The 144,179-nt window shown below is 36.6% G+C and overlaps 1 protein-coding gene and 1 non-coding gene across 4 annotated transcripts; both read left to right on the top strand.

Moving 5' to 3' along the window:
• The first annotated feature begins 47,166 nt into the window (after positions 1-47,166).
• On the top strand, positions 47,167-134,714 carry STK33 (serine/threonine kinase 33). 3 transcript variants are annotated; one of them, XM_063094048.1, is made up of 12 exons: positions 47,167-47,481; positions 48,602-48,715; positions 52,016-52,129; positions 59,840-59,944; positions 64,477-64,615; positions 74,946-75,034; positions 76,870-76,954; positions 82,924-82,999; positions 87,215-87,327; positions 87,772-87,857; positions 118,718-118,915; positions 133,885-134,714. In XM_063094048.1, the coding sequence occupies exons 1-12, from the start codon at positions 47,254-47,256 to the stop codon at positions 134,095-134,097; spliced, it is 1,560 nt and encodes a 519-aa protein (XP_062950118.1). In that variant the 5' UTR covers positions 47,167-47,253; the 3' UTR covers positions 134,098-134,714. The 3 variants fall into 3 exon arrangements, with proteins under 3 accessions (XP_062950118.1, XP_062950120.1, XP_062950119.1); XM_063094050.1 differs by lacking the exon at positions 118,718-118,915; XM_063094049.1 differs by lacking the exons at positions 64,477-64,615; positions 74,946-75,034.
• LOC134377414 (U6 spliceosomal RNA) lies at positions 112,981-113,087 on the top strand. The gene has a single exon (XR_010023462.1). It is a non-coding gene; the product is annotated as a U6 spliceosomal RNA (small nuclear RNA).
• Positions 134,715-144,179: the final 9,465 nt, after the last annotated feature.

Below are 144,179 nucleotides of genomic sequence, written 5' to 3'. Positions count from 1 at the left end.
GTTATCATAAAAATGGCTGCTGAAGGTGTTGGGAATATGTGAGAAGGTGTGTTGATAATGCTGGTGATGACAGGAAAATAAGATCTGGTATTCCTGAGCAAAAGCTAGATTTGAACAAATGCTATATTTACCAGTGATATTTAGATCTTATGTCATTAAATACATATTGCTGTAAAGGCAGTGGTTTTATGAAGATTGTACATTCATGGAGCTAAGCAGATCCCAGCATTTTCTAGAGTTCGGCCATATGATTTACACAATTTATTTAGAAATTGTGACTTTTTTCTATGAGAGAGTCTGTGATTCTTCAGAATCTTGTGATTCCGTAGAGCTCAAGAAATATGAGCAATGAGAAGTGGCTGCAATATCAAGTTGGCATTTGCTGTTTGAATCTGAATACCCACACAGTTCTGTTATTAACGCTTGTTTTGAAAATGTGAATTTACTGCTGTGCCATTCATATATTAGGAAATAGTTTGGGCATAAATGAATTTCATTTTGCTTATGCATGATTTTGTCAGCGATAAACACCAGGTGAGCACAGGATACTGTGTCCAGTTGAACTGAGCCATGTAGGAACACACAAAATGGACACATAACCCAGATATACCTACCAAGTGCCTCAATTCACATGTGTTATGAACCACACGTACCCACTGCCAGTGTTACACCTTTCCCTCGGATTTCAGCGAACCTTCCTTCCACCACTTCACAATTAAATCACAAGCTGTAACCTTTCAAACACCCCCATCCACAAGCAAACTTCAGATGTTTTTCAAGGTAAGGTGCTGTATTTATGTTTCTTAACCATTTAACATGTGTAAAACTGTGCTACAGTTTTTATCAGGTTCCCATGTTTATGTGTATGTGTGTGTGATAAAGAGAGAGAGAGAGACCAACAAAGATTTGGAGTGTTGTGCTCCTAACTGCATTTCCCCCATGTGTCTTATGTTTTTTATTGTGTGATTTTGCGTAGTGCAGTGATTTTTAGGAATGCAGGTATCTCCTTATAGCAAAACCGACTGTACCTTCTTGAACAAATCTATGCTGGTCTTTTTTCCTTTTCATTTTAAGTTTATGTAGTGCATTTGATTTGCAATATCCAGTTGCACAAACACCCCTGAATGAATGATGGAAATCATATTTTTCCTTTTGTTGCTGGTGTTTCATTGTACTAAGTTAGCTCAGCATTTCCAATTTAAAATCAACTTCTCAGGTTTCTTACTGGCAGTTGATTAGGCCTTCCTAGTTCATGTGACTAATTAATTGGGTGATTTTTCTAAATTAAAATTTTGTAAAGGGCTGCATCTTGGGAGAAGGTTGCAAGTGCATACTCATGTTGAACTCCGTTGAGCTTCTCTAGACTTCTGTGACTTAAGGTTCATTATATTGCTAATCTTCTATATGTTTATGATATAAAGAAAACCTTGCACCAAGTTTGTGGAATGAAGTACATAGGAACAAGTAGAATGTGATTGAAAACCAAGTATTTGTTATTTGGAAATGAATTATTTGTGAACAAGCTTAATTATCTTTCTTTGAGGATTTTTTTCTACTCCAATGATGATTTAGGTTAAAGTAAAATCTGTCATGTTGAATGTTGAAGTTCTTTTTGAGGTTCTAACATGATATACATGGATCAAGGAGTTACAAGTCTGTAATTGCCTTCTTCACATTTAACTTATAATGCTTACCTTGTACTCAGATTCTGTTCCTTATTCTAGTTCACTTAGTAGTTGCACTATGAGTTATCTCTGTAAAAAATATGAGAGATAGGAATGTATATTTTAACTTGAATATTTGCTTTAAGTTTTTCTTTGAAGTACAGACTTTTATCCTGATTTTAGCACATAGGAATTTGGATTCAAGTTGAAATTTAAGATTTCTTTTAGCATTCTCTTTGAAAGAAAGTGTCTTAGCCAATAGTACATTTATTAAAGAGGGGCATTGCAGTGATGACCTTAAAAATCTGTTCTTCTATTCTTCATTTAGTCATTTTCTTAGAACAAGTATTTAAGTGCCTACTATGTGTTATACTGTTTTAGGCTCTGTAGAATATAATGATGGGCAAAAATACAGTTCTTCCCCTCACAATCTAGTGGGGAAGATAGACTTTAATTAATTAGAGTCCAAAATATATAATTATAAATTATGAGATAAGTGCTATGAGGAAAAAAGTAGAAGTTTCTTTGAAAGAGAAAAACAGGGGGACCAAATTTGGATAAATGGTTAAAAAAAGGCCTTTCTGAGGAAGTGACATTTAAACTGAGACCTATAGGATAAGTAGTTTACCAGAAAGGAAAGGGGGTGGAAAGATTTCCAGGCAGAGGCAAGAGGTTTTGTGATATCATTTTATAGTACTTATGACCTTTTTAAATGCTTATATAATAAGGTACTAGTCTATGAGCAAGACAGTTTATAGAGCTGTGTTACTGAAAAGATGCATATAAATTATACTTTTATAAATGAATTCCTGAATTCCTGCAGGCTCACATTATACTCACTGTGTTATATCATCTGCATTTGATTGATGTTCAGTTACTTCAATTACTGCTAGGTTGATCTTTCTAAGGCACAACTTTGATGATGATTTTTTCTGCTCAGAAATCTTTACCAGCTCCCCCATTACCCAACAAAGCCTCAACTTCTAAGCCTCGTGGTCAAGCCCTCCCAAATTAACCCTAGTCTCAATATTCTACTTCACCTGAAATTCTCTTTCTGCAGTGCTCTGTGTTAGCCAGCAGAACTTCTGGATGAGCATGGATACTTTCTTAGATGCCCACCTTTGCTTGCATTTTTTCTCTTCCCTTGCAATATGTTTACCTCCTTCTGAGAATGTCCCAGACCCATGTGTATATCCAGGCCCATCTCAAATGTTACCATCCAATCTCAATGTCTTCTCTGATCACCGCAGCTGGAAGTCAGTTCTTTTTCTTTGGACTTCCTATGGCATTTTGTTTTTATTGTTTTTTAGGCACTTCTCCCCATTTAAAAAAAATTAACATTATTTTTAATTGATAAATCATAATTGTGTACATTTATGGGCTACAATGTGATATTTTGGTATATGGGATGATTAAATCAAGCTAATTAGCATATCCATCTCCTCACATCATTTTTTGTGGTGACACTTTGAAATTCACTCTTTTTGTTATTTTAAAATGTACAGTACATTATTATTGACTATAATCACCCTGCTGTGCAATAGATGTCAAAACTGATTCCTCTTGCGTAACTGAAACTTTGTACTCTGATCAATAACTCCCCGTTCCCACCTTCCCATCCCTCTACTCCCCATGGTCTCTGGTAGCTATCATTCTACTCTCTACTTCTACGAGTTAGGCTTGTTTAGATTTCACATATAAATGAGATCATGTGGTACAGTAGTCTCCCCTTATCTATGGGGAATATGTTCCAAGACCTTCAGTAGATGCCTGAAACCACAGATGGTACCATGCACTATACTATGTTTTTTCCTATACATACATATGACAAAGTTTAATTTATAAATTAGGCACAGTAAAAGATTATCAATAATAGCTAATAATAAAATAGAACAACTCAAACAGTATGCCAGCATTACTACTCTTGTGCTTTGTGGCTGTTGTTAAATAAAATAAAGGTTACTCAAACACAAGCACTGCAAGGCCAGCAATTGATCTGATAACCCAGATGGCTTCTAAGGACTAATGTGTGGATAGCATATATAGTGTGGATAGCTGCACAAAGGGTTGATTCACGTCCTGGGCCAGATGGGGCGTGTGAGGAAAATAGAATAGTTTGGTCAGGCTCCCCCACCTCAGGTCCGGTTGGGTGTGGTGTAGCACATTTCTTGCAAACAAGTTGTGTGTGGGTGGAGTTAGTGTGCATGTGCACCCATGTATCTTTTTAGTTTATTGCTATTGTGTGTTCTTCAGTTTGTGAAGCAGTGCTGGTGGGCAGAGCTCACATCTAAAAATAAAGCATGTTTACTTTGCTGGCAGCTGCTCAGTTTTCAAGTGGACTTTGCATGGGAGTTTCTGAGTTTCTCCTGTGTACTGCCTAGCTCTTAGACGTGTGTGTGCTGAATAAAGACTATTCCTACTTCAACCAAGGCTCCAAAGACCGGTTATCTAGCTCATAGACCTGTGTGTAAAGAGTTTGTGACCCAGTGTGGACAACGGGCTTGAGGTGTCTGTGAGCTTCAGACCCAGCCCTAGCTCTACAGGACAGGACACAGGGTGGAAGATTTCATTAAGCTACTTAGAATGGTGAGCAATTTAAAGCTTATGAATAGTTTATATCTGGAATTTTCCATTAATATTTTTGGACCATGGTTGACCTTGAGTAACTGAAACCATGGAAAGCAAAACCATGGATAAGGGTGGGCTACTATATTTGTCTTTCTGAACTTGGCTTATTTCACTTAGCATAATGTCCTTCATGTTCATCCATGTTGTCACAAATGATGGGATTTCCTTCTTTATTCAGGCTGAATAGTGTTCCATCTGTATATATGCCATATTTTTAATCCATTCTTCTGCTGATGGGCATTTAGGTTGCTTCTGTATCTTGACTATTGTGGAATAATGCTGCAATGAACATGGGAGTGCATATGTCTCTTTGACGTATTGATTTCAGTTCTTTTGGATATATACCCAGGAGTGGGATTGCTGGATCATAAGGGAGTTCTATTTTTAGTTTTTTGAGGAACCTCTGTACTATTTTCCAAAGTGGCTCTACTAATTTACACTCCAACCAGCAATATACCAGAGTTCCCTTTTCTCCACATCCTCACCAACACTTCTCTTTGGTCTTTTTGATAATAGCTGTTTTAATAGGTGTGAGGTGATATCTCATTGTAATTTTAATTTGCATTTGCTTGATAATTAGTGATGTTGAATTTCATGAATGTGGTGGCCATTTATATGTCTTTTTTAGAGAAATGTCTGGTCCTTTGCTCATTTTCAAATTGGGTTATTTTCTTGATATTGCAGAGTTTGAGTTCCTTAAATATTCTGGATATTAACCACTTATCAGATGTGTGGTTTGTACATATTTTCTCCCACTCTGTGGGTTGTGTCTTCACTTTGTTAATTGTTTCCTTTGCTGTGTAGAAGCTTTTTAGTTTGATGTAATCCCAGTTGACTGTTTTTGCTTTTGTTGCCTGTGCTGTCAGGGTCATATCTGAAAAATCATTGCCTGGACTAGTATTGTGGAGCTTTTTCCCATATGTTTTCTTCTAGTAGTTTCTCAGTTTCAGGTTTTGTATTTAAGTCTTTAATCCATTTTCTAAAAATAAATAAATAAATACACAAATGGGGGAGGGGCAGGAAAGAAGACACAACAATCACAATTCCTTGAACTCGTTAAGACAAGTGAACAGATATGATGTTGATGGGCAGGAGGTGGGGGACGGAGTGGGGAGGACAGGAAAATCAACTACATTGTATACTGATAAAATAAAATTTAAAAAAATAAATAAAAGAAAATATATAAATAAAAAAAAGAAATTTATTTGGTATTCTATTATAGTAGCAGAAAACAGACTAAGACAGTTTTTCAACCTTGGCACTATTGACATTTTGGACTGGATAATTCTTTGTTATGGGGCTGTCCTATGCATTGTAGATGTTTAGAAGCATCCTTTGTCTTTTACCCTCTAGATGTCAATAGTGCTCTCCCAGTTGTGACAACTAAAGATGTCCCCAGCCATTGCAAAATGTCCCGTGGGAGGCAAAATCACCTCTGAGAACCACTGTTTTAGATGACAAACATTTAATTAATTAATTAATTAATTAATTAATTATTTAAAAATTTTATTTTGTCGATATACAATGTGGTTGATTATTGTGGCCCATTACCGAAACCTCCCTCCCTCCTCCCTCTCCTCCCTCCCACCTCCCTCTTCTCCCTCCCACCCAACAATGTCCTTTCTGTTTGCTTGTCGTATCAACTTCAAGGAATTGTAGTTGTTATGTCTTCTCCGCCCCTTTTTGTGTGTGTGTGTGTGTGTGTGTGAATTTATTTATTTATTTTTAGCTCCCACCAAAAAATGAGAACATGTGGTATTTCTCTTTCTGTGTCTGACTTGTTTCGCTTAATATAATTCTCTCAAGGTCCATCCATGTTGTTGCAAATGGCAGTATTTCATTCATTTTTATAGCTGAGTAGTATTCCATTGTGTAGATGTACCACATTTTCCGTATCCACTCATCTGATGATGGGCATTTGGGCTGGTTCCAACTCTTGGCTATTGTAAAGAGTGCTGCGATGAACATTGGGGAACAGGTATACCTTTGACTTGATGATTTCCATTCCTCTGGGTATATTCCCAACAGTGGGATAGCTGGGTCATATGGCAGATCTATCTGCAATTGTTTGAGGAACCTCCATACCATTTTCCATAGAGGCTGCACCATTTTGCAGTCCCACCAACAATGTATGAGAGTTCCTTTTTCTCCTCAATCTCGCCAGCATTTATCGTTCAGAGTCTTTTTGACAAACATTTTAAAAGCAAAATCTTTTTGAAATGTATTTTGTATTGTTTCCCTATTCAAATTTGTACATGTCAATATTTCCCAGGTAGTGCCCTATCTGAAAAGTGCTTTAGGTTTTATAATGGCATATGGAACTACCTGTATTTACTATAGAAATCTAAATTAAAAACCTTACATTTAAAAATTAATAGTTGATTTAATCATGATTCTATAACATTTATGACATCTTGAATCAAAGAACCTATTATTTCTTGATCTTTTGGAAAGTACTTTCTACCTAAGAACAAATTCTTACAAAGAAACTTTCTAATGCTTGTTATTTTTCCTCCCTTAAGAATGATCCTATTCCTTTTTTATTTTAAAGGCTCTGTAACTTATTGGTACTGCCTAAAAACTCCATTACTATAGAGACTGTTCTCTTTGCTTCTCTGTTGCATCCTTTTCTGAAGTTATTAGAGATGTGAAACATATTCTGAAAATTCATTCAAAGCTTTAAGACCTCTTGTATCCAGGAGAGACAGATTTAAGATTGCTGAGGTTTCTCGTTGAAGTACGTCGAGCAGAAATCCATACTCCATTAGACTCCCTAACATTGTGACCTTAATTTTCCAGATATTTCACTCTTTAAATTGTATGTAGTATTTTAATACTATTTAAGTCTTTTGAAAGGGCCTGTAATATTACAGACTTAAGTTGTGAAACATTTGAAACAAATGAAAAGTAAAATAGCAACTGACTTAGGACTGTATAGTTTTATACATTTTTTAATTTAAAAATATACAGTGACATAAAGATATGCATGGAACATACTTAATGCACTGGAGTTGGTGAAAAAAGCTATTTTGTTAGGAGTTGTTCATACTGTACTTGAACAGAATTTCTTTCATTTGTTTTTCTTGGCTTTGCGTAAAGAGTTTCTGATTAGCAGTAGTTTTTAAGTTCTCTGAAGTTAGGAAATTTACTTTGTATAAAACTACGATCTGAGTAGAATGAAAATCTACCTGGACAATAGCTACTGAGTTATCTTGCTTCAGCCGATAAAGCAGGAAATGTAAAACTATATTGTAGTACTGAGTCAAGAAACCAAGAACTAGTTTTGAAAAACCCTCTATGGAAAAGGAGAGATGAAAAGCCTGCTGTTCTTTCATTAGTAAATTAGGTCAGTTTTTAAATAATATGCTCATTGAAAATGTACGCATTTCTCGAGTAATTGATATAATTTAATCCAGTTCACATATTAAAGGTATAATAACTGAATTCTTTAGGAGTCCTTAATTACTTCATCTATATTCCATTGTAAAGTGTTGTTCTGAACCAAAATTTTTTTAAATTTTTTTTTTAATTTTTAATTTTTAATTTTTAAATTTTTTTATTTTTAAATTTTATTTTGTCGATATACATTGTGGCTGATTATTGCTCCCCATCACCAAAACCTCCCTCCCTTCTCCCTCCTCCCCTCCCCCCCAATAATGTCCTTTCTGTTTGCTTGTCGTATCAACTTCAAATAATTGTGGTTGTTATATCTTCTTCCCCCCCCCCCCCGGTTTGTGTGTGTGTGTGTGTGTGAATTTATATATTAAAAATAAATTTTATTGTATATATTTGAGGTTTATAACATGATGTTATGGGATACATATAGGTAGTAAAATGGTTACTATAGTGATGCAGATTAATATATCTATCATTTCGTATAGTTACTTTTTTTCTGTGACAAGAGCAGCTGAAATCTACTTATTTAACAAAAATCCTTAGTACAATACAATTTTATTAACTTTAGTCCTAATGTCATTAGATCTCTAAATTTGTTCACTCTGCATATCTGCTGTTTTGAATCCTCTGACCTACATCTCCCCATTTCCAACCGCCCCCCCCATGGTAACCACTGTTTTGTTCTCTATCTTTTTGTATTTAAGCTCCCTTTTTCCCTGCATTCCACATATAAGTGAGATCATGCAATATTTTTTTTTCTGTATGTATCTGACTTATTTCACTTAGCATAATGTCCTCCAGGTCCATCCATGTTGTGGAAAATGGCAGTGTCTCTTCCTTTTAGATGAAACACACACACACATGCACACACCCCCCCCACATCCCCACCCATACCACATTTTCTTTATCCATTTGTCTGTTGATGAACATTTAGGTTGTTTCCATATTTTGGCTATTGTGAATAATGCTGCAAATAACAAGGGAGTACATATATCTTTACGAGGCGGTAATTTCATCTCCTTTGGGTATATACACAGAAGATGGATTGCTGGGTCAATGATAGTTCTATTTTTAATTTCTTTAGGAATCTCCATACTGTTTTCCATAATGGCTATACCACTCTACATTCCCACAAAGAGTGTATGAGGGATTTCAAAACTAAATTGATCATATAATCTTTTCTTCAGTTTGTGGCTCATTGAAGTATGATACATCAAATATTATTGTTTTTTAATTAATTTTTATTATTTAGTTTAAAATTTATATTAGCCTCTGTTTGTACATTACTTTAGTTATGAGTTACCTATTAAGGGCATACTGTAACCTCACTGATTTCCTTAACATATATTCATGTTAGTTAAATGCTAAATAAATCACATGACTATTTTAATGCCAAGTAATTATTGCATGAGTTGCTAAGGGGCATTCTTTAACATAAAGAGGCAATTACAGGTAAATTCTCTAAGTCTTTTGCTGCCCTGTTGCTGTCCAAAACTATTGGGTAGCTTACTCTCATTGATAATTGATATTTTAGGATGATTCATTGCTTCAGGTTAAAGGTGAAAATAGTTTTACCTGTTGGCAGAATGTAACCTGTTTTTGCTGAGAGTTGGTTGTGGTGAGTCTCCAGGTCAGTTTTTAATCTTGATGTCGACCAGCGGGTGTACTCCCTTATTGTATTCACTGATACACTGTGTCCCAAATGATCTCTTATGGCCTCATCAGACCAGAGCAAGAGAGAGCCATCACCTCCGCTGAGAAAATAACTTTTGAGATGCAGCACAGTGTCCAGAGATTGCCATCAAGCCACTGGAGGACTGGGCTTGATAGCAATGTAAGTCTCTGTGCTAGTGGAGTAGGTGAGAATCTTGATTTTTACCTGGATTTCAGTTTTGTTTTTTTTAACAAAACTGTCTAGTCTTTTATTTGTTCAGGAAGTCATTATTGATTTTTTTTCCCAGAATACCTTTTCTGTAAACTTTTCAAGTCATACAATAGTAAAATCCTTCTGGCTAGATCTGATGTTTCTTGGATATTTGCACATCAAGGGAAGAGGAGATTCTGGACAACTCTTATACAACCCAGTTTATATCATCAGTATATTCAGGAACATTCCTCTTAGTTTTTAAGATACACTCCTGTCGTCAGAATGGTTAGTTGGCCAGACAGCAGTGGTTCATTAGCCTATAATGATCATCCCAAACAGCAAGTTTCTGGCCCCTGACTTTTAGGGACTCTTCCTGTTCAGAGATCATAGCACCATATTCTTTCCCTTTTTGGCATCTTTTAGAAGGAGTAGACATCCTGCTTCCCTTCCAAAGTCTGTAGAGACATGAGTACATGTGTGCATTCATTCATTTACTCATTCAACAAGCATTTGTTGAGCACCAGCCTTTAGTGTAGGAGAGAACACGTTCTTGTCAGGGAGGGTCACTGCAAAATTCATGGGAAGTTGCCTATCTTCCTAAGTCCTTCATTTTTTCTAGAAAAATTCCTGCTGTTGGCTTTTTTCTTTAGTCAGTGACAACAAAGTAATCTATGAAAATAATACTTGTGACTATTAAAATGACAAGATTCAGCACCACGCTCAGCCAGTGAGCTAACCGGCCATCCCTATATAGGATCCGAACCCGTGGCCTTGGTGGGGAAGAAGATATAACAACCACAATTACTTGAAGTTGATACGACAAGCAAACAGAAAGGACATTGTTGGGGGGGAGGGGGGGAGGGAGAAGGGAGGGAGGTTTTGGTGATGGGGAGCAATAATCAGCCACAATGTATATCGACAAAATAAAATTAAAAAAAAAAAATGACAAGATTCACCCTTAATAGTTATCATCTCTGTGTATGGAGAAATAATGATGTATTTACACAAATAAAAATACAGAAATAAATTACTAGGGGCATTATTGCATTGTGATTTCAAGAGTATGGAGTTTGGAGGCAGATTATTTGGATTCATATTGTACCTTTGTGATTTGCTAGTTGTGTGATTGTAGGCAAGTTAATTAACCTCAGTTAACTTGTTTGTAAACTACAGATAATTATTATAGTGCCTACTTCATAGGGTTGTTGTTAGTATTAAATGAATTAATATGTATAAAATACTAAGTATAATGCCTGGCCCATAGTAAGTGCTATTTAAGTTATTAGCTTTTTTTATTGTTACCCTAACAATTTTTTTTACTCAGTTCCATGTTCATTTTTTCCCTCATGTTAGTCTAAACATTAATGTCCAGTATATAACAGAAAATTACTCCTCATACCAAGAACCAGGAAAATTTCGACTTGAATGAGAAAAGACACCAGACACCAACACTGAGATGCTACAAATGTTGGAATTATCTGACAAGAAATTTAAAGCAGCCATGATAAAAGTGTTTCAGTGAGCAATTATGAAAACACTTGAAAAAAAAAGAAAAAACCAGAACATATCAGAAAATAAATAGAAAATATAAAGAAGAACTGAATGAAATTTTAGTTGAAAAATAGAACAATCAGAATAAAAAACATTAGTATTTAGATTTAGGCTTCATTAAATTATTATAGTACAGTTGTTAAACAATACTTTGTGGATGGTACTGTGTATTTCCTATTGTGTCACATCATGAGCCACATAGTGGTGTCTGGTTGTCAGGTGGTATCGACCTGATCCTTCCTTGTGAAGTTCCTCTACCAATCTTTCTCCTCTTTATTCTTGGTATTCTAAAAATTTACAATGATTATTGATGTGGATATCTTTTCATTAATTTTACTGTAAAATCTGTTAGTTTTTTCAATTTAGAAATTTATGTTCTTTACTCCTAGAAGGTTTATTTGTATTATGTCATTAATAATTTCTTCCCTTTCATTTTCTCCGTTCTTTTTTTCCTTTTCTTTTCTCTCTCTTTTCATTTTTTTTTGCCTGAACTCCTGTTATACCAGTGTTGGACCTTCTGGAATGATTCTTAAATTTTCTCATCTATTCACTTCCATTTTTCATCTTTTTGCCATTTTGGCCTGTTTCCCAAGATATTTTCCAACTTTATCTTCTTAACTTTTTATTTTTAAATTTTAAAGTTTTTTTTCTAGTTCCTGAATGTTCTTTTGTGTAGCTTCTTATTTCATGGATATATTTTTTCACTCTTGGAAGATATTTTATATATATGTATAATTCTGCTCCTGGCCTTCTCTTTGTGTTCTTTGAGTTCTCTTTCTCCGATTTGTTTTATTCTCTTTCACTTTTGAGTGTTCCCTAAAATGTCTAGCTATCCTTGCCTATCTTTTCCTATTTAAGAATGAGGTTTTAAAATTTTTTCAGAAGCTCTGTGTCAAATAGTGAAGGTGACCTGGTGAGGATCTAAGCTCTTTTCTTGGGGACTGTGTGGAAGGGATCCCTGTATGTCTATGAATCTTTTTTCTGGTATCAGGAAGTTTCTCCAGACTTGAACCCCTATCTGAGAGGAAAACTTCTAATCTTTATTGTACATTGGGGAGGAGTAGTTGTCTGGCTTTGTAGGAACTAGTAAAACTTTTGAAATTTTTGCATTTGAGTGGGATAACTCAAACCTGTAAAGTGCTTTAATAATATTTTAGACAATAATCCCAATAACCCAGTACTTGGACTATTGATGTTTCTTGTACCAAGGCTTAGAAAAGAATAAAGGGCAGTACCAGTCATTGCGGTAACTATGACTAGAGTGACAGTACCACACCCGAGCAGTCATGGCAAAATTTCCATGCTCTTCTGTCTCTTTTGTGTAAAGGAAACAATTTTTCTAAAACTCATGGCTGTGCCAGGTTTAGGTATGAGTGTCCATATTCTCCCCTTCCCTGATATCTTTCTAGGGTGCTTAGAGGACTCCATTATCCCAGGGAAATATTTCATCTTTCTCATTCCTAAACATTTTCCTCAGTATTTAACATTTTTCCAGAGATACCCAGTGTGCAGAGTCCTTTCAATGGCAACCTTTTCATAGTTCCTGGTCTCTTTAAGATCAATAGGACCTTATAGAGATAAACCATCACTTCCAAGTGTTGTAGATTGTAGTTCTCTAATAGTAGCAATTTTATTTTGGTGGATCGTGTGCCATTCAAAGCAATATCATGCCCACTGGTACCACAGATCACCTAATTGTTTCCAATGGATAATTACTTAATATGTTATAAAGTTGAGTTCTTGGCAACTAACTGAATATAGCCATTTTTCATGCCTTAGAGAAGTGACTTTCAAATTTTCTGAGCCAGACCTCAGTATGAAAAAAACTTACCTTGGTGCGCACACACACACACACACACACACACACACACACAGACACAACTGAAGCAAGTTTGAAGAAATAATACTCTTATGACCGGTGTTACTTTTTTTTTTTACTTTCTATTCAATTTTAAAACGTGTGCTCCACAAATGGTCTATAATTTATAAAACATTGCAGTGTGGTTCTTAATATTTTGGGGGGATAAGGTGAGTTTTGGACCTTTTTGAGACTCTGATGAAAATACTGGAATCTTTTCTCAGAAAAATGCACATATATACATTTTTGTATACATTTTTCAGGGAATTCAAAGTTTTTAGGCATAAACATGGACTCTTGAGTTCTGAAAGCTTCTGCGTTAGATAGAATTTAGAATTATCTTGATTTGTTGATGCATTTCACCCAGCATGCCTGGAAAAACATCATCAACTGCACAGCAAATATTGTGTCTTTCTTCCCTTCCTCTTGCTAAGTATTATTAATACAGGGTAACCAGAGAATTCATGTAATAAATAAAATCATAATAAATAAATAAAACCATGTAATAAATAAAACTTCATCTTGCATATCAATGTTAAAAGTCTCAGAGGATCTTTATTCTTCCTGAGTGTATAGTTGTCTTTATAGTATTTAGAGTCAGTACACATGGAACTGGGAGAGACAAACACTTGCTTTTGATGTGTCAGGAGCCATTGTGTCCTTTGCAGAGCTGTTCCAATCCTTAGCAAGTCAGTCCCATAGCAACTGCAGGCTGATTCCCCAAATGTCTACATTTCTGATGGAAAAGCTTATTTACTACCAGTCTCCTTCCCCAACTGTTCTGTACAATCACCATATGGTAATTAAAATGGAGCCACAGCTTTATTTGAATGGTTTAGAAAACTCTGGCTTTTTGGTGTGAACTCCTGCCTTCCCTCCCTTCATGCTTTCTGTCCTTCCTTCCATAAATATTAATTGAGTTCTTTCTATGTGCTAGGCTTTGTTCATGTGGGGGATATAATGGTGAGAAAAACTCCACGTCTGGGTACGCCTGGCTGACCCTTGCCTCATTCTTCTAGGATCTTTCTCTGTGGTTAGTTCTCCTGTGGCATCATCAGTGCTCTGTGGCAGTCCTGTTGCTTACTTCTTGCTTTACTGGCATTTGGATTTAACTGTTTCTTACCCACACTGGAAATTTTCATCTGAAATTTCCCTTCTGCTTATGGTAACAGACATATACATTTTTTTTTGTATAATTTTTCTTTTGCCTGTAACAACAAATAGTTTTTCCTTTAAATAATAATGTAAATGTGCAAATCTTAAAATATAATTTCTGTTGTTGATATGTTTTAGGCCACTGTTTTGGAACTATCATGGGAATGTCATGGGAAAATGGTTTAACATGCAAAAATCACCCTCAGAATTTAGAGTTAGTATATTTGAAAGATGTTTTAATAATGAGGACATTTCCAACTGATAAAGTATAGGCTCATGGCATTTGAAACATTATTAGTATTCTTTCAAGAGCAGACATCAATCTCAAAAATCTTGTATACAAACATGACAAAATTGGTCTGTATTATACTCTGATAAAATCACAAAATGGTTTTATTTTCTCTACTTTTTTATGAATGTGGAACATTTACATATTATTACAATAACTTCCACAGCCTTTGGAGCAAAATCTGATAGATTGTTAATGGTACAGATAAAAATGTGTGCATTACATCCATATTTTGTTGAAGTTAAACAATGTTTTTGATGAGTCTTAAACCTTGTATACTTTACAATAAGGTTCAACACATACACAGCATGCATACTGCAAGTTCCCCGTTTCATTGCTCGTGGTAGACATCTCTAATTGATTGCAATGTTTTTTCTCACTGTGCTTGGGCAGTCTCACATCCTCTTCAACACTGTGATGCAGGTCGTTGCTAACTGAGTGCACTTATCATATGAGATGAAAGCTATTTGCCATATTAATTTTGTGCCTTAGCTATTGGAATGAGTCTATCAACAGATCAAAAAAATCTGAAGTTTAGAAAAGGGAAACTATAATAAGGTAGAATAAGGTAGTGTTATAGGCAAGGAATGGCAAAATTTTGGTAAAGGGCCAGATGGTAAGTATTTTAGGCTTTGTTGGCCATATATCCTTTGTTGCACCTACTTAACTCTGCCATTATAGTGCAGAGCAGATGTAGACAAATGTTTCGTAGTCTATTTTGTGTTGCTATAACAGAATACCACAGACTGGGTAACTTATAAAGAGAAGAAATTTATTTCTTACAGTTCTGGTGGCTGAGAAGTCCAAGGTTGAGGGAACTGCATCTGGTGGGAGCCTTCTTACTACATCATCCCATGGCAGAAGGCATAAGGGCAAGAGAATGCAAGAGAGCAAGAGTGCAAGGGGGAGCTGAGCTTGATTGTTTTAAGAAGCACACTTTCAAGATAACTAGTCCAATCTTGAGATAACTAACCCACTCACTCAAAAACAATATTAATCCATTCGTGAGGGCAGAGCTCTTATGACTTAATCACCTCTGATTTGGCCCCAGCTCCCAACATTGTTGCATTGGGGATTAAGTTTCTAACACATAAACTTTGAGGGACACATTCAAACCATAGCAATATGTAAACGAATGAGCATGGCTGTATTCCAATAAAACTGTTTTTATAAAAACAGGTGCTAGGCCAGATTTTGCCACTGGGCCATAGTTTGCTAGCCCCTGGTTTAAATCATTGCTGCTCAAAGTGTAGTCTGTGAACAAGTGGTATCAGCATTACCAGTATACTTGCTAGAAATGGAAGATCCTCGTTTCACACTGTAAACTTACTGAATCAGAATGTGGAGGTGGACCCAGGAATCTGCATGTTTACTAGCTGGAGAGGTGATTTTGATGCTTAATAAAATTCAAGAACCCCTGGTTTAAATAACATTACACTTCTCTTCTTTAAAAGCTACACAAAACTCAGCTGTGAAACTACCCAATGCATTTGTTTAATGGCTGATCTTTTCATCACTTGTTCTATCTTTTCTATGGCATTTGATCTATTCAAATTTTATACTTCTTCATAGGTCACATTTGGAATTTATGTTTTGCTAGAAAGTTAACTATTTCATCTAGGCTTCAAATTTGTTGCTGTGGTGGTTTTAAAACATTTTTGCAATGTTTTTGACACTCATATCAAGATGTGAGTTTACATCTAGTCTCCTTGGATCTAGGCAGGCTTATGACTGCTTCAACCAATAGAATATGGCAGAAGTGATGCTACATAACTTCCAAGGCTAGTTGAGAAAAGACCATGCAGCTTTCACCTAGTTCTCAGGGATGCTCACTCTGGGGAAGTCTGCTGCCATGTACAAAGTCTCATTACTCTGGGTCCACCATGCTGGAGAGGCCGTGTGTAAGCATCCCCTTGATAGCCCAAGCTGAGCTCCCTGCCAGCCTCTCAGCCTTAGCCAGCATCTGTTGCCAGCCAGTTGAGTGAGCCATCTTGGACAAACAGTCTAATTTGAACTTTCAGATAGCTTCAAGCCAGCTGTCATCTCAATGCAATCACATGAAAGACCCTAACCTAGCTGAGCCCTTCCTGAATTCCTGCTTTGGGGTAGTTTTTTATGCAGTGGTTGTAAATAAGGCCCAAAATTTCAAGTACTCTTGTTTTACAGTTGTCTTAATGTCTTTCTTATCTGTGCTTATAATTTTTTCATACTACTAATCTTTTATATATTTTGCTCTCAGTTTTCTTTAATCAGAGTTGAGGGGAGTTTATTTTAATGATTTCAAAGAATCAGTTTTTAGATTTGTTCATTTTACTATCTGAGATATTTCAGTTTTGTTAATTGAAGCTTTACCTTTATTCAGTTTTTTCTTTGTACTTTCTGTGTCTTTAATTGTTCTTTTCCTAGTTGCTAAAGGTGATCACTAGGTTAATTTCCTTTTTCATCTTTCTTCCTTAATAAGAAATGCTTTTGAAGCTATAAGATTTCCTCTGAGTATAGCTTTCATTGTGTCCCATAAGTTTGCTGTGTAACATTTTCCTGTCATTGTTTTCTGTAGTGTGTAATTTCAGTTTTAATATTCTTTTAATAAAGCATTTTTGAAAGTGTTTTTTAAATTTCCAAATAGTTAAATTTTCTTTTTTTCTTGTTATTGGTGGGGCTCTTCCATTTTTCTAACATGTATAATAAATACGCATTTCTCTACTACAAGAGAATAAAATTCCAATTATATTCCCCCTCTTCTTCCCTTACCAGTAAATTTTTTTGTTCTTTCTTTTTTATTTTTATATTTATTTATTCATTATAGAAACATAGTTACTATACATATCTGTGTTGTGCAGCATTGAATATCAATACCTTTGTGCAATATGTGATGTTCAAATCAGGATAAATAAACAAAAAAAAGAATAAAAAGAAAGATAACAACAATCACATTGATACATTGAACTTTCAAAGGAAAGAACAAAACTGAGGTTACCAGAGGTGGGAAAGGGGTTGGGGGGGAAGGGGCGGAGTTGGTAAGGAGCAATGAAATTGATTACATTGTAGAGTGTTGAATATAAATCATCCTTACCAGTAAATTTGCTTTTACTTTAGAGAGCTTTTACTTCCTAATTTTCCACCATGAGACCTTTAAATGCTTTTGCTTCTGCTGTCTCCCCATGCCTGACCCTGATACTTGGTACTCCCTTCCCTAATACCTAAATTTGAAAAAAAAAGTTTAGTAGTTTCTGTTTCAGACTCTTATTAGTTTCTTTTACTCTTTGCTTTGCACTGATATTGCACATTCTTGTTCCATTTCAAGGCACTGTGCGGTGCTCCCTGCATTCTCACCTTCCATCCTAAGGAGGAGGCAGACTTTGTATACTTTTTCAGCCCCACTCGCACCAGCTCATCAGGGGCCAGGGAGATCAGCATGTCCATCCAGAAACATCCAGCTCTGCCTATTTTCTTGGTGAATGTACTAGTTTTCTATTGCTGCCGTAACAAATTACCCCAAGTTTAATGGCTTAAAAACAGCATGAATGTATTATTTTATAGTGTTGGAAGTCAGAAGTATGAGATCAGTTTCTCTGGGCTAAGATGAAGGTGTCAGAAGACTTGTGTTCCTTCTTGAGACTCTAGGGGATACCCCCAAATCCTTTTTGCCATGTAAGGTAACGTATTCCCAGGTTCTGATGATTAGGTTGTGGATATCTTTGGGGCAGGGCACATAATTCTGTCTACCACAGGGTCCCGTAGATCTTTCAGGACCGAGCTTTTCCTAGAAACCTTGAGTACTGATTCTTGTCCCATGGCTCTTTGCCACAGGTCCTCAATATATCCTTTGGCTTTGCAGAGAAAAAGTTTTGTGCTAGCTTTTTCTGTTTGGGATCCTCTAAGAGCAGAGGTTCTACTCATATTCTCCAGACCCTACCTACCTACTGGCCCCAGCAACTGAGAGAGAGAATTAGTTCAAATAGAGTTAGGAGAAGAGGCAGCAATTATGTTTTCAGGCTGCCATCAACCTAGAATCTTTCTTCCTACACCTTAAATAAATATTGAATAAATGGATTTTTATAATAAGTAGTTTCGGACTGTAGCAAGAAAACAATTAAGTGGTTAAGAACAAGACCTCTGGAATCAGATAGTTGGGGTTCATATCCTAATTTCCTTGCTTACTACCTGTGTGACCTTGGGCAAGTCACATAGCCACACTGTGACTTAGTTTCCTCACCAAAAAATGGGGATGATGATAATAAAGATAATAATACACAAATAATGATGTCATAAAGATTAAATTAGATAACATAATTTATACCAATTGCTCAGAGAGCACTGCCTGGCACATGTTATTTCCATAGGTAACTAAAATGGGCTTGTATACAAACGTTTCAGTTTGTCTTCCATGTGTCTTTTTGGACTCGCCTACTGGCACCATATACTCCAGCCTTTTATTTATGTATTTATTTTCTTGCCTAATTGCTCAGGCTAGGACTTCCAGTACTGTGATAAATAGAAGTGGTGAGAGTGGGCATTCTTGCCTTGTCACAGTTCTTAGAGGAAAAGCTTTCAGTTTTTCACTGTTGAATATGAGGCTAACTCGGGGTTTTTCATAAGTAACCTTTATTATGTTGAGATAATTTCCTTCTATTTTTAGTTTTTGGAGAGTTTTTATTATGAAAGGATGTTGGATTTTGTCAAATGCTTTTTATGCATCTATCGAGATAGTCGTGTGATTTTTATTCTTAATTCTGTTAATGTGGTATATCACATTAATTGATTTTCATATTTTGAACCATCCTCGCCTCCAGATATAAATCCCTCTTGGTCATAGTTTGTGATCCTACTGGATCATGGTTTGTGATCCTTTTAATGTGCTGTTGAATGTGGTTTGGTGGTATTTTGTTGAGGATTTTTGCATCTATATTCATCAGGGATATTGGCCTGTGGTTGTCTTTTCTTGTGGTGTCCTTGTCTGGCTTTGGTATCAGAATAATGCTGACCTCATATAATTAGTTTGGAAATCTTCCCTCCTCTTCAGTTTTTCGGAAGAGTTTGAAAGGGATTGGCATTAATTCTTTAAATGTTTGGTAGAAGCCTCTGGTCCTGGGCTTTTCTTTGTTGGAAGGTTTTTGATTGCTGATTCAATTTTGATACTAGTTATAGATCTTTTTAGACTTTCTATTTCTTCATGATTTAGTCTTGGTAGGTTATATGTTTCTAGGAATTTTTCTGTTTTTTCTAGGTTATCCAATTTGTTGGCATATAATTGTTCATACTAGTCTCTTATGATTCTTTTTATTTCTGTAGCATCAGGTGTAACACTTTTTTTTTCATTTCTGATTTTGAGTGTTCTCTCTTCTTTTTAGCTAGTCTAGCTACGAGATTGTCAATTTTGTTTATTCTATATATCGCTTATATTCTTTTCAGTATCTTTTGTTATCTCCTTTATTCAGTTATATTTGCAGAATTGTTTGTAGAAATAATCTGAGATTCAGGATTATGTCATTTACCTCCAGAGAAAGATTATGTTTTCTTCTGCTAGCACCTGGGGCACAACCAGTCCAGAATCATGTCAGATCAGTTACAGAGGCTATGAGAAGATTTGATGTTTACTGCTGCAGATTGTAAGTCCTTCAGAGTGCTACACCAGTGTAATTGGGGCTTTCTGAGGTACTCAACCTTGGTGGGTTTTGGACTCTAAATCTTACCCTCATAACTCCAGGGTGCTATCAGAACATCCCTCTCAGTCTATCAGTTGTTTCCCGGAGAATTGGCAAGCACTCTTCTCTCTAGATTGCTGTTCTTTTCCCTACTGGCCCAGTAATTCTGTCCTCTTATGTTAGTTCTTTGATGCCTTCAAACAGATCTTTTTTTTTTTTTTTGGTCTAGGCTTTTTAGTTTTTCTCAGCAGACTGGTTGGTCTGAATTGCTTAGTAGTGCATCATCCAAATGTCACTTTCTTTGTGGAGTGTTCTAATACCCTATAGGCTGAATTAATTGCTCTCACCATGGTCGTTTTTACATTTTATAGTGTTTCTCACAATGTGATGTGCACTTTAGTTATATTTCCTCTCTATTCTCTCACACCACAAAACAACCTTCATGTTTGTAAACTTCTTAATTGAATTTGGTATTTTATTTTATTTTATTTTATTTTTTAATTTTATTATGTCGATATACATTGTGGCTGATTGTTGTTGCCCATCACCAAAACCTCCCTCCCTCCTCCCTCCCCTCCTCCCCCTCAACAATGTCCTTTCTCTTTGCTTGTCGTATCAACTTCAAGTAATTGTGGTTGTTATATCTTCTTACCACCCCCGGTTTTTTTTTTTTGGTGTGTGTGTGTGTGTGTGTGAATTATATATTAATTTTTAGCTCCCACCAATAGGTGAGAACATGTGGTATTTCTCTTTCTGTGCCTGACTTTTTTCACTTAATATAATTCTCTCAAGGTCCATCCATGTTGTTGCAAATGGCAGTATTTCATTTGTTTTTATAGCTGAGTAGTATTCCATTGTGTAGATGTACCACATTTTCCGTATCCACTCATCTGATGATGGACATTTGGGCTGGTTCCAACTCTTGGCTATTGTAAAGAGTGCTGCGATGAACATTGGGGAACAGGTATACCTTCGACTTGATGATTTCCATTCCTCTGGGTATATTCCCAACAGTGGGATAGCTGGGTCGTATGGTAGATCTATCTGCAATTGTTTGAGGAACCTCCATACCATTTTCCATAGAGGCTGCACCATTTTGCAGTCCCACCAACAATGTATGAGAGTTCCTTTTTCTCCGCAACCTCGCCAGCATTTATCGTTCAGAGTCTTTTGGATTTTAGCCATCCTAACTGGGGTTAGATGGTATCTCAGTGTGGTTTTGATTTGCATTTCCCGGATGCTGAGTGATGTTGAGCATTTTTTCATATGTCTGTTGGCCATTTGTATATCTTCCTTAGAGAAATGCCTACTTAGCTCTTTTGCCCATTTTTTAAATTGGGTTGCTTGTTTTCTTCTTGTAAAGTTGTTTGAGTTCCTTATATATTCTGGATATTAATCCTTTGTCAGATATATATTTTGCAAATATTTTCTCCCACTCTGTTGGTTGTCTTTTAACTCTGTTAATTGTTTCTTTTGCTGTGCAGAAGCTTTTTAGTTTGATATAATCCCATTGGTTTATTTTTCCTTTGGTTGCCCGTGCTTTTGGGGTCGTATTCATGAAGTCTGTGCCCAGTCCTATTTCCTGAACTGTTTCTCCTATATTTTCTTTAAGAAGTTTTATTGTTTCAGGGTGTATATTTAAATCCTTAATCCATTTTGAGTTGATTTTATTAGTATATGGTGAGAGGTATGGATCTAGTTTCATTCTCCTGCATATGGATATCCAGTTATCCCAGTACCATTTGCTGAAGAGGCAGTCCCTTCCCCAGTGAATAGGCTTTGTGCGTTTGTCAAAGATCAGATGGCAGTAAGCGTGTGGGTTGATTTCTGGATTCTCTATTCTATTCCATTGGTCAGTGTGTCTGTTTTTATGCCAGTACCATACTGTTTTGGTTATTATAGCTTTGTAGTATAGCTTAAAGTCAGGTAGTGTTATGCCTCCAGCTTTATTTTTTTTGCTCAGCATTGCTTTGGCTATGCGTGGTCTTTTATTATTCCATGTAAATGTCTGGATAGTTCTTTCCATTTCTGAGAAAAATGTCTTTGGAATTTTGATGGGGATTGCATTGAATTTGTATATCACTTTGGGTAGTATGGACATTTTCACTATGTTGATTCTTCCAATCCAAGAGCATGGAATATCTTTCCATCTTCTTGTATCCTCTCTAATTTCTCTCAGCAGTGGTTTGTAGTTCTCATTATAGAGATTTTTCACCTCCTTGGTTAACTCAATTCCCAAGTATTTTATTTTTTTGGTGGCTATTGTAAATGGGCAGGCTTTCTTGATTTCTCGTTCTGCATGTTAACTATTGGAGAATAGAAATGCTACTGATTTTTGTGTGTTGATTTTGTATCCTGCTACTGTGCTGAAGTCATTTATCACTTCCAAGAGTTTTTTTGTAGAGGCTTTAGGCTGTTCGATATATAGGATCATGTCATCTGCAAACAAGGACAGTTTGACTACATCTTTTCCAATCTGGATGCCCTTTATTTCCTTCTCTTCTCTGATTGCTCTGGCTAGTACTTCCAACACTATGTTGAATAGGAGTGGTGAGAGTGGGCATCCTTGTCTAGTTCCTGTTCTTAAAGGAAAAGCTTTCAGCTTTTCCCCATTCAGGATGATATTGGTGGTGGGTTTACCATATATGGCTTTAATTATGTTGAGATACTTTCCCTCTATACCTAACTTATAGAGGGTCTTTGTCATGAATGAGTGTTGAATTTTATCAAATGCTTTTTCAGCATCTATAGAGATGATCATATGGTCCTTGTTTTTGATTTTATTAATATGGTGTATCACATTTATTGATTTGCATATGTTGAACCAACCTTGTATCCCTGGGATGAATCCCACTTGATCGTGGTGAATAATTTTACGTATGTGTTGCTGTGTTCTGTTTGCTAGTATTTTAGTGAGGATTTTTGCATCAATATTCATCAAGGATATCGGCCTGTAGTTTTCTTTTTTTGGTTATATCTTTACCTGGTTTTGGTATCAGGATGATGTTTGCTTCATAGAATGAGTTTGGGAGACTTGCGTCTGTTTCAGTCTTTTGGAATAGTTTGTAAAGAATCGGTGTCAATTCCTCTTTGAATGTTTGGTAAAATTCTGCTGTGAATCCATCTGGTCCTGGGCTTTTCTTTGTTGGGAGCTTTCTGATAACAGCTTCAATCTCCTTTATTGTTATTGGTCTGTTCAGATTTTCTACATCTTCATGGCTCAGTTTTGGGAGCTTGTGTGTGTCCAGAAATCTATCCATTTCCTCCAGATTTTCAAACTTGTTGGTGTATAGTTGTTTATAATAGTCTCGAATGATTCCTTGTATTTCAGATGAATCAGTTGTAATATTACCTTTTTCATTTCTAATTTTTGTTATTTGAGTCTTCTCTCTTCTTTTTTTTGTTAGCCATGCTAATGGTTTGTCAATTTTATTTATCTTTTCAAAAAACCAACTTTTTGATTCATTGATCTTTTGTATTGTTTTTTGGGTTTCAATTTCATTAAGTTCTGCTCTGATCTTAATGATTTCTTTCCATCTGCTAACTTTAGGTTTGGATTGTTCTTGTTTTTCTAGAACTTTAAGGTGAAGTGTTAGGTTGTTCACTTGCCATCTTTCCATTCTTCTGAGGTGAGCATTTAATGCAATAAATTTCCCCCTTAATACGGCTTTTGCAGTATCCCACAGGTTTTGGTATGATGTATCATTATTTTCATTAGTTTCAATAAATTTTTTGATTTCCTGCTTGATTTTTTCTTGGACCCATATGTCATTAAGTAGAAAGCTGTTTAATTCCCATGTGTTTGTATGGTTTCCAGAATTTCGTTTGTTATTGATTTCTAGTTTTAATCCATTGTGGTCTGAGAAAATACATGGGATAATTCCAATTTTTTTGAATTTGTTGAGACTTGATTTATGACCTAATATGTGATCTATCCTGGAGAATGATCCATATGCTGATGAGAAGAATGAATACTCTGAGGTTGTTGGGTGGAATGTTCTGTAGATATCTGCCAATTCCAATTGGTCTAGAGTATTGTTTAGATCTTGTGTTTCTCTGCTGATTCTTTGCCGAGATGATCTGTCTAATATTGACAGTGGGGTGTTCAGGTCCCCTGCTATTATGGTATTAGTGTCTATTTCCTTCTTTAGGTCTAATAGAGTTTGTTTTATAAATCTGGCTGCTCCAACATTGGGTGCGTACATATTTATGATTGTTATGTCTTCTTGATGGATCAGTCCTTTTTTCATTATATAGTGTCTCTCATTGTCTCTTTTTATGGTTTTTAGTTTAAATTCTACTTTGTCAGATATAAGAATAGTTACTCCAGCTCTTTTTTCTTTTCTGTTTGCATGGTAAATCTTTTTCCATCCTTTCACTCTTAGTCTATGTGAGTCTTTATGGGTGAGGTGGGTCTCTTGAAGGCAGCATATAGTTGGGTCCTCCTTTTTAATCCAGTCAGCCAGTCTGTGTCTTTTGATTGGGGAATTTAAGCCTTTTACCTTAGGAGTTGTTATTGATAAGTGTTGATTTATTCCTAGCATTTTGTTGATTGTTGTTTGGTTGTCTTAGGTGTCTTTTGTTCCTTGCTTTCTGATTTACTGTTTGTTTTCTGTGTTTGTTGGTTCCTTAGGTTGTAGATAGCCTTTTTGTTTGTTTGTTTTCTCTTCATGAATGCCATTTTTATTATACTAATGGGTTTAGATTTTTCTTGGGTTTTTATGGCAGTGGTAGTTATTTTTCAGGAACCAAACCCAGTACTCCCTTGAGAATTTCTTGTAAGGGTGGTCATGTGGTGGTGAGCTCCCGCAGTTTTTGTTTGTCTGAGAAATATACTATTTGCCCTTCATTTTGGAAGGATAGCCTTGCAGGGTAGAGTATTCTTGGCTGACAATCCCTGTCTTTTAGTATTTTGAATATATCATCCCATTCCTTTCTGGCTTTTAAGGTTTGTGATGAAAAGTCTGATGTTAGCCTGATTGGGGCTCCCTTATAGGTGATTTGACGCTTCTCTCTTGCAGCTTTTAAGATTCTCTCTTTGTCTTTGAGTTTTGCCAAGTTGACTATAATATGTCTTGGAGAAGATCTTTTTGGGTTGAATACGTTTGGAGATTGTTGAGCTTCCTGGATCTGAAGATCTGTGATTTTTCCTATACCTGGGAAGTTTTCTGCCACTATTTTGTTGAATATGTTTTCAATGCAATCTCCTTTTTCATCCCCTTCTGGAATACCCATGACTCGGATATTGGAGCGCTTAAGGTTGTCTGATATCTCTCTCAGATTTTCTTCAATGCCTTTGATTCTTTTTTCTTTTTTTTGTCTGCTTGTGTTATTTTAATCAGCCCATCTTCAAGTTCAGAGGTTCTCTCTTCAACTTCCACAAGCCTGTTGGTTAAGCTCTCCATTGTGTTTTTTATTTCGCTGAATAATTTCTTCAGTTCGGCAAGTTCTGCTACATTTTTTTTCAGGGCAGTGATTTCCTTGTACATTTCCTCTTTCAGGTCCTGTATACTTTTCCTCATTTTATCATGATGTCTATCTGAGTTTTCTTATATCTCATTCAGATTCCTTAGAATTATCACTCGAAATTCCTTGTCAGTCATTTCAAGGGCTTCTTGTTCTACAGGATCTAGAGCTTGAGATTTATTATCTTTTGGTGGTGTACTTTCTTGATTTTTCATATTTCTGGTATCTTTTCTTTGATGTTTATTCATTGTGGCAGGGGGTTTCACAGTCCACAGGTTTGACACTATTGACTGACTAAGATGTTGCTGTTGTTGCCAATTTGGTATGGCTACCTCAGTGACTCCCTGTTCCTTGCGCTCTGGTCCAGGCTGCTGGTATGCGCCGAGGCACCGCAGAGCATGTGGTCTCTGCAGAGCTTCCCCTTCCCCTGCAGGATGTCTCCCTGCTCTGTGCGCGCTAGGCCGGGCTTGGGATGGAGCCGGGTGGTGGTGGTGAAGCCTACCTGCTGCTGGATTGCGCCGCAGCAGCGTGGACCCTGTGGAGTTCCCGCCTCCCCTGCCAGACGTCTCCCCGTTCTGTGTGCACTGGGCTGGGCTGGGAATGAAGCCGGGTGGCGGCAGTGAAGCCTACCTGTTGGATCACGCAGTGGTGGCCCTTAGGGCGTGTGGTCTCCATGGAGCTTCTGCCTCTCCCGCTGGACGTCTCCCTGTCTCGGCGGTGAGTTGATTCACTTCCAGCTCCAGGGACGGGCTGTTGGGGGTGGGGGGTCAGAAGCCATGGTCACCCCTGCAGCCCGGGGTGACACACGCCGGCTCAGGCCTCCATGTTTCCACGTCTGCAGCTGCGGCGCACCAGCGGGTCGCGTGCGCGGGTTGGGGGAAGATTCCCGGTTCTCGGCAGGGTAAAGACACCCTTTCGAAGCCATTCCTTTGCGCCGATACTGCTACAGCTGCATCTGGCGCGGGCCTCAGGCTGCTTCTACTCATGGCGGAAAAGTGGCAGGCAGCTCTCCTCTTCGCCATCTTGACCTTACTAGTCATTTATAATTAACAATAATTGATTATATGTTCTCAGATGGCTAGAAGAGAGCTCAAATGTTCTCATCATAAAGAAATGATAAAGTTTTGTGATGATGAATGTGCTAATTACCCCAACTTGATCATCACAAATTGTATACATGTACTGAAATATCTGTACTCCATAAAAAGATTTCAAAATTAAAAATATTAAGTGGAAAATTTCAGAAATAAAAAAATAAAATACTGTCATATGGAAAAAAATTAGATTATTATGTTGAGTTGGAAGAATTTAGGTCAGTAGTTGAAGTTATGGAGAGTGTGACAATTATAGCTGTCAAAATCAGACTGAATGGCGTTGCAAAATATGAGCTCCCTTTCTGTGGAGTTGCCCAGAAATATCAGTACATGGCATTGACAGTGAAGGGCCCATAGGAGCAGAGTTGGGAGTTGAGCTTTGTTTTAGGGGTTGGAGGCCAATGCTTTTTCTACCACCTCATTCATTTATTCCTTCATTTATTTGTTCACATTTATAGAATGCTTCCTATGACAGGCACCTAGATAGGGGAATAGGAGTAGTCAACAAGATAAATGTGTTCCCTGTCTTCAGAACTTACAGTCTATTGAGGAAAGAGAAGCTGGCAATTCCATATAGTGTTATTAAAACTGTGTGGGAGGAAGTAGAATGTGCTATCAGAACACACAGGAGGGTTAACAGGCCAGCCTTAGAGACTGGGGAAGGCTTCTTGGAAGAGATGATGTCTGAGAATGAGGAAGCGTGATCAGAAAAAAGATGAACCTGGGGAAGAGCAGAATGATATGGAAGAACATTCCAAGCAAAGTGAATGGCACATGTGGAAGCACAGAGAGAAGAGAAATTAAATTACCATCTGTCCACGGATGTTGTAGGGGAGAGTCTTGGCATTAATTAAGAGATTGGGTAGATGCCGTCTAAGGCTCCTTCCTAACAACTTTAAGAATAGATCTATGAAAAAATATAATTTTTAAAATAGGCAACAGACTGTATTACTTCATTTGGTGAATTTCTATCATTAGCCTATATTATGTATCAGGCATGTATAGGAGCAAGTCAGGATGCCAAGCACTAAACAAAAGAATTTTGGGATAGAGCCAAAAAAATATGCCAGGGAAAAAACAGACTACAGCTTACTGCTATCCAGTGGTATATTGGTAAGTGTAAAAGCAACTAGCTTCCCAGAAAAATAAACTCTGGTTTGTAGCATTTGCTGATTCTATGGCATAAATATTCCCACCATGGCTAATTTTAAGCTGCCATGTGGAGTTGGGAAGAGATGTGCATAAACACAATATATAGTATTTTCACCATACAAGTATATTAGACAAAAATAACTTCAAGAGCATAACATAAAATATAAAATAACTAGGAAATGATGAGTTTTGAGTATATATCACTTTTGTTTATAATATAATTTATTTAATTATAAATTTATATAATTTAATATTTAATAATGGTTGTGTTTAACATCTAGATCTCAAAATTCCTGCAAACTTGGCGACTGGCTCCTGCAAGTTGGTACAGGCCAGCTTCAGCATACCACTACGGCTACCTCTGGAAATGCTGCTTAGAGCCTTGGCAGTGTAAGGATTGACTGGGTTGTCAGAGCTCTACGTGCTTCTTACAAAGCTTACATGTTCTAAGAACCAGCGTGAGTAATGCTGTGTGGGTTCACAAGAACAGTAGCGGTCAGCTTCATGGGAGTGGAGTAGGAAGGCTCCTGTCTACCCCTTCTTCCGAACTCTGTTTTCCAGATCTTCCAGGCTCATGTCTGGCTAAAATAGTCTGTTGCTTGTTTTGTTGTTGTGTAGAGGAGGCAAAACATGGAATGGAGAAAATTTTTCTATTTTGTATGAATTCTTGGCAAGGAGACAAATGACTATTTTTAGCCACTGGGAACCCAAGGAATATAGCTTATTGTGAAAGAATTTCTATGTAAATTTTTAAAAAAGGTATTGTGTTTCATTTGATATTTTTTTAATTGCTGAAGAAAAAAGAGGGTCCCACCTATTTAAAACACAGAAGTCTAGTTTAATTCAAGTGCAGGAGAAATATTAGAAAGGAGGACAAACCACTTAGGGTTTTCTTAATTCTGTGGACAAGGAGACTGCTGATAAGTCAGACATAAAAGAATGAGACCTAGTGGGTTAAATCATCATGGTAAGAGACTTCTGGAAGGTATAGACTGGGAGAAATTAAGGTCCTTTCCATCCAAGGGAGAAAGAGCAGTAAGTTGTAAGTGAAGCTGACTAAAAGGCTGGTCAAAGACAGATCCTCTGAGCTGGGAAAGCTTTTAGGATTTATAGGTTCAAGATCAGGACTGTACCTTCATTACTGTAGCCTGAGAACCTAGTGCAGAGGCTGATACACAGTCCACAGTATTACAAGGAAAGTGAATTAAACCGATCCTCTCATTTTAAAAAACTTTTTAAAACATAAGTAATACATTAACACTTTCTCATTATAAAGTGTTACAAGTAAGTGACAGAGTAAAAAAATGAAATCCCTCCTTCACATGCTCTATACCCAAAGTCCATTCCCCTCTCCAATTTGGTGTGTATTATATTAGGCATTTTCCAATATATCTACAAACATATATGTTTGTATATAAAGTATAGATATGATCACAATCCATTCTTTTTTCTTTTTTAAATATTAATATCTTAGAGATCTTTTGATATTATCATTAAAACAGCTGTACAGTACTCTGTGGTATAAATAAATGACTAAAGTTTACTCAACTGGTTCCCTGTAAGTGGGCATCTAGTTAGTTTCCAATTATTTTTTACTGTTAGAAGCAATACTGCAGTAAATATCCTTGTACACATATCTCTTTGTATGCATTTGTGAGCATTTCTCTAGTGTTGATTTCTACAAATGGAATTGCTTGTTGTAGGATATATGCATTTAAAATTTGTATAGAAACTTTCCATTTGCTCTCCAAAAATGATATGTAATTTCTCTTCCACCACTAGTGGAACTTCTTCATTTTTACACAGACAGAAATTAAACTGTGTTTATTGTTTTGTCTGCCCAGCATTCATTTCCCCTTTTCTGGTGATAGTTCCCTGATTTCCACTGGGGCAACCACCTTCTCTCTGTGAATTAATAAGACTCCACTCATGGCTGCAGCAGTAGAACATACGACCTATACCTACTGCGACCTATACCTGAATTTTGATCACTGAATCCATCTAGCCTTGTGGTTGGTTCAGAGATAGGCAAATGACAAAGGCAAGGCAAATCACTGTAATTCCTTCTCCCGGTCACAGTCATTGTTTCAGGGAGGGTACGAACCCCAATGTGATCCAGTTAGAGTAAATCCAGGAACTTCTGGGAGCTGTACCAGAAAGTGGCACTTGTCTCTTTCTGCCATTCATGGACTTAAGAGGAGGCAGGCCCAAGGAATACAGCATCCTTATTTTCTAAATTTCAGTTGGTAGCAGAGTTGCACCCTCTGCCTCCTTTGATCCATGCTAACTCATGTTCTCCTCCTGCCTCAGTCCCTTCTGTATCTTGATAATCTCCATTTCTGCTAAATAGTTCTCAGCCTGTGAATATGCCCAAGTTTTTCTTATATTAACTAAAAATCTTTCCTTCAGACTAGTGCATAACTCTTGTGTTCCTTCCTTTAAAGCTACTAATAAACTTCTTGGAAGAGTCATTTCCCACTGTAACCTTATCCCACTCTAACCTGTCTTCCCCTGCCACTTCACTTAATCTTGGAAAATTTTTAGGGACAATTTAATTTTTTAAAATTTAGATATAATTTATATACCATAAAATTTGCAATTTAGAAGTGTACCACTTCATGGTTGTACAACCATCACAACTATCTAATTCGAGAACATTTTCATCCCCCCCAAAAGAAATCTTATACCCATTAATTGTCACTCCCCAGGTCCTGACATCCATTAATCTACTTTATATCTCTATGGATTTGCCTATTCTGGACATTTCATATAAGTAGACTCATACAATATGTAGCCTTTGTATCTGGCTTCTTTTGCTTAGCATAATATTTTCAGTGTTAATCCATGTTGTACGTATATTAGTGACCTAATAATATTTCATTGTTTTTATATATCACTTTTTGTTTATCCATTCATCAACTGATTAACATTTGGGTTGTTTCCAGCTTTTTGGCTATTATGAATAATGGTGCTATGAACATTTGTCTTTAAGTTTCGTGTGAACATACTCATATGTTTTCATTTATGTTGGGTCTATACTAGGAGTGGAATTGTTGGATCATATGGTAACTCTATGTTTAACTGTTTGAGGAATTGCCAAACTGTTTTCCGGCTACACCATTTTATATTCCCACCAGCAGCTTATAGGGTTCCAGTTTTTCCCCATCCTCTCTAGCACTTATTATTTTTCAGTTTTGTTTTTTCTTATCTACAGCCATCCTAGTGAGTGTGAAGTGGTGTCTCATTTGTGGTTTTGATTTGCATTTCCCTGATGACTAATGATGTTGAGCATCTTTGCATGTACTTATTGGCCATTTGTGTGTTTTCTTTGGAAAAATGTCTATACACAATCTTTGCACATTTTTAAATTGGGTTATTTGTCTTTTTATTGTTGAGTTTAAGAACTCTTTAAGTATTCTGGATGCTAGACCCTTGTTAGCTATATGATTTGTAAATATTTTCTTGAATTCTGTGGATTATGTTTTTTACTGTCTGGATAGTGTCTTTTTAAAGCACAAATATTTTAAATTTTGATGAAGTCCACTTACCTATTTTTTTCTTGGTTTCTTGTGCTTTTGGTGTCATATTTAAGAAACTGTTGCCTAATTCAAGGCCACAAAGGCTTACCTCTTTTTTCTTTTAAGAGTTCTTAATGTTAGCCCTTGCATTTAGGTCTTTGATCTATTTTGAGTTAAGTATGTGGTGTGAGGGAGTCCACATTTATTCTTTTGTGTGTAGATATCCAGTTGTCCCAGCACCATTTGTTGAAGCCCTGTTTTTTCCTTGTTGAATAGTCTTGGTACCCTTGTCAGCACCAGGCTCAGCCAGTGAGTGAACTGGCCATCCCTATATAGGATCCGAACCCATGGCCTTGGTGTTATCAGCACCGCACTCTCCTGAGTGAGCCACGGGCCGGCCCTAAGAACTTTTATTTTTAAATAACTTCCCAGATATTCTAAAGTGCAGCTGGGGCTGAGAACCACCATGTTAGGCAGGTGGAAGGCAGCATCAGTCCTCCAAGTGAAGAGGTAAGGGATGACTTCTAAAATGGGGAACTTCCTGTGGGAACCAGTACTTGAGCTGTGTGGTTGAGCTAAATTGCTACTTTGCTGCTGTTTCCCTAGGGAAGACTTTTTGTGCAGCTCATGGTTTAATGGTTGACCTTATAGGTACTTCCGGCTCTCCAGAAACTTGGTGCACCTGGATTGCATAGAAACTCTGATCTGAGTTTTTTCATCAAAATGCCCCCCATGCAATTCTGCATTCCTGACCAGTTTCCTCTGAGTGGTCCTGTGCTGATTGGAGGGCGGATCAGCTGTCCTTGCTGTGTCCTAGTGTTTCCCCAGTGGGCCCGTCTCCCCCACCACCCATGCTCCAAACACTTCCCATGGGACAGGCCCTGTGCCAGTCCCTTGTAATGACTCACCGGCCTCTGAATGGCTCCCCCTTTTCAGCTGTTCTGGCTCCTCACTCCTGTGTGGGTCCATGTGAACCCTATTAGTGGTCTTGCTGTCCTGGGGGCCACCAAGGCCCTCTTCTCCCCTGCCGCCTCCAAGTAACTCCACCTGGAGGGCACAGCTGTGGCTTTTGCTGGATACTGCTCCATGTGCTCAGCAGCTCAAGTCTTAAAGCGGCCATAGCCTGAAATGCTCAGAGCAGTTTTTTCCTTCTCTCATTGTAGTTTCTCCTCCCTTCATGAATTCTGTAGGTCTTTCCTCCTCTTCCCCTGAGCTCTAGCGACCCTAAGTTGGCTGATGTTACATTTTTAACATCAGCCAAGTTATAAATTGGTTGTAAATTGGTTGATTTGTGGGAGAGAGTGATGCTGGGGACCACCTATTCTGCCACCTTGACTGGACTCTCCGATATCCTTATAATTTCTTTTAGTTCTTTAGATATGGTTTCCTTTGACTCTTTGAACGTATTTAAAATAGCTCATATAAGTCTTTGTCTAGTAAGTCCAATATGTGGGCCTCCCCAGGGCAGTTTCTATTGATTGCTTTTTTAAATTACTGTATGGGCCATACTTTCTTGTTTTTTCATATCTCATAAATTTTTGTTGAAAATCGGACATTTGAAATGTGGTTAACTCTCAAAATCAAATATTCTTCCCTCCTCAGGGTTTTTTGTTGCTGCTGGTTGCAGTAGGGGTAGTTTATCTGAATTCTATATTATTTGTTGTATGTGGTCACTGAAGTCTCTGCTTTTTTATCTTAGTGGGTAGATAATTATTGGAAGAGATTTTCTTAAATGCCTATAACCAATACATCACTTACTTTTTGCTGAGGAACTCTATGTGCATGTTGGGGCACACCTTCAACACTTCAGCAAAGTAGTTAACAACTCTACCTTAGCCTTCACTTTCTGCTTGTGCAGAGCCTCAAAGTCAGCCAGAGATGAGAGCTTAGGGGTTTCTGAAGTTTTTCCTGTGTATGTGTACAGCCGTATGTGTGTGTGTGACCTTCTAGATAACTATGTTATCTAGAAAATATGTTGGAGTTTTTCAATGCCCCAGTGGGCATCTCATTGTCTAGCTTTTCCTTTTAAGCTTTTGGTTAGTCTATTGTTGCTCCAGGTGTCATCCACTGCCTTGGGCAGCTATGAAGTTAAAACACTTGCTTGTAATTATTTTGAATAAATGCCTCCCTGAGGAGAAGGCTTTTTGTACTAGCAAGCCCTGAGTCATGTCAGATACAGACTAACTTATCAGTGGGGTTTTCAAGAAACCACCACTCAGGTCAAATGATGACAGTTCTTTGGGAATGAGGAATTGAAAGATCTACGCTTCGTTCTGCTCTTCCCAGTGACTGCAAGCCTGTACCAGGATTGTGGGCTATTATTTTTCAAAGCATTGTGGAGATGGAGAGCAGGATATAGGATTAAGGCAAGTTAAAACGTCACAAAATTTGCTGTTCTTAGTAAGTTTCATTCGTTCATTCATTCATTCATTCATTCATTCATACCATATGTACATGCTCCTTGTGTTGTTGCAAGCCTTTGGCTAATTTCCAGAGTTCTGAAAAAGTTTATTCTGATAATTTTTGCTAATTTTTTCATTGCTTTTATGGATAAGCAAAAGTTTGGAGGCTCCTAATTTGCCATTTTTGCTTACAGTATTCCACAGCTTAATTTTTAAATACATTTTTTCAGTTCTCATCTTACCTGAAATTTTGAGCCATTTGGCTTTTGACCAATCTTTCCTTCATGAATTGCCCTCTTTGCTGCCTCCATGGACACCCCTTTTCATTGCTCAGTGTTCTAAACTTCCTCTGATTATTGTTTAGAAGCCAGTGTTCCTGAGAGTTCTGTCCTTGACTTTTTTATGTTTTTAGTCCACATATTCTTCCTGGGTGATCTCCACCTACACCCATGGCACCAGTTGCCTTTTCTGTAACATAGCTCTTAAATCCAAGTTTCCAACCTAGAGGTCTTCTTATCTCTGGACTTACATATCTACTTTCTCTTAGTTATCTTCATTTTGGTGTCCTAAAGGCAGAGCAAACTTGGCACATTCCAAACTGAACTGATTGTCTTGATCCATGTCTATTGTTCCTTTTGTCATTACTATCTCAGTAAATGGCCATTGTCTATCTCAGTGTTAAATGTATTCTTGACTTTTCTCTTTCTATCACCAGGTCATAGTCAATCAGTTAGTAAGTTCTATCACTCTACATCTTAAATATCTCTGAAATCTGGCTACTTTCCCCATCCCTGATGCTGTTTTCTTAATTAAGGCTATATTTCCATCTTTCTTAAATTATTGAAATAATTTCTTGTCTTTCCATCTCCAATCTTGTCCTGCCTTCTATACATTCTCTATACTGAGGGTGGAATATGTTTTCTTTTCTTTTTTTAAAAATATTTTTAAAAAATTTTATTTTGTCGATATACAATGTGTTTGATTATTGCTCCCCATCACCAAAACCTCCCTCCCTCCTCCCTCTCCCCACTCCCACCCAACAATGTCCTTTCTGTATGCTTGTCATGTCAACTTCAAGGAATTGTAATTGTGTGTCTTGTCCCCCCACCCCTGGGTTTTCTTTTTGTGTGTGTGTGTGTGTGTGTGTGAATTTATTTATTTATTTTTAGCTCCCACCAATAAGTGAGAACATGTGGTATATTTCTCTTTCTGTGCCTGACTAGTTTCACTTAATATAATTCTCTCTAGGTCCGTCCATGTTGTTGCAAATGGCAGTATTTCATTCTTTTTTATAGCTGAGTAGTATTCCATTGTGTAGATAGACCACATTTTCTGTATCCACTCATCTGATGATGGATGGACATTTGGGCTGGTTCCAACTCTTGGCTATTGTAAAGAGTGTGGAATATGTTTTCTAAAAAGCAAATTTCATTATATCACTCCCTTACTGGAAAAACAGTGGCTAACAATGTAGACAAGATCCCTGCCTTCAGGGAACTTTGGATATGCAGACAAGTAAGTGACCAACTACAATTCAGAGAGTGATATAGAAAGTATAGTATACGTAGGAGAGGCAGAGACTCAACCAAGATTCAAGATTTTGCAAGAATTTCAGAGGAGATGATGTCTAAGTTGAGATCTACAGGAAGAGTAGGAATTATGCAGCCGAAGAGAAGAAGGGGAAAGAGTGTTCCAGGCTGAGACTATATGTAGGAACGCCTAGAGAAAGCATAGGATATGAGGAAATGAAAGAAGTTCTGTATGTTGGAAAACTTCATTATGGAAGTAGTCTGAGATAAGACTGAAGAGATAAACTGAGGCCGTATCACACAGGCCCTTGTATATCATGTTAAGGAGTCTGCTTTAATCTCAGTGCTTTTGGGAGCCACTGAAATTATTTTTGTTGGGAAGAAACATGATCAGATTTGCTTATTAGAAAGAATACCCTGGCTAGAGAATGGAGAACACTTTGAATGACAGGGCTGAGCTGGAGTCAGGGTGACCAGTTAGGTAGCCCTTAGAGTAATCCAGGCACTAAATGATAGTGATGTGGACTGGAGTGTGACATTTGGAGTGGAGAAAACTGATGGATTTAAGAAGTATTTTGGAAATAGAGTGGACTTGTTAATGTTGAATGTGGAGACTGAGGGAGATGGAGGAGCTAAAGAAAATTATTTGCATTATTCAGTGTAAATAAAGCTATCTATTACAATAGCCATCTATTTAGAACATAAAGCTATTACACACACACACACACACACACACATATATATATGTACATATATTAGTTGTAAGACAGTAGATGTGTTTTGTTTTGTAGTTTTCTTTGCCTGATGTAAGTTCCCCTAAATAGACTTTACTTGGTAAAGGCTACTAAATATAGGCCTAATGCCTGTGTCAACTTATTTATTCCTATGAGCCTAGCTTTGTATTTTCCTATTGAGATTCAGTGATTAAACTCTGGTCACCTTTTCTAGTTAACATTTTTTTTTTCTCTATCGTAAGCATAAAACTACGTAGAGTTGAATCCATTAGTTTTCCCAGTCTACATAAGGATGTTTCTCCTCTGGAATTTTCACTATACAGCAACCAATTAAAATTTTTGCAATTTTGTTTGTAGTGTAGTGGAAGATCTGACTAGGGTAAATAAAGTTTTGATGATTTTAGGTTTCGCTTGGTTTGGTCGTTTTTTAATTAAATGAATTTATGTCTGCATGACTAATTTTTGCTATCTTATTAAAAAGTATACTTTGAAATAGCATTTTTTAAACTTAAAGGTCTGTTTAAAAGTTTATCATTTTTATCACTAAGGCATGAAAAGAAAGTCATTGATCACTTTTGCAGAAGAGTTTGGCAACTCATATTTTTGGACTTTCATATTTTTCTGCATGGACTTTTCAGAAATATTAAACTTACAACCACTGTTCCCCAGACTGTTCTGCTATTTGTTAAATAGATATGTGGTTGGATACAGTATTGGTAAACAAAAGTGGCTTTCAGTTTAATTTTAATCAGAATCATCTATCTCTTTTTATTTTAGGAAATAAAGGAAATTTAATATTAAAATTATTTTTCAAATGTTGCAGAAGGCATTTTTAATCTTTGTAATAAAAAAAAGAGGACATGATGATTTCCTTTTAATTGAAGAGAAAAATCCCTTAGTTTCAAAAGAGAAATTCTCCCTCTTCTCAGTTGCTTTTAAAAATCTTGAACCTGTCAGTAAAATTGTATGATCTACTAATAACGTGCCTTAGGCTTATTGCCTTTTCTTAGGCAACAGTATCAGCAAATGATGTGCTCTATTGATTTTAATCACAATGTTTTTACAATTCCATTGCAAGGTTTCAGAAACTCACCAAATAAATAAATCTGTGGATCCAGACATCTCCTTTCTCTGCAAACCTAATTATTTACATATATTATTTCTTCCCAATCAGTTGTTAAGGTATAATATAGACTAGTAATATTTTGTATTTGACAGACTATGGTCTTGGCTAAGCTAAAATGTTCTCCTTGATATTCAGCATTTGCATATTTTAAAAATAAAATTTTTATAAATGTGATATTTGGTTGGCTTGTAGCATTCAGAATTTAGCATGTAACAAGCTGCTTGTGGTCTAGTCCATCAAGCTCTCTATAACTCAGCTGTATACATCTAGAGCAGGTTCCCATTGGTTGTATTTTAAGCTAGTTATGAAATAATTAGATGGCAGTGTGTATCTTGGAATCCATGTAGAACAATATTAGGAACTCTAGGCTGAGAGATTATGAATGGTAAAATAATTTTCTGGTGCTACATCCAATGGGTTTAGGCAGAGTTGTACAGTAATAATAAAATCCTCTATTTATCAAGAGCTTAAAATGTACCAGGACTTTACGTACATTATATCCTATCCTTATAACAATTCTGCCATGCAGGTATATAGGCACTGGCTATATACGTTGCATATGTGGAAGCAGAGACCAGATAGTTTAAGTGCCTAGTGAGGAATTTGGGTCTTTGTCTAACAGTAAAGCTTGGGTTCTTTCTGATTTAGCAAGAGCATATACATTTCATTTTTAAAGTTTTTGTACTTGTAAAATGAATGTAAAATTGTCTCAGAAGACTTCTGAGGTTTTAATGCTCACAAATTGTTTATAAATATAGTGTCTTTAGACTCTCAAATGGTAGAACATTGGTACTCTGTGTTTAGGACTGATGAAGCTACACTGGCAGTAGTGCTGAATTTGGAGCAGGGGTGTGTGTGTATGTGTGTAAAATGAAGAACTTAGTATTTTATTGTGGAAATTATAGTGGTAAGCTTCCTTTGTTATCTTTTGTTATTTTGGCACTAATTAGAAAGAAGCTATGTATTTAATGCATTGAAACATTGACTCTAGTGAATTTGTCACTGAATTCTAGTATGTTTCTAATGGTAGTAAGTTTGGATTGATTATATTGGGTGGAGCCTATTCTTCATACTTTTGAACTTTATAGTTTATGTTTTCAACAGACATCGATGCCCTGTGCCCGCTCCACTGCTGAGCTTCAAATACTTGCTGGAAGAGTTAATGTTGGCAGTTTGGTGGCCACTCTCTGTTCACTCAAGTCTGTGGCTGATTAGTGTCAGGGTTGGAAATGCCCACCTAATACTATTTCATTGCAGCAGCCTTTTCTTTCTGGCAACTCTCTCGGAACAAGAGCCTGATGTCCCACTGTCTTTTTCATTCCATCTATCTTCGTGCCTGGTGAAACCACTGTTCTTCAGTGAAGAAGCTCTTGTTTAACCCTAGTCTTTTTTGGAAGTTCTTCTTTCCTATTCTCATCCTTACTGGGCCTGACTTTCTCTTTTTCATTGTTCTTGCCTTCAAATGGAAACCACCTTCTTCCACTTCTCTGGAGCCACAGGCTCTGGGTCCTTGCATGATTCTACCCAGAGAGCCTTTCCTTGACTTATTCACCAGGTGAACTCCAACTAGTTCTTTAAGACTTAGTTTGAGTATCACCTGCCCCATGAAACCTTCTGTGACTTTCCCCTCAGAAAGTAACAGTGAGTTTTAAAACAGTAATATGTGCCAAACAAAGTACTAGGCATTTTACAAATGTTATCTATTTAGTCCTCACAATGAGAGCATAATATAGTTACTACTATTATCTCCACTTTACATATGGGGGAACTGAGCTAGTAAGTGGTAGAGGTGGAATTCAAATCCTGGTCTCTCATTCTAAAAACTACTAGATCACGTTACTTCCTGGTCACTCCCTGTGTTAGTGTTTCTGTTGCTATAATAGAATACCTGAAACTGGGTAATTTATAAAGAAAAGAGTTTTATTGGCTCATGATTCTGAGACAGCTGCAGATGCAGGTGCAGATCTCAGGCTACTTCTACTCATGGCAGAAAACGACAGGCAGCCGGTAAGTACAAGCAGATCACAAGGCGAAAGGAAGCAAGAGAGAGAGAGAGGGGAGGTGCCAGGGTCTTTCTAAACAACCAATTATTGTGGGCACTAATAGAGCAAGCACTCATTCATGACCTGCCCAAGGGCGTTAATCTCTTCATGAGCGATCTGCCTCCCCATAACCCAAACTACTCCCAACATTGTCAAGTTGGGGATCAGATTTTGACATGAGCTTTGGAGGGACAACACATCCAAACTCTATCACTCCCCCTTTTGTATCACTTTTGTACTTTGTACATACTTATTATCATTATCATAATAATTATTAGAAAGACCTGTGTCTTCATAATCTCATTATTTCTGGCACCCCACCCAATACAATTTTTAGTATATAACAGATACTAAAATGTTTGCTGGATACATACATAAACTATCAGATTGCTACATTCTTAGTTGCCCTGTTCTCGTATGTAGACCTCTGTTGCTCTTTGCTTGACTCCCAACTGCCCTCTGGATACTCTTTTTGACCAGCCTTACAGTTAACTTACCACTGAGTGCCTTCAGCATCTTATTGGGTAGTGCTTGTGCCAGGCCCACACTTTTTCCTGATCTTTCCTGTTTTGCTGAAATTAATAGCCATACTACATCAATTCCTCAGATATGACATTCTAAATTCTTTTGTTCTGGCTTTAAGTCTGTAGTTTGTATGTTGTGGATAAATCGCTCATCACTAGGATTGAAAGAAACAGGCTATTCTAGAAAAGAAACATCCTTACTTGAGATGATTTGGCTAGAGAGCCTGGGAAGGTGACCATGTCTCACATGTTTTATTTTTTTGGTCTTGGCTATGACTTGCATGTTTTATCATGATAGAAAAATGAAACAGTTATTGCTAGTTACTCTGTCTGCCAAGAATGATCTTTTGTTGAACATGAGAATCTTAGTAATAAAGTTTATTATGACCAATACCTGGAGTTGTTGGGGACTAGATAAGGCCAGCAGAACCCCTTTGGGTTTGACAATATGGTCCATTACTGAATTAAATACTTATGTGTTTATGTCATTCTAGACTCCTGAAAACCAAAAGTCTTGACCAGAACATAAAGATAGGAGTGAAGTTATAACGTTTTGTCTGATAGGGAACCTTTCAGAATCAGGTAAAAATTTAGCCTGACTGGAGTCAGGGGTTTTGGTATGTGCTCTGGAATGAAAGCTACAAGATAGAGTGAGGACTGGATTGCAGTGTAGTTTTTTTGGCCAGGAAACATCACGAATATATTCTGACTTTGTTTTCATGTCAGGCCATTGGCTCTCTGCAATGTATGTTATATTTATGAGCTCTAAGACACTGTTTTCATCAATCAGTGAATTACTTTCAATCAATAATCCTTATTTAATGGAGGTCTTTTCCTGGACACAAGGTGACAAAGTGTCCTGGCAGAGTGTACACTTCAGGGAAGTAGTTTTTGTTATTGTTTTATGTTTTGTTAAATCATTATTATTTCTACTAAAACTTAGAAACAGGGATCATGGAATCTGTTGTTGGTGTTTTGTTGTAGATTGTTTGGGGTTGTCCAGTTTGTAGAGGTCTGACCACAAGGGGAAAGTTGCTTGGACCCCTCTAAATTGTGCTTTCAATCTTTGAACATCATCTTGAGGGTCAGAATGCCTTTTGTCATATGGTTTGAAACTTTTTAGTTGGATCATTATATCAGACATTTTCTGAGCAAAGTAGGTTCACAGAAAGTTGCTGGCTTTGGAAAGCTCCTCTCTTTCAGTACTCCTGGGAATATTTAACATAGAGGGCAGGCACTCTGACCACAGAATTTCATACTAATATATTTTATTAATGCAAAATTTTAAATTGGTGCTTCATAAACAAAGCTAGCAAACCTCTCAAAATTGTCGTTAAATTCTTGATCTTATTGATCTGTTGCTAGTTGGATTAAGGTTCCTGAATAGGAGGTGACTCTTTTCTTTCAGGCTTCCTGGATGGAACGCAGCTGAATGTTCATGCTACAATCCTTAGAATGGGTCTACTTCTCTTCTAGAATCTATCGACAACATTGCATTTTTTGTCTGCTTTAGCTACATGAGGGCCCACTTGCTCAACCTTAAATCTATTATTATTCTTTGATTTCATGAGGGGGAAGGTGGTTTTAATTCCTTTTTCTTACAATACCTTTCTTCTATTCTTCCGCTTTTTCTTTTCCAGCCCGGCCACTGCTCCTCAGCACATCTAGCCTTCCAGCTGATCCCTTCCTCCATTTAACCACCACCCCACCCCTGTGGTAAATTTTAACAGTGCTGCTCTATTACAGGTGGAATTCAGTTTGGCTGAGGTGAAGTTTAGGGTTGTGCTGTGGATTGAATGTCCCCCAAACTCACAGAAACTTAATCCCCACTGTGACAGTATTAAGAGTGGGGGAAATCCTATAATGATAATTGAAAGGTAGAGCCTTGAAGAGGTGATTAGATTGTGAGGTCTGTGCCGTAGTGAATGGATTGATCCATTCATGGAGTAATAGGTGTGGTTCTGAGGGCTTTATAAGGTGAGGAGTGAGCTCTCTCTGCTCAGCCATTCTTGCCATGTGTCACCCTGTGTTGCTGTAGAGTTACCATCAAGAACAAGCCCTCACCAGGTGTGTTCCCCAGACTTTGGACTTCACAGCCTCTGAAACTCTAAGCAAAAAATACTTTTTTTAAAAAACAAAATTACCCAGTTTCAGGCATTTTGTCATAAGCAACAGAGAAGGACTAATATATGCTGTAACTGGTTTGTCTGGTCTGTGGCAGGAAAACAATATCCCCATTATAATATTGAAACCTCCACAACGGAAGTGAGGTTCACTGGCACTTCAGTTCCTTTAAATGTCTGCTGTCCCACATGATTGTTAGAAGGAGTGATTCATCTTCTTACACTTTTAGGGCTAGGAGGAATCTCAAGACATCTCAGTCTATACCTAAATCTCCTCTGTGGCTTCACTGCCAACTGACCTTTCAACCCCTACTCAAACACTTCTAGTGACTGAGCTAGTCTTTCCTTTTATCTTTGACAGCTGTAAATGTTAGGAAGCCCTTATGTTAGATTGAAATTGGCGTGTACTCTCTCTGAGTCGCGCAGCGGTCTAATCTCTTATGCCTAATCCTCTTCAGATCTACGAAGAGAGCCCTCACCTTCCCTTTGATACATTCCTCTTCCATATGATCCTCTCCTTTCCTTGATGACTTCCCCTGTATACCTGCCTGTTTTTCTGCTCAAGTGATTTGTGATTCTGCCTCTTTCCCACAAAATTGACACCCAGAAATTTTCATTAAGTGTCTGTTATGTACAAGGATAGGCCTGTGCTGGCAGAAAACTCCTGGGCTTCCAGTTGCTTGTAATGTATAGGGAGGAAAGACACTGATAACAACAGGAAAGAGTCAGGGGGAGGGTTTCCTGGTTTTATCCAGCCTCTTTGAGCCAAACTTTCTTAGTACAATGTCTGTTCTTACCTTAAGTTGTCAGTAAGGAGATAACATTTAAGGCTGTCCCTCCATATTACAGCTTAATCAGTGAGGAACATTATACAAATTAAAATAGAAAAAAATTAATAACACAATTAATCATAAATATTTATTAAAATCTCTGAAATAAGTTTTAAATATATTATAAATCCTTTTGTAAGGCAATACAGACTCATTTCCCTAATCATGCATGCCCTTAATGGAAATAGTAAACAAATGCTGTTCTTTTTTAACGTAAAAGAATATGATCTAGGAAACTCATTTAGCCCCTCTTCAGGTTTTGTAAACATGTTATAAAAATACACAGCTGAAAAGTGAAAATTCAGTCTTTCAGCTTGGCCTGCATAATGTAAGACCAAGTTTTCTTTCTTTACTTGAATAGAACACATTTTTGACTAAATTGGCTGACTGTTTAGGTTCCTTGTAGACACAGCCCTGGCAAAGAAGACTAAAAAATTGCTTTTGGGGAAGAAAATTGTAGCTAGTTATATCTCATAATACCATTCTTGTGTTCATTTTCTTGAGGAAATTGCTATAAGTGTATCTTCTAGGGCCAATATATGAGAGACCTTTTTATGATTAAATAAAAGCTCAGAGATTTTCAGTATCAGAGTTGTTCCATTGACTTGCCTTAGTTCTGAAAATAAAATGAAAACCTTTAGCCAAGGGAAAGCTCATGCACTAGTTAAATACTGACATGATTTGAACTTATTTTATTTGCTTACATTATGTCTTATACCTATGTATGTCCCGTCTTTGGGGACACAAAGAAACACTATTATATTAGGAGCTTCTTTGGTTTTCTAATACATCTTTTTATATCTAAAGTCCCGTTTAAACATAATTTCATGATTCTATAGAAGAAGAGCTATTAATCTTTGTTTTTGCATAAAAATAGGTTTACAATACTTGATTAATTTTATACCTCTAAAATATGAATGACATCATTTGGCCTGTTAGATAGTAGATTTATTTTAGTAACATCTTTCAAATCAATTCATAAATAAGAAAGAAATAAATGTGAGTAAACATTTGTTCTATTTTGGTTTTTGTTTAAGCTAAAATAATTAGAATTCGGTCAGCCAAAAAGAAGTTAAATTTGAAATCTAATTCTTGTCAAGAAATTTCCAGCCTATTATTTTAGAATTGTTGTGGGAAGAAAGTAGAACCTTACTTGGGCAAATGTAGTGGTTGGTAGGCTGGAGGGCAGAAATGAAATTCTTCAATGAGTAATAGAAACTCCTATGCTCTTTGAATATACCTACCAAATACTTCTAAGGCAACCGGTAAATTGGAAAACTAGAACAAGAAAGTACTCAGAAGTCTATGACAATGTCAGTGATATTGTGATAATGATTTATTGAGAAATTGATAAAAGATTAAAGGAAATGCTTTTTCTGAACAAAGCTTAGAAAATAACTGTTTTAGATCACCAAATAATTCATTTTAAAAATGAGAAATTTAGTATTTAAAGATTCTGTTGGAAACTTGTGAATGTATATATATTTTGTAAAACTTAAAGGATGTGGTAAGCAGTACAATGAAGGAAGTCAGCTGAAGTTTAAATAAACCTTCACATTATGAACACTTCTTATAGCTGCTTATAAAAGTACCATAAAATCAGTATTCTTAATGCATGCATAAAATGATGCCTTATATATCTGACAAGGGACTTCTCTGAGTTGCAGAGAGAAAGCACTATTTTTCCTAAACAGAAAGCTGTTATTTGCAGATCTACTCCACTGCTCTGAGTCATTGATGGTTATGGGCTTTATATTTAAACAGAAATGCAAAACATTTTCTTCTAGGCCTGAAGTTAAATCATTTTGCAAAGTGTATACAGGTACATTCTAAGTTTTTTTTTGTCCTGCTACATATGCTTGAGAAACAAGGTTAAGCATTTGTAAGATATGTGTGTGTGTGTGTGTGTGTGTGTGTGTGTGTGTGTGTGTGTGTGTGTTTAGTGGCATCCATTGCATTCCTTTCTCCCTCTGCCTGTCTGGAGGGCACTTTTTATGTGTCTTTCCCCATGCTTGCCATTATGAGTTTTAATCATAGCAGATTTTTTCCCCATCACTTTGATGAAAGGTCGTACTTATTTGGCTGACTTGTCTATTATTTCTGTCTAATAACTTTAGAATATGCTGTACACATTGCTTGGGGTAAATACAAGTACAGCACTTAGGATTTTTGTAACTATTCACTAATGAGATTGGCCTGTATTACCCCCTTCTCCTTTCCCCCTTTTGGGGAACACTGCCATGGTCAGATTTTGGTTATTTTAACTGAATAAAATAAACAGGATGGCTTGGCTTTGCTATGAAGTTTATATGGGAATAGTTTATATGGGAATCAGCCGTTCACTGAAAGTAGGAGAGAACTCTGCTATAAGACTTTCTGAGTGAAAATAAATAAATAAATAAACAAACAAACAAACAAACAAACAAATAAATAAATAAATAAAGCAAGGTAAGGAGACAGAGTGAATGGGCCTGCTGATTTAGATGAAGTAGTTAGGAAAGGTCTCTCAAATGAGCAGAAACCACAGTTAAGGATGGAGCAGCCATTTAAATGTCTGAGGGACAAAGTTCTTAGGCAGAGGAAGCAGAAGGGCAAAAGCCTTAAGAGGGGAGTATGCTTGGCATATTCATGGAATAGCACCTAGGCTAGTATATCCAGGGTGAAAGAGAGAGTGGTAAGATGTGAAATCTGAGAGGTGTAACGAGTCAGTTTTTTGTGAGCCTTATAGGCAAAATTCAACAAAACTTTCAATTTTTTGTCATTTCTGTTCATTTTAAATTTTGTTTCTTTTTTTATTTGACTGCTCACTTAGTGTGATTTCTTTTTCTGATCTTAATAAAGGTTTAAGAATATAAGTTTTCTTTTAAGTACAGCTTTGTCTGCCTTCTCTGAGCTTCATGGCCATAAGTCCCATGGCTATCCCTAATCTGCAAGAGAGGCCAGGAAATGTAGGATGTTAATAAGCATATTGCTGCCCCAAACAAAATCAGGATTCTGTTAGTAAGGAAAAATGGGAGAATAAGTATTGGATAAGCTACTAGCAATATTTTTCATAAAATCCTATGAGCCTGGCCGGTTTTCCTGTAGTTTCCCATGCTATCTAGGTTGTTACCAAGCATTGAGGAATGGAAAGATACCTAATTTATTTTATGAAGCTAGCCAGAATCTTGTATCAAAACCTGACAAAGATGGCTGAAAAGGAAAATTATAGATCAGTTTAATTTATGAATATAACTGTGAAAACTCAAAATACAAACATGCCAATGTTTCAGTGCCTTAAAATAATCATTTATCATGATCATATAGGGTTCATTCTATAAATTCAAGAATGACTTAATATTAGGAAAGCTTTTAAAATAATGCAACATATCAAAAGATCCAATAAGAAAAAATATGGTAATCACAGTAGGTAAGGAACTGATAAAAGTCAGCACACATTTCTGATTAAAAAAAACCAGCCTTAGACAACTAAGAAAGATATTTCTTTAATGAAATAAAGATATGTAACTCTCAATTTTAGTCACTTATTCCAGTTCAAAAGACAAAGGTGTATGAGGATACTTCAAAAATTCATGAAAAAATAGAATTAAAAGATAATATGAATCTTTCCACAAACTTTTTGAAGTACCCTAATATTACATATATCCCCAGCCCTATCTATGGTTACAAAATATACTTTTAAAGAATGTCTGAAATAATATGGCATTAAACCATAATAAGGTACTTCCAGTTACTTCAGGAAATTTCTCAAGGTACTCCCTTATGTGTACCGCAGAGCACATTCCTCCCTCCCTCCTCAACTTTCCAACTTGCCACCATACTGCTGCCAATAACCCTAATAGGTAGAATGCTGGCATGCCTATTCTAGACTCAGGTGAAAAATAGCACCCACTTGTTTCTATTTTTGCTATGTGAGTATAAAAATAAGGTTTTTTTAAATATTGCCTTTGAAATTTTAGAATTAGATAGTTTTATAAAATCAAATTACTCCTTTATGAAGTGTGTAGTAGAAGTTTGCTCTAATAGCAAATTGATTGCAGTTTAAATTTTGAAACCACAGAAATGTATGTTTTACACCAATATTTTTAAGCCTTTTCTTTTTTACACAACCCACATTAAAAAATACATTTTGTACTGTGACCAAGTGCACGTGCACACACATACACACACACACACACACTCTCTATACTTATATAGCTGTATAACTGAAAAGTATCACAGAATTTACCAAGAGTACATGCAAAGCACTCTGATATTATCTATTCTGTGTTATTTTTAAAAATTGATATCAACCCATCAAATTGGTTTTACAACTCAGTACTGCAGTTTAAGACATTGTTTTAGACCATGCAGTTTTGTGGTCCAATTTTATTGTAAATACTAACTTTCCATATGTATGCAGGATGCTTTTGGAGCTAGTTGCTAGTTTCTCTCTAATTTCTAGGAGGGTGATAGGATAAGAATTTTCTAAATGGTGATTTCTTTTCTTTCTGCAGCTCTCATGTGTGAATATGTCTAGTACATCATTAACCTAAGGACGTTACCAGTTGGAAATTACAGTTTCCACCATCAACCTACCTTATTCTTTTTGGTCTGGTCCTCTTCTTCAAACAGTGGAAATATTTTTCTTTCAAGTTGCTTTTGTTGCAGAGTTAAGCAAATGGCTGATAATGACTTGGATAAAAAAGCCACAAAATGCCCCAACTGTTCATCTGCTCCTGAGAAAGATACACTTTGTGTATGTCTCTGTAAAGCAAAACTTTCTCCGATTTTGGTGGTGGAAATGTCACAAACATCAAGCACTGGTGATAGTGCAGAATTTTTAGTTTCACCAGAGAGAAAAAAAGAAAAAAATAACAGCAGAGAGTTTAACTCTGGGAAAGATTTGGTAAATATTGAAGATTGTACATCTCAGCACAAGTTGACATCCCATTCCCTAATCCCGTTCCTAGCTTCTTCCATCCCCCATGAGTCCTTGTCAGCTAATTCATTGCCGTCTTAGCTATTAAAGGAACATTTATTTCTCACAGAAGAGGTGAGCAAAGTTGGTTAGTAACTTGTTTTATGATATTTCCAACCACTATCCAAATTAATTATTTCTTCTAATCCTGGATAACTAGAAATGTTATTCTGGCAGCTTTTTTTTTTTTTTTTTTAATGGTTTATATGGAAACAGATTGGTTTTCAAGTTGAATTAAATCTGAATTATTGAGCATTTGCTTCAACTGGTGCAGAATGAGATTTATGGTTCTGGTTAAATAAAGGGTGGTTATGATTTTATTATATAGGACAATTTCTGGTTATCTAGATGGAATATCAAATATACTTTACAAAATCAATTTGCCTTAGTTACAAACAATCTATGCCTTATCTACAAACAGTCTACCCAACTGGGCTGGTCTGGATGTAGTCATCTTTATAGAGAAGAGTCAGGGTGGAAGATTGTTGTTGATATAGCACACTTTCACAACAGCAATGAGCTTCAAAGAAGTCAGGTTTCTACCCCTCAAAGTTGTCCTTTTTCACATTTTCACCCTCAACTATTATTTCTGATTTGTATTTTGGTATAGTTACTGACATATTTATGTCTCTGAGTGAGTTACTATTGTGTTATTTTCATTCAAAGCATATTTTGTGAATGGACAATATGTAAACTCTATTTGAGATGATTGTTGCATTTTGAAAGGGGGTGATGGAGAATGCTGTGAAGTTGCCTTCTTTGGTGATTTTAAAGAATCATTGGGTAAGTTTTGATATATCTGCTCTGCAGGTTATCATTTAGACTTGCCTGGATTCAAAGGATTGGACTGAATGACATAAGGTCTCATTTAGCCTAATGAGCCAATGAATCAAATAGGGCCTAGAATTTGAAGAAGGCAGTAAACTGTCTTGTACACAGTCAATATTGTGGCACACAAAGATTTATCAGATTATCTAAATTAGAGTTTTTTGCCGACAGGAATTTTATATTTTGAAGTTTGTTTTTTTTTTCTTGTTCCTGGTCTAAGCCCTCAAGAATCTCAAATGTAGAGAGAAAATCATCTCAACAACAGTGGGGTCGGGGCAACTTTACAGAAGGGAAAGTTCCTCACATAAGGATGGAAAATGGAGCTGCTATTGAGGTATGTGGAAAATAAAACAAGGCTACTAGGAACTTTCAGGTTTCTTCTAAATCAGTAGTTAATGGTAAAAATGATTTAAAAATAAGGCTTTAAGGAAAGGAAGTAAAGAGAAAATTTGCCATTTCTAAATATGTTAAAGTTTTTACTATAGAAAATGCAGACTAATTATTTTCTGTTCATGGAGGACCAAATGGACTTTAATTAAAGTGGAGGGCATTTTTATTAGACAAAATGAGAACATTTTGGTCTTCAGATCTTGTCTGTTGCTGAAGGAGTCTTTGTGTAGACCTCTTCAAGATGCAGAGAGAGACCAGATGATTTTAGATAGTTTGGATGTTCACTTGTTTGGTGACTGATAGTGAGGCCAGAATCTCCCTTGTGAACCCCTCCATCTTTTCCAGCCTGTGGTTGGACAGATACCAATATTAATCTTCCCAGAATTTGAATTATTATTAAAAATATGAAGTAAATATTAGAACAGTTATAAAAATCAAAACGTGTTCCTTTAACATCAGATTAAAGGAACTGCAACAGGACCAACTACAAGAAGAAAATTGCATTAATGTTAAATAACTTTAAAAAATCATTTTAAGAGATATTTGGTAATTTACTTAAAGTGACCACAGATTTACTTAAAGTAATCAGAAAAACTTCCTGAGAAATTTTAATTTGAAAAGTTTAAATCTCTCCCCTTAAATAAAAGGCCTATACTTAACAAAAACCTCACAAATTTACTAAGTTTTAAATTTAGTCATAAGAACTTTTATAAAAACAAACTGTGTTCATTGTGAAAACTTAGGAAAATATAAATAGGAAAGTGAAGAAAATAAAAATCATCAACCAGATATAATCAGTTTAACATTTATTACCTTCATTTTTTTTATGCATGTACTAGTTTTATTCTATTTTTCTTTAAAATTTGTCCTGTTTTAAATTTTAAAATATTTCACATATATACATATTTCAAAGAAATAACCTTAACTGGTGTAGTTGAAGTCGAAACTTCTCTTTCCCCATAACATACTAAATACTTTGAACATTTCAGAAGAGTAATGTATTAGTCTGTCTCTATTGCTTATAACATAAATACCTGAAACTGGGTTATTTATAAAGAAAATGAAATTTATTGCTTATAGTTCAGAGACTGGGAAGTCCAAAGTCCATTCGGTGAGGGTCTTCTTTGATGGTGGCTTTACAACAATGCATGGGTCTCACATGGCAGATAATCTAATCACCTCTTCAAGGCCCCACCTTTCAATTACCATAATAGGATTTCCCACCCTCAACAGTTACAGTGGGAATAAAGCTTCTAATATATGGACTTTGGGTGATACAATTCAATCAATCCACAGCAAGTATAGAAAAGGCTATTATAGTCATCATAATTCTACTATCTATAGATTACTACTCTTAATATTTAGATGGACATTTTTCCAGACATCAATTTAAGCACCTCCACATCCACACATTTTCATAATGGGATCATATCATGCATGTTTCTCACCCTATCATGGACTTCTACATCAATAAAAATAGACCTACATTATCATTTTAATAGCATCTACTCAAAATTATTAGAAATAAGAAGCCATTTTCTCCTTATTTTCACTACTATATGATGATATCAAAACAGCTGAAGAAAAAGGTTAGTTTATAAAAAACTAGTTGCCCGTTTTTCATTCTTAAAATCGTATGTAAGCGGTATTGAAATACTGTGTCCAAATTGTGGTTCTATATATCTAGAGAGAAAATGAAAATTTAATTTTTAAAGGACAAGAAAAATTGGGGAAATTGTTATCAACAGGTTATTAGTTGTATGGGGAAAAAAATAGGTAAATGATCATTTTCATTGAGATTTAACTCTGTAATATATAGTTGGGAGTTGCATGTAAATATAATAAGAATAAAATTATGTTTTGTCTTATTTTCTAATCATTCATTTAAGTTTTCTGACTTTGATTCTTGCTATTAATTAGTATTGGGAAAGAGGGAGGAGGTAGGTCTTTTAAAAGATAAAAAAAAAAAAAAAGCTTAAGGAGCTTCTAGACTGTCTTAGAAGAGAAAAATGAGCCAGAATGCTTGTAAACAGTTGAATAATAATGGTAAACAATCACCACGATGCTAAGTTAAGCGGTGAAGCCCTTTATGAAGGAGGTAATTAGTTGGACATTGAATCTTCTCTTACAAAAGTAAGAAAGGAATGTAAGCAGTAGCAAATATGAAGATGAACAGCTAAGTTGCTTATGGCATGGTAAAGGTCGAAAATGGTCATGCAGGGAAATAGAGTGGCATGTCTAGGGAAGGCTTTGGCTGGCTGACCCAACAGGGGCTTCACCTAGTGGCCTTAGCTCAGTTATTCTCCCATGTGCTGGTCCCCATGCATGATGGGTGCGGAAACTCTCATTAATGCCCTTGAGTTGATGTTGACTCCCCCTATGCCAACCAAGTTCATAAGAAGTGAAAGTATAAATGAATTACCTGTTTATTATTTTACACTGTGAACCAGAATGCTGGTGTTGGCAGACCCAGCACATTCTCTCTTTGTAAGCAGAAGTTAGAAAAGCAGAAGGATTCTTGGTTCACAGTGTAAAATAATAAACATAATAAAAAATAATAAATAATAAACAATAATAAACATAATAATAAAATAATAAAACCATCATGCATGGGGACCAGCACATGGATGGTAGTATTAGGGTGGTGTTTGTTTTCTTCTCAGTGTTGATTTATATTAAAGTTTCTGTCACATGTTGCTGATTCTAAAACAAAAGGAATAAAACAACAAAAGTGATTTTTAATAGAAGTAATAAAGATAAAAATGTTACGTGTTAAACAAGGAAGCAGTTGTTCAATGGCTAATATGTGCTGGTCAGCTAATATAGCTGTCAGAGTTCTGGGATACTTTTTTGGGTGAGTGCGTGTGTGTGTGTGTGTGTGTGTGTGTGTATCTCCATACACACACAAACACATGTATGTATGAATATTTCATTTCTCCTTTTTCTTATGGAGATATTTCGTTAATAGTGTAGTTTGAAAGAGATTTATTTTTATATTTTTGAGTTTTTCTATACTTCACCATTAGGATTTTTATGGTTTTCCTCCAAAAAACATTTAATGAAATTCATCAAAACTTATTTTTGGTTAATTAAGATGTATTTATTAATATTGAAGCGAATATTTGATTTTACCCTAGAACAGAATCTCTCTTCCCTTGGGTAGATATCTGTCAGTGTTACGTGTTCCTTTTTAATACCTGATGAATGGCAGTGAGAGACGAAGGAACTTTTATTTTTTCTCCAGGAAATCTATACCTTTGCAAGAATATTGGGACAGGGGAGCTTTGGAATGGTCATTGAAGCTATAGACAAGGAAACACAAACTAAGTGGGCAATTAAAAAAGTAAACAAAGAAAAGGTAAGGCTTATTAGGACCACACTGAGGTTATAGTGCCAGTACAAGGGGGTGTGGGCAGAACGGCTTTTCACATTAACACAAGCTGCCTCTGAGCCTGAGGGCCAGGGCCTGGGCTGATCCCCTGGATATCGTTTCTTTAGCTCCTGGGAAGGGACTGGTTCTTGAATTTAAGTAGACATATGCTGTCTGGAAAAAGCAAATGGAAGGATTAACATAACTCATATAACCAAATATAGGTAAAATTTACCAGAGTGAGTTGAAGGTAAGGGCTGGTTCTCAGTATGTGTAGGTGTAGGGCTGTGGGCTAGAGATGTTTTAGCTAGAAGTAAGTCCTGATCCTCTGTCCTGATGTTGTTCTGATAGACGTTTCTCCTATCCTCTCCTTTCACGAATTCCCTCTTTTCTGTTAGCTAATTCTCTGTTTGTTCATCCTACCTGCTCTTTCAGTTTTGAACTGCTTTTCCCCCAACTATCTACAACACTGTTTACTTGTATCCCCTCTATTCCTCACTAGATTTCCTCATGGAGTGGAGAACTGGCTTCTCTTTAAGTTAGAGTCTAAGACCTCAAATTTTATACCTGATCATTTCAGCAAATTAAAAAAAAAATTCTGTGCCTGGAAAAAACCAAAATGACAACATTTTGGTGTTTTTCCCTTGGATTTGTGACGATAAAATATTACATTTACAAAATGAGATAGTAGGTTTTATGTATTCTTTAAAACAGGCTGTTGAAAATTACATACCATTTACCTTGAAGTTTAGTTTTTTTTAAATTTAATTTTATTTTAACAATATACAATGTGATTGATTTTTGTGTCCCTTTACTGAATCCGCCCTTCCCCCTCCCTCACCCCCTCCTTCCCATCAACTTCATATCTGTTCGTTTGTCTTAACAACTTCAAGGAATTATGATTGCTGTGTCTTCTTCCTGCCCCCCGCCCCCTGGTTGTTTGTGTATTTATTTATTTATTTTTAGCTCCCACAAATAAGTGAGAACATGTGGTATTTCTCTTTCTGTGCCTGACTTGTTTCACTTAATATAATTCTCTCTAAGTCCATCCATGTTGTTGCTAATGGCAGTATTTCATTCTTTCTTATAACAAAGTAGTATTCCATTGTGTAGATGTACCATATTTTCCAAATTCAATCATTTGATGATGGACATTTGGGCTGGTTCCAACTCTTAGCTACTGTAAATAGTGCTACAGTGAACACTGGAGAACAGGTATACCTTCGACATGATGATTTCCATTCCTCTGGGTATATTCCCAGCAGTGGGATAGCTGGGTCATATGGCAGATCTATCTGCAATTGTTTGAGGAACCTCCATACCATTTTCCATAGAGGCTGCACCATTTCGCAGTCCCACCAACAACGTATGAGAGTAGAGTTCCTTTTTCTCCACAACCTTGCCCACATTTATCATTCACAGTCTTTTGGATATTAGCCATCCTAACTGGGGTGAGACGGTATCTCAGTGTGGTTTTGATTTGCATTTCCCGAATGCTGAGTGATGTTGAGCATTTCTTTCATGTGTCTGTTGGCCATTCGTATATCTTCCTTTGAGAAATGCCTATTTAGCTCCTTTGCCCATTTTTTAATTGGGTTTTTTTTTTGCTTTAAAGGTGCTTCAATTCCTTGTATATTCTGGATATTAATCCTTTGTCAGGTGTATATTTTGCAAATATTTTCTCCCACTCTGTTGGTTGTCTTTTAACTCTGTTAATTATTTCTTTTGCTGTGCAGAAGCTTTTTAGTTTGATATAATCCTGTTTGTTTTTCCTTTGGTTGCCTGTGCTTTTGGGGTCATATTCAGGAAGTCTTTGCCCAGTCCTACTTCCTGGAGTGTTTCCCCTATGTTTTTTTAAGAAGTTTTATTGTTTCAGGGTGTATATTTAATTCTTTAATCCATTTTGAGTTGATTTTGTTATATGGTGAGAGGTATGGGCAGAGTTTCATTCTCCTGCATATGGATATCCAGTTTTCCCAGCACCCTTTGCTGCAAGGCAGTCCTTCCCCAGTGTGTAGACCTGGTGCCTTTGTCAAAGATAAGATGGCTGTAGGTGTATGGGTTGATTTCTGGATTCTCTATTCTATTCCATTGATCCGTGTGTTTGTTTTTATGCCAGTACCATGGTGTTTTGGTTATTATAGCTTTGTAGTACATTTTAAAGTCAGGTAGTGTTATGCCTCCAGCTTTTTTTTTTTTTCTTTCTTTTTCTCTCAGAATTGCTTTGGCTATGTGTGGTCTTTTGTTGTTCCATATAAATGTCTGGATAGTTTTTTCCATTTCTGAGAAAAATGTCATTGGAATTTTGATGGGGATTGCATTGAATTTGTATATCACTTTGGGTAGTATGGACATTTTCACATTGTTGATTCTTCCAATCCAAGAGCATGGGATATCTTTCCATCTTCTTGTATCCTCTCTAATTTCTCTCAACAGTGGTTTGTAGTTCTCCTTGTAGAGATTCTTCACATCCTTGGTTAACTTTATTCCTAAGTATTTTATTTTTTTGGTGGTTATTGTAAATGGGCTAGCTTTCTTGATTTCTTTTTCTGTATGTTCACTATTGGAGTATAGAAATGCTACTGAATTTTGTGTGTTGATTTTGTATCCTGCAACTTTGCTGAAATCATTTATCAATTCCAAGAGTTTTTTTGTAGAGGTTTTAGGCTCTTCAATATATAGGATCATATCATCTGCAAACAGGGACAGTTTGACTACATCTTTTCCAATGTAGATGCCCTTTATTTCCTTCTCTTCTCTGATTGCTCTGGCTAGTACTTCCAATGCTATGTTGAATAGGAGTGGTGAGAGTGGACATCCTTGTCTAGTTCCTGTTCTTAAGGGAAAAGCTTTCAACCTTTCCCCGTTCAGGGTGATATTGACAGTGGCTTATCATATATGGCTTTAATTATGTTGAGATACTTTCTGTCTATACCTAATGGAAGAGTCTTTATCATGAATGAATGTTGAATTTTATCAAATGCTTTTTCAGCATCTATAGAGATGATCATATGGTCTTTGTGTTTGATTTTACTGATGTGGTGCATAACATTATTGATTTGCATATGTTGAACCAACCTTGCATCCTTGGGATGAATCCCACTGGATCATGGTGTATAATTTTGCATATGTGTTGCTGTATTCTGTTAGCTATTATTTTATTGAGGATTTTTGCATCTATATTCATCAAGGATATTGGCCTGTAGTTTTCTTTTTTTGTTGTATCTTTGTCTGGTTTTGGTATCAGGGTGATGTTTGTTTCATAGAATGAGTTTGGGAGAATCGCCTCTGTTTCAATCTTTTGGAATAGTTTGTAGAGAATTGGTATCAATTCCTCTTTGAAGGTTTGGTAGAATTCTGCAGTGAACCCATCTGGTCCTGGGCTTTTCTTTGTTGGGAGCCTTCTGATAACAGCTTCAATCTCCTTTATTGTTATTGGTCTGTTCAGATTTTCTACATCTTCTTGGCTCAGTTCTGGTAGTTTGTGTGTGTCCAGAAATTTATCCATTTCCTCCAGATTTTTAAATTTGTTGGCATATAGTTGTTTATAGTAGTAACTAATGATTTCTTGTATTTCTGAGATATCAGTTATAATATCACCTTTTTCGTTTCTAATTTTTGTTATTTGGGTCTTCTCTCTTCTTTTTTTAGTTAGCCTAGCTATTGGTTCGTAAATTTTATTTATCTTTTCAAAAAACCTACTTTTTGATTTATTGATCTTTTGTGTCATTTTTTTCAGTTTCTATTTCATTAAGTTCTGCTCTGATCTTAATGATTTCTTTCCATCTGCTAACTTTGGGTTTGGATTGTTCTTGTTTTCCTAGTTCTTTAAGGTGAAGTATTAGGTTGTTCACTTGCCATCTTTCCATTCTTCTGAAGTAATCTAATGTGATAAATTTCCCCCTTAGTACTGCTTTTGTAGTATCCCATGGGTTTTGGTATGATGTATCATTGTTTTCATTAGTTTCAGTAAATTTTTTGATTTCCTGTTTAATTTCTTCTTGGACCCATATGTCATTAAGTAGAATGCTGTTTAATTTCCATGTGTTTGTATAGTTTCCAGAATTTCATTTGTTATTGATTTCTAATTTTAATCCATTGTGATTTGAAAAAATACATGCGATAATTCCAAGTTTTTTGAATTTGTTGACACTTGATTTATGACCTAACATGTGATATGTCCTGGAGAATGTTCCATGTGCTGATGGCTGATGAGAAGAATGAATATTCTGAGGTTGTTCGATGGAATGTGCTGTAGATATCTGCCAAGTCCAATTGGTCTAGAGTGTTGTTTAGATCTTGTGTTTCTCTGCTGATTCTTTGCTGAGATGATCTGTCTAATATTGATAGTGGAGTGTTCAGGTCCCCTGCTATTATTGTATTAGTGTCCATCTCATTCTTTAGGTCTAATAGTGTTTGCTTTATAAATCTGGCTGCTCCAACATTGGGTGCATATATATTTATGATTGTTATGTCTTCTTGATGGATCAATCCTTTTATCATTATATAGTGGCCTTCTTTATCTCTTTTTATGGTTCTTGGTTTAAAGTCTATTTTATCAGATGCAAGAATAGCTACTCCAGCTCGTTTTTCATTTCTATTTGCATGGTAAATCTTTTTCCATCCTTTCACTCGTAGTCTATGTGAGTCTTTATGGGTGAGGTGGGTCTCTTGAAGGCAGCATATGGTTGGGTCCACCTTTTTCATCCAGTCAGCCAGTCTGTGTCTTTTGAGTGGGGAATTTAATCCTTTTACATTAAGAGTTGTTATTGAAAAGGGTTGATTTAATCCTAACATTTTATTGATTTTTGTTTGAATGTCCTAAGTGTCTTTTGTTCCTTTCTTTCTGATTTACTGTTTGTTTTCTGTATTTGTTGGTTTCTTGGGTTGTAGATTTTTTTCTTTCTCTTCATTGTTGGCATTTTTATTTTACTGGTGAGTTTTGATTTTTCTTGAGTTTTTATGGCAGTGATAGTTATTTTTCGGGTACCAACTCCCTTGAGAATTTCTTGTAAGGTTGGTCATGTGGTAGTGAAGTCCTTTTGTTTGTCTGAGAAATGTACTATTTGCCCTTCATTTCGGAAAGATAGCCTTGCGGGGTAAAGTATTCTTGGCTGGCAATATTTGTCTTTTAGTATTTTGAATCCCATTCCTTTATGGCTTTTAAGGTTTGTGATGAAAAGTCTGTTGTTAGTCTGATTAGGGCTCCCTTATAGGTGATTTGATGCTTCTCTCTTGCAGCTTTTAAGATTCTCTCTTTGTCTTTGAGTTTTGCCAATTTGACTATAACATGTCTTGGAGAAGACCTTTTTGGGTTGAATAAATTTGGGGATCTTTGAGCTTCCTGAATCTGAAGATCTGTGTCTTTTCCTATACCTGGGAAGTTTTCTGCCACTATTTCGTTGAATATGTTTTCAATGCAATCTCCTTTTTCCTCCCTATCTGGAATACCCATGACTCGGATATTTGAGTGCTTAAGGTTGTCAGATATCTCTCTTAGATTTTCTTCAATGTTTTTAATTCTTTTTTGTCTGCCTGTGTTATTTCAAACAGCCCATCTTCAACATCTTCTCTCTTCTGCTTCTGCAAGCCTGCTGGTTAAACTCTCTGTTGTGTTTTTTATTTTGTTGAATGAATTCTTCAGCTTGGCAAGCTTGGCTACATTCATTTTCAGGGCATTGATTTCCTTGCACATTTCTTCTTTCAGGTCCTGTATACTTTTCCTCATTTCATTGTGTTATCTAGCTGAGTTTTCTTGTATCTCATTTAGTTTCCTTAGAATTATCACTCAAAATTCCTTTCAGATATTTCAAGGGATTCTTGTTCTATAGGATCTAGAGCTTGAGAGTTATTATCACCCTTTGGTGGTGTACTTTCTTGATTTTTCATATTTCTGATATCTTTCCTTTGATGTTTTGTCATTGTGGCAGGGGATTTCTTGGGCCACTCGTTTGACCCTGTTGTTTGGCTAGGATCCTGCCAGGACTGCCCGTTTGGCATGGCTGCCTCAGTGCCTGTGGGCGGGAGGTTTGGGCCTCTCTGGGGTGTGTGAACTTGCCTGGGCTGGGGAGGTGGGTCCCGCGGCAGTGGCTTCCTCCTCCAGTGTGCAGCGCCTCGGGGTGTGTGGTCTTCCCCGAAGTTTATTAAAGTTACATATCAATTTTAATAAAGAGATTAAGAGCCTTTCTAGAAAGCTTTCGAATTCTTTGGAACTTTAGGTAGCATCCCAGGTGCTACCTGGGATGTTATTTCCTTTTCTCCTTTGTCATCAGGTAGGGTTAGGAATTTGATTTTAGGGTTATATGGAAAGGATAACTGCTTGCAACTTCAGTAATTAATAATACTTCACACACATATTGATGTTGAGAGCTTATGGGATACTAAGATAGTAAAATAAAATTATATAGTCAGTATATGAGTTGAACAATATATTGTTGCATTATATATAGGTCAAGCCATTTGGGGAGGGGGGTAGGAACAGAACTGAGATGGCTATTAGGAGAATTTATGGTATCTCTCCATATCTAGTCTAGACAAGAATTTATTCCTCACAGCCACTGTTTCTCTTGACCCTCTAGGTTAATCTTAAAATGTGACTTTCATCCTACACGGATGGGGTATAATAGGGTAGGCAGTATCCTACTTACTCCTGAGATGGTAAATGTTGAAGAGTAAAGGTAATTGGAAGCAGGAATGACCCTAGGTAAATTTTAACTATGTAAAGTTTGTCTTATGAGCAATCCCTTTCCACTCCTTTAAGAACCATTCTGTATTCTACCATATGGCGGGCTTAGCAGGTGTAGGAGTAAGACCTTTGCTATCCCTTTCTGGGATATTTTTATGTGGAAATAAGACCTGTAAATGAGGACAATGCTTATCCTCAAATAATGGCAATTTAACTATCAGCAGGGGTGACGAGTTGGGGTGGTGGTGGTGATGAGGGTGGAGAAAATCCTTCTATAATTTCTTAAATGACATTGTAGACAATCAATTACTTATACCCTGAATGAAGACCTTGGGTTCCTTAGAGTGTTCCTTCCTTTACCTTTTGTTGTCAGGCATGGCAAGAGTTAAATGTTAAGAGATAAAGTCGAGGTTAGGTTGGTCTGAAAGCAAGATCTGTCTCTTTCTGTTTCTGTCTGTCTGTCTCTATGTCTCTCTGTCTCACTCTCTCTCATTACTTCCAAGGAGGACCAGCAAGTATTGTAAGGCAGGCCTGAATATAGAATCTCATTGCCTGTTGTTTCTTTTGATACATATAAATCAAATCAAAACAAGACAACAACAACAAAAAAAGGAAAAAATTTTGTTTTATCTTCTCCAATTGATGTCCCTGGAAGTAGATCTCATTTTTGTTATGCTAACAACAAGGGATCAACATGACTTTGAAGGAAATATCAAAAAGCATATTAAAAATCGGGATAATTTTGTGAGGGTATAGATACCATGTCGTAGCTAATTTATAGACACAGCCCAAGAAATAGATGTAGTTAAAGGCCAAATTATACACAACTTAAAATCTGACAGAGGAAAGAAGGGACATAATTTAATCTGATCATGGGAATAAATTGCGTGATATTGTTTGAAAAAGAATCTTTTCCAAAAAATGTAGTAAATAATATAAAATTACAAACTTTTATATTGAGGAATGTAGGAGTACCATTCATATGTGAAATCTGTGTTTCTTCATTGATTAAGGCTGGAAGTTCTGCTGTGAAGTTACTTGAACGTGAGGTGAACATCCTAAAAAGTGTAAAACATGAACACATCATACATCTGGAACAAGTATTTGAGACGCCTAAGGTAAAACTCCATCAGGTGCTGCATTTTGAAAGTTGTTATTATGAAATGAATATTACTCCATTCTGAAGTAATCCCTTTGGGGCACAGTTGCTCATGTCCTTGGCATGAGTCTGTCACTGGAGATTGATGAGAACATTCTGGAGGACTTTTATTATTGATTGTATAATTCAGTGTCTGATGATTAGATTGATGTTTTCAGTAATATGTCCTGGGTGGCATGTTGAAAACAAATGTTTAAAATTAAATCAACTTCAGATACAACTAAATAGTGATTAGAGTTTCCTTAGAGGTGAATTTCCTTTTGCGTTGGCCCTTAGTTTCTCCATTAGAGTCTATGGTAATATTGTTATAATTTTGCAAAGTTAGTTTCATAATCAAATTGCCGTGCATATATTTGGTACTATGTAGAAGATATTTTGTCATCTGTGTCTTACCAATGTGTTTTTATCTTCTTTCTTTCTCAGATGTCATCATTCATCTCTTTAAATACGTGTAATTTTTATTTACAGTTATTAAGAAGCCTGGAGTATTTGTCATTCTGCCTCCAGATTGTTTATAGTACTTGTGGGCTTGGGTGTTTCTATGTTTGGATGCAGTATAATGTAGTAGTTATGCATGTGGACTGTGGGGTCAGAGTGACTGTGCATTTGAATCCTGGCTTCACTGCTTATTAGCTATGAGACCATGGGTGAATTACTCAACTTCTCTATGCCTCAGTTTCCTCATCTGTAAAATGAACTTAATAATAGTGTTGACATCATTTGGTTGTTGAAGGATTTAATGGAGTAATGGATATACAGCATCTGTCTCATTAAATGCTAGCTATGGTTCTTCATTTCCTTTACCAGTCTCTAAGGTAATAATAGTCCATTTGGGTTAAGCGTTACGCTTGATCCATTAGGAGTGCTTGATAATTAAAGACTGCAGTTATCTTCTATAAGAGCAGTATATGGCAATGATGCCAGAAATCTTCTCTATCCTTTTTAGTCTTAGAGTTGTGATTTCTTTAATTCCCAAATTTTCTTAGAAGAGTTTTGTTCTTTATCATCAGTTTTAAGCAATTTGATTAAGATGTGCCTTGGTATAGTTTTCTTTATGTTTCTTATGCTTGGGGTTCATGGAGCTTCTTGGATTTTTGTATTTATGGTTTTCATCAAATTTAGGAAATTTTTGGCCATTATTTCCTCAAAATTTTCTGCCTCCTCCTGGTTGCCTTTGGGGACTCCAGTCGCATGTGTAGATTGCTTGGTATTGTCCAAAGTTTACTGAGGCTTTTGTCATTTTTTCAGTCTTTTTTCTCTCCTTGTTTCATTTTGTGTAGTTTCTATTGTTATGTATTCAGATTCAGTAATCTCTTTTTCTGTTGCATTTCTGTGGCATTCTAGTGGAAATCGGATTTGTATTTTTTAAAAAATATATTCCATGTGTCTACTTAATATGTTCTTTCTTCCTTCTTGAATACACTAATAGTTATAAAAATTGTTTTAATATCCTTTTCTATTAATTTTATCATGTGTGTCATTTGTAGGTCAGTTTCAATTGATTTTTTCCCCTTCACTATGGGTTATATTTTCCTGCTTTTTTGTATGCTTGTTAATTTTTTATTGGATGGCAGATATTATGAGTTTTACCTTGTTGGATGCTGGATATTTTTATGTTCTTGTAACTCTTCTGAGCTTTATTCTAGGATTTGGTAAATTCACTTGGAAACAGTTTGATGCTTTTGAAGCTTGCTTTAAACTGTTCAGTGATACCAGAGCAACCTTTAGTCTAGGACTTATTTTTCCCTACTACTGAGGTTTGACCCTACTTTGCATTTTATCCAGGGCCCAATGAATTGCAAGGTTTTCTACTCTGGCTAATGAGAACACAGATTGTTCCTGGCCATATGTAAGTTCCAGCAATTGTTCCCTCTGCTCTTTTTGCATGGTTCTTTTCCCAGCTTAGTTTCCTAATACACATGTGCTGATTAGTACTCTGCTGAAGACTTGAAGGGGCCATCTGTAAATCTCTGGAGCTTTCCCCCTGTACAGTTTTCTCTTCTTTGGTAATCTGCCCTGTGAACATTAGTCATTTTGGCTTTTCTGGAGTCCCAGCCCCACCTCCTCAATTAATGGAGACTGAGGGGCTCTGCTTGGATTTCCCCTCCCTGCTCTGTGGTCTGGAAACTCTCTCCAGACAGCAAGCTAGGATAATCACGGAGCTTGACTCATATGTTTCCTCTCTCTCAGGGATCATTGTCCTATGCTGCCTGTCGTCTAATGCCTGAAAATCATTGCTTTATATACTTTGCCTAATTCTTAAGTTGTTTCAAGTGAGAGAGTAAGTCTGGTCTCTGTTACTCCATCATAGGCACAAGCTGGAATCCAACCCTAGAATAGTTTGAAGGCAAAGGAAACTGTTATCTGTGATTGTTTCTTATTTATTGTTTGCCACTGATTCATGTAGGTTAAATCTGCCCCTTCTGCCCCAGAAACACACACAAATGCCTAGACCTTCCATTTAAGTCATCTTAAGAATTAATGAATATTGTAACCTGATTTATTGTGCCATGCTATTAGTACTAATCATCCAGTATGACTATGCTGTGGTTTCTTGTGAGTCTAAATGTTCTCCAGGTCTACACAATTGTTTCTAATAATTATAAAAAGACTTTTTTTGTAACTTTTATTCATATAACTTTGATCAACTTACATGTTTAATATTGACATCAAGGGCCGGCCCCGTGGCGCACTCGGGAGAGTGCAGCACTTGGGAGCGCAGCGGCGCTCCTGCTGCAGGTTCGGATCCTATATAGGAATGGCCGGTCCACTCACTGGCTGAGCGCGGTGCGGGCGACACCACACCAAGGGTTGCGATCCCCTTACCGGTCACAAAAAGACAAAAAAATATATATATATATTGACATCAATTTATATTGTAAGCACTGCTAATATAACTTTTTCTTTTGGATAGTTCACTTAGCATTTCATGTATCGGTGATTACTACAGTGCCGTGAATGGAAAAAATATGGCTGAGTTCAAAAGTTTATTTATGTGTTAAACTTTGCAGTTAACTTTTGGAATTCTAAAGCAGCCTGAGGTTCAGTGAATCAGAATTGTGGCTATGGGAAGAAAGAGAATTAACCTTTTCTTCCTGTTTTCATGCTTATTGATTGAACACAGAAGTTGCATTACCAGTGCACCATTAGCAGTGGTTATAAGAAAAGACTCTGACCCCCAAATCTTAAAAACAACAAAAAACTAGCAGCATAAGAGATGTGGAGGGTAGTCTGAATAGCAATATGTATGAAAAAGACTTGCATTTTAGTTAACTAAGAATCTTTTTGACTCAATACATGACTCAACTGTTGGATTATCTAGAGTGGTCTTAGTATGCCTCAACAGAAACAGCAAAGTTGGGAGGGACATTTCATCCATGACTTACCACTCATTGCCAATCAATCACTCACTATGTCCCACTGTTCTTTCCCCCTAGGCATTTTGCTCATCTTTTTCTTCTCCCCCTTCTTATCTCCATTCTGTGCCTCGCATCTACTATCTGTAAACAGAGGTCAGCCTGCTATAGCCTGCGAGCTAACTCTGGCCTGCCACCTGCTTTAGTATGGAACATAAGCTAAGTTTTTTACATTTCCAAATGGTTGAAAAAAATGTAAAAGAGTTTCATGACATGGGAAACTTATATGAAACTCGAATTTCGGAGGCCATAAGTCAAGTTTTGTTCTATTGTTCATGGCCGTTTTCATCGTACAGCACAGTTGAGTAGTTGTGAAAGAGACTGTATGGCCTGCAAAGCAAATAATATTTACTGTTTGGTCTGGCCTTTATAGAAAAAGTTTGCTAAGCCCTGTTCTACATTACTGTTAGAGTGTTTATTTAGAAGTGCAAAATTGATAATATTGTACACCATTTCCCCCCGCCCTAGACACCAGCTTAAAAATTTGGAGGTTCCTTATTGCATATGGGGAAAAGTGCATACTCCTTAGCATGATATCCAAAACTCTTTACAACCTGGCATCAACTTGTTCTTTGTAGCCTTACCCCTCACCACACTACTCCTTTCTGCCCTCCAAGCTCCTAATGCGATTACCACTGAGATATTTGTTATTCTTTTTTAATAGCCAATGCTGTCAAAATACAATGTGCTCCGCCTGTTCCTATTCTCATTCTGTACCCATAAGTCCCTATTCAGGCATCCAGACCTGGCTTCAATGTTGGTCCTCAGTGAGCTTTCTTTAGGCAGAGGCTACCCCTCCTCTGTAACCCCATGACATTTTGGGCCATTAGTACTTATCACATGATTATAACTATAATTATAACTATACTGTGAGCTTCTTGAGGGTAAAGACTATGTCTTATTCTCCTTTCTTCCTCTAGTATCCAGTAAAGTATCTTGTACATAATAGATAATATTTTTCAATGAATAAATTAATGATTAAGATTGTGATCATATATGTTAATACATAACATTTTAAAGATCCCCAGCTACATAATTTGCTCTCTCTTTTTATCTTTTAAATATAAAATGTCAGAAAATGTACCTTGTGATGGAGCTTTGTGAGGATGGAGAGCTCAAAGAAATTCTGGAAAGGAAAGGGCATTTCTCAGAGAATGAAACCAGGTGGATCATTCAGAGTCTTGCTTCAGCTATAGCATATCTTCACAATAATGGTAAGAAGAGGATCAGCCAACTCATTGACTCCATGAATGCAGATATCGCATTTGTTTAAGGGTAGTTGTATTCAGGATTCATAGTTACAAATATTACCTGCTAATATAGAAGATTTAATTTAAAATTTTTTTCCTTTTTAATTTTATTTATAGATACCTTTTAATCAGAAACAAAGCAGGTAAACAATTGCATGTACACAGACAAGGATGTAGTTATGAACATTTCTATTCAATAGTTGGAAAAACAGCTAATTAATATTATCAAGTTGAATAGACAAATTATTGATATAGGTGAAATTTCCCGAAACACTTATATATTAATAATAACTTAAAAAATCTATGTGTTCTAGCAGTCTAAGGCCCCAGGGGGAAGGGAAATGTATATAGCCCAGCAGTCGCTGAGGCGAGCCGAGACCAGACCTTTGTGGCACTAGGTCCAGTCTAAGGCCCCTGGGGGAAGAGAAGCGCACACAGCCCAGCAGGCACTGAGGTGAGCCGAGACCTGCACAGCACCAGGGGCTCAGTCTACAGCCATGGAAAGCTAGAACAGGAGCCAAGGTAGTGTAATATTGATACTGCCACACCTTCTGTCACCACAAGGGCAGTTCACCACCACAGTAGCTGCCAGGGCCACCCTGCAGGCAACCTGCCACTCACTTGACTACATTGATATAAGAAGAGTCACCAGTAGAGCCTGCAAATAGAGAAGGAAGTCTTTATCCTCATAGCCAACCCCAGAGTAACAGAAGAAGCAAGTCCTCTACCAGATGACCAAACATCAACAAAAAAATACTAGAACTACAGACAAACAAGAAAATATGACACCACAAAAGGAATACAGCAATGCTCAAATTCCAGACCCCATAGAACAGGGAATCCTTGAAACGTCTGAAAAAGAATTCTGAGCAATGATTGATAGAGTTTGGATGTGTTATCCCCACCAAAACTCATGTGGAAATTTGATCCCCAGTGTGGCAGTGTTGGAAACTGAGTCATGGGGGTGGGTCCCTCATGAATGAATTAATGCTCTCCCTGAAGTAGGGGGGATTAATGAGTGAGTTCTCGCTCTGTTAGTTCCTGTGAGAGCTGGTTGTTTAAAAAGACCCAGGTACCTCCTTCTCTCTCGCTTGCTTTCTCTCACCATGTGATCTACTTGTACCTGCTGGCTGCTTGCCACTTTCTACCATGAGTAGAAGCAGCCTGAGGCCCATGCCAGATGCAGCTGTCCCAGAATCATAAGCCAAATAAACCTCTTTTCCTTATAAATTACCCAGTCTCAGGTATTTCTGTTATAGCAACACAAAATGGACTAATATAGAAAATTGATACCAGAAGTGGAGTGTTGCTATACAGATACCTGAAAATATGGATGCAGCTTGGAAACTGGGTAATGGGCAAAGGTTGGAGGAATTTGTAGGACTTAGAAAAAGACAAAAAGATAAGAGAAAGTTTGGAACATTTTAGAGACTGGTTAAATGGTGTGACCAGAATGCTGATAGAAATGTGGACAGTAAAGACCAAGCAGATGATGAGGTCTCAGAACTGAGGAACTTATTGTGAACTGGAAAAAAGATAACCCTGGCTATACCATGGCAAGGAACTTGGCTGCATTGTGTCCATGCCCTTGGACTTTGTGGAAGGTGGGACTTAAGAGTTGTGAACCAGAGTGTTTGGCCGAAGAAATTTCTAAGCAGCAAAGCACTAAGGAAGCTGCATGGTTACTTCTAACAGCCTACTATGGGTTATGGCAGCAAAGGCATGATGTAAAGCCAGATTTTAAAAGGGAAGCAGAGCATAAAGATTTGGAAAATTTGCAGCCTGGCCATGTGGTAGAGAAGTGGAGAGCAGGAGAAAAATGCAAGGGTGAAGCAGACAAACTGTTTGCTAAAGACATTATCTTGGCAGTGAGGCAGCCAGATGCTAAAAACCAGGACAATGTGAAAAAAGCCCTAAAGGTATTTGAGAAGTTTGGAAGGGTGCCCACCCATCATAGGCCCTGAGGCCTAGAAGGACTGAGTTGTCCTGGAGGACAGACCTGAGGTGCAGCTGCCCTCAGGAGCCTGCTCCCTGCATCTGAGCTGCTCTGGCTGGAGCAGCACCAAGTGTGGTTCATGCAGCAGCTCTGGAGAGTAGAAACCTGAAACCCCAGTGGCGTCCACATTTTGTTAAGTCTGCAGGCTGGCAGGACGTGTGACAGTGGTGGAGGTGTGGCAGCCTCCACCCAGATTCCAGAAGATATATGGAAAAGCCTGGAGGCCCAGGCAGAGACCTGCTACAGGGGTGGAGCCACCACAGAAGCCATCTGCTAGAGCAATGCTGAGCGGTAAAGTGGGGTTGGAACCTCACAGAGAGCCCGCACCAAGGAAATGTCTAGTTGAGCCAAGGCAGCGGGGCTGCAGCCAGGGCCCCAGAATGGCAGGGCCACTGGTAACATGCAACAGCAGCCTGGAAAGGTTGCAGGCACCAGTATAGCCCACTGGGCTGTGCCTGGCAGAGGTGTGGGAGTGAGGCTGCCCAGGGCTTTGGGGGCCCAGATGCCCAATTGTTCCCAGGATGCAAGACTTGGAGTCAAAGAATATTATTGTGGAGCTTTAAGACTTAATGTCTGCCGTGCTGGGTTTTGGACCTGTTTGGGGCCTGTTTCTCCTTTCTTCTGGCCTATTCCTCCCTTTTGGAATGGGAAGGTGTAGCCAATGTCTGTTCCACTATTGTATCTTGGAAGTAGATAAATTTGGTGTTTTTTTTACAGGTTCACAGCTGGAAGGACTTTTGCTTTTGGTCTTGGATAAGACTTTGGACTCTGGACTTTTAAGTTGGTGTTGGAACAAGCTAAGACTTTTGGGACTGTTGGGATGGAATGATTGTATTTTGTATGTGAGAGTGACATGAGTTTAGGGGGGCCAGGGTGGAATGATAGAGTTTGGATGTGTTGTCCTCACCAAAACTCATGTGAAAATTTGATCCCCAGTGTGGCAGTGTTGGAAACTGATTGAGTCATGGGGGTGGGTCCCTCATGAATGGATTAATGCTCTCCCTGGGGGAAGGGGGATTAATGAGTGAGTTCTTGCTCTGTTAGTTCCTGAGAGAGCTGGTTGTTTTAAAAGACCCTGGCACCTCCTCTCTCTCTCTCTCTCTCTCTCCCTCTCCCTCTCCCCCTCCCCTCATCCTCTCGCGATGTGATCTGCTTATACCTGCCTGCTGCTTGCCACATTCTGCCATGAGTAGAAGCAGCCTAAGGCCCATGCCAGATGCAGCTGTCCCAGAATTGTAAGCCAAATAAACCTCTTTTCCTTATCAATAACCCAGTCTCAGGTATTTCTGTTATAGCAACACAAAATGGATTAATATAATGACCTTAAGAAAGCTTGAAGAAATAAAAGAAGACTCAATTAGAGAACACAAGGAAATAAGAAAAAATATCCAGAAATTTACAAAGAGATTAATACCTTAAAAAAGAAGAAAGCAGAGCTCGTAGAAATGATTCACTTATTGAAGAAAACAAAAACAAACAAACAAACAAAAAAACAACAGAGAGCTTAAGCAGCAGGCTAGAGCAAGCAGAAGAACGAATTTCAGATCTCGAAGATTGTCTTTTTGAAATAATCCAGGCAGACCAAAAAAAGGAAAAAAGAATTAAAAATAATGAGGAAAATCTAAGAGAGATAGCAGACAACCTCAAGTGCTCTAATATCTGAACTGTGCTATTCCAGAAGGGGATGAGAAAGGAAAAGCTATTGGAAACCAATTCAAGGAAATAATAACAGAAAACTTCCCAGGGGTAGGGAGAGATGCAGACCTTCAGATCCAGGAAGCTCAAAGGTCCCCAAACAGATTCAATCCAAAAAGATCCTCTCCAAGACACATTATAGTCACATTTGCAAAGCTCAAAGAGAATTCTAAAAGCAGCAAGAGAAAAGCTTCAAGGCACCTATAAGGGAACCCCTATCAAAATAATAACTCAACTGAAGCATTTCTCAACTGAAACCCTACAGTCCAGAAGAAAGTGGAATGAAAGATTCAAAACACTAAAAGAAAAAATTGCCAGCCAAGAATTCTTTACCCAGCAAGGCTTTCCTTCAGATATGAGGGAGAAATAGTGTATTTCCCATACAAACAAAAATTGTGGGAGTTCACCACCACATGACCAGCCCTGCAAGAAATTCTCAAGGGAGTCCTTCATCTGGAATCTGAATAATGAATGTCACTACCATGGATACACAAGAAAGAGCAAAACCTGCTGTTAAAACAAAAGTGCCAGTGAGAAAGAGCAAGAAGCTAAATCATGCCACCTCAAATATCCGACTAACATTGAAGAAGATAAATAAAAGGGGAAATAAGGATCAAAAGATATTTAAAACATCTAAAAAAAAGCAACGAAATGACAGGAATTAAACAATATCTGTCAATAACCACCCTCAATGTGAATGGATTAAACACCCCATTCAAAAGGCACAGATTGACCGATTGGATTAAAAAGCTAGACCCAAGTATGTGCTGTCTTCAAGAGACCCATCTCACATATAGAGACACACACAGACTAAAAGTGAAGGGATGGAAAAAGATATACCATGCAAATGGAAACCAAAAACGAGCAGGAGTAACTATTCTTGTATAGGATAAAATAGACTTTAAACCAGAAAACATAAAAAGAGACAAAGAAGGCCACTATATAATGATAAAAATATCTGTCCAGCTAGAAGACATACCATTCATAAATATATATGCACCTAATACTGGAACACCCAGATATATAAAGCAAACACTCTTAGACCTAAAGAAAGAAATAGGCCCTAGTACATTAATTATGGATGACTGAACACCTCTCTCTCGATATGGGACAGATCTTGCAGGCAACAAATCAACAAAGAGACACAGGATTTAAACTACACATTAGACCAACTGGACCTGGCAGATATATACAGAACATTTTACCCACCAACTAAAGTATATACTTTCTCCTCATCAGCTCATGGAACATTCTCCAGGATAGACCACTATTAGATCAAAAATCTTGCCTCAGCAAATTTTAAAAAATTGAAATCATTCCAAGTATCTTTTCTGACCACAATGGACTAAAATTGGAAATAAATAATAGGCAAAACTCTGGAAACTATACAAACACATGGAAATTAAACAGCATTCTACTTAATGATATATGGGTCCAAGAAGGAATTAAACAGGAAATCAAAAAATTCTAGAAACTAATGAAAATAAAGATACATCATACCAAAACCTGTGGGATACTGCAAAAGTAGTACTAAGAGGCAGATTTATTGCAATAAATGCTTACATCAAAAGAATGGAAAGACTTCAAATAAACGGCCTAACACTACACCTCAAAGAATTTGAAAAACAACAACAATCCAAACCTGAAGGTAGTAGACGGAAAGAAATAATTAAGATCAGAGCAGAACTAAATGAAATAGAGACCCAAAAAACAATAGAAAAGATTAACAAAACAATAAGTTGGTTTTTCAAGAAGATAAATAAAATAGACAAACCATTAGCTAAGTTAACAAAAAGAAGAAGACCCAAATAACAAAAATCAGAAATGAAAAGGGAGATGTTTCAACCGATACCACAGAAATAGAAAGAATCATTAGAGACTATTGTAAACAACTGTATGACAACAAATATGAAAGTTTGGAAGATATGGATAAGTTTCTAGACATATACATACTACCAAGACTGAACCAAGAAGAGACAGAAAATCTGCACAGATCAATAACAAGCAAGGATATTGAAGTGGTAATTAGCAGTCTTCCAACAAAGAAAAGTCTGGGTCTGGATGGCTTTACAGCTGAATTCTATTAAACTTTTAAAGATGAGTTAATACCAATTCTCCTCAAACTATTCCAAACAATTGAAACAGGAGCTAATCTCCCAAACTCATTCTATGAGGCCAACATAATTGTGATACTAAAATCAGATATAGACACAAAAAAGAAAATTACAGGCCAATGTCCTTGATGAACCTAGATGCAAAATTCCTCAACAAAATATTAGCAATCGGAATACAGTAACGCATTAAAAAAATTATACACTGTGATCAAGTGGGATTCATCCCAGGGATGCAAGGATGGTTCAACATATGAAAGTCAATAAATGTGATACATCACATCAACAAACTCAAGGACAAAGACCATATGATTATCTCAATAGATGCTGAAAAAGCATTTAACAAAATTGAACATTCCTTCATGATAAAGACTCTCAATAGATTAGGTATAGAAGGAAATATCTCAACACAATAAAAACCATGTATGACAAGCCCACCACCAATATCATTCTGAATGGGGAAAAACTGAGGGCCTTTCCCTTAAGAACAGGAACAAGACAAAGATGACCACTCTCACCACTTCTGTTTAACATAGTACTGGAAGAACAAGCAAGAGCAATCAGGCAAGAGAAAGAAGTAAAGGGAATCCAGACTGGAAAAGACGAAGTCAAACTTTCCCTATTTGCAGATGACATGATAGTATATATAGAAAACCCTAAACACTCTATCAAAAAACTTTTAGAGCTTGTTAGTAACTTCAGTAATGTTGCTGGATACAAAATAAATGCCTCCAAATCAGCTGCATTTATATATACTCAAATAATGAACTAACAGAAAGAGAAATAAAGTAAACCCATTTACAATTGTCACACACAAAAATGAAATACCTGGGGTCAGTTTAACTAAGGAGGTGAAAGACCTCTACAATGAGAACAACAAACCACTTCTGAAAGAAATTAAAGAAGACACAAAAAGATCAAAAGATATTCCATGCTCTTAGATTGGAAGAATTAACATTGTGAAAATGTCTGTAGTACCCAAAGTGATCTACAGATTCAATGCAATCCCCATTAAAATACCAATTCTTCACAAAAATGGAAAAAAAAAACAATCTTGCCCTTCATATGGAACAACAAAAGACCCCAAATAGCCAATGCAATCCTGAGGAAAAAAAAAAAAGCCGGAGGCATAACACTACCTGACTTCAAATTACACTACTAGGCTATTGTAATCAAAACAGCATGGTACTGGCATAAAAATAGACGTTCAGACCGGTGGAGTAGAATTGAGAACCCAGAAATCACCCCTCAGGCTTACAGCCATCTGATATTGGACAAAGGCAACAAAAATCTACATTGGCAAAAAGACTGCCTCTTCAACAAGTGGTGCTGGGAAAACTGGATATCCATATGCAGAAGAATGAAACTAGATATGCATCTCTCACCATACACTAAAATCAACTCAAAATGTATTAAAGACTTAAGTATAAGACCTGAAACTATAACATTACTAAGGGAAAATATAGGTGAAACACTTCAGCAACTAGGTCTGGGCACAGACTTTATGAACATGAGCCTGAAAGTACAAGCAGTAAAGGAAAAAATAAACAGATGGCACTATATCAAACTAAAAAGCTTCTGCACAGCAAAGGAAATAATCAACAGAGTGAAATGACAACCTACAGAGTGGGAGAAAATTTTTGCTAACTATGCATCCAACAAGGGATTAATATCCATAATATACAAGGAACTCAAGCAATTATACAGTAAAAAAACAACCCAATTAAAAAATGGGCAAAGGAGCTGAATAGATATTTTTCAAAGGAAGACATACAAATGGCCAACAGGTACATGAAAAAATGCTCAACATCACTAGTCACCAGGGAAATGCAAATTAAAACTATATTGAGATGCCACCTCACCCCAGTTAGACTGGCTATAATCAAAAAGATGCTGAATAACAAATGCTGGCGAGGGTGTGGAGAGAAGGGAACACTCCCACAGTGTTGGTGGGACTGTAAATTAGTACAACCACTATGGAGAACAGTATGGAGGTTTCTCAAACAAATACACATAGATCTTCCATACGATCCAGCAATCTCACTTCTGGGTATATACCCAGAGGAATGGAAATCACATTGCAGCTCTGTTTACAATAGCCGAGACATGGAACCAACCTAAATGTCCATTGATTAATGATTGGATAAGGTAACTGTGGTATATATATACACCATGGAATACTACTCTTCCATAAAAAAGAATTAAATACGCCCATTTGCAACAAGATGGATGAGCCTGGAGAAACTTATATTGAGTGAAATAAGCAAAGCACAGAGGGGTAAATACCACATGTACTCACACATATGTGGGAGCTAAGAGAGAAAGAAAGAAGGAAAGAAAGAACACAGTAGAGCGTTGGACTTGCAGAGGGAGAGAACATTTCTTGGGCTACAAAGTGGAGTTGGGGGGAAAGGGGAAGGGAGAGGGAGGTTGGGGATAATTGGGTGGGGGACAGGGGGTACAAATGCAATTTGTGGTAATGGGTATGCTGCCAGTATGAATCTGGCCCTCACATCATGGGCATGAGGGGTAACAGTCAGCTTTGTATCTCATGAATATTCATAACCAATAAAAAATAATTTATATATTATAGGCTTTTCTTTGTTTTTTTGTCTTTGTAGATTTTGTTTTTAGAGCAGTTTTAGCTTCACAGCAAAATTGAGCAGAAGGTACAGAGTTTCCATATACCCCTGCTCCTGCATATGCACAACCTCTCCTACTATCAAAATCCCACACCAGAGTGGTACATTTGTTACAACTGATGAACTACACTGACACATCACGATCTCTCAAAGTCATTAGTTTACATTAGGGTTCACTCTTGGCAGTGTGACTTTATGGGTTTTGACAAATGTATGAAGACATTTATCCACCAGTATTGTTTCATTCAGAGTAGTTTCACAATACTTTAAAACCACATTTAAAAATTATTCTAATTATTCTAATTGCTTTACTGTTCTTCAGTGTTACTGCTGTTCCTCTTCTTCATGCTCCTCCCTTTTTCCTTCCAGATTAGTTTGGCTTACATGTGACTTTAGAACCTTCTCATTTTACGGATGAGAAAAAAACTTTGTTCCAGAGAGGTGCAGTGACACAGTTTGGTGTGGCAGAGCTGGCACTGAAATCCAGTGACTCATTCAGCAGATATTTCCTGAGCACCTACTGCATTGTGATTGGTCCTAGAGTTACAAAGAGTAAAAGACGAGGTCCCTGCCTCTCAAGGAATTCAGGCTGGTGGGAGATGGAGTATGGAGAACAAATTTTAAGTTAACATAATTTCTGTACCTGAGAGCCAATAAAGTAGCTCAGAAGTAAAAGTGCCTCACTTAATTTTTAAAGTCAGGAAGGAATTAACAGAAAAAGCAATATTTGGTCTGAGGAATACAAACTCATACAAAAATGTGAGGGCTTTCCAGGCAGAGGAAAACAATTTTTGCAAGGGCTTAATATTATGCTAATGTCAATCGTCCTATATTAAGCTGTAAATGCAGTGTAATTCCAAACAAAATCTTAACCACATTTTTCATGGTACTTGATAACATTATTCTAAAATGAGTGGGACTGGGGGAAACAACAATGAAAAAGAACAATGGAGGCAGCAAGGAGACTTGCCTTGCCTAGATATATAGATACATTAGTTAAAACTGTGTAGTATTTATGTAAGAAAGGACAAGCAAAGCAAGAGAAACAATAAAAATTCCAAAGCAAAGTCTGGGAATTGTGTAAAGGAACTATAAATGATTAGGCGTGATTGCCAGTCCAGGGGTCATTCAACTGCGTTTTTCCAGCAATTATACATATAACTTTTTAAGTCTAGGGAAATGATTGCTATGAATACGAACTGCATCAGTTATTTGCAACAAAAGTGTTAGGTACATGGTTATATGCATGTGTGTACAAATCCTGTCTGAACTCTGACATGTTCAGCTGGAGATTTTGTGTCTCAAGGGCGTTTGTTTGTTTTTTATTTTAACATATAAAGAATAGGAAAACGTGTTGGTCTTGTAGAAAAATAAACTGAAGTAAGTGTATTTTGTAAACATGTAGCCAAGTTACAGTGTGTTAAAATGTTCATGTTGACAGTAGCATATGCATAGAAGTAAAGAAGTAATCCTCTATTTGAAGACCTAAGGATATGGGAAACCTTGCTGGGCTTGTGACTAAGATTGTCTCCTTCCTCCTAGGAATACCTAACCTTGTACAGGACACTCCTCCACACTCACCAGACCACTCATCGTGAAGAGCAGCTGGTTGGGGCAGGAGGGGAATGGGTTGAGATAAGGGAGTCAAAGAAAATGGCTCCTTAAGTTTACAAACGTGGGGAACGGGGTTTGTAAATAAGAGAATAGGACAGAGCAGAATTACACTTGGCTCCCCTCAAATTTTTCAACAGTGGATAGTAATTTGTCAAATATATTTTATTTGTTCTACTTATATCCCTTCTAATTATTTTTCTGTTGTTCATTTCGTTTGTCATTTATTTTCTTGGTAGATATAGTGCATAGAGATCTAAAACTGGAAAACATAATGGTTAAAAGCAGCTTTATTGATGCTAACAATGAAATGAATTTAAACATAAAGGTAAGAGATTAGAAATGGTGGTAAATATTTGCCTATAAACAGTTTTATAGCAAAGTAGCAAAGTACATCTTTTTAGATACATTTTGGTAGTGTCTGAGCAGACAGAAAGTAAGTGGCTTGTGCTAAAAAATAAAAATTTCTCAAAGGAGGCTGTAACTGACAAGAATAATTTTACAAGTTAAGTCGTGCTATTGAATGTGTTTTTTCAAGTACATATTCATTTGGATAGTTCTAAATCATTACTTAATAGCAAGCAAACAGATGCTCTGAATTCTAATTAATTTCAAAATTATGCCTGGTAATTTGATGTAAATGTGTTACAGGTTTAGAGAAAAACACACCTTGGTTGTGCTTTTAATACTAAATTAATGCTAAAGTCTGCATTTCTCATTGAAAATTTTCCTGAGTATTAATATTTATGTCCTAAGCACAATTAATGTGCCAAGTGTTTATTCTTGAAGATTTTATTCAAATTAAGTGTTTCTTAATGTCAAATAAATGATAAGATACATTATTTATCACTTAGCACTTTAATAGTGTCTGCTTTCAAAATATATGAATGTGTTAATTTAAGAATAAAATGTTGTCTGTAACTCACTCTTGCAGAAGCTAAATTCATACGTCATACAAATCGGCTTGATAGCATTCTTCGTTTACCCAGTAAATGTTCTTGAATAGTTCCATTGTAAACTCCATGAGGTCAGGAATTGTGTGTGTCTTATTCTCTTGGTACCTGGAATAGTGCTTAAAACATAATATGTGCTCAGTATTCGGTGAGTAAAGGAACAGATGTTCTCTGAAGAACTAAATTGGATCGTGAAACCATTTGTGTATTTGATATCTGTATAGAAACCATTTGTGTATTTGATATCTGTATAGATTTTCTGTAGAGAAAGATTTGTATCATAATGCTCCAAGTGGGATATTTATGAAAACTCCTGGAGAAAATGATCCATCTATTTAGAAAAATAGTGATATCACATGTAAATAGGAACATTTTCTTACCCCATAAGGCACTGGAAACTGCGTTCAGTGTCTGTGGACCAAGAGCCTATATTTGGTTGTATGATCAATAAGTGTGCTTGTTTTTCTGCTTTCAGCCCAAGGGTGTTTCAATTTGGGAGACAAGACCAAGGGCACATACTGAATATTTAATAAACAAATATTTAATGACCAAGATTTAGAACTGAGCAGAAAGACTACAGATGCAGCAGTAGGCCTCCAGTGTATTTGTAGTTAATACTGTGTTGTTGTGATTTTTTTCCTCTTAATTTGCTTCTCCTAGTTTTTAATAGTGTAATAATTATTTTAATTAGTATACTCTAGAAACACAAAGGAAATATAGTAAAGAAAAGGTGGTGTTTACCAATTACACATAGTTATAAAAAAGAGGAGTTTCAGTGAGTACTGACAAGGAAAATGATTTGCATTTATAACAGCAATTTAAACTGGAATATAACTTGAATATCAGAAAAGTAGATTAATATACTAAGGCCAGCATGTATTTTACAAAGAAAGAACTTTTTTTTTTAACCTGAAAAAAGTTAAATGCATTCTTTCAAGATATAAATTCCTATGTTGAACTGGTGAATTTAATTAGCAGGCGTGAGCAATCAAATCATGGATATTCTCTCAAGATCCGAGAAACCAAGCTTCTCTTTACCAACTTTCTTCTCCACACAGAGAAGTGGGTGGGGAGGGAAAAGCAAGGTCCTTTTTAGTAATACAAGTAAAGTCCTCCTACAAGAACCTTTGAATTCAGCGCAAGTCCTGTCTTTAGAATGGTGAGCTCTCGGACAGGAAAACAGGTGACTAGCCTGAATTTCTTTTCCTAGGTGACTGATTTTGGCTTAGCGGTGAAGAAGCAAGGTAGAAGTGAAGTCACGCTGCAGACCACATGTGGGACTCCTATCTATATGGGTAAGTTAGTAGACTTAAAATGATTTTTTCCTATGTAAAAAAAAGTAGAACAACTAATATGGATTATAACTTGAAAAATGTGATTTTGCTATTATGACTTAATGGCCCTTGATCGAGCTATTGTTTCTTTTCTTAGGTCAAATAATTTCAGTAGTTTTAGCATTTTTTTCATGTTTCCTACCTTTAAAGATTTTTTTTTGTAATTTTGTTGTTTCTCTGGGCCCTTATTGAAGTTGTTATGTCCTAACAACTTCAATAAGTTGTTATATCTCTTAGGTAATCATATCCCAAACTCAATTATTATTTTTGTTAACTCATGCTAAAATCATGTGTTTTGCTTCTTTGTATTTTTTATTTATTTCATTGCCATCAGTTTTTCGTAAAGAGTACTGATTAAATATATTACGTAAAGCAAGTTTCCTATTTTTCTAAATGTGATTTTTAACAGCTTTATTGAAGTTTAGTTTAAATACCATAAAAGACGCACAACTCAATGATTTTTCATATGTTCACGGAGTTGTGCCACTGTCGCTAGAATCCAGTTTTAAGACAATTCTACCACTGAAAGTTCCTTCATGTCCATTATACTTAATCTCCTTCCCATCCCTGCCTCAGATAGCCACTAAACTCTCTAGATTTGCCTTTTTGTCTCTCTAAATTTGCCTTTTATTTTGGATCTCTCTAGATTTGCCTTTTCTGGAATATAAATGGAATCATATAATATCATATCATATGTAGTCTTTTATGTCTGGCTTACTTTCACTTAGCATAATGTTTATTTATTTGTTTATTTTTATTTCTTATTTGTTTGTTTTTGGCAGCTGGCTGGTACAGGTATCCAACCTTAGACCTGGGTGTTATCAGCACCATGCTCTAACCAACTGAGCTAACTGACCAGGCCCTAGCATAATGTTTTTGAGGCACATTGATCTTATAGCATGTATCTGTAGTCTGCTCCTTTGTATTGCTGAAGAGTTGTCCATTATATGTATAGGCCACATTTTGTTTATCCATTTATCATGTGGATTGTTTCCAGTTTTGGGTTACTATGAATAATGTTGCTATGAACATTCATGTGCAAGTCTTGGTGAGGACATGTGGTTTCATTTTACTTAGGTAACTACCCAACTGAAATTGCTGGGTCATATACTAAGTTTGTGTTTAACTTTTTAAGAAATGGCCAAACTGTTTTCCAAAATTCTGTTACCTTCCCACCAGTAATTTGTGAGGGTTCCGGTTTCTTCACCTCCTTGCCAGTTCTTGATATAACCTATTATTTTAATTATACCATTCTAGTAGGTATGAAGTGATATTTCATAGTGATTTTAAATTAACATTTTTCTAATAATTAATGATGTTGAGCATCTTTTCTTGTGCTTATTAGTCATTTTTATGTCTTCTCTGGTGAAATGTCTATTCAAATCTGTGCCTATTATGATGATCATGTAAGAGGGCACTTTCAAAAGTTTGTGGGAAAATGGAATTGAAAGATAATACAAATCTTTCTATGAACTTTTTGAAGACCCTTCATTTTTTTCTTTTAAAATTTATTAATGAGGTAATTACATTAATAGATTTTTAATGTGGAACTATCCTTGCATTTTTGTATTAAATCCCACTTGGTTTAATGCACTGCTGTATTCAATTTGTCAACACTTTATTTAGGAGCTTTGGCTATAGCTTGCTTTGTTTGTGCTACCTTTGTCTTTCTTGATGTTAGGGTTATGCTAGCCTCATTTTAAAAATAAAATATTTTCATGTTTTATATGCTCATGAACCTTTTAAATAATAGAAATGATCTATTAATTAATAGCTTGAAATTTCCCCTTAAATTTTTTTGGTCCTGCTACCTTTTGGTGGATAAAATTTCTATTATATTTTCAATTTATACTAGGTTATTCAAGTTTTCTACATCTTCTTGAATCATTTTGATAATTTATGTTTTTCTAGAAAATTGTTTACTTCATTGAGATTTTAAATTTTATTGGCATAAATGTGCATATTATATTCGCTTACAATTTTTAGATTCTCCTGTGTATCTGTGCTTATATCCCCTTATTAATTCCTAACATATTTTTAAGAAGGTAATAGGATGTAGTATTAGCAATATTGTTGCAGTGTGATACTGTGAACTCACAGGGAGAGGCAGGAAACACCCAGGCTTAAAATAGGAAACAGAGTTTATCAGTATGCTGGCATTGGCTCAGTGGACTCTAGTTGCAAAGGCTGAGCCCCAAATGCAGCGGGGCTGTTATTTTTATATCATGGCATTTCTGGGTTTTTGTAACAGGGCAAGAGAAGTGATCTTATGATCTTATGTGGTTATGACTCTGTCTCAGGGTGGAAAATTACAGCAAGAGAAAAGCAGAATAGGAAATTGTTACAGCAGTGTGTGTTAACGGCAGTGTGAAACAAGGCGGGAGTGCAGCTGCAGCTGAGTCTGTATGACATCTGGGTGAGGGTAAAAGGGTGAGTTTACCCGTTAGACAAACATGAGTGCCTGACGGCCATAGCCGGGCAGGACATAGCTGGGCAAGTACAAGTGCCTCAATATGGACTCTGAAGTCACCCAGCGAACTCAGGATTCTAGCTCCGTGCTTACTCTCTGCTTTTGGCACAGTTTCTACATCTGTATAATAAGGATTATGTCACTCATTTATCAAAAAATTTTTGAGGACCTACTTTGTGTCAGACACTGTTCTGGTTATTGGGAATATAACAGTAAAGAAGACATAAGAATGTTTTACCTTTGTGGACCTTAACATTCTGGTGGTATAAACATTAAACAAGGTAAAAAATAAAATATCTGGTATGTTAGAAACGAGTGCTGAGGACAAAAAATAAAACAAGGAGGGGGATAGGAAGTATTTCAGGATGATAATAAGATCTTTCTTATCAGGTGGACATGAGAGTTAAATGAAAAAATATGTGGAAAGTGCTTAGCACAGTGCCTGGCATGTAGTGCTCAATTTTAACTCTTATAATAATATATTACCAATAATTTTTTTCTTGATCAAATTTGTTAGTGATTAGGACAGTTTATTGGGCTTTTTCAAGAACCAGCTCATGCCTAATGCTATTTGGTTTGCTTTTTTATTAATTTCTGCTTTTATCTTTCTGAATTCCTTCTTTCTACTTTATTTTGGTTTTATTTTTTAATTTCTTGAGTTGAATGTTTATTTTCAGTTGCCTTATATTCTAGTAAATGCACATAAGTCTGTATGTTTTCCTCTGCATATTTGACTATTTCTTTTTCCATATAGTATTCTAATTTTGATTTATCTCTTAGTACCCTATAATTTTAGTTTTAGTCTTTACGAATTATTTAGAAGTGCTTTTAGAATTTTTCCAGGTGGTTGGGATGTTTTTGATGCTCATTTGAATGTGTGTTAGTTTTCCTAGCCTTTTGGTTTTTCTGTCTGCTTTTCTTCATGGTAGTAGGCAAAGGTTTCCAACTTTTAGGAATTTTCTTTGTGACTGGGCACATGATCAATTTTTCTAAATGTTTCACTGAATATTTAAAAAGTATGTATATCTGGTTTGCTGAGCATAAAAGTTTCTGTGTGTGTGTGCTTATTAAATCAAAGGTGATGTCTTCGTGATTCAAATTTTCCATATTGTTAGTTTTTTTTGCTTGCTTCTTCTGTTGATCTCTAGGAGAGAGAGTTATTAAAGTCATTCTCCAGGATAAGGCTTTGACACATTCTTTTCGTACTTTTAGTGGATTAAAAAATAAAAAAGAGCTACTTCATAGAAATGTAATGTATATACAACAAAATGCACAAATTTTAAGTGTAAAGTTCAGCAAGTTTTGACAAATGAATACACGTGTAATCACCACCTCAGTGAAGATATAGAACATTCCTATCACCCCAGAAAGTCCTTTGTGTCTCTTTCAGTGAGGTCCCCACCCAGATTCCAGTAACCACTGATGATATCTATCACCACAGCTTAGTTTTGTCTAGAAGTTTATATAAATAGAATCATACAGAATATGCTCTTTTGTGTATGTCTTTTTGTTCTGTTCAACATAATGATTTTGAGAGTTATTCATGTTGTTGTATCAGTAGTTTATTCATTTTTATTGTCAAGGAGTATAACGTTCATTGCTTTTTTGCCTACTTGAAACATAAAGTTTTGAAATTGTTTTATCTTATTTGGGAAAGGCTACTTTAGATTCTGTTCATATCCCACTGTGGGCAAAAGACATCTGGTCTGTAGTTGCATGGGGAAAATATATCCAAGCACCCTGAGTTTTATGCCTGCTTATTAGTTGTCTACACGGATAACAAGTGAGAGAACATGAGAGAAGACAGATGGTTGGTGGAGCTTTGCTGACTTCCTAAATGGCTCATTGGCACAGTTATTCTGGCCTCTGCCTCCTTATGAGGGCTGGGATGACAGTGCAAGTTAGAAATGCCCCTGATAATTAAGATGACTCTGAAAGAGTGAAGATCAGGAATCTGGGCCCCTGCTGTGTGATGCATCAATATGGAGATTCTTCATTGAATCTAATCACAGAATTTGCCTTTGTCATAGACACACGGTCACAGAATAACTTGAACTTTAATGATCCAATATTTAAAGATTTTAAGTAGAGTTAAAGAATACAAGCAGTTGCTTAAAGGAAAATATTTATTAGTAAATTTTCAATTATTTGGAGACAAATAACTCAGTTTGTTATGTTTAGCCTAGCTTTTTCTCATTCTTTCTTCTGTTTACCTTTTGAATCCTTTCTGTTGCTTTTTCATTCCTTTAATGATAGGCAGAGGAAAAAAGAGGAAATTAAATTCCATTTGCTTTTAGGAGTTATTATAAAAGGTGTGTGTGGGGGGTGTGTGTCTAGGTGTGTAGGTAAGGGAGATTGAAACCATTTTCTAAAGTAAAAACATACCTTTTTTGTGGGAGGCACTCTGTAGCTGTTAACTTTAGAAAAGTCACTTAATATGTCTGAACCTTAGTTTCTTCATTGGCAAAGGGAGTCCAATGCCTACATGCTCATCTCACAGAATTCGTAGCATAATTTACACAAATAACAATTTATACAAAATTACTTAGTAAATTTTAAAGTTCTATTGAAATAAATACATATATTTTGTTTTTACATTGATAACTATTTTTTTTTTCTTTAAAGAAAGATATCTGATCCTTAGCTGTAGAGGTACAATAGACATGTTCATGAAATACCATATGTGACTTTTTAAAAAGGCAGCCATTACAAGAAAATCTAATTGTTAAAAATGTACTACTTTAAAGTAAAAAAAAAAAAAAAAATGGTGCTACTTTGAGAAGATTATTTAAAGGAACCTCACTGTGAACAAGGAGCAAAGGAAACTCTTTGTAAAGCAAGGAGCACAGAGTTGGGAGTCACAAATACCTGGATCCTAGTCTGTATCCTGTGACTAATTGGTTTTTTGATCCAGTCTTGTAGGAGCTCTCTCTTTATCTTGGTTTTCTCATTTGAAAATGTGGAAAATAATTCATATTTTGTCATAGGAGTGCTGTGATGTTGTTATTATTATTCTTTTACTAAAGTGATTTATAACCATTTATCTTCGTTTTTCTGTGAATTCAGATTTCCACATATTGGGCTTACTTTAAATTACATCCTCTTAAGGCATGTATTCAATTCTATTTTGGGGAAAGAACTGAGATATTATTGTCTTGTACTATAACTACACAATCTTTGCAAAATCATTTCTTAACAATTTCAAAAGAATAAAGAGTAGTACATTTAGTGATACAGTTATGCCATTGTTCCATTAGAAACTAAATGATAGGAGTGAGGATGCAGGGACATCAGTTGTTAAGGCCTCTACATTATTCATTTAACATCTGCTGTTGGTTCTTTTTTTCCCTATGGGGGAATAAATTACAACACATCAGCATATTTTTCATGCTTTGAGTTTAAGCATTTAAAAGTCATTTATTGTATTATTAATATTATTTTATTTCTTTTTATTTGTTAGCCCCTGAAGTTATCAATGCCCATGACTACAGCCAGCAGTGTGACATTTGGAGCATAGGTGTCATAATGTACATTTTGTAAGTAGCCTGCTAAATGTACAGTTTAAAATGAATGGATAGTCTCTAACAGTAGAATGACATAGATTTTAAATTAAAACTAAACAATATATTTTTTAAAGTGATTTAAAAACCAATTGAGAAGTCATCCTAAAAGCTCTCTTATTGGTTGTCAGGCGCATCTCTTTGGTTTTTTTTTTTTTTTTAATACTGTAAATTTATATCTTTCAGCTTTGCTTTTCACTGATCTGTAAATGTAACAATGCACTGTGTGATCTAAGCAAATTGAAAAACTGTCCTTAACACCTTCCTGATCCCTTGCTAAAAACTGTAAGCATCTCTATGTTTTCTCACGAGATTCACTTGTAACCCATCAGATACAGGAAGGAATTGCGACCTGGCACTAGGGTTGCCCAGATAGACAGGGCATATGTGGGAAGTGGATGCTAAGTAGGTGGAGGTGCATTCAGGATCTAAAAGTATTCTGTAGTTCACAATTCTCTTAATACTACTGAAAACCTCATTCTTACTCTTACTTCTCTCTCACTCTCAAGATTCAAATCAAGCCCAGTGTTTTGTTCATTTTTCCTTTGAAGTGTCCTCACCTATTTTTTGATTTCTCTTCTCCTGTATCATTTCTCCTCATGATCTCTTTACTAGAATATTACAGGGGTCTTTCTGACTGTTCTCCCTGCCTCTGGTCACTCTCTCCACTTCATCCTTTACACTGTTGTCAGGGTTGTCTTTTTTAATCACAAATCCAATCATACTACCTTCCTGATTAAAAACCTCTGATAATTATCCCTTACTACAGAAAAATATCAGGACATCCTGGCATGGCATGGCACAGCAAGCCTTTCATGATCTGATTCCAGCATGCCATTCCAACCTTGGGTGGACGTGTGTTCCCCTACACCTATCCCATGCTGTGGTGACTCTAGGCCACTCTTCATTACTCAAACACACCCTGTATTGCATGTCTCTGGAGAGTGAGTGGGTCTGTATGTGTTCTTTTTCTTTTCTATGAACCTCTCCTGGGTGCACCCAGCTCAAACATTAAGGCCTTCTATTTCCCTAACTCCTACCCTACCTGAGTAGAGTTATTGCATTTATTATGTGTATGCTTTTCTACACTCCACAGAGGATTTTAAGGCAGCATACAAATATGTTTGCAAAACAGTAATATTAAATAAGAAAATAATAAAATAGGAATATTTAACTAGGAAGGTTTGTACATGTGTAAATTTGATGAAATTAATTGTTCGCCTTTATATGTTCTCATAACACTTTTTAAAAACTAAATTATAACATTGTAATATTATAGCATTACATATATTGTATCTGTTTTCCTTGTTCTAAGTTCCATGAGGGACAGGTATCTTAGATTATTCATCTTTGCATCCCTGGTACCTAGTACGTTAGTAGGCACTTATTCAGTGCTCGATGTTTGTTAAATTGAATTAAAGTGAATTGTCTAAGAGGTGTTCTGAAAAGTTAGTGACCATTGTTTGCCTGTTGGTATATGAACATTTTTATGTTGATGCACCATTAGTTTTATGGTCATATTGAAGATTTCACCATGTACTACCTCTTCCAGATTATTTCTAAATATTGACATCACAGTAGTACATTTTCACAGTTCTGTGAAATGGAATACACAGGCAGTAGAAATCGGATGATGTGTTTATAGCTATAACTCAGCTGGTCAACACACATCATTGCCTAGATTTTGTAAAGTATAAATGTATTCACAAAGTTTTTGATCATTGTTTTGTGCTGATTGGAATCATAGTACAAAAATTTTGAGCTTTAGTTTTGAAATATAACTATTTTAAATTAGTCTTTTATAATCTCAAGACTTTCTAAATAATGCAAGTCAAGCATAATATGTATAGTCTAATAATACACAATTCATGTGGTTTTTGTTGCCTTCTTAGTTTGAATTTCATGTTGAGGAAAGTCAATGTATTACATATCTTAAAGATTTTTCTTTTTCTTAAAGATATAATTTTAATTTTTCTGTTTCAGAGTTTGGCTGCATATCCTCATAATGACATCTTCTTTTCTTTATGGTAGGCTCTTACTTAGCTAATCAGTGCCTATCATTAATCTGTCTGAGCCCAGTGGCGTTGTAGAGAATTTCCTTCACCAGAGCACAAACATAGTACCTTACTTCAGGGTTTTGCTTGTTTGTTTGTTTATTGGTTACCTCTGTTTCATTTCTGCTTAATTGGACAATGATAACATACTTTCTCAAGATGAAATTAAAATACACAAATGCTCTTTATGGTTAATATCTTCTATTGTTTTGATTTCTATGAGTGCAATAGAAAATAATAGATGACTTTAAGAGGCATTTTTCATGTCTGGAATTCCCTTTTCTGTATGTGCAGAAAATTGTTGTCACAAAATTTGTATGCTGCTGATTGACCAACCAACCAATAGATACATTTTTGTGTAAGTAAAATTGCAACAGACAGAAAAAAGTGGAAATGTTTAAATGTAGCCCTTAAGCTATAGTTGCATGCTACTCAGGCAGTGCAGGGGCAGCCAAGAAATTGGTGGACGTGCATATCACTGGTTGATAACAGGCTCGATGAGCTGGGCTTTTGCTGGCCTGCACTTGTTATGATAGATAATAATTATCCATAAGAGCATTTTTCTGGATTTTTTGGTTTTTTGTGGCTTTTTTTTTTTTTTAGAGATTGATTTCAATACTCAACAATAGCAAGGCAAGTAAGATGAGACAGAGGAGGGTCAGAATGAGCTGACGAAATAAACATTATGAAAATTAGAGTTTGCAGAACAATTTGGTAAATAGTGATCTCTTAATAAAAACCTATTTACAAACAAAAAGGTCTATTGTCCAGTCTAGGGATGAAAGCAACTTTTTTCCCCGAGAAAGTCATCATCATCATTGTCATTATCATCATCATGTTTATTATCATGAAAAATATTTATCAAGTTTTGACTCATTCAGAAAATGTTTATGAATCAAATTTTTACAGAACTTAAAAATATAAAGAAAATCAGTAAAAATGTAACTGTTAAAAAGCTCAGAGATTATTATACTTACGTATAGGCTAGACCTACAATTTGGGAAAGTGTAATGAAATTATGCCATTTTATTCTTTCAATAATGAAGTGGAAAAATATAATTCTGAAAGTTGAAGAATACACACACAGAGTGGCCTCTGGGAAGGGTCTAGCTTCACCTTCTGTCTGGTCGTCATTGGGCAAATCTGGTTATTGTCTACAGCACTGCCCTCGGATGTTGGGTTGACAATAGCAATGATGGCTAACGTTTGTTGAGAATGTAATAAGAAAAATTGAACTCAACTTTTAAGCATGTTCTTGTAGTTTTGGCCTAGATCGCCTGTTGAAGCAATGGTTTCATAGGCTTGCCATGTTCTTGCTGTGTTCTATTACAAGATTTTAAGGGCACATAGTTCCTGTTTTATAGAATGTGGGAACAAGCCCTGTTTACTTTGTACACACTGCTCATGGTTTTACTGATGCTGGCTATTTCGTGTACTCAGTCTTCATCCTTTCAGACTGAAGGGTCAAATCATCACCTGATTTTCCTCATCTGGACCATCTTCACTTTATATACCGTTTTTGAAGAGTTGTGGCCATTTTAATGGCTTTTTGGCTTTGACTTAGAGCCTATAGAAATTCCCAGGGTTATTCTTGGTTCATTTTTATTATTACTAACATTTGTATAGTATTTAACCATGGGTAAAACTCTTACATGGTCATTAGACTTTGGTAACTCTCACTAAATTCTGATAACTCATTGTATTTTCTCTAAGTCCAGTTTGTATTATATATATCATAAGGCATTACCTTACTTTGCTCACACCAAAGTGTATCTCCCGTATGAGCTGCTGCTGTTATTGTGTGCTTAAACTCACTTTCCTGTATTTTAACCCCATTTAAGCTTAATGTTTCCCACCTCAAAGAGATTGGGTCATTTGCAAATCTAGAGGTTTCAATGTATACATGTATACTTCCTCAACTTGGTCGTTTCTTTTATTGTGGAGTCAAGAGCCTAGCACTGATCTTGAAAAACCCCATGGCTTCCATTTCTGCATCCAGAAAGGTACCCATCTCTTCCTATCCTTTACTTAAATATGAAGCACCACTACTTCCAAGTCCTATAGAAACTTAATTTTTAATAGCCTTATTTTTATTATTTTTCTAAAAATTTAAACAAAATGATTGCCTTTGCTGTAGATTATGTGGAGAGCCACCCTTTCTGGCAAGCTCAGAAGAGAAGCTTTTTGAGTTAATAAGAAAGGGAGAACTACGTTTTGAAAATCCAGTCTGGGATTCCATAAGTGATTGTGGTAAGTATAGATTTGTTATTATTTACTAAAGCACATGCAAGTAATATAAGAAAGTTGGCCAGTAATTCAAATGTTTTAAATCTCAGTTTAGTCATAAATCTACTTGTGGAAATAAACACTATTAATTTGTGGAAATAGTGATATCTTCACTGTGATTGTTCATAGTCAAAACTTCCACAAAAAACGGAAAATACATAGTAAAAATTAAAGAGGAAATTTGCTGTTCATCTAGCTAATTTTTAGCATATACTATTAAACAAGGTAATATAGGCAATAAAACTTCACTTTAGGCTCTAATCTTTATTAGGCATTTATTCTTATGATTTTTATTGTATACTTGACATTTTTCTCCATGTTATACAGACCTAATCCTAAATAAATTGGAAAATATGTGATTTTAATTGTAATTAAGATAAGATTTTCAGGATTTTCCCTTCTTTGCAGCTAAAAGTGTTTTGAAACAACTTATGAAAGTAGATCCTGCTCACAGAATCACAGCTAAGGAACTACTGGATAACCAGTGGTTAACAGTAAGTTACAGTAGTACTTTTTTTCCTTGCTTTCTGCCATGCTACCATTGCTTATTTTTTTAAAATTTGACCTTGTAGTTTTGTAAATAGTCTTCTTAAAACAGTCTATTAGTTTCATCTTCTGACAAGTTAAAAAATTTTTGAGTGTTGACATATTTCTGAAATGGGCATATTCAAACTGTTACAGCTGTTACCACAGTTGTTTATATATATTTATAGAGTTTAAATGAAGGTATTACGTCCGGTAGAACAGAGCTGAAAATGTCCATTATTAAAGCTGTGGAATTTTGAAGCAACCCGAATACTTAAGTAATGTAAAGCACTGGAACCATTCACTTCTCTTTCAACTCTTTGGATGCGGCGAATCTTTAGGGACTCAAAAGTCTTTGAATCTTTGGACTCAAGGTCTCCAAACAGTGGCTGTTACTCGTTTGAAATCTTAAGTAGATACTTATTTACGTATTGCTTTCCACTGTTAGACTAAATTCCTCAAGCACAGACCCTGTGTCTTACTGATCTTTGTATCCCTGCACCCAGAACATTACCTAGTCACAGTAGGAACTTTGGAAGAGGCTGCTACTTACCTGTCAATATTTATCCTCTTTTTCTTCCTTGGTAATAAGGTTCCTGACTTTTAGCCGGAAACATTGCTATCCAGTTAAAAGGCTGTATTTGAAGTGTGTGCAATTTCTGGGAAGTGTCCCTTAAATGGAGTGGGTATGGTGTTCCTCATGGCCTTCCTCTTTCCTGGTGACTGGAATGCAGATGTGATGACTGCAGATTGAGTAGCCATGTTGGACCATGAAGTTGAATCCATAAAACTGGGGATGGCAGAGCAACAAGGTGCAAGGAACCAGGACTTGTAGCTCACAAAGCTGCCACCCGACCCTTGCTGCCCACTCCCAGACTTTTTTATAAAAGCAGGAAACAAAATTCTGTCATCTTTAAGGCACTGTAAAATATGCAACTGAGCCTAATCCCAATTAATAAAATACTCAATAAACAATTGCTGAGTGAGTGAATAATTCAGTAAATGAATAGGTCTGTAAGTATCTCAGAAAATGTCTGAGAACTGAAATTGGAGATTACTAGAGACACATGGGAATATTATTAAGCAGTATTCATCTGTGACAAAAATTGCAGATCTGTTATCTGCTGGACATTGTATTAAGTACTGGGGATACATGACATAATTATATTTTAAATACAAGTTAACATTATTATATTCTTAAAAGATCACTCTGGCTGTTGAGCAGGGAATGGCTTAGAAATAGGGAATTAGATATTGAAGTAGTGTTGAGAGAAGATAGTGGCTTGGATAGGGTAGTAGCAATAGAGACAGAAAAATACACGTGAGATATATTTTTATAGGTACACTTGACAGTATTCGATAACAGATTAGATGAGAAATGAGGATAAGGGAGGAATCAAGGATGACATGTAGATTGTGCTCTGACAACTTGGTTGGATGGTAGTGTCATTTACTGAGATGCAGAAGGCTGTAAGAGAAACAGATTTTTTTTTCTGGGGCAGGAGTGGTGAATCAGGAGTTGTATATTAGATGTGACGAGTTTTAAATGCCTGTGTGCCATTTAAGTGGAGTTATCAAACAGATAACCAAATGTATGAGTCTGGAACTGAGAAGACTGAGTTGGAGATATAAATTTGAGATGTAGAACTCATGTAAAACTATTGGGCTGAATAGATAAATTAGGAAGAAAATACAGATAGGGAGAAGAAGCCCCAGCAAGATGCCTTTAGGCACTACAACATTTAGAAGAGGCCCAGATAAGTTTAGATACCATAAATATATAGTGGTATCACTCTCCTTTTAAATTCTCTAATTTTCCTTTGGCAATTGCTAATTTCTTTGAATAACATTTTTTTTCTTTAAGGGCTAAAAAAATAGTCTTTACTCAAAAATGTATTATATCTGTCCTCTTCTATGAATGTGTTGATCTCTCAAAGGATCTGTGCAATAATTATTTCTGGCCTAAAGTAATTGTGCAAATGAGTTAGCAGCTAGATCATTGCAAAACTGTACTGAGTAGATTTTTACAGCAAAATAAAAAATGTAAAACAGATGGTATGCCTTAGAAATTTATCCCTTTTCAGCATCACACAACATTCGGGTTTGGCCATCTAATTATTTGTTTTCTAATTAGTACAACTTTATTTCTAGCTTTGGTCATTATTCCAGAAGTCTCCATTTTTGAGCCTCTGTAACATTTGTCTCTATGAAGTCTTTGCCAAGAGCATAGAGAAGTGACAGATATTGTGTACTATATTGGACTATCCTAAGGAGATCAGTGTATGAAATTTAGAATACTGGCATTTTACAAACTTCTGAAAGGCAAAACTCTTTCTTCTGAACCACTTGAAGTCTTACTTCATATCCTCTGTTTGAGATAATCTAAAAAAAACATAATAGTTCTCTCAGTGCCTTGCTACTGTATAGCCAGACTTGTCTTTTGCAATACCTGACACATCGTAACATTTTTTCAAAGAGCTTTATTGGAGAAAAAGTTTCTGTGGTTTAGCCTATGTATGGTGCATTTTGAAACATGGTACATATCTGAAACACACATTTAAGTGAGTGGAATTTCAAATAAACACATATTGTCATCCAGGTTTCAAAGTTAAAGGTTAGGCCGCTTTTCCACCACGAGTAGAAGCAGCCTGAGGCCCGCGCCAGATGCAGCTGTAGCAGAATCGGCACAAAGGAACGGTTTTGAAAGGGTGTCTTTACCTTGCCGAGAACCGGGAATCTTCCCCCAACCCGCGCGCGCGACCTGCCGGTGCGCGGCAGCCCGCATTGCAGCCGCAGCCGCAGACATGGAAAAATGGAGGCCTGAGCTGGTGTGTGTCACCCCAGGCTGCAGCAGTGACCACGGCTTCTGATGCCCGCCCCCACCCGCCCATCCCTGGAGCTGGAAGCGAATCAACCCGCGGCCAAGAGAGGGAGATGCACAGGGGGAGAGGCAGAAGCTCCATGGAGACCACACGCCCTGCAGACTGCCACTGCATGATCCAACAGTCAGGCTTCACTGCCACCACCCAGCTTCATTCCCAGCCCAGCCCAATACACACAGAGTGAGGAGATATCTGGCAGGGGAGGTGGGAACTCCACAGGGTCCACGCTGCTGCCGTGCAATCCAGCATCAGGTAGGCTTCACCACCGCCACCCGGCTCCATCCCAAGCCCGGCCTAGCGTGCACAGAGCCGGGAGACATCCTGCTGGGGAAGGGGAAGCTCTGCAGAAAGGACACGTTCTGCAGTGTCTCAGCGCATCCCAGCAGCCGGGACCAGAGTGCACGGAACAGGGAGTCACTGAGGTAGCGATACCAAATTGGCAACCACAGCAACATCTTTGTCAGTCAATAGTGTTAAACCCCCTGCCACAATGAATAAACATCAAAGAAAAGATACCAGAAATACGAAAAATCAAGAAAGTACACCACCAAAAGATAATAAATCTCAGGCTCTAGATCCTATAGAACAAGGAGCCCTTGAAATGACTGACAAGGAATTTCGAGTGATAATTCTAAGGAAACTGAATGAGATACAAGAAAACTCAGCTAGACATCATGATAAAATGAGGAAAAGTATACAGGACCTGAAAAAGGAAGTGTACAAGGAAATCAATGTCCTGAAAAAAAATGTAGCAGAACTTGCCGAACTGAAGAAGTTATTCAGCGAAATAAAAAACACAACGGAGAGCTTAACCAACAGGCTTGTGGAAGTTGAAGTGAGAACCTCTAAACTTAAAGATGGGCTGTTTGAAATAATACAAGGAGACAAAAAAAAAAAAAAGAGAAAAGAAAAAAGAATCAAAGGCATTGAAGAAAATCTGAGAGAGATATCAGACAACCTTAAGCGCTCAAATATCCGAGTCATGGGTATTCCAGAAGGGGAGAAAAAGGAGATTGCATTGAAAACATATTCAACAAAATAGTGGCAGAAAACTTCCCAGGTATAGGAAAAATCACAGATCTTCAGATCCAGGAAGCTCAACGATCTCCAAACGTATTCAAACCAAAAAGGTCTTCTCCAAGACATGTTATAGTCAAATTGGCAAAATTCAAAGACAAAGAGAGAATCTTAAAAGTTGCAAGAGAGAAGTGTCAAATCACCTACAAGGGAGCCCCAATCAGGCTAACATCAGACTTTTCATCACAAACCTTAAAAGCCAGAAAGGAATGGGATGATATATTCAAAATACTAAAAAACAGAGATTGTCAGCCAAGAATACTCTACCCTGCAAGGCTATCCTTCCGAAATGAAGGGCAAATAGTATATTTCTCAGACAAACAAAAACTGCTGGAGTTCACCACCACACGACCACCCTTACAAGAAATTCTCAAGGAAGTACTAGGTTTGGTTCCTGAAAAATAACTACCACTGCCATAAAAACCCAAGAAAAATCTAAACCCACTAGTATAATAAAAATGGCATTCATGCAGAGAAAAAAAACAAACAAAAAGGCTATTTACAACCTAAGGAACCAACAAACACAGAAAACAAATAGTATATCAGAAAGCAAGGAACAAAAGACACCTAAGACAACCAAACAACAATCAACAAAATGCTAGGAATAAATCAACACTATTCGATAACAACTCTTAATGGAAAAGGCTTAAATTCCCCAATCAAAAGACACAGACTGGCTGACTGGATTAAAAAGGAAGACCCAGATATATGCTGCCTACAAGAGACCCACCTCACCCATAAAGACTCACACAGACTAAGAGTGAAAGGATGGAAAAAGATTTACCATGCAGACAGAAAAGAAAAACGAGCTGGAGTAACTATTCTTATATCTGACAAAGTAGACTTTAAACTAAAAACCATAAAAAGAGACAATGAGGGACACTACATAATGATAAAAGGACTGATCCATCAGGAAGACATAACAATCATAAATATGTATGCACCCAATGTTGGAGCAGCCAGATTTATAAAACAAACTCTATTAGACCTAAAGAAGGAAATAGACACTAATACCATAATAGCAGGGGACCTGAACACCCCACTGTCAATATTGGACAGATCATCTAGGCAAAGAATCAGTAGAGAAACACAAGATCTAAACAACACTCTAGACCAACTGGACTTGGCAGATATCTACAGAACATTCCACCCAACAACCTCAGAATATTCATTCTTCTCATCAGCCCATGGATCATTCTCCAGGCTATATCACATATTAGGTCATAAATCAAGTCTCAACAAATTCAAAAAAATTGGAATTATCCCATGTATTTTCTCAGACCATAATGGATTAAAACTAGAAATCAATAACAAATGAAATTCTGGAAACTATACAAACACATGGAAATTAAACAGCATTCTACTTCATGACATATGGGTCCAAGAAGTAATCAAGCAGGAAATCAAAAAATTTATTGAAACTAATGCAAATAATAATACATCATACCAAAACTTGTGGGATACTGCAAAAGCAATATTAAGGGGGAAATTTATTGCATTAAATGCTCACCTCAGAAGAATGGAAAGATGGCAAGTGAACAACCTAACACTTCACCTTAACGATCGAGAAAAACAAGATCAGAGCAGAACTTAATGAAATTGAAATCCAAAAAACAATACAATAGATCAATGAATCAAAAAGTTGGTTTTTTGAAAAGATAAATAAAATTGACAAACCATTAGCATGGCTAACAAAAAAAAGAAGAGAGAAGATTCAAATAACAAAAATTAGAAATGAAAAAGGTAATATTACAGCTGATTCATCTGAAAGACAAGGAATCATCCGAGACTACTATAAACAACTATACGCCAACAAATTTGAAAATCTGGAGGAAATGGATAGATTTCTGGACACACACAAGCTCCCAAAACTGAGCCATGAAGATGTAGAAAATCTGAACAGACCAATAACAATAAAGGAGATTGAAGCTGTTGTCAGAAGGCTCCCAACAAAGAAAAGCCCAGGACCAGATGGATTCACAACAGAATTTTACCAAACATTCAAAGAGGAATTGACACCGATTCTTTACAAACTATTGCAAAAGATTGAAACGGACGCAAATCTCCCAAACTCATTCTATGAAGCAAACATCATCCTGATACCAAAACCAGGTAAAGATATAACCAAAAAGGAAAACTACAGGCCGATATCCTTGATGAATATAGATGCAAAAATCCTCACTAAAATACTAGCAAACAGAATACAGCAACACATACGTAAAATTATTCACCATGATCAAGTGGGATTCATCCCAGGGATGCAAGGTTGGTTCAACATACACAAATCAATAAATGTGATACACCATATTATTCAATTCAAACACAAGGACTGTATGATCATCTCTATAGATGCTGTGAAAGCATTTGATTTAATTCAACACTCATTCATGACAAAGACCCTCTATAAGTTAGGTATAGATGGAAAGTATCTCAACATAATTAAAGCCATATATGATAAACCCACTGCCAATATCATCCTGAATGGGGAAAAGCTGAAAGCTTTTCCTTTAAGAACAGGAACTAGACAAGGATGCCAACTCTCACCACTCCTATTCAACATAGTGTTGGAAGTACTAGCCAGAGCAATCAGAGAAGAGAAGGAAATAAAGGGCATCCAGATTGGAAAAGATGAAGTCAAACTGTCCCTGTTTGCAGATGACATGATCCTATATATCGAACAGCCTAAAGCCTCTACAAAAAAACTCTTGTAGTTGATAAGTGACTTCAGCACAGTAGCAGGATACAAAATCAACACACAAAAATCAGTAGCATTTCTATTCTCCAATAGTGAACATGCAGAACGAGAAATCAAGAAAGCCTGCCCATTTACAATAGCCACCAAAAAAATAAAATATTTAGGAATTGAGTTAACCAAGGAGGTGAAAAATCTGTATAATGAGAACTACAAACCACTGCTGAGAGAAATTAGAGAGGATACAAGAAGATGGAAAGATATCCCATGCTCTTGGATTGGAAGAATCAACATAGTAAAAATGTCCATACTACCCAAAGTGATATACAAATTCAATGCAATCCCCATCAAAATTCCAAAGACATTTTTCTCAGAAATGGAAAGAACTATCCAGACATTTATATGGAATAACAAAAGACCACACATAGCCAAAGCAATGCTGAGCAAAAAAAATAAAGCTGGAGGCATAACACTACCTGACTTTAAACTATACTACAAAGCTATAATAACCAAAGCAGTATGGTACTGGCATGAAAACAGACACACTGATCAATGGAATAGAATAGAGAATCCAGAAATCAACGCACACACCTACAGCTATCTGTTCTTTGACAAAGGCACCAAGCCTATAAACTGGGGAAGAGACTGCCTCTTTAGCAAATGGTGCTGGGAGAACTGGATATCAATATGCAGGAGAATGAAACTATACCCACACCTTTCACCATATACTAAACTCAACTCAAAATGGATTAAAGAATTAAATATAAATCCTGAAACAATAAAACTTCTTAAAGAAAACATAGGAGAGACACTTCAGGAAATAGGACTGGACACAGACTTCATGAATACGACCCCAAAAGCATGGGCAACCAAAGGAAAAATAAACAAATGGGATTATATCAAACTAAAGAGCTTCTGCACAGCCAAAGAAACAATTAACAGAGTTAAAAGACAGCCAACAGAGTGGGAGAAAATATTTGCAAAATATACATCTGACAAAGGATTAATATCCAGAATATACAAGGAACTCAAACAACTTTACAAGAAAAAAACAAGCATCCCAATTAAAAAATGGGCAAAAGAGCTAAGTAGGCATTTCTCTAAGGAAGATATACAAATGGCCAACAGACATATGAAAAAATGCTCAACATCACTCAGCATTCGGGAAATGCAAATCAAAACTACACTGAGATACCATCTCACCCTAGTTAGGATGGCTAAAATCCAAAAGACTCTGAATGATAAATGCTGGCGAGGTTGTGGAGAAAAAAGAACTCTCATACATTGTTGGTGGGACTGCAAAGTGGTGCAGCCTCTATGGAAAATGGTATGGAGGTTTCTCAAACAATTGCAGATAGATCTGCCATATGACCCAGCTATCCCACTGCTGGGAATATACCCAGAGGAATGGAAATCATCAAGTCAAAGGTATACCTGTTCCCCAATGTTCATCGCAGCACTCTTTACAATAGCCAAGAGTTGGAACCAGCCCAGATGTCCATCATTGGATGAGTGGATACGGAAAATGTGGTACATCTACACAATGGAATACTACTCAGCTATAAAAACGAATGAAATACTGCCATTTGCAACAACATGGATGGACCTTGAGAGAATTATATTAAGTGAAACAAGTCAGGCACAGAAAGAGAAATACCACATGTTCTCACTTATTGGTCGGAGCTAAAAATAAATAAATAAATTCACACACACACACACACACACACAAACCGGGGGGGGAGGGAGAAAAAAAAAAAGTTAAAGGTTAGATATAAGGAAAAACACCCAAGAAATGCATTTCCTTCAAAGAAAGAGTTTGGTGATGACTCCCATTGACAGGAGTGTGCCTATTATTCTCTCATATCTGTTTCTTCCTTTTGTTATTCTATACTGTGTCCACAGTGGTTCAGGAGATAATTGCTTCTTGTTAGATCATTTAATATTTCTTTGAGTCCCCTAGTGATAACTAACACCAAGAATTTACATTTTTAACAAGTTTCCCAGGTATTTCTTATGCCCACTTATATTTAAAAACCACTTCTATAAATTAAGTATATCATTTTTCCTCTATGGCTTGTCAAAAGATAGTTTTGAGTTTTATTGGTATTATTCACACATTAAGTAGTTCCTTCAACACATTTCTTTTTGTGTGTCTACCATGTGCCAGGCAGGCTCTGTGCTATGTAATAAAATATAATTAAAGACATACAAGACATGGTCTCTGACATAAGGAACTTGCAATCCAGTAAGGAAAACAAGCATTGATATATAAGATACAATGCAAGGAAGAAAATGACAAATGACATGAAAATTGCCAAACGCTTGCTTGACGGAGGTGTAGAGGCGAGCAGGTGTGAAGTTAGGATGTTCAGTCTGACTGGCAGAGGACCGGACAGTTAGCTCAGTTGGTTAGAGCACAGCCTTGTAACTCAAAAGTCAAGCGTTTGGTACTGGCCAGCACCAAAAAATTTTAAAAAATAAAAGAAATCAAAAAATGTTTTGACTGGAAGATATGATACTTGGAGGAAAGAAATGGGAAGTAAGACTAGAAAAGGAAAAAAAATTGTGAGACTAAAAAAGAAAAATAAATTGTGAGGGGACTTTAATCTCAGGTAAGAGTTTTAACTTCATTTCATAGGTAGTAAAGAACGATTGTATGCTCTTTGAAATGGAAGATATTATTGTTATAGGGCATCAGTCTTGCAAGGTGGCTTATTTTAAATGGGACAACAGTTATTTAAATGTCTATATTGATTTTAACAAGCATCTTTTAATTTTAATCCATCAGGCACTGTAGGGGTACAAAGATGAATAAAACACAGTCATTCCTCTTGAATAATTACCTCAAGTTTCAGTCTGTACTTTGCATTATAGTCACACTTTGCAAAGGCACTTATAATCAAGATGTAGGATCTAATGTCAGAACAATCTTTCCTAACGTGTGGACAGGGCCCTTGTTCATTAAATTACAAGTTGTTATTCAGGCTTTGGTCATTAGCTTTTGACCTTTAACCTTAACATATACACTCTACCTAAGAGGATGGAAATGTTCTGATGCCTAACCAATTATTGGCTATTATTCTTTTCCTTCTGTATATTTTTACCCTGAGTATGTTCAGACTATTACCTTTATTTTACTATATATAGTTATTCTTAAATTTTGAATTATTTTATGTATATGAAATGCTTTTCAGTCCCTGTTTAATGAAGATTTTTAATAAAAAATTTTGTTAGGAAAAAGCTTATGAGCCAGGAAATGTGGGGATTTATTCAATATTAAATTACTTATGTATATTCAATAACTTAACAAGTATTTATTGAATAATTACTGTGTTCTGTGGTGGACACAAGGATCAGTCTGGCACAGTCCCTGCCCACAGATTGCCCACAGCTTAAGTAATAGGCTTAAAACAAAAATACAGGCAGAGAAAGAAAAATCCACAAGGATGTAAATGTAGTACTACTACTACTAAATTTCCAAGAAGAGAGCTATTATTCCCTTTATGGGCTTACCAAAAGTACTTAAAGGTGGAGGTAATGTGTGATCTGGCTCTAAAAGACTAGGTAAAAATGGAAATTAATGTTGAAGTCAGACTAAGAAGGAGAGGAATTCTACATAGAAATAATTTCACAAAGGCATCAAGACAGAAAAAAATAGGAAGTGTATTCACAGAATAGTTAATAGTTCTCATTTTCTAGAGCCATAGAAGGCATGTGGGGGAGTAGTGGAAAATTAAGCCGAAAAGGCAGGTTAGAGCTGTTTTGCTTTAGACCTTAACTAAGACTTTATATTTGGCTCATTTGGCAATGGGTTACTACAGAAAGGCACTAAAGTACCATGATCACAACTATGTTTGTGGGAGTTTTCTCTTTTGTCCCTTCAACTCTTGTAGGATGATGTGGGTGAACTTGGGTGGGGCCTGTGGGCTAGAGCAAGTGGCTAGATTCTGAGGGAAGAACTCCTATTTTAATATGGAGTACCCTGCCTGAAGCAGTTTGAAGCTGGAAGAGCCCGAGGGATAAATTTGAATGGGAAGTCTTGAAGAGAGCCAAGGGTAGAAGCAGGGTCTTAATGGTGAGATGAACCAAGAATCAGGAGCTAAATGGAAACAGCATGGGCATTAGAGCAGATGGGGAACAAGTGGCAAGTGTCTGAGACTCTTTGCAGATCAGTTCTATCACATAGTGGGTTGGTGGATGTACTGTTGGCCAGGCCAGACAGAACTTCAAAAACAGTAACCTGCCTACAGAGTGTGGTATGGTTTGCATGATGGCAAGCAGAAGTTGGAGAACTGAAGTAGGACTGGGGTGAGATAATGAACATTGGAACTAGGACAATGAGTGGGAACAGAGAAGAGGGGAGAAAGAAGACATTGGAAAGAAAATCAACACAATTTTGCAACTAAGTAAAAGTGTTAGGTAAGAGAGAGTAAGAGGAATCAAAACTTTTTCAGGTGACTGTAAAAATGGCGTAAGACAGAAGAAAGTCTAGAATTGCTGGTTTTGTAGACTGGAAAGAGAGAGAGGTGTTCTTTTGAACAGTCTGTTCAACATTTATGCTTGGGTTACTCCAAAAATAATTTTGAAAAATGGTGCATCTCCTCAGATATTTTTAGTTTGAACATTACAATTTTTCATCATAAATTTAATTAATTACAAAGGATATAATTTACAAAGAATATAATTTCCATGTATTACAAAGGATTACAAAAGATATAACTTCCCATATATTGTAAATATTGTTAATTAAAAATAAAACTAATATAGGCTTTTTACCTGTATAGGACATCAATCTTATCCATTTTTAACAATTTATGACCAAGTTCTTCTTTAACAGAAACTTTAGATTATTCATTCTTTTCTTTGTATTTCTAATCTACTTTTTCCACAGAATTTAGACTAATGTAATACAAGGATACTTTGAAAAGTTTCATGTAAAGATTTATATTTGCTTTCAATTCTATTTTCCACAAAATTTTTGAAGTACCCTTATATACATTTTTGTTCAAAAGGCTTTTTTATTAAGCAATAAAATCAGAACAGCACTGAATCCCTGCTTGAGTGAGAAGCTAAGGAAAATGGGTGGGAATTGACTGACTTTAGGCATTCCTTTTCTACTTCTTTGGTCTTCAAACCCTAGGACTGGTGGGTTAGTCTTTTAGTATACTTTAGGATTGCCTGTACCTAAGACTGTTTCTCCTGGGAGGAGACGGTTGATAAGGGTGAAACCCTGAACTGAAGAGTTGTTTGATGGGGCAGATTTTCGTGCTCAGGGTTCTTATTCTAGAGCTTCTGGGGCTAAGGCCTTGTACTGGACTTAGAACCATGCCTTGCTGTCCTGAAGAGCATGTTTCCTGGGGAATATGAGCTCACAGGCCACGTTTCAAATACCATTAAAAGAAGAAAGTTTAGAATAGGCAGTCCAAGAATTTAAAAATCAATAAAGTTAACATACTAAAAGATGTAAGGGAAGATGTTAATAATATGAAGCAAGAATATGAAATGATAAAACAGAACCAAGTAGAACCACTTAGATATGAAAAATATAATAGTTGAAATATAGAATGCAGTCATATAGGTTAAATAGTAAAGTGGGTACAACTGAAGAATGGATTAAAAACTAGATGATCAGATTGTAGAAATTTATACAGAAGGAAACAGAAGAGGATAAACAAATCGAAAATTGAAAAGTTAAGATACATTGAGTTAAAAGTATCAAAATCTACGTAATAGGAGTCTCAGAAAAATAAAAAGGGGAGGACACAATCTTTTAAGAAATAATGGAGGTAAATTCATGAAAATTAAAGAAATAAGAAAGTCCTCAGTTTTAAACAGATGATAGACTACTAAATAGGAGGAATAAGGAAAACTGAAAAATGGACATAATGAAATTTAAGAATATAAAAAATAAAGAAAAATTTCTAAAAGCTCTCAGAGAGAAAGAGCAAATCGTGTAAAAAAGCGAACAAGAATCACATTGACATCTCATTTTTTAGCAGCAACATTGGATGCAAGAATAACTGGAGTAATATTTTAAATGCATTAAAGGAAAAAGAACGATAGACTTAAAATTTTATATCCATTCAAATTGTCATTCACATGAAATGGAATGATAAAAATGTTTTCAAATTTGAGGGTACTTCAAAAAGTTTGTGGAAAAATAGAATTAGAAGATAACGTGAATCTTTTCATGAAGCTTTTGAAGACTTGTCGTATACAAGGCCTCAGAGGATTTGCCATAAGGGTCCTACACTTAAAACACTTGGTGGAAGCACTTAAATAGGAGGAAAAGAAATCCAGGAGATGCTATGAAGAGCCATGTGCAACAACAAGAGTTGTTAAATTCCTTGTTAAAGTTTATTGATATCTTATAGAAAAAAAAAAAAAGACCAAAGAAGAAGAGGAGAAAGTATATTCATAATAACCCTATGTACGAGTCCATTTTCTGTTGCTTATAACAGAATACCTGAAACTGGATAATTTATAAATAAACAAAATTTGTTTCTTACAGTTTCGGAGGCTGGGAAGTCCAAGGTCCAGGGAACACATCTGGTGAGGGCCTTCTTCTTGGTGGGGACTCTGTAGAAGTCCCATGGTGACACAGGGTATCACATGGGAAGAGGTTGATCAACAGTGTGCTAACGTACTTCTTTTGCTCCTTTTAAAGCCCCTAGTGCCACGCCTGTGGTAGCCTATTCATTCATTAACCCATTAATCCATGAATAAATGAATCCATTTATGACAGCATAGCTATCATGGTTCAATCACCTCTTAAAAGTCCTGCCTTTCAAATACCATATGGGGAATTAAGCTCTAACATGAGCTCGGGGGGACTTTCAAACCATGGCACCCAGAATTAAAATTGGAGATAATATCCACATGATAAGCATTTGGAAGGGAGTAAGAACACGGGTACATGAAAGGGTGCTGGAAAAGAATATCAAGATATTAGATTTTTAAAGTAGGAAAGAATTAAAAAGAAACATATAAATGGCAGGACAAATTGAAATAATAAACTTAGATGGTAGAAACAAATCCAAATATAGAAATAATTACGAGTAGGGCTGACCCCGTGGCGCACTCAGGAGAGTGCGGCGCTGGGAGCGCAGCAGCGCTCCCACCACAGGTTCGGATCCTATATAGGGATGGCCAGTGCACTCACTGACTGAGCGCGGTGCGGCCGGTCACAAAACACACACACACACACACACACACACACACACACACACACACACACACACACACACACACACACACACACACAGAAATAATTACGAGTAAATGAGTTAAAAATACCTGTTTAAAGATATATCGCCAAATTGAATTTTTAAAATCTAGCTATCTACTATTTACAATAAGCACATTTGAATGTAATACATGTAATAATTTTAAACATGTATGCAATTAATAACCTCAAAAATATATATAAAAAACTGACAAAATTACATGGAGAAATTGGCAAATTCACCATCCTAGTGGGAGATTAATACACTTCTCTCAATTATCAGTATGTGAAGCAAAGAAAAAAACAAAAACAGGGATAATGAATGACTTTAATAACACAATTAACAACTTATCCTGGTGGACACATACACAGTTCTGCACCCAACAATTAGAGAATATACATTTTCTCAAGCAAATGTGGAACATTTACCAAAATAAATGTTGTACTAGGCCATGAAGTAAGCAAGTCTCAATAAATTTTAATGCAGATTATGTTTTCTAATAATACACAATTGTTAAAAGTCAATAACAATAAGATTAAATACATATATTTGGAAATTAAATCATATGCTTCTAAATAACTCATGGGTTAAAGAATAAGTCCTAATGAGAAAATTTTTTTTTAATTCCTAGAACCAAATGATAATGAAAATACAACTTGTCAAAACTTGTGGGATGCAGTGAAAGTGTGCTTCAGCAGAAGTTTAATATTTATATTAGGAAAGAAGAAAGGCGAAAAATTAAAGAGCTGCATATCCAACTTAAAATTTCAGGAAAGGAACTCTAACAGAATAAACCCAAATGAAGTAGAAAGATAATACTAAGAGTGAAAATCAACTGAGTAAAATGCAAAGGTTATAAAAAGAGATCAACAAGGCCAACATTTGGTTCTTTGAAAAGACCAAAAAATAAATCTTTGGCAAAATTAAGAAAGAAGCAGAGAAGACAATAGTAATATTACATATGAAAAAGGGAATATAGTCATAGATAGAGATTAAAAGATTAAAAGATAAAAGAATACTACCAACTGTATACTAATAAATCTGAAAAATTTAGTCAAAATGGGCAAAATTTCTTTTCCTAGAAACATATAGTTTCACTAACCCATCTTACGAATAAATAGAAAATTTGAATTGTCCTGTCATTATTTAAGAAAGTGAAGCAATAGCTCAGTTACTTAAAATCTTACTCAAAAGAAAATTACTCAAAACCTTACTCAAGGACAACACCAGGCCCAGATGATTTCACAGATGAGTTCTACCAAACGTTCATCTTAAACTTATAACTTTCCTCCCGCCCCTCAAAAGAGGACATCAATAAAAATTTATTCTAAGTGTACTCTGTATACGTTAATAAAACCTGACCCAGACATTATGAGAAAGGAAAACTATCAATTTCACTTACTAATACAGATATAAAACCTTAAACAAAATATTAGCAAATTGGATCCCACTGTGTATATAAACAGATAATACATTATGACCAAGTTGGGTTTTCCCCAAGAATACAGTGACGGTTTCATTTAAAAAAATCTGTAAATATAAATTCCCTCATTAATATTTTAAAGAAGAAAAACATATGACCATTTCAAAGGAAACATTTGTAATAAGACTCAACATACATTCATAATTTAATTAGACAACTAATTTACCTGATAAAAGGTTACAGCAAATATTTCTCCAACATTGTTGATCTTAGTCCACTTAAGACAAGGAAAAGAAATTAAAGGTGTGAGAATTAAAAAGCAGAAATAAACTTACTATTTACAGAATCTACAAATAAAATATTAAAAATACTGTATTAGGAGAGCTGAGAAAAGGTAGCTGGATTTAAGATTAGTATACAAAAGTCAATTGCATTTCTGTTCATTAGCTAACAAAAATAGAAAATGTAATAAAAGTTAAGACATCATGAAAAATAGTATCAAAGAATATTGAAAATCTAGGAATAAATACAACACAAGATTTGTAGGACCTTTTTGGAGAAAGTTATAAAGTTTTGTTGAAAAACACTGAAGATGACTTAAATAAATGTAAAGATATTTCATAATCATGGGTCAGAAGACTTATTCTCATAATATTAATTTTTTCCATATTGATGTGCATAGTCAATGCAAAGCCAATCAAAACTCCGCAAGTTTTCCTGACCATAAAATGTATAGAGAAGAATAAAGGGTCAAAAATTGCTAAGATATTGAGCTGGCTTGTTAGCTCAGTTGGTTAGAGCTCAGTGCTGATAACATCAAGGTTCAGGGTTCCATCCCTTAACCAGCCAGCTACACACACACACACACACACACACAAAAAAAAAAAAAAAAAAAAAAATTGATAAGACATTTCTGAATGTCTTGCTGTACCAGATATTAAGACTTAAGAAGCTATGTTAATTAGTACAGTGTGGTAATGATGCAGTGATAAACAAATTGACCAATGGAATAAGATGGAGGGTACAGAAACATCCATATGTATCTGGAACTCTATGACCAGTTGAACAGAAGATCAGTGGGGAAAAAAGCAACTATTCAATAAACGGACCTGGAATAATTGGTTATCCATACGGAAAAAATGAAATTGGATTTCTGTCTTACACCACAGACAAAAATCGACTCCAAAGGAATTAGGGACTTATGTTAAAAACCAAAGTTTTGAAACACTTAGTGGAAAATATCGATGAATGTCTTTTGGACCTTGGAATGTGTAGGAAAGTATTTCATAAGCAAGGTAACAAAGGTACTAACATAAAAGAGATGATGGATTAACTTGACTAAATTAATCTTAAAGAACTTCTGTTCACAAAACACCTTAGGGAAAGATCGTAAGTTATAAACTTGGAGAAAGCTTTTGTAACACAAATAACCAACAAAGGATTAATATCATTGTATCAGTCTGTTTCTATTGCTTATGACAGAATACCTGAAACTGGTCAATTTATAAAGACATGGAATTTGTTTCTTACAGTTCAGAGGCTGGGAAATCCAAAGTTCAGGGAACACATCTGGTGAGGGCCTCCTTCTTCAGCGACACAGGGGATCATATGGTGGGAATGGGCTGAGCAAGAGAGTTAACCTGTTCACTCACTCTCCTTATAAAGCCACCAGAACAACACTCATGACTACCCATTAAAACATTAGCCCATTACTCCAAGAATGGGTTAATCCATTCACTAGGGCGGTCTTCACAATCTAATCATCTCTGTAAGGCACCACCTTTCAGTTACTATAATAGGATTTCCCATCCTCTTAACACTGTAATAGTGGGGATTAAGTTTCCAATACATGAACCTTTGGAGGGACACATTTGACCCATAGCAATCATGCAATTTAGATAATTCTTACAAATCAATACATAAAGGACAAATACAACCTAGAACAAAATGGGAAAAGACAGGAACAGACATTTCACAAAAGACAACACACATTTGGCTAATGAAGATGTGACAAGATGTTCAATCTCATTAGTGATCAGAGAAATACAAATCAAGACTTCAGTGAGATAAACCAAAAATTAAGAAGTCCAACAATACCAGGTGCTGAAAAAGATGTGAATAAAAAGTATCTCTTAGTCATTGCTGGTGAGTGTATTAATTGGTACAACTACTGTGGGAAAAGGGTCTAGCATTATCTTGTAAACTATTCTCATACTGTACAACCAAGGAATTTCACGCTTAAGAATATGTGTACTCAAAAGGATATATGTGCACATATATCAGAAGACAGATAAAATAAAGGAGCAAAAACCCAGAATCAACCCAAATGCCCTTTTATTTTAGAATAAATTGTGGTGTAGTCTAACAGTAAAATATTATACAGCAGCGAAAATGATTATGTGTAATAATATCTATGAGACTATGAAATGTTTTTAAATTAATCATAGTTCTATGAAGATATAATTTATTTACTGTAAAATACACAGATTTTAAGTGTATAGACTGATGAATTTTTATATAGGAATATGTTTGTGTAACCATCACCCAAAAACGTGTACAGAACATTTCTATCCTCTTGGAAAGTTTCTTTGTTCTCCTTTCTTGTCAGTAACTCTTCTTAACCCTTCTCTTGGAGTTAACTACTATTCTTATTTCTTTCACCATAGATCAGTTTTATCTATTGAGGAACTTTAAATAAATGGAATCTACGGTAATTGCTCTTGAGTAGCTTTTTCACTTAATATTATGTCTATGAGATTCAGGTTGTTGTGGGAAGAGTAGTTTTTAAATGTTGTGTAGTATTTCATTGTATGAATATAGCACAATTCATTTATCAATTCTCCGTGTTAGACATTTGTGTGTTTTCAGTTTGTGACTAGGGTAAAGAAAATGGCTATGAACATTCTTGTACAAATTCTCTTGAGGACATATGCACTCATTTCCCTTGAGTATGTATATATCGAGGAGTGAAATTGCTGGGTGATACCATAAACCTATGTTTAGCTTTACTAGACATTGCCAAAAAGTTTTCCAAAGTGATTGTACAATTCACCAGCAATGTGTGAGAGTTCTAGTTTTGCTTCCAATCCTCTCCAGTGTTTATTATTGCCAGTATTTTAAATTTGGATACTCTGGAAGATATGTAATGGTGGCTGATCGTGGTTTTAATTTGCATTTCCTAAATGACAAATGAGGTTGGTCACCTTTCCTTTACTTATCTTTATTGGCCTTTTGGATATCTTCTTTTAGTGAAATGTCTATTTCAAGTCTTTTCCCTATTTTTTTATATGGTTTTATATATTTTCCTTACTGATTTGTAGAAATTCTTTATATATTCTTGATATGAGTCTTTTGTCACATATATGTCATATTTAATGTAATATAGATGCCATTTATATAAACATATAATATCTATAAATATACACACACAAATACATATATGTATATGTGTATGAAACTTTTTCCCCAGTCTGTTGCCTGCCTTTTCTGTTTCTTACTAATGTCTTTTGATGAACAATTTTTAACTTTGATGAAATTCAATTTATCATATTTTCTGTTGTGGTTAATGCTGTTTGTATCCTGCCCAGTAATTCTTCGCCTACCCCAGGGTAATGAACAATCTCCTATGTTTCCGTCCTGAAACTTTTATATTTTTAGCCCTCACATTTAGGTCTTTATTTTATCATTAATTAATTTTTATATGTGGTGTAATGTAGGAGTCAAGGTTCATTTTTTCCCACAAGATTATCTGGTGTCCTCAGCAATATAATTTTGAAAGAGAAAAAAAATGTCTCAAGTCATGATACCCTTGTTATCAAGTTAAAATAACTAAAACAAACCAAAAAATCCTTTTTTAATATACATAGATGTGATAAAGATATAAAAAGGAAAGCAAAGGAATGGAAATCACAAGATTCTGGATAATAGTTATCTCAGGTAGTAAAAGGCAGGAAGACAGGATGGAGGAAAACCAGGTAAATGAATACATGTTATTGTCTGTTTTCTAGTTTTCTTGTTGTATAGTTATTTCACAGGCATTTATTAATTTACAACTGAATGACTGAATGAATAAAAAATCTTTGCCTAGATTGATGATAAGAATATGTCATTAAGGGCAAAGATAATAATTCAATTCCTCTGCACCTGAGGTCCAATGAAAGATATTTAAAATCATATAATGAAATAAATTGCCAAAATTATTTTTTTATGCCAATACCATGGTGTTTTGGTTACTATAGCTTTGTAGTATTATTTGAAATCAGGTAGTGTAATGCCTCTGGCTTCATTTTTTTTTTTTTTTGCTCAGTATTGCTTTAGCTATTGGGGGTCTTTTGTTCCATATGATTGTTAGAATTGTTTTTTCTATTTCTGTAAAGAATATCATTGGTATTTTGATGGGGATTGCATTGAATCTGTAGATCGCTTTGGGTAGTATGGACATTTTCACAGCATTAATTCTTCCAACCCTTGAGCATAGAATGTCCATCATTTTTGTGTCCTCTTTAATTTATTTCAGCAGTGATTTGTAGTTCTTGTTGTAGAGAACTTTTGCCTCCTTGGTTAAATTGGTTCTTAAATATTTGGGGGGGGGAGCTATGTAAATGGGCTTGCTTTCTTGATTTCTTTTTTGGCTAGTTCATTGTTGGAGTATGAAAACATTTACTTTTGTATATTGATTTTGTATTTTCTAACTTTACTGAATTCCTTTATCAGCTCTAAGAGTTTTTTTGTAGAGTCTTCAGGTTTTCTATATATAAGATCATGTCATCTGCAAACAGGGACAATTTAACTTCATTGCCTTATTGCTCTGGCTAGTACTTCCAATACCATATTAAATAGGAGGGGTAAAAGTGGATATCTTTGTCTTGTTCCTGATCTTAAAGGAAAAGCTTTCAGCTTTTCCCCATTCAGGATGATATTGGCAGTGGTTTTATCATATAAGGCCTTTATTCTGTTGAGATACTTTCCTTCTACATCTAATTTTTTGAGAGTTTTATCATGAAGGAATGTTGAATTTTGTCAAATGCTTTTTCTGTATCTATTGAGATAATCATATGGTTTATGTCCTTGATTTTGTTGATGTGATGTATCACATTTATTGATTTGTGTATGTTGAGCCATCCTTGCATCCCTGGGATGAATCTCACTTCATCATGGTATATAATCTTTTTGATGTGCTGCTGTATTCTGTTTGCTATTATTTTGTTGAGGATGTTTGCATCTATGTTCATCAAGGATATTGGTCTGTAGTTTTCTTTTTTGTTGTTTTATCTTTGTCTGGTTTTGGTGTCAGGGTGATGCTGGCTTCACAGAATGAGTATAGGAGAATGGTCTCTGTTTCAAATTTTTGGAATAGTATGAAAAGAATTGGTTATTAATTCCTCTTTAAAGATTTGGTAGAACTAAGCAGTAAAGCCATCTGGCAAAGCCTGGGCTTTTCTTTGTTGGGAGACTGCTGATTACTGATTACATCTGGTTGCTTGTTATTGGTCTGTTCATGTTTTTTATTTCTTCTTGGTCCAGTCTTGGTAGTTTGTAAAGGTCCAGAAATTTATCCATTTCCTACAAGTTTTCAAATTTGTTGACATATGGCAATTTGTAATAGTCTCTGATGATTCTTTGTATTTCTGTGGTATTGATTGAAATGTCTCCTTTTTCATTTCTGATTTTTTGTTATTTGGGTCTTTTTTCTTAGTCTAGCAAATGATTTGTCTATTTTGTTTGTCTTCTGAAATAACCAATGTTTTGGTTATTTTGTTTTGTTTACCTTTCATATCACTTTTTTGGTCTCTATTTCATTTGGTTCTGCTCTGATCTTAATTATACCTGTCTACTCATTTTTGGATTTGATTGTTCTTGTTTTTTAGTTCTTTGAGGTGTAATGATAGGTTTTTATTTGAAATCTTTCTATTCTTTTGGAATAAGAATTTGTTACAATTAACATCCCTCTTAATACTGCTCCTGCAGTATCCCACAAGTTTTGGGGTGACGTGTCTTTGTTTTCATTAGTTTCTTTCATGAAATTTTTTGTATTTAATTTCTTCTTTGACCCATAGGTCATTCAGAAGCATGTTTTTTAATTTCCAAGTATTTGTATAGTTTCCAAAGTCTCACTTGTTGTTGATATCTAGTTTTAACCCATTGTGGTCTAAAAATATACTTGATGTGATTTCAATTTTTAAAATTAGTTGAGACTTGATTTGTGGCCTAACATGTAGTCCATCCTAGAGAATGTTACATGCACTGATGAGAAGAAAGTATATTCTGTAGTTATGGGTGAAATATTCTATAGGTGTCTGCCAAATCCAATTGATTTAAAGTGTAGGTCTGTGTTTCTCTGTTGATTTCTTGCCTAGATAATATGTTCAATGTTGAGAAAGGGTGTTGAGGCCCCTAGCTATTATTGTGTTAGAGTCTATCTCTCTTTTTAGGTCTAATACTGTGTGTGCTTTATATATCTGGATGTTCTTCTGTTGGGTGCATATATATTTATAGTTGTTATGTCTTCTTAGATCCCTTTATCATCATATGATGACCTTCTTTGTCTTTTTTATGGCTTTTGGTTTAATGTTTATTTTATCCTACATAATAATAACAACTTATGTTCGATTTTGGATTCCATTTGCATAGTATATCTTTTTTCATCCCTTCAATATTTGTCTATGTAGGTGTTTGCAGGTGAGGTGAGTTTCTTGTAGGCAGCATATAGTTGGGTCTAGTTTTTTAATCTAATCAACCAGTCTATCTATGTCTTCTGAGTGGAGAATTCAATCCATTTATATTTAGAGTTGTTATTGAAAGGTAATGTCTTACTCCTGATATTGTATTGATTTTCATTTGGTTGTTTCAAATATCTTTCCCTTTCTTTCCCTTTTATTGTTTGTCTTCAGTGTTTGTTAGTTTTTTGAGGTGGTAAGATATGTTTCCTTCTCTTTCTTGATTACATTTTTATTCTGCCAGTGAGTTTTATTCTTTCTAGTAATATATGGTGGTGATTATCATTTTTTGGATTCTAGATGCAGGTCTCCCTTGAGGATTTCTTGTAGGGCTGTCATATGGTGGTGAACTCCCAAAGTTTTTGTTTGTCTGGGAAAAACACTGTTTCTCCTCCTTTTCTGAAGGATAGCGTTGCTGGGTATAGTATTTTTGGCTGGCAGTTTTTTTCTTTTAGTATTTTGAATATATCATCCTATTCTCTTCTGGCCTGTAGAGTTTCTGTTGAGAAGTCTGCTGTTAGTCTGATGGGGACTCCCTTATAGGTGACTTGATACTTTCTTCTTGCTGTTGTTAGGATTTACTCTTTGTCTTTGACTTTTGCCAGTTTAACTATAATGCGTCTCAAAGAGGACCTTTGTGGATTGAATCTGTTTGGGGATATTTAAGCCTCTTGGATCTGAAAGTTCATATATCTCCCAATACTGGGAAGTTTCCTGCTATTATTTCATTGTAGAGATATTCAATGCCTTTTCCTTTCTCCTCCCCTTACAGAACAGCCATGATTCAGATGTTTGTGTGCTTAATTTTGTCTGATAGCTTTCACAGATATTTTCATTTTTAAAATTACTCTTTCTTTCTTTTTTGTCTGCCTGGATTATTTCAAAAAGACTGTCTTTAAGATCAGAAATTCTTTCTTCTGCTTCCTTTAGCCTTCTGCTTAAGCTCTCAGTTATATTTTTTATTTTGTTGAATGAATCCTTCAGTTTCAGGAGTTCTTCTACATTCTTTTATAAGGTATCAATCTCTATAAATTCCTCCTTCATATCCTTGATACATTTTCTCATTTCATTGTGTTGTCTAACAGAGTCTTCTTATATTTCATTGAGTTTCCTAAGGATTGTTGCTTGGAATTCCTTTTCATTCATTTCAAACATTTCCTGCTCCATAGGGTCTGGTATTTGAGAATTGTTGTATTTCCTTTCCTGGTGTCATATTTCCCTGTATTTTTTTTTTCATATTTCTGGTTTCCCTACATTGATATCTGGTTATCTGGTAGTGTAGTTGCTTCTTATTTTATTCTGGAGTGGCTTTGAGGAGAGAGACTCCCTCCTGTAAATGTGTTTTATATTGACTGTTGGGTAGGGTGTTTTAATTTTGGTCCAAGGTACATGCAGTATTTTTGCCATATTCAGTGTCAGAGTGGTGTCTGAGCGCTTTGGTGACCAAGGCACTGCGGTGCCTTGTGGTTCCTTGCTGAAGTGAGTGACACTATGTTGGGTTGTCAAGGATGTGAGTGAGATTTTGACTTCTTGAGAAAAGTGCCTCAGTGTTCTGTCACTCCTTGGCTGAGGTGGATGACCCTGGGTGGACTTATAGGCACCCTGGCTAGTATCCTGTGACCCTGATAGATGCACTGGGATATACTGAGGCTCCTCAGCTTGAATGCATGACCCTGGCTGGGTTCTCTTTCCTCTTTTCTGCAGGCAGGGGATCCTCCTTGGTCCTTGCTTCCCCCTGTTGGGGGATGGGTTGGTGGTGGCTGGGAATTTTCTTCCATATTCTATTTGACTATCCTTGGTTTCTGCACTCACCAGTGGCTCCACACATTTTCCTTCCTGGGTCAAGGTAGTTGCATGGGCTATGCATGTAGTTCCCATGTCCAGATGTAGGACCACAGGAGCAGTGTAATTCCCCCTGTAGTTTGGGCCACTGGGTCACAAGGCTGCACTTTCTTACCTCTTTCCAGCATCTTCGCTTGTAACCCTCCCTGTGTCAATGTAGTTGTGTGGTCTACTGTGGGAGCTATGCAGCATGGGTGGCTGCAGCTGCAGCTGTGGTTATGGTGGGATCTGCACTGCAGGTGGCAGCAGTGGATGAGATAGGGAGATAGGCAGCATCTCTGGGACTGGACAATGGTGCCAGCAACAGCAGTCATGGTGGCAGTGGGCTTGTTCCAGTCTTCTGCAGGAGGAACATGCCCTTGGCACATCTAGTCCATCATCTTGCCTCTCCATCTACTTTCTCCACATAGAAGTGATACATACCATTTCCAATCACATTTCATTGGCCAAAGTAAGTCACATGGTCATGTCCCAAAGGGGATAGAAGTGAAATTCTACTATGTGCCTATAAGGAAAAAATGTTGGATGAGCAGCATTGGTGACTACGTTACCCTAGGGAGAGTTTTATCAGGGAACAGCAACTGAGGACTGGAATTACATACATAGATATGTCATATTGTCTTTCTCTACTAGTGAAAGAATCAAGTTGAGTCACAGTTGTGTGTCCTTGCATTTAGGAGCCTGGACACTATGATTTTATATAAATAAGGGTCAGTGGTTGGGATGAAGCCACATTTTAATAAACAGTAGTTGGATCATAGGGATCAGGCACAGTCTTGGAGATCAGAACTCATTCAGTTGAGAGTTCTGTCTACCGTTCCAGATGAATTCAACTCTCTTTTGGTGCTGTCTTTGAGCCTCTGTCTGTGCTTCACTTGAGTTTAAGTTGACTTTGGGAGTTCTGGGGTACCTGACAGAGATGATTCTTAAATTGAACCTTGAAGGAAATGTATACTGTGGATTGGCAGAAAGGAATGATAAATGCATTCTAGGAGTAAGCAGGTAAAGGATGAATGAGAACAACCAGTGTAAGGTGTACTAGGATGCTATGAAAGTAGTAAGAATATTGACTTTCTTAAAATAGGGTGAAATAGAGGAACCACAGAGAATTAGTTGCATAATGGTTCTCATTTGGTTATTACCATTTCTTACTAATGTTTGCCTATGTCTTTAACCACAAATATGAATGTACTTCAAAAAGTTTGTGGAAAAATAGAATTAAAAGATAATACGAGTGCTCACTTTGACAGCACATATACTAAAATTGGAATGACACAGAGAAGATTACCATGGGTCCTGTCCAAGGATGACATTCAAAATCGTCAAGTCTTCCATATTTTTAGAGGCTCAAAGATCTCCAGATTTAACCCAAAAAAGTCCCCACTGAGATACATTTTAGTCAATTTATCCAAAGTCAAAGACAAAGAATTCTAAAAACACCAAGAAAAAAGCACAATGTCACCAACAAGGGAATCTCCATCAGACTACCAGCAGATTTCTAAGAAAAACCTTACAGGCAAGAAGACAGTGGTATATATTCAAAATGCTGAAAGAAAAAACCCTGCTAGCCAAGAATACTAAACCCATTAAAGCTATCCCTCAGAAGTGAAGGAGAAAGTGTACTTCCCAGATAAACAAAAACTGCAAGAATTCACCACCACAAGACCAGCCCTAGAAGAAATCCTTAAGAGAGTCCTACATCTGGAAGCAGAAGAACAATCACTACCATCATGATAACATGCAAAAGAATAAAACATATCAGTAGAACAGATATGCAAACCAGAAAGAGAAAAAAATTATATCTTATCACTAAAACAGGAAAGCCAAACAATAAAAGAGAAAGATGTGTTAAACAACCATAAAAAAATTAATAAAATATCAAGAATAAGGCAGTATCTTTCAGTAACAACCTTGAATGTAAATGGATTAAATTCCCCATGTAAAAGATATAGAATGCCTAATGACTTAAAACCGAAGACCCAACTATATGCTGTGTACAAGAAACTCAATTCACCTGTAAAGATACACATAGGCTTATAGTGAAGGGATGGGAGAAGATATTCCACGCAAATGGAAACCAAAAATGAGCAGAGTAGCTATACTTTTATAAGATAAAATAGGCTTTAAACTAAAACTATGAAAAGAGATAAAGGACATTATATAATGATAGAGGCATTAATTCAGCAAGAGGATATAATGGTTATAAATATATATGCAATCAACATTGGAGCACCCAGATATATAAAGCAAATATTATTGGACCTGAAGTGAGAGGTAGACACCCCCCTAATACAATAATAGTTGGGGACTTCAACACCCTTCTCTCACCAGTTGACAGATCGTCTATACAAAAAAATCAACACAGAAACATTGGATGTAAACTGCACCATAGGCCAAATGTACCTGACAGACATTTACAGAACATTTCATCCAACAACTGCAGAATATACATTCTTCTCATCAGCATATGGATTATTCTCCAGAATAAGACCACATGTTAGGCCACAAATGAAGTCTCAACAAATTTTTAAAAACTGAAATCACATTAACTTTCTTTTCAGACCACAATGAATAAAACTTGAAACCATAACAAGGGAAACTTTGGAAACTGTATAAATACATGGACATTAAACAACATGCTTCTGGGCAACCAGTGGGTCAAAGAAGAAATTAAATAGGAAATTAAAAAATTCCTTGAAACAAATGAAAATAGAAGCACAACATACCAAAAACTATTAGATACTACAAAAACAGTAAGAAGAGGGAAGTTTATTGTAATAAGTGCTTATATCAGAAGATTTCAAATAACCTAATGTTATACCTCAAGGAACTAGAAAAGCAAGAACAGTCCAATCACAAAATTAGTAGGCCAAAAGAAATAATAAAGATCAGAGCAGAAATAAAAGAGAAACCAAAAAAAAAAAAAAAAGGATACAAAAGTTTGATGAAACAAAGGGTTGGTTTTTTGAGACGGTAAACAAAATTGACAAACCATTAGCTAGACTAAGAAAAATGAGCAAAGACCCAAATAAATAAAATCAGAAATGTAAAAGGAGACATTACATCCGATACCACAGAAATCCAAAGAATCATTAGAGATTATTATGAGCAACTGTACACCAACAAATTGGAAAATCTGGAGGAAATGGATAAATTTATGAACACGTACAACCTACCAAGATTGAACTGAGAAGAAATGGAAAACCTGAACAGACCAGTAACAAGCAGCAAGACTGAATCAGTAATCAGCACTTCTCCCAACAAAGAAAAGCCCCATATCAGATGGCTTCACTGCTGAATTCTATCACTTTTAAAAGAAGAATTAAGACCAGTTCTTCTCAAACTATTGCAAAACATTGAAGCAGAGGGTGTTCTCAAAGACTCATTCTATGAGGCAAGTTTCACCCTAATACCAAAATCAGACAAATACACAACAACAAAAAGAAAACTATAGGCCAATATCCCTGATGAACATAGAAGCAAAAATTCTCAACAAAATACTAGCAAACAGAATTCCATAGCATATTGAAAACATTATACACTATGATGAAGTGGGGTTTATCCCAGGGATGTAAGGATGGTCCAACATAAGCAAATCAATAAAAGCTATATACCACATCAACAAAATCAAGGACAAAAACCATAAGATCATCTCAATAGATGCAGAGAAAACATTTGATAAAATTCAACATCCCTTCATGATAAAAACTCTCAACAAATTAGTTGTAGAAAGAAGGTATCTCAACATAATAAAGGCAGTATATGACAAACCCAAAGCTAACATAATACTGAAAAGGGAAAAATGGAAAGCTTTTCCTTTAAAAACAGGAACAAGACATAGTACTGATAGTTCTAGCCAGCCCAATTAGGCAAGAGAAAAATAAAGGACATCCAAATTGGAAAAGATGAAGTCAAATTTGTCCCCATTTGCAGATTATATGATCTTATATATAGAAAAACCTAAAGATTCCACAAAAATACTCTTATAACTGATAAACAAATTCAGTAAAGTTGTAAGATACAAAATCAATAGACAAAAATCAGTAGCATTTCTGTACACCAACAATGAACTAGCAGAAAAAGAAATCTTGAAAGCAATTAACTTATAATAGCTACCAAAAAATAAAATATCTAGGAATAAATTTAATCAAGGAGCTGAAAAAGCTCTACAATGAAAACTGTAGATCACTGATGAAAGAAATTAAAGAGGACATAAAAAAGGGAAAGACATTTTATGTTCATGAATTGGAAGAATTAATATTGTCAAGAGGCCCATAGTACTCAAAATGATCTACAGATTCAATGCAATCTCTATCAAAATGCCAATGACACTTTTCACAGAAATAGAAAAAACAATCCTAAAATTTATATGAAACCACAAAAGACCCTGAATAACCAACGAAATCCTGAAAAAAAAAAATCAAAGCTAGTGGCATTACATTACCTGACTTCAAAATATACTACAAAGCTATAGTAACCAAAACGGTATAGAACTGACATAAAAACAGACACATGGACCAGTGGAACAGAATAGAGAGCCCAGAAATAAATCCACTTATTTACAGTGAGCTGATCTTTGACAAAGGTGCTGAGGTCATGCAGTGGAGAAAGGACAGCCTCTTCAATAAATGGTGCTGAGAAAACTGGATATCCATTTGCAGAAGAATGAAAGTAGTCCCCTATCTCTCACCACTTACCAAAATCAACTTAAAATGGATTAAAACTTAATTGATGTGAAACTATAAAAATACTAGAAGAAAACATAGGGGAAACACTCCAAGGTATTGGTCTTTGCCCACCCTGATGTGATGGGCAAAACTTTTATGGAGAAGACTTCTAAAGCATGGGCAGCAAAAGCAATAATAGACAAATGGGATTTCAAACTGAAAAACTTCTGCACAGCAAAAGAAATGATCAACAGAGTTAAGAGGCGACTAGCATAATGGGAGAACATATTTGCATTGTATGCGTCCAACAAGGGATTAATATCCAGAATATAAAAGGAATTTGAACAACAGAAAAAAATCTGATTATAAAATGGGCAAGCAACTTGCATAGACATTTCTCCAAAGAAGACACGCAAATGTCCAACAGGTGTATGAAAAAATGCTCAGCATCGCTAATTGTCAGGGTAATGTAAGTCAGAACCACAGTGAAATACCATCTCACCCCAGTTAGAATCACTATTATCAAAAAGACAAAAAATAAGAGATGCTGGCAAAGATGTGGAGAAATGAGAACTCTTATACACAGTTGGTGGGAATGTAAATTAGTACAGCCATTATGGAAAACTAGATGGAGGTTCCTCAAATAACTAAAAATAGAACTACCATATGATCCAACAATCCCACTGCTGGGTATTTATCCAAAGGAAAGGAAATTAGCATACCAAAGAGATATCTGAGGCCCCATGTTTATTGCAGCACTATTCACAATAGCCAAGATACGGACTCAATCTAGGTGTCCCCCACCAGATGAATGGATAAAGAAAATGTGATATATACACACAATATAATGCTACTCAGCCACGAAAAGGAATGAATTCCTGTCATTTGTGGCAACATGGATGAACCTAGAAGACATTATGTTAAATAAGTCAGGTGCATAAAGATAAATACTGCATTTTCTCATTTATATGTGGGAGCTAAAAAAAAAAAGTTGAACTTTTAGGAGTCGAGAGTAGAACTGTGGTTACTAGAGACTAAGAAGAGAAAGGAGGGAAGATAGTGGGAAATTGGTTAATGGACACAAAATTACAGCTAGATAGGAAAAGTAAGTTCTAGTGGTGTACAGTAGTGTTAGGCATCAATAATTAACAATAATTTATTGTATGTTCTCAAATGGCTAGAATACAGGAGCTTAAATATTCTCATCACAAAGAAATGATAAATTTTTGTAATGATGAGTTTGCTAACTACCCTTGTGTGATCACTACATGTTGTATATGTATTGAAATATAACTCTGTACCCCATAAATGTATACAATCACTGTTTCAATTAATGATAATAAATCAATAAAAAGATAATACAGATCTTTCCATGAGTGTTTTGAAGTACCATTTTATTAAACTCAACAAATCTTCAACAGTGTATTCAGATAATTGCCCTGAAAAAGTGTCCAGTCCTATAGTTTTCTGTGTCACAGTGCTTAAAATGTCAATCTACCCACATACCAGACAAATCTGGAATCACTCCATAACTGTGCCCACACCTAAACTTCTCATTTTTAATCTAAATGTGATCCAAACTTCTTGTCGAAGTTTTCTCTAACAGTCGGAGTTAGGAGAAGAAATATCTAAGGTGTTCCTAGTCAAGCTGGAGCTATTTGAGCCTGCAGTCATGTATTTCTTGGCATGTCAAATGGGCTATTATATTTGGAAAATATAGTTAATATCAAATGGTCAATTTTGGTGTGGTATAGTCATATCTAGGATAAGAACAGTGCACTGAGACAGTTATAATCAAATGACCACATTATATCTAATCTTCCATACAGACAAAGGCTTTCAAATCAAATATCTATATTCTTAGACACAGTGCTTAAATAATAGACTGAATTTAGATTTTTTTACCTAGATATTTTGATGTTATATAGACTTACCCATAGCATCGGACCCTCTAGTCTTTGGGCAACTTCTTTCATTCTTTCAGCCTCCCTATCAGTTTTCAAAGAATCGTGCTATAAGGAGTCTTTGGGTTCCAGGAAATTGCCTCTGCAGTGTCCTTTGAACAATCACGACACATTGTTCTTTCAAGTCTGACTATTTTCCCTCTAAGCTTTCACATATTTGTAAGTGATATTATGCAAGAGGTGTGAGCTATGTCAGTACAAGAAGTGTGCTCCAATGGGCATCAGAAGTTTTTTCCATGTAAATATTATTGAATTTGGGAGAATATATTACTAAAATATGTAAGAGTCTTTTCAATTACCTAAGCTATTTATAACACTAAAAATTTATTGTTAATATTAGGGCAATACACTTTCTTCGGTGAGACCAACCAATGTATTAGAAATGATGAAAGAATGGAAAAATAACCCAGAAAGTGATGAGGAAAACATGACAAATGAGAAGAATAATTGGTCCATTCAAGAAAAGTTGAAAGTTTACGAACCCAGGGGAAATGTCTGTGATGTCAAAAATACTTCAGATGAAAAGGAGGAAAAACAGGTACGAAGAACCAGTAAAACAAGTAGGATGTGCACTTGTTTTATTTCTCCAAACTGTAAGATACCATCTTCCCTTCATAACTTGGAACATGTTTTACAACTCTGGTTTTTTTTGTTGTTGTTGTTGTTGTTGTTTTTGCTAGTTTATAACAGAGGACTTGCATTTCATGGCAAGTGAAGTTCTTTCTGTCTCACAGGCTATCATGACTTAGTAATGTGGTCTACATGTTTATTTTAAGATTAGTGATTATGTAGAGAAGAGATCTGCAACTTTTTTTTGTAAGGAAACAAATAGTAAATATTTTAGGCTTTGTGGGCCATCATAGTCTCTGTCACAATTACCCAACTCTGATATTATAACTGAAAATAGCCATAGACAACAAACTAATGAACACATCCATGTTCCAACTAAACATCTTTTTTTTTTTTTTTTCCACAAAAACAGATGGTATGCCAGATTTAGCCATGGATCAAAGTTAATAATTTTGTACTTTACCGGGCTATCGAATTTGGAATGGGTTTATGTATTACCTAGAAAAAGATAATTATTACATTGTCCAGTTATTGTATTCAATTTCATGATAACCAAAACTGTATATAGGTTTATCATTTCACCTTATTAGATCTGAATACAGTTTTATTCTTTTTGATGAATAGAATTTAGTAAAATTTTGACTATGTCTAGATTGTTGTCTATTATCTGGATATACTGACAACATTATCCAACCCCCTCCCCTTTATGGTTTCTGCGTTTGTGAAAATTTTTCTGAGTTTGTTCTCCTTCTTGTCGTTAAGTCTAATGAACATATTCTAGCTCTTCTTTAATAATTGAGCATCCTGCTGATGGGGGCTGTGTTCACCACAAGATAGCCCCAACTTGTGAGGAGTTGCCACTTTTCGATTCTCTGAAGCCCAGAGACTGGAAGGGTTTGGTGAGGGAGTGACAGGGGGATGTCCTGAGCCAGACCAGGGAGGGACAGCATCACTGGCCTATACCCTTCCATAGTAAGAATCCTGACAGGAACTTGCAGAAAGGGACCTGGTAGAGTGATCTGTTGGTTGATTTTGATTTACTGGTTGGGAACTTCATCTCCTTGGTAGCAAATGTCCAGATAGTAAACTTAACATAATGATTTAGATATTTTGAAATAATCGTACTTTTACCTTAACATTAACATAAGCTTATTAAATTCCTTCTTCCTCTCTAGTCTGTCGACAACTCCTGCAATGCTTAGCAGTTGTGTGTATTTTATATTCTACTTAAAAATAATGTCCTAAAACCTGATGTTTGCATTTCTTATTGAACATAGTTTGAAGATTTTTCTGTTGGCTGGCTTGGCATGTTATACACACAAATACATACATATGCACACACATACATACATACACATACTTGCACATATACACATACACATATATGCTTGCTTATTTGTACACATACATACTCATGTATATATAAATACTTTCACACATACTTTTTCAGTAGTTTTGGATTATATCTATGTCACTAAATCTGACATAAAATATTCTTGTGAACCAAATGTCTTTCATCTCCTTTTTCACTGCTCTGTCACACCTCTCCTTCTCTCCTCCCTCCCCCCAGTCCCTCCAGCAAGTCACAAAGTATTGGGACTTGCTATGCTATTCTCAGCAACTTCCAGCTAGGGAACAGAAGAACTGGAATTTGAGTTGTATGTGGATTCTAGAACTATAATCAGTGGGTTGAAATTTTAAGAATATAGGTTCAAAATTTAAGAATGTAGAATTTTAAGAATGTAGATTTGATCAATAGGAAGCACTTTTTCATAATCAGAGCTTACCAGCAATGGAAAAGGCTAGACAATGGGTAAAACCCCCCACCCCCCAGTAATTGGAAGTATTCAAGCATACTCTGGAAAGCTACGTATTGTAAATACTATAGCAGGAATTCCTGCAAAATGGGTAGGAGTTTGCCCTTGACGTCCTCTAAGGAACTTTCTCATACTTAGGTTTGGGCTATGATACCTTCAGAGAAATACTTTACCTTGTTTGGGATTTTTTTCTGAAAAGTGTTGACCCTTAGAAGAAACAGACTTCTCATGCATGTAACATGTTTTTTTGTGAATTTTTATGAATAAAAATGTTACTTCGTTAATTATATTGAAGTTAAGTTTATGTTAAGAAATCACTTCTGTTCTTTCATATCTTCATTAACAATACATAGTGGAGTATAAAAATGCTGAAGAGATAGCTGAAAATAGGGTTGGCTACATCCTCTTGAGTCCACTCAGGATCATTCAGTAATTAACTTTCTAGTAATTATCATTCAGTAATTAACATTCAGAAATTTAATTTTGTTAAAAATTTTCTATTAATACTGAAATATTTTCCGTGGCAAAAGTTTTGTTTGTTAAAATTATATGGACGATTTGATGTGGTAATATAATTTATATCCACTAAAGAAATATATGTGAATCTTTTTCCATTAAAATATTTGAAATTTGGCTTTAACTTAAATGAAAATCTCCCGTAAGTTCCTGTTTTCCATTGTATCATTGTTCTCTCTTCTGGAGAATCTCATAAATCCATGTATAGTTCCTGATTCTGTATTTCCCACAAGCCAGGGTAATCACACATTTTAGATAAGTGTCAGAGCTCTTAACAAGCTAACAGAGAGTAAGTGAAGATTTGTTAACAACAAAAACAAAAACACTTGAACTAAGCACCTTTCTCCTTCTCTGAGAAACAATCCCTTAGTTCCAAATGCCCTGGACGTTATGGAAAAATACAGTCTGCATCTCCTCATTGTTCGTGTTTGGACTGAGGTTTCACTTTATACTTTTCAAAATTTATTTTCAAAAAGTTGGCACTTAGCAATGTCCTTTTTTTCATTTCCACTTTTTAAAGATAATGGCACTCTTTGAGGACAGAAATGGTCTCTCATGTATATCTTGTTTCTTATATGCCAAGAACATTTTGATAATGTTTTGTGTTGTTAGTAACTTCTAAATTCCCTAAGACGGAGTCTTAATCTGCTGTATCTGATTGACCTGACTTTCACTCCTACAATAGCATTTGCCCGTCATCAGATGAGACACTTGGCAGACCACTGCTTACTGCAGTAGCCTGCTTTTTAACATTAGGTCCTTGGTGATTCCTGATAAATGGTACCATACTTTCATTATTCATGAGCTCAGAAAACAAATGGAGAGAAATGCATGTCTATAATTAAAGTGCACATCCCCATAACAGTGGAGAGAGGGACTAGAATCTCTGGATGTGATAGAAGTATGTTTGCATTATAGAATTCTTGTTTCATAATGGAGAAGAAGCCTCTTACTTGTTAAATTATTTATTGAACACACTAGTGAATGAACTTGCTTAATGAAAATGTAAGATTTTTGTGATTATTTTCTTTTGTGATCATTTTTTCTTGACTGAAAACATGGCCTTTATAGTATCATAGGAGATAGTACCTGTAGCAGATACTTCATTGAGGCTAGGAAGTAGAAAGGCAAGGTGGCTTAGAAGCTTTGAAGAATTGTTTTAATAAATATGAGCTCATATAGCATTTCTTCAAAGACAAGAAATGTTCAAATTTAAATATCATATAATTAAACACTTGAACTATGATATGTTGATAATGTTTCTATGAGGAAAAATGAAAAACTCAAGTTTTCTTAGTATTTTAGTTGATTAGGATAAAAAAACTTTTTTTTCCTGAAAATTAAACTTTAGCTCTCTGAGTCCACAAGAATCAGTCATAGCATAGAAATTTGATGGTACTTTCACAATTTTGGCACAAAATTATAAGCACAGCACTTAATATATCATAATGGTTAAAAGCACAGCTCTGAATCTAGGCTGCCTGTATTCAAATCCTGGCTTTGCCACTCACAAGCTTTCTGACATTGGGCATATTTCCAGGCCTTTGTTTTTCTCATCTGTAAAAGAGGAACAATAATGTCATCAACTAAGGGCTAAATGAAATCATCCATGTAACACTCTTGGCATATGGTAAGAACTCATTAATGTTAGTTGTTAGTACTTTCATTAGTACATTACTAAATAATTTGCATAGAATATTATGAAAATTGCATGTGTTTTTTCCTGGTTGTATCAAGGTTCCTGTGGGTATAGATAGGTGTGGGAATAAACTAATAAACACAGCAAGAAATATCATTTTCAAAGGTGATAAAGTGATGCTTCTAACCTCATTTGCCCTCTGAGTTCGGTGAAATTCCTAGGGTACTGTGATAGATTGAATTGTTGTTCACAAGTCTTTAATCCCTCAGTATAAGGGATTTGTACATTCACACCTTTTGTCATGTGACTTTGCAGTTCTCCCTGCTAGAATGGATGAAAGCAATTTTCTCACCCCACTAATATTGGTGGGGTGACTTGCTTTGGCTGATGGAGTAAGGGGCATGATGTAAGCAGAGACCTTAAAAGTGTTTGCATGATTTAGCTTGCTCTCTTGTATTCCCACCACCTGCCATGAGAAGAACATGCCTGTAGAGAGCTTCAGGTCCTGGGATTCAGAGAATTTGTGCAACAGACCTGGACTCAACCCAAAGCCTGAAGTTTAGCCTGGAACAGCCAAACCCTGAAGCTAATTGGGAAAATAAATATTTGTCATCATAAGATACTGAAGTTTTTGCAGTTGTTTGTTATGTAGCTGATTAGTAAAGAGTTAACATAGCAAGCCTAAATTGCTATCCCTGAAAAGTCCTATTTGCTAGGTTGGCCCTTGTCTGGCATCTGGGAACTAAGATTTTGGTAAAGTTGCTGAAAGAATGGCTGATTGTTTCTAAACTATTTGTGGAAACAGTATTGTTTAGTTGTACACCTGCTTTCCTTCTGGGAGCCTGAGATTTTAGTAGGTGCTAGGTAGAGGCTGCCTATGTGACCAGCTCCCCCCAAAAACCCTAGGTGCTGAGTCTCTAATGAGCTTCTATGCCTGGCAGCATTTTACATGTGTTGTCACAACTCGTTGCTGGGGGAATTAAGCGCATCCTGAGTGACTCCACTGTGAGAGGACACTTGGAAGCTTGTGGCTGGGTGGTCCCCTGGACTTTGCCCTAAGCACATTCTCGTCTCACTGTTTGTGCTTTGCATCCTTTGACTGTAATAAATCATAGCCCTGAGTACAACTGTATATTGAGTCCTGTGAGTCCTTCCAGTGAATCATCAAACCTTGGAGACCTGCCAAACACAGTTGAATAACTGCTACAAAAGCTGACTACTATAGGTACAAATAACTAATCATGCTAACGTGAGCCTTGATCTGTTGTTATTTGTTTGGAGTGCCAGTCGTTGGTTTGGATTCATTGGGGGGTCTCATAATCAACAAGGCTTTTGTTCTAAAGGGACCTTTTATCCCTACTTCTGCTTCCACACAAGAGCTTCTTGTATAAGGCTTAAGTTTCACCACAGGCTTAGCCAGACTCCCATAGTTGAAGGGATACATTAGTGAATCATTTACATTATTTCCCTACCCTTCCAAGCCTGGCCTTTGTTCTGCTCCTCTTAGGACCTGTAGCTGTTTGGCTCTGCTGTGCATATACTTTCTCTATGGAGAACCACCCCACTGGGTTGGGTTATAACAAATATTGCTTCAACTCAAATGTGTTAATTTGGGTCCATTCATCTCTGACCCTGCCTTTATGCTATAATTGTTACACATATTACATCTACATAATTATAAACCCCGCAAAACAAAGTTATAATTTTTGCTTTAAACTTTCGTGTTATTTTCAAGAAATTAAGAGGGAAAATTGTCTCTTATGTTTTTCCAGATATTTACCATTTCTGATGTTTTTCTTTCCTTCCTAGAAATTGAAGTTTCCATCTGGTATCGTTCCCCTTTAGCCTGACGAGCTTCCTTTGCATTTCTTGTACTGCACGTCTGCTGGTGATGGATTCTCAGTTTTCTTTGATCTGAAAATGTCTTTATTTTGCCTTAAGTTTTGAAAGGTATCTTCTCTGTGGAATTCTGGTCTGACAGGATTTGTTGGTCCACACTTAAAGGTATTCCACTGTCTTCCACTTTTCCTGATGAGGAGTCAGTGGTTATTTGAAATGTTCTTTCCTTATATATATTGTGTCTCTTTTCTCTGGTGCTTTCAAGATTTTCTCATTATCATTGGTTTTCAGCAGTTTGACAGTGATATTGCTAAACATTTTCTCCTTCACGTTTACCCTGCTTGGGGTTTGCTGAGCTTCATGAATCTGTGAATTTGTATCTTCAGTCACTCTTGGGAAATTTTGTCATTTTCTTTTTCTTATTTTTATCTGAGACTCCAATTACTCATATGTTAGACAGTTTGATATTGTTCTATATAGGTCACTGAGGCTCTGTTCATTTTTTCAATTTTTTTTCTATCTCTTCTTTACACTGGATACTTTCTATTGATCTTTCTTTAGGTTTACTGGCTCTTATTAATGACTTAAATTTATATGAAATGGTCAAATTCCTTAAAAAAAATACCAGAACAGATAAACAAAAATAGAATATCTGAATGGTTTTATATTTATTTAAAAAATCAAATCTGTAATTAAGAACATTCCTATAAATAAAGCTTTGTTCCCATACGATTTTACTGGTTAATTCTTTTAAATATTTAAAGAAGAAATAAGAGAAAACATACACAGACTCTTGAGAATATTTCCCAACTCCCAATTTATAAGGCAAGCATAATGTTAATACCAAGATATGACAAAGATATTACAAGAAGAGAAAATTATTGGTATCTCTTATAAATATAGACACAAAAATCCCAAACTTTATATTAGCAAACTGAATCCAGATATATATAAAAAGGTTAATGCATCAAGTGTGCAGTATATTACATGAATACAGGTTTGGATTAACATCCAAAAATCAACCAATGTAATTCACTATATTAAGAGTAGAGGAGAAAAGCCATATAATTACCTCAATAATTTTGAAAAAAATATTTTATAAAATTCAACAGTCAAACATGAGAAAACCTTGGACAAGGGGCATAAAGAATAATTATGATTTGTAACAATATATATGCTAGTAATATTGATTTAATCAACATATCTCAATGTTGAACCCCAAAAATATGTATAATCAATTTTGATTCAATAAATAAATTTTTTAAAAAAGAAAAGAAAACCCTCAGCAGACTAGGAAGAGAAGGGAACTTCTTTTACATAATAAGAGATTTTACAGAAACCCCTCACAAACCCAAAACAAAACTAGTATCATTCTTAACGGTGAAATATCAACTACTTTCCCACTAACAATAGTAGAAAGACAAGGATGTACTCTCTCATTGCTTCTCTTCAACATTGTACTAGAGATCCTAGCCAATGCAACAGGGCAAGTAAAAGAAATAAAACTATATAAATTGGAAAGAAAGGATAAAACTTTTTATTTGCAGATGACAAAATTGTATACATAGAAAGTCCCAAGTAATCTACTAAAAGTGAATTAAGGAGCAAGCTCTGTATGCAAAAATCAATGCAAATGAACAATTGGAAAACAAAATTTTTAATTACCACTTATAGTATCACAAAACAGAGCACTTAGTGATAAATCTAACAAAATAGGTACAGAATATATATATCAAAATCCATGAAATATTGTTGAGCAAAATTGAAGAAGATTGAAATATAGGGAGAGATATACCATGGATTGGAATATTTGGTACTGTTAAGATGTCAATTCACCCCAAATTGATTGATAACTTTAAACCAATCTCAGTTGAAATCTAGAGCACTTGCATTTTTGGTAGGAACAGACAAAATGATTCTAAAATTTATTCGGAAATACATAAGACCTAGAACAGCTACATTAATGTGAAAAGAACAAAGGTAAAGATAAGGCCTTATATAGCTACAGTAATCTATACAATGTGGTACTGGTGTAAAGATAGACACATAGATCAATGGAACAAAATAGAGAGTCTAGAAATAGGCCCACACTTGTGTGGTTAGTTGATTTTTGATGGATATTTCAAAGTAATTCAATGGGGAAAGGATAGTGTTTTCAACAAATAGTGCCAGAACAATAGGATATCTATATGAGAAAAAAATGAGCTTTGATCCCCTACCTAAAAATATACACAAAAATTAGTTTGAGATAGTAGACCTAAATCTAAAAGCTAAACTATAACGCTCTTAGGAGAAAACAGAGACTATCTTCGATTCAGGGGGTGGTCAAAGATTTTTTAGAACACAGAAAGCACGTTTAAAAACTGATAAAATGGGCTTCATAAAAACTATACATTTGCTCATTAAAAGCATATGAAAAAAAGGAATAAGCTAGCCACAGATAGTAAGTAAATATTCACAATAAATATATCTGACAAAGGACTTGTCTCTAGAATATAGAGACAATTCCTACAAGGCAACCCAATTTTTAAAAGTCATACTTTCACAGACACTTCATATAATGTGTGGTAGTGAATAGCATATGAAAAGATCATTAGTTATCAGGAAAATGCAAATTAAGGCCACAATGAGCTATTACTACATACTTTCTAGAATGGCCAGAATTAAAGACTGGCAAGTCCAAATATTGGCAAGGATGTTGAACAGCTAGAATTTTCCCACATTGCTGGTAGGAATGCAAAATGGTACGGTCCTTTCAGAATACGTTTTGGCAGCTGGTTATAAAGTTGAGCATTCACTTACCATTTACCCAGCAATCTCAAATTCACAAAAATATTTTTAAGATATGTTTGTAGCAGCTTTATATATAAGCAGTCTAAAACTAGAAACAACCCAAATGTCCATTAACAGAAGAATGCATAAACAAATTGTGGTATATTCATATAATGGAATACTACTTGTCAAGAAAAAAGGAGTGAATTACTGATACATGGTTGAATCTTAGAAACTTTTGTTTCAGTAGTATGAGAATCTACAAATATGTCAATAAAAACTTCAATTAAAATGTTAAGTAAAAGAAGTTAGATTCACAAGAGTGCATATTGTGCTCTTTTTAAAAATTTATATGAAGCTTTAGAAAAGGCAAAAATAATTTATGTTGAAAAAAATCAGAACAGTTGTGGCCCCAGGATAGGATGGTTGATGAGGGTATGACATGAGAGAACTTTCTGGGGAATTGTTCTATTTCTTGATTGCAGTGTTAGTTATACAGTTCTGTTCATTTGTCAAAACTCATCAAACTGTACACTTGAGATTTGTTTATTCTACTATATATAGATTAGACCTTAGTTACAAGGAAAAGAAAGATATTTACATCTTTCTATACTTTGCAGGCTAGATTACATTTTTATTAACTCCATACAAGACCCAGATCTTTATGTGGGTAACCTTAAAAAAGAAGTCTGTGTATTCAGAAATTGATTTCTCCTCTTCCTCTTGCTTCTCTTTCCCTTCTTTCTTGCTTTTGAAAATCACAGGAATGTAAATGAAGGTGGGTGACCACTGTACTATAAGCAGAACTATAACAGAAAAATTATATCAGAATTTTGTCATTTGGACCTTATGCAGGCCTATAATTTGAATGTGTGACTCTAGAAATGGTTGCTATGGTGATAAACCATTTTACTTAAATAGCATGTATTTTAGTAAAAAGTCAGAGAAATGGTAACAGTTTCTAGTAATCATGCACTGGTATTAGCTTGCAGGGATATGCCGAGAGCTTACAGGTTTTGCATCCATTATCACTAGATAAGTTCATCAGGTTAAAGTTATGCCAATGAATAATGAAATATGTATATTTAGCCCAATTTTCTTGTTACATATCTCCTCTTGCACACATGGAGTCCCCTTTTCAAGATTAATAATATGAGCTGGAGAAATCAGGCTAAGGGTACTGAATGACAAAAAGGTGAAACTGGAGGGAGCCTTGTAAGGTCATCTTCCCCATCATTTGCCTCCAGCAGGACTGACTATATTCTTCACTTGCCCCAAATGGTAACAATTTGTCAAAGATGAAGAACAATAGACTTGCAACTTAAGGCAGCCCCTGGAGTAACCGTCTTGACTGACTGCAGCACCCAGAGATCCCATCTAGCTCCACAGTGCTGAAATCTTCTCCCTTCTTTATTTTATAGATTTTGATTATGTATCTCTTCTTCCTCTTTATCTTTTTAGACTGAAGAGCTCTCTTATAAAGAAACCTCCAGTCCTTAATCATATTAGTAGCCTGTCTGTAAACCTTCTGTGGTCCCTTTATATCTGTTCAAGCTGGTTGCAGTCTTTCAAGTATGAATTCATCACAATTTTATATAAGGATTGAAGAGGTTTTTTCTTTTATTTCTAAGAAGCTTTCTAATGACAGCCAGGTTTTCTTGACTACTGTGCAATGGTACATTAGACCAGTATCTTCAGAGAACAGTCTTTAGTGATTTTTAAAATTCTCTCTTGAATTGATAAAGGGATGGCCAACAGTATCGTAATGATCATTTAGAACCTTTCCCCTTAGAACTCAATATTGAAATTCTTCTGTCATCTTTCTCCCCATTTGTACAGTCTTATGGGAGCTCATCACCTTCTATTTGCCTTTCATGACCTGGAAGATCTATAGCCTTGGCAATTTCACTTTTCATTTCTCTGTTCTATTACTTACAAAACTGTAAAATTACATCAGTGACAGCATACATCCCTGAGGAATCCCACCAGCTATGAGAGAAGAAAAAGAGAAACCCAAAACTTAGATAATCTATAACCTAACAAAGAAATCCCTGAAAATTAAGATTTGTTCATATTCCTAGAAAAAGCCTGGAAGCTGGAATTTGCCTTGGCCATTTATGTTCCTAGGAGATGAGAGGCTTGGCTCTTTGTGAAGAAAACTACAGCTCTGCCTGAGGGGCATGCTTGTAGCCATTCTGCATCCATGTTCTGTGTATTAGTCCATTTTGTGTTGCTCTAACAGAATACCTGAAATTGGGTAATTTATAAAGAAAAATGACATTTATTTGGCTTATGATTCTGGGACAGCTGCATCTGGTGTGGACCTCGGGCTGCTTCTACTCATGGTGGAAAAAGACAGCCAGCAGTGGGTACAAGCAGATCACAAGGTGAGAGGAAGTGAGAGAGAGAGAGCAAAGAGGAGGTGCCAGGGTCTTTTAAATAACCAGCTCTCGTGGGAACTAATAGAGTGAGATCTCACTTAGGCACCCCTGCCCCCCAACTCCCGGGAGCGTGTTAATCCATTTATGAGGGATCCCCGCCCCCCATGACTCAAACAGCTCCCAGCACTACCACACTGGGGATCAGATTTCCACCATGAATTTTGGCAGGGACAGCACATCCAAACTCTATCATTCTGTTAGCTTCAGAGAATAGTTTCAACGAGGGATATTGGGGGGCGGGTCTCAGACTCTTTAGAAAAACTATTAGGATTCTGCTTCTAAACAATGGCATTCTAAACTTAATGCAACTGCAAATTAGCAAAGGGAAATGGTAAGGTACACACAGCACACAGTATTTTCCTAGGTAAACCCATATGTACAAAAGCTTCTAAACATTTGCAGTAAACATTTGCATAAAGATAAGTAGATTTGCATTAATGTTACCAGGGAATAAGTTTGAGGCTTATGTTGGAGCTCAATTAAAATATGTTTGACTATATTAGTTTTAACATGTATTAAGCACCAAATTGACAAAGAAATAAGAAAACAGTTATTCTTATTTGCTGCTGGTAAGAGTACTAGTTGGTACAATTGCAAAAGAAGACAGTAAGGTGATATCTCTCAGAATTATAAATCCATATACTTTTAGACTCAGGAATCTCACTTTTAAAATATGTATTCTGTAGATATACTTACACATGTACAAAATGATACAGGTACGAGACTATTCATAGTAACATTATTTGTACTAGTAAAAGATTGGAAAAAACCTGAATGTCCATTGTGGAGGGACTGGCTAAATAAATTGTAATACACCTAAGTAAGAGAACACTACATAGCCAGACAAAATGAGGATTCTTTTTGTGAATTGACATGGAATGATGTACAAGATAATTGTGAATTTAAAAAAAATCAAGGTGTAAAATAATGTTTACAGTGGGCTACTGTTTGTATTAAAAAAGAGGGGAGGAAGCGTGTCTATAGATAGATTAGATTGAACCATGAGAATTTACCATTATTAGACTATTTTGACCTGCAACTAATGGAAATGATAATGGAATGACAACCAATTCCATTTGGTTTCATGTAACATTTGCTTGAAGATGCAAAAAATCTCTCTGCAAGTGTACACTATAAATTGACAATATTGGTTGTCTTTGATGGGAGCAGATCTGAGTTATCCAAGGGACAATGATTTTGAACATTGTGAATATTAAATTATGAGGATGTACTACCTATTTAAAAAATAAATCACTAAAATTATAAATAAATAAATGTGGCTGAGGAACATCATTTTCTCATTTTGCTACAGACCGAAACAGAAATATCGTGTTTTTACACTGAAGCAACTAAACATTTTTGTTTAGTTTCCTTTTTCCTTCCACTTTGTCAGAAAATTCTGAGAATTATCTCAAGATATTGCATCCGAGAAGAAAATACCAGAGCCTGTAGAGTTTTTGGAAAAAAAAGGAAAAAAAATATACACCACTAATCCTGACCATGGATACCGTTTTGAGTATTTCTACCTGGTGCCTGCAACTTCCGAGTCTACTTTCATGACTCAAGTACATTAACAAATGGAATAGTGAAGGAGAATAGAAACATTAAGCCAGATATGAATATGAGCACATTAAAAAGAAAATGACTGAATCTCTGTCCCTATTTTATAGAATATTAGTTGTAGTGGACATGTTGGAAAACTTGTCCTCAGCTTCTTAGATAATAACTCAAAATCCTGTAGAAATGTCAGAAGAGAGAGAGTTACACTTAGATTCACCTTTTTAAAGGATTTGTATAAAAAGATAATTAAATTTTATGAATTGAAATTTCCAAGATAGGTTCCACGTGTTAGGGACTAGAACTGTACTAAATAAAGCAACTTTATTTAGTCCTCAGCCAGAGACTGGAATATCAGGGGTGCTGTATCCACACCCAGTTGCTGAACATAGGCATTTTCAATGAGAGAATACAACCTACAGTAATGAATGTTAAAGCATTTTAAATATTTTCTACTTCTGGAAAGAATACACAGAGAAGTAACCCAGAAATTTTCTTGGTGGTGGGGGGAACTAAAGAAACACGTTTTTACGTTTCAAAATTTATACAGATTAATTAATTTGTATTTATACATAAATTAATTTATACAAATTTATTTTTCAAGTTAAAAAATGATTAATCATTATATCCTCAAGAATTAGTACACGCTGTTATAAAGTCAGACGTGAGTGATGTTCTGAAGAAGCACACACTTAAGGGCTGTCTGCAATAAACAAACATCAGGTAGATAGACTCTTTCTTGAAATATAGGTACCAAAAAGTGTAAGTGACCTGAAGTTTTGCTGCAGCCCTGGGAAGTCAGTTATTCATTGGGTAAATATATGTTAAATACCTACTAATATATAAATATATTATGTGTAAATGTGATCATTGTATCACAAGAACCTGAATGATAAAAGAAACACCAGATTCATTTGTTACATGTTGGATTAGTCCATTTCTGTTGCTTTAACAGAATACCTGAAACTGGGTAATTTGTGAAGAAACAATGTTTACTGCTTACAGTTTCAGAGGCTGGGAAGTCCAAAGTCCAGGGAACACATCTGGTGAGGGCCTTGGTGGTGGTGGCTCTACAACGATGCAACGTATCACATGGGGAATATAGCATGAGCAGAGAGAGCTAAACTTCTCACTTGCTCTCCTAATAAAACCATCATAACCATGACCACCATTAAACCATCAATGGATTCATCCATTCACTAGGGCATGGTCCTCACAATCTAATCACCTCTTAAAGGACTGTCCTTTCAATACCATAATAGGATTTCCCACCCTCTTAACACTGTCACAGTGGGGATTAAAGTTCCAATCATGAGCTTTGGGGGGACAAATATATCCAAACTATATCACATGTAATCTTTAACATTCTTTGAAGATTGTTAACCTGATCATTAACCCAAGTGTACCCTTTAGTTAACCAGAGTACTAAACTTGTGAGCCCTTTCCCATATCATTCTGTGTAAATGATAGCTTGCTGTATCTATACCCCCATATCTTGGCCCTTGGCCTTGACCTTGTAGGTCTTCTGAGACATTCTCTGCTCTTTTAAAAACTCTGTACTCGGCTTCATTTGATTAAAAGTGATCACTTTAAAAATGGGCATAAGGTCAAAATGGACTCTGCTTCCCTCATGACAGCAGGATTCAAGACCATTTTCTCCTCCACTGTGGAGTCAGGTGACCTGAGAAAATACAATTGCCTATTAAAATTCCTTCCGCTTGTTTCGTGCTTTAAAGCTCATGCAGCACTTTCATGGTTACCTCCTCAGCTCATTCTCATAATAACCCCTTATAGTAAATGTGCAAATATTATTTTCCCCCATTTCACAATGAGAATCAAGACTCAAAGAGATCTACAGACCTGCCCAAGTAGTGTGACTGGGATTAGAAGCCAGTTCCTGGAATCAATGCAGAAGAATAGTGAGAATGTGAGAGTGGGCCATATACAGCAAATTTGTACCCAGGCTAGAAAGAGTAATCATGATGTGCTTGTCAGGGTATCCACACAAATATCAACGCCTGTCTAGAAATCTGTAAAGATGAAATGAGATGAGTACAGTTATGTCTAAGTGGACTTCCCTGTCCAAATGTTACCAAACGTTTACTTTCATTTTGCATGGGAGAGGTTTTGAAATTGAGCCGGTATAGTTTGCTGCACACCAAACACTAAATAATTCAATTTTCTTGAAGGTACTAAAGGAACTTACTTTGGCACTTAATAATAATTTACAATGTGACTAGTTTATATCCCATATGCTCCTAATTTCAATCCTGGACAACTTTGTAGTTCCTTGCTTCTTGGAATTGGTGTATATTGCTTTGTATCTGAAAATTAATCCAGGCCTTTTCTTTTATAGTCCACCGCTTATGAAGAGAAATTTCCTGCAACCAGTAAGAAGGCAAATGTGAACAACTTTGACGTGTGCTCTTCCAGTTCCATGTCTAGCAAGCTCCTTCCAGTTGAACTCAAGGGAGAAACAGAGAAAACCCCTATGACTCAAAGCCAAGGAATAGCAACCAAATGTACTGCTAAATCTACTGCCCTGCTTAAAACCCCCAGAAAACTCTAAGCTTCCCTCCAATGCTGAACAGTACAAAAACAAAGCTGCTCTTTCTAGTGCTAAAGTGAGGGTATATAAGGGGAAAAGGACAGTGCTGTGCCAAGCTTTTAGCCTTTTAGCTCCGCTGAGACCTGTCATGTGTCTGCACCAGTTTCGAACTGAAGCTAGTTATCTCCAAAGCAGCATAAACTGCACATGGTATTAAAAGACAGCCACCAATAGGCTTGACAGTGGGCTGCAGCTGAAGTCCACTTAAGATGTATGTGAGGGTTGTTTAGCAGGGAACATGCCCTCGATGGAAGCCTGTGGAATACTTGCTCAGTTTCACTTCAAATTCTTATATTTAGGCACAGTTATTTGTAGGGGAAAACAAAAGGCCAAATATGGTAATGGAGGTTCCAAATAATTATGTGCACTTTGCACTAAAGACTTTCTTAGAAAATTACCAATAAACTTGCCAAAGGCTTTACTGCAGAAGTGCTTCAGTCATTCACATGTGTTCTTGCTATTTTAGGTTGCTATAGATTGTTTAAGACAACTTAATTTAAGCATAGAAAAATAAGAGATTTTGTAACTGCTTGCTATTAATTTGCTGCTAAATTCCCAATGTATTGATTAAATCAATAAAAAACAGATGTTACCCATGCACATTAATTTTTATGTTAACAAGAGGTGAATTTAATAAGGTCCTTTAAGCCCTTATACAAATTATGAGTTTGGCCTGCTGCTGCAATGGTAGGCACACATTTTGGGAAAAGGTCATGAAGCTGAATTCAGGGGGAAATACATCATTACTCTTAGTATTATAAGTATCTCCTTTCCACCTGGGTAAATAATTTTGCCATTCAAAGTCAAACTGGGTAAATAAATGCTTCTCTTGGCTTCCCACACAAATTCTAAAGAAACATCTGCATTTTACCTTTATAAAGTAGTAACCTAGTTTCATTCCAAACCCCCATGGGATTGTCAGTTAGGCCTCCAAAATGTCCCCCACTTGGCCAACTGAGCATGTGCTGTATTGCATATAAATCCAGTCAGTGGCTTAAGGTAGTACATGTGCTTCTTGTGATTAACGTAGAAGACACCATTGTGGTTCTGAATGGGTCAGAGATAACACTGGCATGTGTTGCCCCTGGCTGAGTGGTTCTGCAAATATTTTCTTAGTACCTTCAATGTTCTTCCCTTGGGGAAAGCTGCTGGCCAAAGTGTATCTAGTAAAAATTGTCTGGATTTTATTTTTAAACTGGAGTTAACATAGGATCTTCAAGGTCTTCCTCCCTTCTTGATGATGATTTCAAGTCCTATCAGGAGCCCATAAACCATCTCTGAGCTTTAAGTGTTCTCTCAGGATTTAATGAGCCAGTTTTAGGGGAGTGTGTTCTGTTCACCTGGTGAGAATCCTGGCCTCAGTTGCTAAGTGGAGATTTCCCTTCACTAGTAGTGCTATCGGAGGCAGAGGTGAGAGCTGCAGTCCTGTCACCTCTGGCAAGAAAGAGCAGGGAGCTAGTGCCTGATGGAGGGCTGGTTGCTGTCTCACTGCAGAAAAGCCAACTAAGACAATGGCTTTGATTCTGCCCATTCCTTGGACCTGAAAATGGAATATTCCCTATATTCAAAAGGCTCTTACTTTCACGGTGATATCGTCTTTTGGTAGAGAATTCTGTTTTTAAATTGAGTACTATTCACATTTCTCTTGGCCCTAAATTAGTGGTTCTGTTAAGTAAGCTTGAGCAAAGGTCCAGAACCAACCACTAATTGAAAGGTGAAGTAATTTTATAACATTTTACTGGGTCTGCACCTTTTCCCACCCCAGACCAGGCAAGGCTGACCATCCTTCCTATCATAAGATGCATTCTGTTAGCTCTCCTTTATCTAAACCTTCATTTTATTTGTATAGAATCATTTTGATAGAATTTTAGCTCTTTCTAGAAAGAATTTCCATGTTATTTTTTATTTATTTGTATAGAACACACTTGGACCAGGCTATATCTGGGCTTTGTTTTCCAACTGATGTACCTGTTCAGTGTCTGGGGGGTATATAGCCTTGCTTTCTCCATTTGCTTTCACTGCTGTGAAAAAAAGTAGCTCTTCCATTTCAGACTGGCTTTCGATGATCAAGAAGCCAACTCCAAGACCTCAATAATAATCACTCTGACACCTCCTGTGCCCCATAGCATGGAGAGCTGGGCTTTGCTATGACCAGAGGGACATACTCTGTCTAGGAAAGCACAGAGCAGGTGTTATTTCCAAGGAATGCAAACACTGATCAACACTCCAACTTGAATAATATATAAGTTGAGGCAGGAGGAACATGATAAAAGAGATAAATGCAAGCTTGGAGCTGGGGACAAGTTCAGCTAAAGAGAACAGAAGATGATATCAGAGAAGGGCTTAAATCAGAGAAAAGAAAAAAATGGGTTGGAGGTTGGGGGAGCAAAATGAAAACAAAGTATAGTTAATAAAGAAAACTAGATGACAACATATGGTTCTGCCAGACCTGAAAGCAGGAGTCAGAGGAGGGAAGGACTGCTCAATAGAATGGTTTGTTTCTCCAGGCCACTCTGAGATAAAATGGGTCCCTTCTGTGGCCTGGACACAAACAAACCTGGATGAAGATGCAAGCTGAAGAAGCAAAGACCCAAGGAAACAGAAGCTGAGAGAGGCTGTGATTTTAAAAGTTAGCCACAGAATAGCCCTTATATTTTGAGTAGGGTTGTGCGATGTTGGGAAGGGGGGAAGAAAAACAAAACAAAACAAAACAAAACACATTTTGTGCTTATCACTGAAATGCTTTGTTTAAATAATTCTGTTTGGCTCCAAAATGTAAGTTCCAGGTTAGACAGATCAAAAGCAGCCAGTCTTGAAAATGAAGCTTTTTAAATTCCGGCCCTGCTGTTGGAATAGAGAATAAAGGCTTTGTTCAAACATGCATTCCCAGCAGTAAGCAGAGCTTTGAAATTGGCCAGGGAAGTTGTATCCTATAATGGCTGCACTTGGCTGGAGACCAGGAAGCTGTGGCCTCTGGGAAATGACCCTGGGCTGGATATTTTCCATCTGCCTCTTCACAACCACTCTGCCTGCTCTGTCTTCTCCACTCAGAGAGGCCAGTCTTTAGGGACTACATTAACAGGTCCCTTGGCCTCTGGATTGTTGGGATCTTGTCAATGGAGGCAATGATAGGAGATCAGAGGTGGGAGAGTGAGGTCCAGATGTTGATGCCCCTGCCTCCTGTGCTGGGCTACTGGGCATTCACTGCATCCACCTTCTATGGGCCACAGCTTTGTACAGCTAGGTTTTCTGTCCCTTTAGGCCAAGACCAAGGGCCATTGCCCTGAATGTCCATTCTGCATTGTTCTTGACCCAGGGCAGTTTTGTGTCTGGTTGCCAATATCCCACCAAGCCACAGTAAAGTGAAGAGCAAAAAACCTAACTGTGCTCTTCCTGAAAAAAAAAAAAACTGATGCAACTTGTTGCTTTGCCTCACATGGATTTGTCACCTCTCTTCCCCTCGGTGACAGAGCAGCAAAAAGGATTACTCAAAGCCCATCTCTTCTGAGCAGTGAGAGACCCCAAAGGGGTTAATTTCCCAGAACCCTCAAGAGAGAGGCATTCCTTCCTTTGGAAATTAACCACAAACTGGGATTCATGGCCTGCATTTATTCTCCAGACCAGGAAGTTACAGAAAAAGAACATAGGTGGGGTTATAGTTTAACAATAGAGGCTGGTAACATCAGTGAAACAAGCAAAGTGACATTCCATAATGCAATTTGCAAGAGGTTAAGTCGATCCACCAGCAAAAGCTTGATCTTAGCAAACACTGTTTCCCCCTACAGCAATTTCCCCAGTATCTTTACATATCAATCGAGTAACTTGTCTGTCCTTGAGCCAGCAACCTTGCTGTGTTACAATTCTACATCTTACAACAGAGACTTTAGCCTGGGGAAAGTTTCCTGTCTTTTGCAAGGTTAACATTTCTATATGTAATTTCAAAAGGTTAGGCTAAACCTGAAACTACAGGGAACTAGGACCTGTGAAATACATTTGCTTTATAGTATACTCCACAGCAACTGGCTGGTCCCTAGGGGTTAGGGGAGGGGAGATGTTCCTGGGGTTGGATCCTAGGCCAATCAAGATAAATCTAGCATTGCCCAACTGAATCTGAAGTCTGAAAGTGTCTAGGCACAGAGGTTTACATTTAGGTCTTAAATTCCAACCTTGGTTTTGGGAGCCTAAAGAAGGCAACACTTTAGTTGTAGAGACAAGAGGACTCACAGCTTGAGAAGGGAGCTGCCCCTCACTGTCTTCTGGCTGTGATGAAGGCCCAGGGCAGAGGCTTCCAGAGGAACCCGTGGTGTCTGGGAAGCACAGGCAACCCGAAGACAAGACTGCTTTCTGGGCTTTGTGTTTGCTTCATCTCTACAAGCAGTAAAATTGCTTTACAAAAGTATTTTAAAGTAAAATTTTCACTATTCAAACGTTTTACATAGTTCAGTTTTACTCTTCAGGATTCTGAGCTGGCTTAGAACTGATTTTGATTCTGTTCAGTACATTGTTATCACTTAATTCTCATTGGTGAGCCAATTTTCTCTGCCTTTGTTCTTCAAAGGAAGGCCATATTCAGTGGCTGTCTTGCATTTTTGTGACCACCTTCTTCCATCGCTAGCTAGTTTAACTCAACTCTGTTCTTATTATGTCCGTTCTCCATATTTCCCTAAATTATCTGGAGCAGCCCTCAGCAGGAATGATAGCAGTTCCCACCGCTGCCCCTCCAGGAAGGTTAGTAGGGCCATTGCAATGTCACCGCTGCAGTCTCAGAGACGTCCCCTTCCCTGTTGCCCAGTGCCATTCCAGACACCTTAGCTGGACCCTGGGAACACAGGGTGAAGACCTCCAAGGACCTCTTCCCCAAAACAGCACTGGTTCCTGGCTTGGCCTGGAGGGCTGGGCCACAGATACAGTGCGTCCCCCTCCCCCGGGACAGGCTTATGATGTCCCTCACTCAACTAGATTCTGCAGTATCTCATACCATACCCATGGTTTTTATACAGAGGTGTTACCTAAGTCTCCCTGCCCTTGGGGGACCAAAACAACAATCTTTGAATCTTTCTCTGCAGGCAAGATCTTAAAACCAAGCTGTTGTTTAGGAAAGACTTTCTTCATCAGCACAGAAAGTTTTCTCCATCCCCAGGAGCAGTTGAAAAGTCCTAGGAGTCAGCATTTCCAGTCTGACCAAGGAGCAAAGCAGGTGTAATGGAAGATGGAGAGCAACCAACCCCCTCTCCAGACCCTGAGGAAGAAACCCTTGCGTGGAGGTGGCAACCAATATTTCCTGGTCCAAGCATTGGTTTACATTGAGTTTCCCAGACATCAAAGTCCTCTTGTAAGATGCACTTTTAGCTATATTAGTGGAAGGGATCTCTGTCTTTTACCTGAAGCCCTTCTTCAGAGCCATGATGTCATAACAGCAACATTTACAGCACTTACCACGTGCCATACACCATTCTAAGCACTTACATGTTAATTCATATTAATACATAGTAATTCTTTTAATCCTTATGACAACCCATGAAGTTTGTACTATTATTATCTCTACCGAGAAGTAAATCAAGGCACAGAGAGATTAAGAAATGTGTCCAAGGTTACACAGCTAAAAATAGCAGAAGCAGGATGTGAACCCCGCCCCCAGGCTCAAGGGTATCATTCACACTGCATGCCTCTCCAGGTTCAGGCCTGAGACCACGATAAAGTTTGATCTTGGAGTTTCAAAAGGCCAATTGTCTCATGAACTCTGTCTCTCAGCAAGAGCCTAGAGTGGTAATTTTGGCAAGTTTAGGGCTTGACGTTTCAGGAGGAAGTGGGATTATTCTGCATGTTGACAAACTTGGGTAAACGTAAGATCCAATCACGCCATATCAAGGAAAGCTGCATTCTGAAGGACTTTGCATGATAAAAACAAATTCTCAGTACTTTAACTGGTCATTGTCTAGAGCAGTCTTTAGAAGCCTTTGAATGTATTTTTGACCAAAGAGAGAAAAGAGGCTCCATTGCTTCCTCAGGTATTCATGTAGACAGTCCCTTCCAAGTAGATGTGTTCTCATTTCCACTGCAGAGCACTTGGGGGTTAGGAATCACTATAACTGTTTTCTTTCCCCATATTTCATCATCAGGTGGCATGGGTAGCCATGCAGCTGAGAACATGGAGTTCAAAGGCAGCTGCTGGAGCAGTCTACACCTCCCTTTCTTGCATACCTCTAGCTCTTGCCATAACTTACTGCTTGAGAGGAACATTAGATGCAGTGATGTTTTCCCCCATCCTACTGACATCACCCTGGTTCAGGAAGCGCACACTGTTTCTGCAGGCTCAGGCCCATTCCATGGTGCAAGATGGGAGACTTCCGCTCTGGGATTTAGCCTGTAGCCAAGGACCACCTCCATGGGCTGCCCATCTCTCAGTCGGCTGCCTGCTCTTGGTCCCAGGAGAGGAGAGGCAGTTCTTACTCAGGGTCCTCATTGTTTTTTTTGGAACTTCGGAAGAAAAGGCTTCTAGTGGAAAAGCTCCCCAAGCCCATTCAAATGGCTAACTTTTTTTAAAACAGGTTTTCTTCCAGAAGTAGGTACCTGGTTGTAGCTTCACTCTCTAGCCCCGAGCAGTACAGAACTTAGTCAGGAGACCTTAGTCCTTCAGCCAGTTAAGTTTCATATCAACTTTATGCTCACTGGTTCTTTAGGCCAGTTCTTGACCCTGAGACTTTGTTGTCTACCCCACCCCATGTTAAATCTTGGCAGGAATATCTTTCCTATGGTACATTCTGATTGCCTGGAGGGGAACAACAGTCTGGCCATTCCCAAAATCTTCTTCCACCAAGGTAACCAGCATCAGACCCTGTGGCACCAGAATGAAGGATTTGTGCAAAGTTGTACAAATCGTGTTCACCAAGAAGAACTGGATTGAGGGACTCAGTCATTATTCACTCAAGCAATAGTTATTGACCATCTACCATGTGCCAGGCACTGTGATAGGCACTGGACATAAAATGATGTGAAAGACAGTCAAGATCATTGCCTTTTTAAGGGGATTGTAGTCTTCTTGGAGGCGTGGGTATAAAGATGATGGCCATCTTTACAAATATGTAAAATAATTATATATTATGATTAGAGCGAGGAAGGAAATTTATAGAGTGATGTGATAGAGAATAAGAGGGTAGGAACCCTCTTGAAGAGCTTTTCTGAGGAAACTTGGAGGCTAAAGAGAAGCCAACCATGGGAAGAGCCAGAGGAAGAATGTTTAAGGCAGGGGGAGCCGGGAAAGAGCTTGGTAAATATATTAGTCCATTTCTGTTGCTTATAACCAAATACATGGAACTAAGTAATTTATAAGAAAATGAAATTTATCACATACAGTTTCAGAGGCTGGGAAGTCCAAAGTCCAGGAATCACATCTGGTGAGGGTCTTCTTTGGTGGTGGCTTTATAGCAATGCAGGGGTCTCACATGGCAGAAAACGGCAGAGCAGAGAGAGAGCTCCTTATGTACTCTCCTTTTTAAAGCCCTCAGAACCACACCCCCTGACCACCATTATTAATCTATTCACTATGGCATGGTCCTATAATCCAATCACCTCTTCAAGGCCCCACCTTTCAGTCATGTTAATAGGATTTCCCATCCTCAACAGGTACAGTGGGTATTTGAACTTCCATGAGGTTGGAAGGCATCCAGTCTACAGCAGTGAATTGCAGGACTGGGTCCAAAATCCAGGTTGATGGGGGAAAGGGAGAAGCAGGGGCCAGGCCCTGTGGGACCTTGGGGCCCACGAGAAGAAACCCATTTATTCTAGGTGCCCCAGGATGCCATGGACAGGTTTTCAGCTGGGGAATGATATCTGATTATATGTTTAAAGGGTCACTCTGTCTTTTGTGTAAAGAATGACTCAAAACGGAGTAAAAGGGGAAGCAGGAAGGTTGGTTAGAGGATGTTAAATAAGGTGGTGGCAGAGAAGATGGAGAGAGATGGGTCAATATGAAATATGTTTCAGAGTTAGCATTGCTAGGATCCAGTTAGCTGTGAAGGGTGAAGAAAAGTGGGGGAAGGGCCAAGAATAACTTTTGGCTTCAGTAACTAGAGTGACGGTGGCTTCACTTGCTGGGGGAGACCAAGCTGGGGCTTGGCAGTGGAATGAGTTCTGTCTGATCGTATTAAGTTTGAGATGCCTATCATACCTCACAGTGGAGATGGTTACCGTACATGGACTTAAAGCTGGAGTGGATCCAGGTGAATGGAGAGAGAAGAGGTCTACAGGAGGGAAGGATGTGAAAAGAGACCCAGAGTTAGTAGTGAAGTTGTGAACAGGGGCTTCTGGATGCTTGACGGGGCTCACAGAACCCAGGCACCGTCATGGTCCACACAGCAACTGTGTCTCCCTCACTCAAGAGCTGGGCAGTGACTGTACTTTGGCAAGAACAAAGGTCAGAATGGAGTGGAATGACAGCAAATGCCATCTGACGAACTATCTCTGGGAGACGTGTTCAAACGTCCTCATGGCTTGGTTGATCAAATCTGAACAGGGGCAGGTAACAAGCCCTCAATAACAATCATAATTCCACAGTCACCCTTCAGCAATGAATGAGAAAATAGTGGGCAGATACTTTCCCCAAACCCAAATTTGCAGAATCATGGACTTTCTGAACTGTTCCTTCAGCCCAACTCCTCCCCAGCCCAGTGCAGGGACCCCACCCACAGCCTCCCACCTCCAATGACGTGCTTCCTGGGAGGGGCTCCCTACCTCCCGAGGCAGATGAATTCCACTCTGGAAACACACAAGTGCTGGAAAATTCTTCATATTAACTGATATCTGCTCCTCAGTGGCCATTTTGGAACTGTTTAAAGGCTGTTCCTGCTACCACATAAGAGCCCCTCAGGTTTGAAGGTGACCTCCACAGCCCTGCGCATCTTCTGCAGCCTAAACATCCCCATTCCTCTTGAACTCCTCCTCAGATGACACATTTCTAAATCCTTCATTCTAGTTCATCTGGGTCTTTTTCCAAAATGAACCTAGGCCTCCAAATGTGTCCTGTCACTCCCAGTCCTCTGGCCACCACGCCTCTCACTGCAGCCCATTGTGTTGTTAACAAGGATTCGTGGGCAATCTGGCTTGAGTTAACTAGGACAAGCTCTAATGACAATGCATCCCTGAAGCATGTTTATATTCCTATCAATGTCCTTGTGGCAGACTTTCAGTGACCACTAAAGAGCCCTTTCACAGCATGATGCCTGCGGGGAGCAGCAGAGAGTGTGTTGACATGCCTGCATTGGGTCTGAGTCACAGAGCTCTGAGATTACCCAGGAAGACAGACTCATTTTCTTTAAGTGTCTGTCTTGCTAATTATCCACTGAGATATATGGAGAGAGAAGAAGGCACAAACCAAATTATAGACCTGTTTGCCAGAAAATGCATTAGCAGCTTAGCTGCTGCTGGAGCAGCAGTGGGAAATAGCAGAGGTTTGGCAATCTCAGACTGGACCTGTCCTGGATCCTACAGACAGGACAGGGTGTATGTAATCTGTGTCCATGTAACCTGGAGGTCCCCATGCCTCCCTGCTCACAGGCATGGATTGGGGGTTGGGGTGGGGGTCACATTAACATTTATGCTTAAATGGCTCTGAGCCCTCCCCCGACATTACTAGCAGGAATATGAGTCTGTTCAAGGGAGATTCTGAGCCCCACCAAACATCTCTGAGAATTCCCAGGAGTGCTCACACATGTCCTTATTCACCTGTGGCTCTTTGCCTGGAGCAGAGGCTCAGATGTGACCCTTAAACCAAAGTGTAACTTCTGATGTCCTTACCGCTCACTTTTATTTCCAGAACTTCTGCTTCCCCAGCTACTGTGCAGCTTCTGGTGAGCCAGGGACTGTGAGCTGCTTCCCAGCTAGGTGCCATGTGTCCAGAGTGATGAGAGCCAGGCCCAAATCCCAGGTGTCCACCCCAACACAACACAATGTGACACAGCAGCCTGGGCCCTTGGGTTCTCTCATGTCCCTTGCTGCAGCCATCCCCTCCTGTGGATTGGCCTTGTGGAGTGGAGTGGACGTGGGTG

Source organism: Cynocephalus volans, chromosome 4 (genome assembly GCF_027409185.1).
Source record: "Cynocephalus volans isolate mCynVol1 chromosome 4, mCynVol1.pri, whole genome shotgun sequence".
Lineage (NCBI taxonomy): Eukaryota > Metazoa > Chordata > Mammalia > Dermoptera > Cynocephalidae > Cynocephalus > Cynocephalus volans.
The sequence above is the reverse complement of the archived record's forward strand: the minus strand, read 5'-3'. Positions and strand labels throughout refer to the sequence as shown.

Excerpts from the sequence above, each read along its gene's own strand:
- STK33 (XM_063094048.1), top strand. The coding sequence starts at position 47,254 with ATGGCTGATAATGACTTGGATAAAAAAGCCACAAAATGCCCCAACTGT. Across the intron at positions 64,616-74,945 it reads AGCATATCTTCACAATAATG|ATATAGTGCATAGAGATCTA; the intron begins GTAAGAAGAGGA and ends TTTTCTTGGTAG. Across the intron at positions 76,955-82,923 it reads TGGGACTCCTATCTATATGG|CCCCTGAAGTTATCAATGCC; the intron begins GTAAGTTAGTAG and ends TTTATTTGTTAG.